Source organism: Triplophysa dalaica, chromosome 2 (assembly GCF_015846415.1).
Source record: "Triplophysa dalaica isolate WHDGS20190420 chromosome 2, ASM1584641v1, whole genome shotgun sequence".
NCBI classification, from domain to species: Eukaryota; Metazoa; Chordata; class Actinopteri; order Cypriniformes; family Nemacheilidae; genus Triplophysa; species Triplophysa dalaica.
The window spans coordinates 13,059,169-13,203,347 of record NC_079543.1 but is presented as its reverse complement, the minus strand read 5'-3'; the positions used below and the strand labels follow the sequence as shown (position 1 = coordinate 13,203,347).

The window sequence follows — 144,179 nt, the reverse complement described above, 5'->3', positions numbered from 1 at the left end:
TGGAAGCAGATTCCAGCTACGGGGGGCATAATGGCTAAATGCTGACTCGCGCTGTTTTGAATGAACCCTTGTTATCTCTAACTGACTTGATCGTGATGATCTGAGAAGTCTGTTTGATTTATATTCAATGAGCATATCTGATATGTATTTAGGTCCTAGACCATTAAGTAATTTATAGACAATTAATAATACTTCGAAGTTGATTCTAAAAGTAACTGGTAACCAGTGTAAGGACCTGAGGATTGGAGTGATATGCTCAGATTTTTTGTTTCTGGTCAGAATCCTGGCAGCAGCGTTCTGTATGAGCTGCAACTGTCTGATGGTCTTTTTGGGAAGACCTGTAAGGAGTCCATTACAGTAATCCACCCTGCTGGTGATAAAAGCATGAACTAATTTCTCTAAATCTTGGCTTGAGACAAAACATCTGATTGCGGCTATGTTTCTGAGATGGTAGTAGGCTGATTTGCTTATTGCTTTGACATGACTGCTGAAACTAAGGTCAGACTCTAAAATGACCCCAAGATTTTTTACCTTGCTTTGTGTCTTAAGACCTCTTAAGTCAAGGTATGTGTTTACCTTGTTAGTTTCATCCTTGTTACCAAAAACAATGACTTCAGTTTTGTTTTTATTTAACTGAAGGAAGTTTTGACACATCCATCTGTTAATTTCATCAATGCACTGGCAAAGAGAGTCAACAGGCCTGTAGTCATTGGGTGAGAGGGCTAGGTAGATCTGAGTGTCATCTGCACAGAACAATAACAAAATTTACTTGTCGTGTTTTTATTAGAAATAGAAACGGTTATTTGTTGCAGTAAGAAGTGAAATTTGCGCTAATGGCGGACCACACATACCCTGCAGACGAGCCGACAGAGCGTCAATCCGTGTAGTCAAAAAATAGAAAATACGATGCAGCAAGGCGAAGTCGAGACAAAAAACATTAATAAACATCGGCGTGGTTCTTTTTAAAAAAGGAGGGCATGAAGCAGGAAACGGGTTTGCTAAGCTTCTGCTGGACCAGTAAGTTTAATTTTTAGTTTAAAGTATAATTTCCGCAATATAAGTGAACTGTTTGTTTGATAGCTTTAGCTAATTGATTAGCTGATCATCAATAGAACTAGCATTTTTCCTTGTACATTTTTAGCACTTTGTAATTGTATCATAAATCCTTGTTGCATGGTAGTGTCTAAAACAAGTTAGAAATCATGTTTACGATCATAATTTGCATAAATTGGGTGTAAGTTATATTATAATACTGCTTTGCTTCCACATCCTCTCTTGTGCGGTCCTCGCGGGTAACGTTAGCTCCTCTGCCTCTCCTCGCCCTGCCTGCATCTCCAACACCCCTACCTCTCCACCCTCTTCCTCTCCCTCTTGCTACCTGTGTTAAGTCCTCTGAATGACCCTGTGATGATGAGAATAACGTCTGCTAAAATTTTCGCGGTTAGATTACACGCCTTTGGCATTAGCAAGCCGTTTCGATAGGCTGTAAATTACGAACCAAGTTACCATGCCATAAAATGCAATGCAAAATAAGCCAATAAATCACTGACACAATGTTAAACAAGTAACAATAATATTCACTATAACGATTAGAGTAAATGATGAATTAAGTAAATTTAATTTATTTATTTTTCTTTGTAAATAAACCTTGTGAATTGACTTGCAATGGTTACACTCTGCTGTCTCAGACGACGACATCTCTGTCCTGTGTCCGTAACTTCAGTTTCTTGTTTGCCTGTGAGACGAAGGTTGCAATTATCAACACCACCGATAATGGGCGCTATCATTTACGGAACCCTTTAGTCCTGTGACGGCAACCGTAGCTTCTTTAATGGGAGGGAGAGGGGGGTAGCGGAGCTGTAGGTTGCAATTTCCTACATCGCCAATAGTGGCCTCTGAAACTTACACACAGAACCTTTAAAGGGCTGTAATGTGCTTTACTGTCATAAACATTGTTTAAGAATCTCTTGTAGGTCTTTATCATTTTCTTGCTTGGTAACAGCTTTAAAGTATAGTTTTCTCAAAAATATAAATGTTTCATCGTTAACTCACCCTATTTTAATTTCCAGTCTGTGATACTACTTGCCTTCCACAGAACACAAAAGAAGATATTTTGAAGAATGTTGTTAACTGGCCCCTTTTCACTTGCATTGGTTTTGTGTCCATACAACAAAAATGAATGGGGGCCAGTGCTGTGCGTTTACCAACTTAATATCTTTTTTTGTGTTCTGCGGAATAAAGAAAGTCAGAAATATCTGAAATAACAAAAAGGGTAAGTAAATAATGACAGAATTTTTAGGAAGTTTAACATACTTACATTTGACATTGTCAAGCCAGCACTGCATGAGGTTTTTGTTAGATTTTGTTATGATTTTTTATGCAACATTTTTATTTATTCATAGTTGTTTGTTTATTCAAATTCAAAACTGAAAAGACTTACAAAGTTGCTTTACAACCACAGACATAATGCTCTCAATGAATTTCACATCTGTTTCAACACTATACAACTTCATGGCCTGTAATGCAAACTGGTTAAATCGACTTCTGTATCATATTTTCTTTTTCTCATTGGCCTGCAGATGTAAATGTTAGAGGTAAAAAGCTAATCTAATCGTCGTTTTGTTCCTCCCCGGTCATTCCATAAAGGTCAGAGCAAAGGCGGTTTCTAATTAGGATGCCCCATTAAACTGGGGGCCGTTTTTCATGGCATGTAACATGACACTGAAGAATAATGGCGACAGATTGTTGTAAACACTGTTTGCTTTGTTCGTTGTTATATACCTCAGTCATATTTTACAAGGCGTAAACAGTGGGCATCTGTGAGATACGAGTTTGAGAAATGTCAACCTGCAATATAGTGAATATGGAAACAATCTAAATTTAAGGGTGTAATTTCTGCAACAACTAGCAAATTCATTCAAGACAGACCAAAAATAGCAAAGATGCCCAGTTACAATTACAAAAACAAGTAATTTACTTGGAGTGGTTGAATGTTAATTTCTTACTTTTGGAAAAAAGTTGAATGTGCCGGTTCAAATGTGAAACGAGACTGTTTAGGTGTTATTTGCTTAATAAATGAAAATGTGTTTTAGTTTTGATTTGTGTTTTATCTTTAGTACAAAAAGGTGGTTTAATAATCTGTTAAACATTGTGAATCCTATATGTGATATGATGTGATACATGATGAAATGTAAATAGAAAATAACATATTTTAAAAAAAATCACAGTTTAAAAATCACCTTGTAGTACAGCCTCCACTTGTCACAATGATATGCTTTTTGGGAAGAATCTTTCGTTCAGCCACAGGCGTCTGGAAGTAATGAATGTCATATTTTTGACTTTTGCAGCTGTGTCTGTCATGTGCCTTTTTCTGTTTTTGTTTGAATGAATGTGTCCACCAGAATAACGTTACACATAAATGACTGATTCCTTAACACAGCGCTCACGGTCACACAAAAACAGACAATCTCAAATGTGAAGTTCCAGGATGAATGTGTGCGCAGCAGGAAAGTGGAGTTTATGATTTCTGGAATCTTCTGTGTCCTTGGGGCAGAGTCGGATTAGCCCCTGACTCAAACAGGATCATGAGTTAAGAGAGAGGGACCGTGACAAAGCTGGAAAATGGGAAGTGGGTCCCTCATCTGTCCTTTCTGTGACCCCTTTCTCTCCCTCTATCGCTAGGAGAAAACCTATTCTCCTATTATATTCCACAAACCATGATGGGTGTTTGGTAGATGTTGCCCTTTCTCACTGATCTGAGACCTTCAGCTTTTCTTATAATGGCTATGGATTTGGCTAGGATAAAATTTTTGGTTGTTAGGAACTGATCCCATATCAGGTTAAAGGGAACATTGTGATGTGTTGTCGGTGTCAGGCAAAATAGCACACATGGCGGAATGTGCAGATGAAATCGATGGCACGTCTACTTTTAATCTTAGCTGCAGGAATTTATTTGATCATTGAAACACTTGTCAAATTAGAGGGCACTGTAATTATTGTATTTTGTGAACTTATGGCTTGTATGAAAGTGTGTGCTGCAATATGATGTTATGAGAGACTGTCATTAACTGACTTATTGTTCTTAGAAGCGTTCCAAACTTGACATGAAAATAAAACATTCAGACTTTCATAACTGACTCATCTTTGTTGACACCAACTTATATGACTTATTTTATATTATGGAATATGTTTAGCAAAAATGTCTGATCTGCTCTTTACCATACATTGAAAGTCATCACAGATTTACAATATGTTTCTGAGAACATGTGATAGCTTTATAGTGACAAAAACTAATATAATTGGCAGCAAAAAACTAAAAGTGAAATTCACTTTCAAATGTATACACTATTAAAACAGTGTTTTAAAGGTTCTTCAGATGCCATAGAAGAAACATTTTTGGTTCCACAAATATCCATTCAGTCAAACGTTCTCTAAAGAACCATCTCTTTCTTTATTTTTTACAATCTGAAGAACCATTTTTTCACCAAAACAGAACCTTTTGTAAGACAGAATGGTTCTTCAGATGTTTTAGGTTTTTTTATGGAGCTATTCAGAGAAATAGGTTATTTTATGGCAATGTCAATCACCTCTATTTTTAAGAGAGTAAAGAATTCTCTTCAAAATAGCTGTGTTTGTGTTCCAAAGAACAAAGAATGTGTTAAAGAACATAAATGAAACATAACTTTCAGCTGAACCCTCACATTTCACAAGGAACACTGGGTTTTATTTTCAAAGTTATCCTTCCACTCTTTGTGATGACTCATTGACGTTCTGTTTATGTACACTCCCAGTTATCATCCAATTTTCCTCAAAAGCTTTTAAAGCAAGCTCTACTGTCTCCAGTCTTTTACTTGCATCCACTTTTTGGAGGTTAAACCCAATGACATCTTCCCTCTTGCTTTTTCCTTATCTCTTACCGTCATTTCTGACACCCACGGTGCCTTGCTGCAGCTCCCTGTGGCCCCGTATCTAATATTCCTGAAGAGCGCAAGAACCCCTTCAATACTCCCCTCACCTGCCTCCTTTAAAATCCGATAGCGAAATCCGTCCGCACAGCCCCCCTCATGCTCCGGATCAATACTGTCAACAGGAGCCCAAGTGTGTGCCGAGACACTTTTATCGATGTGCTTTCCAAGCTTAAGCACCAGAGGAAATCACAGTAGCAGGGGGTTCTTAAGTTTGAAGCACCCCAGGACTGAGAGGGCTTCTCTGGGTCAGGAAGGCACCACTCAGCCCCTTTAAAGAGAGTGATTGAATCCCTTACAAAGATCTGGAGCACTGGGTGATGGTGATTAAATACTGCCGTCGTGTCGAGGGCCGACTCTTGTCCTTTTCACAGCAGCAATTGGTAATATTGCCCATGGTCTGGGATGGAGAAGCGACTCGTGGGTGAAGGCCAGATTGCGTGATGCAAGACTTTCAGTGGATTCAACTTTTAGCCTCACTGCCTCGGATTTTCATACCTTATTGTAACAACTGCATAAACTGGGCAATAGCTTCCAAGGAATTCTGGTATATAGATAAATTAATGTAAGATCATTCTATCTACTGACAGGCAAGATAAGTTGCAATTTGTTTTTTAAGTGCATGGGTGTAAGAAGGTGATTATATATATAGTTTTTAAATCCTACACACCTTCCAAAGCCCACACATACTGTATGATATATCCTCTGCTTCTCAAGAGGAATGGTTGATGTGGAGGTGTCGGTTGACATAAAGTATATGTGTATTTTTTCTCACGGAGTCTGCAGAGGCCAGAAGACATGAGCAAACGCTTTTGAAAGAAGTTTTGATTGTCTTTAGTTTGTTCAAAGCTTTCTCGGTGTGTTTGTGTGTGCATATCAGTACGTCTTTGAGCACCATTTCAGCGAACTGACAGTGCCGAGACGAAATAAGCAGATGAACTAATGAACTCTTGTCGGATAACAAAGACGGTTATTTTAGCAATGGCATAAGAACATTTTATCCTGAGCAATTTATGGAGCTTTACCACAATCAGTTCAACTCTCTATTCTGGAACTAACATTGGGGAATAGATTTAGTACAGGATGTGCTTGTGAATAAGACAACATTTAATATTTTCTCTCTGAAAGACATTATATGATTCATTTGGCATGTCTTTGATTAAAATGCACAGTTTCAGTTGGGTTTTATTACCAGACAGTAAAGATAGATGTATTGTTTTTAGGGGAAAGCTTTAAGCTATGTAGTTTTTCATTGCTTCCTGCAAACATTTTTATCCAGGCCATTGTTTGATTTAACACCTTTACTTTATTTATGTTAATATGTATGTTAATCTCTGTTTGGGAGCACAGTGCTGTGCTTATTTCTGGTATAGCTGTAAACATTTCAGTGATGTTGACATTAATGTGCTCCCCCTGGCTGATAAAACAGAGGAGTCACCAGCTTTGGGACTCTCAAAGCATTTATTCATCAAATGACCAGAGGAGAGCAGGGCTTACTACTCAAATAGAAGCAAAGGAAGCTCCATAAATATGACAGACACACTCACACACATCCTCTTTGAAACCTCACTGGCTTACAGCTAAAGTCTGAGCCTAAGGCAGGGCACACTCTTCTTACTGTAAAACCGGGATGTGCTAAACAGACTCTCAATGTTACCTGGACTTCTGGGACAGCCAAACAGCCCACAGATTTGGCCTCTTACTGAAAGAAGTTTGAGGCCGAGCTAAAATGTTCATGCAGTCTATGCTGGTTTATTATTGATACTGCATATATGCATGTCTATTATATTTCCACAGGTTCACTATTAAAGCGGAAATGAACCATTGGATCAAATGTATCATTTCTGCATCACCATGTTGCACACATTTACTATATATTGCCGTAAGGTGGGCGTGTTGAAGGTGGCAAGGCTTTCTCTCAAAGATAATTTAATTTATTTATAATTTGTTACACGTTTATAGCGCTTTTCTGGACAATCACAGCGCTTTACATGGAAGGGGGGAATCTCCTCAAGTTGTCCGAGCAGGAACACTGGAAAGCCCTAATAACAGAATACAAGCTAATAGGTCAATAATATGAAATATGTAACATAGCTTTGAACTAGTAACACAATGTAATGCACATATGTATGAAAACTCTGGCAAAATGGCAAATAAACGCTTATTGTATGAACTGTTGTTTACATCACGTTGTGTCTTACGTTATGAAATCAATGTTTGTTGATTGATAAGACTAATCATGTGCTCATTAATTCAATTCAATTCAAGTTTATTTATATAGCGCTTTTCACAATGTGTATTGTTTCAAAGCAGCTTTACAGGGGCAAACAGGAAAAACAGAAAAGTTAAAACACAGCACAGTGCATGGTATTTATACAACGAGTAAGTTCATTCTAATAAATAACATCTAATTTCTAAATAAATAAATGAATGAATGCAGTCTCCCGGTGAGCAGGCCAACACTGCCCTGCTGTGGCGAGGGACCCAAACTCCAATGATTGATTAATGGAGAAAAAAACCTCGGGAGAAACCAGGCTCAACCGGGAGGGCCAGATCCCCTCTGACGTGTCATAGCTGCACTCAGACTGGTGACATGTGATTTTAGTTTAGCATTTAATACCAAATATTGTAACTTCAGCATTAATAAGACAAATAGTCCGTCTTTGCTCTTGGTTGGGGATGTAGTGGTCTGAGCTGGGATGGTCCGATGGTCATATTTCTCTTGGCAGATGGTGGAATTGCCTTAGATGGAGCTGGGATGGTCAGTCAGTCTGCAGCTGTATCTGGTGTAATCTCAAATTGGGGATGGGCATCTGTCGGTCGTCTGGACATGGTGGAACTTCTTCCTACCTCGGGATGGGCATCTGTCGGTCGTCTGGACATGGTGGAACTTCTTCCTACCTCGGGATGGGCATCCCGAGGCAGAGGCGGAAAGAGAATAAGGAGAATAATTAGCGTAGCTGCTGTTCATTAACTATGCATTAAGTGAAAGCTTGGCTGAAAAGATGTGTCTTTAATCTAGATTTAAATTGGGAGAGTGTGTCTGACCCTCGAATAGTATCAGGAAGGCTATTCCAGAGTTTAGGTGCTACGTATGAGAAAGCTCGTCCACCTTTGGTGGATTTTGTTATTCTAGGTATTGTCAAAAGTCCTAAGTTTTGAGATCTCAGCGAGCGTGATGGGTTGTAACGTGATAAAAGCTCGGTTAAGTAAGTAGGTGCTAAACCGTTCAGGGCTTTGTAAGTAATTAAAATAATTTTAAAATCAATGCGATACTTAATGGGTAGCCAGTGAAGCGATGATAAAACTGGGGTTATGTGATCGTATTTTCTTGACCTAGTAAGAACTCTGGCAGCTGCATTCTGAACTAACTGTAGTTTGTTTATCGATGATACAGGACAACCACTAAGTAGAGCATTACAATAGTCAAGCCGTGAGGTCACAAATGCATGAATAAGCTTTTCTGCGTCTGCAACACATAAACTATTTCGTAATTTGGCAACATTTCTAAGGTGGAAGAAGGCTGTTTTTGTGATATTTGAGATGTGATTTTTAAATGACAGGTTGCCGTCTAATATAACGCCTAGGTCTTTAACTGTATTTGTTGGAGTAACAGTGCAGCTTTCAATTTGCAGGCTGTAATCGGAGATATTCGGTTTACTTAATTTTGGTGCTATAAGTAATATTTCTGTTTTGCTAGAGTTTAAAAGGAGGAAATTACTAGTCATCCAATGTTTTATGTCCTCGATGCACTCTGCCAGTTTGGATAGCTTAAAGAAACTCTGCCAGTTTCATTAGCTTGTTCTAGTTCGTTTCCATCCATTTTAAAACAAGTGCGCATTCAGAAAGTAAGTAAATACTTTGTTTCTTCACTTCTCATTGTAGGGTATTGCAATTGGATAATATTGCAATGTCGCAAACCAAGCCGGTGATGTCACATGCCATGGCGCACCAAGATGGCTGCGCCCTTGCTCCAAAAGCCATAACAAAAAACAGGTTTTTTCTTAAAAGGTTACATGTATCGAATCTGACATGTTTTGTTTATTTAAGTGAAAATAAGTTTACTCAATAATGTACATTTGATCGAATGGTTCATTTCCAGTTTAAACCTGTAAACCTGAAGCTAAAAATTAAATCAACATTAGGCCATTTATAATGTAATAGGCTACTTTTTGTTGAGTAGAACAGTAGGATGTTCAGCTTAAACCATGATCTTTGGTGATTTATAAAAAGCAAGTACTGCAGTCACTTTGAGATTCAAACAATTGAATAAGGTCAGGTCTTAAGGTTAGGTCTTATAGCTTTTTTGTTCAATAAAACCTAAATGATGTCAATTTGTTGAAACATCCAAAGAAAAAAAAAATAGGAACAGTTCCTGTCATATTCAATGACAGCTACAATATGCACCGGATTAAAGGCTTACACTTATAAACAAGAGTAAGTATTTGTTTAGCGAGATTGACAGGGCAGATGTCTGAACCTTTACTGTAAACATACTGTCTAAAACCGTTACTGTATCTTATAAGAGCTTTTTGGACACAATGATAATTCCTGCTGTGAATTGAAAATCTTCGCCTGTACTGTAAATACGGGGCCAGCGTTTGCACTGAGCAAACTAATAAAAGTACTAGAAAAAGACAAGTCACTTCACATTTTTAGTTTTTCTCAGTGAAATGGATGTTAGTCTACAACACAGTGTGAATCATGTTTAAATAACACTTTATGAACTAAGGATATGAGTATTTTTACAAGCCAGCAAGCAGAATGGAATGACAGTGTTTAAAAGGTTCATGTGAAGCAGGTAAGAGACAGAGTGTACTAAACAAACAAGAAATTATTTATCATACATTTATTCTGCCAGCAAGCTACTGAACAACAAAACAGAAAGCAACGTTTTTAGAAATTCAGGGCATTAAATACAGAAGAGATTGATTCAGAATGACATTTCTAAACAAAGCTGTAAATAACATGGAATGGTGTATCAGGGCTTGTGTCTAATGAAACAACTGAGTGATCAGACGGTCTGATTTAATACCTCTGCTCCGATCTCCCCAGTGATCCATAGGCCGATGTAGAAAAATGCACAATTGATAATCAAGTCTAATTGACATTCACCACAGTGTCTGTGTGTCACGGGCAAAGAATATCAGTCAAGTATATGTATATCCGTGTCATACAGGAAATTATGTTGGCTTTTTGTAACTTTAGAGTGAGACGTGAAGAAAGCAGATAAATCCTTGGCTGTACTGAAGGATATGTCCATATGTTAGAGATATAGGCCTATTTCTTTATGTGTCAGTGCATATTAAATGATATGGGTGCCTCGACCTTGTTCTGTCTGTTCAATGTTAAATTATTCATTGATATCAATTCAAGCAATATAAAACACACAAACATGCTCATGGCCCATTTACATACACGTTTAGTTTCTGGAAAATATCTGGATGTAGTTTAGCAGGATTGCTTAAACCTTGAATTCGAATGTATCTCCAGTGCAGTTGAGATGCGAACACACGTTATAACTGCAGTGTATGCGTCTTTGCATGTATTTACACCAAGCTTTCAATGTGCCCAAGTGCAATCCACTTGTGGTCCTATCAGCTAGGACACATCAATGGCAGCTGTATAAAGAGGCTTCAGAATACATGGGTGTATTGGACAGCAATGTTCTGCTCGGTTTGGCCAGAGTGGACTTCAAGGGCCAAACCAGTTAATTCAAGGTCGAATCTAATTCAATGTCTGAAACTTATCCAAAGACACAGCAGAGAACCCACTGAAGTATCAAACTTAATTAGTTCTCAAACCCCCTCAACTCTTAAGAAGAAAAAAGGTAATTTAACCTGTCCGGGAAAGAAAGAGAACAAAACCGCGGACGCCTACACAGCTGTGAAAGGCTCCCAGTGAGAGGCAAAGCTCTGATCCAGTTAAAACTTGTTTATCCCACCCTTTCACTCTCTCTTCATCTTTCCCTCCACCCCAAACTCTATCCTTTAAACCCCAGCCCTAAACGGTGATGACAGCTCAAAAAAGAAGTTAAAGAATTACAGTCTTAGGGAAGTTACTAAGAAGCTGTAACAACAAGTTCATCATAATTTTAAGAAGTTTAAAACAGTAGCTGAACTGGAAACAATAACAACAATGAACTTGCAGCACTATGTCACAAGTGTATGCTTATTTAGCCATTCATGCAACTGAAAGGGGTCAATTTATTGTTAATATATTACAGTAAGTGTTTTTTGTATAAATGAACAATTTAGGAATAAATATTAGTGATCGGAGCCTGATCACTTGCTCTGTCATGACATTTATAAGAAGTGTCCTACATACACCCAGCCATTATTCCTTCAGCCACCCAAACTCCTTGATTCTAATTTACCTCATCCAATCATCCAGCTGTCTGTCCGTTTACCATTCTGTCAAATTAATAGTTCAGCCCAAATCAAGAAAATCGTTCATTAATTGTTCACCCTCAAGTTGTTCCAAACCTGTACAAATTGTATGGTTTTAATGAACACAAAGAACGTTAACTGCGAGGACGTTTGTAATCAAATAGTTCAGGGGCACCATTGACTAAAATAGATATGATTTTGATTTATTTAGAAAGTTCCTAAAATAACACTGTTTCAAAATGTCTCCCCTATAAGTGTCTAAAAATGACTCAGATATTTACTTTAAAAATGATGGTAACATTGGCTTTTTCATAAAAAATTATCTAAATCAATAAGTAGTGGGCTATTTTCTACCCGGGTTTTGATGCCGCATGGACAAACGCTCTGTTTTAATGGGTGTTCCGCAAAGAACACTTGTAAGTAAATGGCCACTCATGTGAATGGATAGCAGTTTGCGTAGTACATTTAGTTTGAACCTGCTGTAAATTTGGTTGGACATGTCACGTTAGGTTTCACATTAAAGTTTGTATAGCGTATTGTTGTATGAAGTTTATTGATATATGAACCAGACAGAAAATCACCGCGATCACGGGTCTCAAATGTCTCAAAAAGAGTTTCCATGATAAATAAACTAACGGCAGACTCCAGCCCAAAATGACAGAGCCGAAATTATATCAAAACACTTCAAAACAGCCTCCATAATTCCCAATAGGGTGCAAAATTATATATGAGCCCACCAAATCACAGAGATGTCCATTCACACTGGACTAATATTATTACAGGACCTCTGTGTTCTTTAAACTATGGTAGGTAATTTGTGGGGGAATTTTTACCTTACAAATTACAGGCATGGCCGACTCGCATGGGATTAAGACAACCTCTTCAAGTATCATAAATGACTAGAGGTCCCTAGGTAATAATAACCCCATGCGAGTAGTGCTATCAGGGCATGTCAAGCGATCTCTAAAAAAGCAATAGTGACGCATAATACAAAAATGTTTTACTCACATAAGATTGCTGCGCCATTCCTATCTGGTCCAATACTGAGAGCACAGCACTGCTTTTTAATTTTAGTCTCTCCGCAAAGCCAGCTTCGACCTGTGCCTTGTTCACAGAGGAATCCACGGTGAAATGAAGCAAACAAATGCTCAATGTTTTACCCACCTGAGCTGGAACGTCTTTGAAATAAATTTCAACAACGCATACTAATGTCGGAATCAAAAGGAAGATTATAAAGCGACTGTTTTTGCAATCTTTCACTGCATGTTTATTGCTTGCTCGCTCTATCTGGTCCCGCGCAAGTTGTGTTACTTCAGTACTGTCATGTGCAAACCTTTGGGTGGGGCTAGAGAAGTACTTGTTGATATTCTTCTGTGGATGCGGTGTTTAACCTGTCATAGATAGGCGCAATCCAGGACCTGGATTTCGCTGGGCCTGGTGTCAATAACAGTTGTTATTTCAGTAACAAGGGCTTTTTCAGTTCTGACACTTACAGGATGTACGCTTGAATACGATTCTTACAGAGGCACAGGAGATTGAACACGAGGGCTATTTAAAGGGGAGCAAATCAAGAGGGGACAGGTGCGGGGCATGAACTAATTAACAATCAATAACGAGGAATACAAGAGGGCGGGAACAAAGACGAGACCGGAGAGAGCACATGGAGCGCCAATAGGGACAAAAATGCCTCTTTCCATATAAACAGGGATCTTGCCATGATTCTGCCTCAAGAACAAAAAAGACGTGACATAATGAGGCAGACCCATGACAATGTATTATTGTTAACAATATATATCATGTACAATTAAGCTGAGAGTTGTATCAGTACTGACATTAGCATGGGAACTCGAAATACACTGCTCGGTTAGTAAAATGAATTAAAATAATTAATTTTGTCCCACCACAAAAAAAAGAAGTAAAGATCCTTTAAACAAGCTTGTTGAATATGACCAAAATAATTTGAAGTCACTCAATAATTTGTGCATTTAGAATTCCGAGATTTTTTCTATAATTTTAAGCAAAATTTTGGTCAAAGCGGCCCTGCAACGGTGTTTCATGCATTTTGACTTCTTTACAATGTTAACGTGCTGTCTTCTCATGCTTAACATGGTCAACTTGTCAAAAAATGAGTTGGGCATATAACGTAGTATTTCTTTGCTCGATACACTCCCCCAGCGATCGAACAAGTTTTGGAAAGTTTTTTTTTAACATATAGAACTGTTTCGCAACGTTTCTTAGTCCCTTATTGGACAATTCTCGTACGGCCATAGGAGAGCAGGAGAAGGAGCATGCGCAGACGTCACTTTGTGTTGTGTGTGCAGGAGAGAGAGCACATGTTCACAAGTTCAGGTGTTTGTTCACTGTATTTGGGTGATGAATTTTATATAAACGGTGGATATAACGCTGGATTTGGAGATCGTTTGACACTGATATATGGAGCCAGCCCAGCGCTAAAAGATGCCAGACATGAACCGCATGCAGTGAGTGAAACTGATGTCTGTTTTTTGTTGACAAGGTGCTTTAGTTCAGCCTACCCCTTCCCCCGCACACGCCGTATGATTTCGGAAATAATCGTACAGCTGTTTCTATCTTTTATAAATGTGATCAAACCAAATACTCTTCGAAGATACAACAAATGTAATACTACTCTATAGGTACTCAAGATTAATATGAGATTAATGAGATAAAATGTTACACAGAAACATGTATCTAAATGTATCATAAATCTGTGACCTTTTTAATAGGTTCATTTACATGAATGGCTGAATTATGAGAGCATGCATTGATTACTGCCACCTGTAAGACTTCATACATGATATAATGTGACATTTGAACAGCATTTTAGGCTTTTGTAACACTGAACTGCTACTTGCTGAAAGCAACTCGCTACTGGCAAAGCTGCATTACAAAGAAAACCACTATCAATAAAAAATGTAGTTAGTTTAGTAGTTTATTTTGTAACTCCCCTTTAGCTAAATGAATAAATATGACAGGAAAAAAACAACAAATTTAGCACAGCTGGCCCTTTTGTTGTTGCAGAATTTTGATACAAGAGTACTTTACTGTTTTCTCTTCAAACTGCTTATACTGTATACCCTAGAAAGACAAAAGCTTCTATTTCTCATCGAGCTCAGCATCACCCATAATCCTTTGCTGTGGGATGATAAACTGCTGCAGGGTGTTTCTAGAATACGTGAATGTAGTGTTTCTTGAATACTTGAGTGGGGAGTGAAGAAATCAAGGGATCCATATAGTCTCTTCAGGGCAGTTCAGCTTGTCATAACAACTCACATCTTCATGCTCTCTCTCTCTCTCTCTCTCTCTCTCTCTCTCTCTCTCTCTCTCTCTCTGTCTCTTGCTTCATGTCAGCCGTTAATTGTGTTTTGATGTTCTTGCAGACTTGTGATGGTGCTCTACCCTTTCAAGCCCAAACACAGCAGAGAGTTGTCCATTCACGCGGACACACACACACACAGTTGTCTCTTCAAATATACATCAAACCTGCCGTCTTACTGTCACCTCACAGGCACGCGATGTGTGCGTCCTCGTTTGCATCTGTCCATATGTGCAGAAATAAGCATGCATATGCACTATAGGGTATATCTGCCTCCACTGTTGATTTTAATTTGTCTGATACTGATCGCTATCATTTCTCAACCTCTGATCTTATAGACTCCCATACCCCCCAATCACATACACAAACTTCCACAGACGTACACGCATTTAGTCAGAGCTGATGTCAGCTGCAATGATGTCAGACGAAATGTTTGCATGTGAAGGATGTGCGTGTCTTCACCGATTCCCCAGCTCCTCTTGCCCCTGACCCCATCTCACACTGCCGTAGAAGTAAATATTTGCACGCAATCATGAACTGTTGAGAGTTGCCTGCGACCCAAAAGCCCTCGCGGCATCAAATATTAAACGCCTTAGATACAAGTAGAGAGAGAGTGCGAGGGAGATCTGGTGGGGGGTGGATAGAGATGTAAACGCCTTGTTTATCAGGAACAGACAGGATGTTCAAATTAAGGCCGACAAAAATGGTATACACAAACATATACAGCAACCTAGAATAAAATCTGTAGAGAAACAGGTCAGGTTGAGAGACCGGGAAGTTCCTCCCATCCGTTTTGAACTACCACAGTTTGACTGCAGGCAATGATTCTCCAGCCCTGCAGAGCTCCAGAACCTTGCTCTCCAGGGGCAACCTACCCACAATTCCTCAGTGGCAGCTGAGGCTACTTGTTACCGGGTTCTGCGGAACAAAGCTGGGAAACCTCGGAAGGATGCAGTCTATGAAATGTGCCTGTGTAGTTTCACTACAGCAGACATTTCCAAGTCGCTTTTGAAGCCATGTTCGCGCGTTTTATCACTAATAGCTCTCCTTGTGTTCATTGGAGGAGTAAATGCTTACAGCCTCTTATTTCATACACAGTGGGCTGAGTTCAAGTACCACAGTTTGGATTTTAGTGCGGCGTTATCACCCAACCGCCCACACAAATATGCACACACACACACACACACACTTCTGCACATACAGGCTCTCAGGGGAAGCTGAGGAGATGGAGAACACACTAGGGGATGGAGGCAGGTGTATTTTTAGCTGTGTTGTGCAAAAGAGTTAGCAGAGAGCTCTTGTCAATGCTAAGCAGGACATTTCATCCATCTGCTGTTATGTATTAATGCGTGTAAGAGTGTGTGTACGCGTGTAGCTGAGTGCTCTCAAGTGTCATTATCTCGCATTACCTGTCCAGCAGAGTGAGGATGACTGTGGAGGAAGAAGAATCAACAGGGAGGAGTTGCAGATTTGGATTAATCTCCTGGCACACACACACACACACGGCAGGTATGTGTGTGTACACCTGCCCTTCCATTTTGCTTATATATATTTGCACATGCCTGTTAACTCAACATTCCGTGCCGGTTCACAGCTGTCATGATCGAGTCACCTTTTCTGCCAAATCAATCTCTCCACAGCCCTTCTCTCTAATGCGGCATGAACACGCCCGTTTAAGGTTCGGTGCATGTGGAGACAATAAACCTGGCACTAAGGTAGATAGGTAGGGGCACAATTCACAGTTACAAATGTCTGCAAGCTGATGAGTGTGTTTATTGCATTCCCACAGTCCACCACTGGTGCTTGACAAATTAAATGAGTGTGTGTGTGTTTGTTTTTGTGTGAAGGTTTTGCTGTAATAGTTAGACATTTTAGGTTGTCTTCACTAATACAAAATGCAAAAACATTACAAATAAACCAGGTTATTTATTACTTTAAATATAGTAAGGTTTGTGTGAGGGTTAAGGAGTCAGAAGATCAGTAGTCTGATATGAAAACAATGAAAGTCTATGAGGTGTCCTCACAAGTACAGTCTTAGTCAAAAGAGGTGTCCAACTTTGGTCAATTGACATCTTCACTTAACATTGAAATATATTTTTAAAATGTATTAAAAACTTAAAAAGATCACCCAAAATGAAAATTCTGTATTAATTTTGTTGTTCCAAATTTGTATACATTTCTGTTCTGATGAACACAGAGAAAAATATTTGTAAGAATGCTAGTAACCAAACACTTGGCCATCATTAAAAAAAAAAACTTTACACATTTCCTTGTTCTGTTGAACACAAAAGAAGGTATTTTGAAGAATGTGGGAAAGCAAACTGTTCTGGGGCACTTTTGACTACCATTGTTATTGACTACAATGGTAGTCAATGGTGGCCAAGAACTGTTTGGTCAGTTTACTGTTTGATCCTTTACTAGACACAGATATGTGTTCAGTTTCTAGAGTGCACTGCATATTTTTATGGTTGATTGGAACCAGATTTAGCAATAAAAGTGAATATTTTACAGTGAATGTAGTAAAACAAATGCAAGAGACTACAACAAAAAGTGTTTTAGATGTGTCTTAGAATTGAATTTGTACTGCTGTGTACGCATATGCCTGTTTTCTTTGTCATCCCCTAGCGAGAAGCCCAACCCAGAAGCTCGAGACATGCCCGGACCAGACAGCTCTCCCAATTCAACACTTGCCAGAATATCTATATGGCATGAATGTACAATCAGGCCCTTGGTCCCTCTCCAGAAATCTCAGACAGAAATCAATAGTCATTCCAGGGCCTGATTATACAAAATATCCCCACAATCCTCTTTGCAATTCCAATGCGTTCAGTCCGCTAGGCCTCAGCGCATGAATTTGTCCTTCCCGCCTGACAGGGAGGTAAGTGATGACAGAGCCATTGACATCTTCTTCATCTGTGTGAAGTGTATGAAAAGACAGATCTTTGCATCATGTACTGTTTCTTTAGACGAGTCTGAACGACCTTGCTTTGGTGATGAAAAATAAAGACGTCGGTGCAGATGTGCAGAAATGTGCCTGTGTTTATCTTTGAAGAGTTAGCAGGTTTGCATTGATTGAAAGCGAAGCACAATCTATAGCCATGTGTCATTGGTTGGCAAAGACAGAGAGTGAATAACACACACCAGGGTCTGTGGATGATGGATAGACACAGTACTGTTTTAGTCTCTGTAAAGCTTAATGATGTCTAGTTTAATCAGTGCTGCACGAGTGACAGGAAGGTTGGAATCTTAAGGGTTTAAAGGGTCTCTGTTACTGTTTTAATAGCACAAAGAACATATTTAACTCTGAGGTACTATCGTGTTGAGTTTTCCTAATCTTGTAATACCTGATTATGAATGAAATTTCAGCTTCCTGTAGGGTTTCAGACAATATTCCAAGGCAATGAGAAGTGCACTCAAGGTCTACTGTTTTAGTGTATATGTTTAGTAAGAATCCAACCTATGATTTTTCCGCTGGCTTTGAGGTACAGGAATATTTCAGTTTCATTTGTTTTATTGAATCTTTCTACATTGTGTATTTTCTATGATTAAATTAACCTCAAACTGAAATAATGCTGCTGAAAGTGCATTAGACAATGTGATATAAGAGTGAAATAATTCAGTAAGTTAAGATTTCTGTAAGTATATGAATCAGATTTGAATTTGAATCAGTTTTAATTAATAAATGTCTTGACCTTTGCCTAAAATGAGCATGTCTAAAATGAACAGTTTATTTCAATAATAAAGCGTGATGAAAAACGAAAAACTGACTAAACATTTCGTAAGATGAATGGGTAAAAAATCCCCTCTGCCAGTGTATGGTATTCATCAATAATGTTTAGAAATGCTTGGTTGAAGTAATTGCGGTTCAGATTCAGATCTAAAAGTTCACATATTTTTCTGTGTTGAATATAGATCAATACATTCAATAAAAAAAATTCAAAATGCTTTGTGTTAATTACCTCATGGATTTTCTTTATTGCAATGATTTATTACAAGCACAGCTCACCTTTTGGATTGCATTTCTGGTTTGTATTTCATTAATTTGGACATTTCAACAATTACTGTACTTTTTTGGTGTGACCTAGTGGTTTATGTTCAGGATTGGTAACCAAAAGCATGTTGGTTCAATTCCCACAAGAGGTGATTCATCATGAACTTGGTAAATATGATTTGATATTTGTCAATCCTGAGTTCTTCAAGTTCGCTGCTGATACAGCAGGTGGAACAACAAGGCACAGCCATCCATTAATGTAATTGATTAACACTTAGCTACTACTCTAAAAATGGCTGGGTTATTTTTTAACCCATACCGCTGGGTTGAGTCCGTTGAGTTGTTTTGTTGGGTTATTTTTCCACATGTTAAACACCTTTTGGGTAGTTTTAGTTATCAAGGTGTTGGGTTAAACCCGCTGGGTTAATGTGCTGGGTTGTTTCTGCTCACCGCTGGGTTATTTGAAGAGTCTCGAGCGCTTACCGCCCTGAAGAAGGAGAAGAAGCATTCACGGTTCAGGAACGCCTCTCTCGGTGTCCACTCTGGATATTAAGCGGCCAGTCAATTATGTTGCTCCCTCTGTTTTAAACCAAACACTTCAAGGTTTGTGCACATATTAAAGACAGACGAGTGTGGTAGCCTGTATTTAGTGAGTTGATTTCCTGCACGTGTTGTTTCTTAGTGTATTAAGTGGTGTAATTCATAATGTATTATACATAATTTATAAGTCTTTAGTTAGTTTTATTAATTGACATTTGTTGCTACATATTGTGAAGTATGTTTATTAGTCATTTATAATGTTATTTATAATGCTTGTTAATGTTTGATATGAAACATTTTTATTTATTATAATTAAACTGTTTTCTTTTAATTATGCAAATCTAAAGTTATTGCTGTTACTGGGTGTAAAAGTTGACATTTTATTAACAATTTTTACAGTCATATAAAAATGAATTTTTAAAAAACAAATGTCAATTGTCTTGATTGACAATGAAGTACACAATAAATTAAAAATAACCCAGCAAGAATAACCCAGAATTAAACACATGAATAGTTAAAATGACTATCTTGTGTAACCCAGTGTGCTGGGTTACTTTAACCCAGCATGTGTTCTGTCCAATATTTACCCAGCGCTGGTTTGCCAATTGGGTTCTTTTTAACCCAGCCATTTTTAGAGTGTAGCTGATGAAACAACCACGATGGTATTTCAGTTGAAGCTGGTCGACTGGAGATAGTTTTACAGAGAAAGCTACTTATAATGCTCGAAGTGGGGACACCAGCAAGTTGTCATCCAAAAACTGGCATCCAAAAAATAACACATCCAGGTGACTGACCTGCTCAGTGAAAGGCATTTGAAATGAGTAAACTGCAATGAATAATGTAATATAATGAGCATCTTTTCAGATAAAAAAGTCAGACAAATCAGACACATTACTGCACACAGCAGTAGACTCTTGGAGAAATATCAGCATGTGAAGTGCTTAATGAACATAAAAATCATTGCTAAATTCAAATACTAAAAAAGTGAGATTTATTTATCTTATCGTTTGAAATAATGTTTAGAAATGCTTGGTTGAAGTAATTGCGGTTCAGATTCAGATCTAAAAGTTCACATATTTTTCTGTGTTGAATATAGATCAATACATTCAATAAAAAAAATTCAAAATGCTTTGTGTTAATTACCTCATGGATTTTCTTTATTGCAATGATTTATTACAAGCACAGCTCACCTTTTGGATTGCATTTCTGGTTTGTATTTCATTAATTTGGACATTTCAACAATTACTGTACTTTTTTGGTGTGACCTAGTGGTTTATGTTCAGGATTGGTAACCAAAAGCATGTTGGTTAAATTCCCACAAGAGGTGATTCATCATGAACTTGGTAAATATGATTTGATATTTGTCAATCCTGAGTTCTTCAAGTTCGCTGCTGATACAGCAGGTGGAACAACAAGGCACAGCCATCCATTAATGTAATTGATTAACACTTAGCTACAACTTAAAAATGGCTGGGTTATTTTTTAACCCATACCGCTGGGTTGAGTCCGTTGGGTTGTTTTGTTGGGTTATTTTTCCACATGTTAAACACTTTTGGGGTAGTTTTAGTTATCAAGGTGTTGGGTTAAACCCGCTGGGTTAATGTGCTGGGTTGTTTCTGCTCACCGCTGGGTTATTTGAAGAGTCTCGAGCGCTTACCGCCCTGAAGAAGGAGAAGAAGCATTCACGGTTCAGGAACGCCTCTCTCGGTGTCCACTCTGGATATTAAGCGGCCAGTCAATTATGTTGCTCCCTCTGTTTTAAACCAAACACTTCAAGGTTTGTGCACATATTAAAGACAGACGAGTGTGGTAGCCTGTATTTAGTGAGTTGATTTCCTGCACGTGTTGTTTCTTAGTGTATTAAGTGGTGTAATTCATAATGTATTATACATAATTTATAAGTCTTTAGTTAGTTTTATTAATTGACATTTGTTGCTACATATTGTGAAGTATGTTTATTAGTCATTTATAATGTTATTTATAATGCTTGTTAATGTTTGATATGAAACATTTTTATTTATTATAATTAAACTGTTTTCTTTTAATTATGCAAATCTAAAGTTATTGCTGTTACTGGGTGTAAAAGTTGACATTTTATTAACAATTTTTACAGTCATATAAAAATGAATTTTTAAAAAACAAATGTCAATTGTCTTGATTGACAATGAAGTACACAATAAATTAAAAATAACCCAGCAAGAATAACCCAGAATTAAACACATGAATAGTTAAAATGACTATCTTGTGTAACCCAGTGTGCTGGGTTACTTTAACCCAGCATGTGTTCTGTCCAATATTTACCCAGCGCTGGTTTGCCAATTGGGTTCTTTTTAACCCAGCCATTTTTAGAGTGTAGCTGATGAAACAACCACGATGGTATTTCAGTTGAAGCTGGTCGACTGGAGATAGTTTTACAGAGAAAGCTACTTATAATGCTCGAAGTGGGGACACCAGCAAGTTGTCATCCAAAAACTGGCATCCAAAAAATAACACATCCAGGTGACTGACCTGCTCAGTGAAAGGCATTTGAAATGAGTAAACTGCAATGAATAATGTAATATAATGAGCATCTTTTCAGATAAAAAAGTCAGACAAATCAGACACATTACTGCACACAGCAGTAGACTCTTGGAGAAATATCAGCATGTGAAGTGCTTAATGAACATAAAAATCATTGCTAAATTCAAATACTAAAAAAGTGAGATTTATTTATCTTATCGTTTGAAATAATGTTTAGAAATGCTTGGTTGAAGTAATTGCGGTTCAGATTCAGATCTAAAAGTTCACATATTTTTCTGTGTTGAATATAGATCAATACATTCAATAAAAAAAATTCAAAATGCTTTGTGTTAATTACCTCATGGATTTTCTTTATTGCAATGATTTATTACAAGCACAGCTCACCTTTTGGATTGCATTTCTGGTTTGTATTTCATTAATTTGGACATTTCAACAATTACTGTACTTTTTTGGTGTGACCTAGTGGTTTATGTTCAGGATTGGTAACCAAAAGCATGTTGGTTAAATTCCCACAAGAGGTGATTCATCATGAACTTGGTAAATATGATTTGATATTTGTCAATCCTGAGTTCTTCAAGTTCGCTGCTGATACAGCAGGTGGAACAACAAGGCACAGCCATCCATTAATGTAATTGATTAACACTTAGCTACAACTTAAAAATGGCTGGGTTATTTTTTAACCCATACCGCTGGGTTGAGTCCGTTGGGTTGTTTTGTTGGGTTATTTTTCCACATGTTAAACACTTTTGGGGTAGTTTTAGTTATCAAGGTGTTGGGTTAAACCCGCTGGGTTAATGTGCTGGGTTGTTTCTGCTCACCGCTGGGTTATTTGAAGAGTCTCGAGCGCTTACCGCCCTGAAGAAGGAGAAGAAGCATTCACGGTTCAGGAACGCCTCTCTCGGTGTCCACTCTGGATATTAAGCGGCCAGTCAATTATGTTGCTCCCTCTGTTTTAAACCAAACACTTCAAGGTTTGTGCACATATTAAAGACAGACGAGTGTGGTAGCCTGTATTTAGTGAGTTGATTTCCTGCACGTGTTGTTTCTTAGTGTATTAAGTGGTGTAATTCATAATGTATTATACATAATTTATAAGTCTTTAGTTAGTTTTATTAATTGACATTTGTTGCTACATATTGTGAAGTATGTTTATTAGTCATTTATAATGTTATTTATAATGCTTGTTAATGTTTGATATGAAACATTTTTATTTATTATAATTAAACTGTTTTCTTTTAATTATGCAAATCTAAAGTTATTGCTGTTACTGGGTGTAAAAGTTGACATTTTATTAACAATTTTTACAGTCATATAAAAATGAATTTTTAAAAAACAAATGTCAATTGTCTTGATTGACAATGAAGTACACAATAAATTAAAAATAACCCAGCAAGAATAACCCAGAATTAAACACATGAATAGTTAAAATGACTATCTTGTGTAACCCAGTGTGCTGGGTTACTTTAACCCAGCATGTGTTCTGTCCAATATTTACCCAGCGCTGGTTTGCCAATTGGGTTCTTTTTAACCCAGCCATTTTTAGAGTGTAGCTGATGAAACAACCACGATGGTATTTCAGTTGAAGCTGGTCGACTGGAGATAGTTTTACAGAGAAAGCTACTTATAATGCTCGAAGTGGGGACACCAGCAAGTTGTCATCCAAAAACTGGCATCCAAAAAATAACACATCCAGGTGACTGACCTGCTCAGTGAAAGGCATTTGAAATGAGTAAACTGCAATGAATAATGTAATATAATGAGCATCTTTTCAGATAAAAAAGTCAGATAAATCAGACACATTACTGCACACAGCAGTAGACTCTTGGAGAAATATCAGCATGTGAAGTGCTTAATGAACATAAAAATCATTGCTAAATTCAAATACTAAAAAAGTGAGATTTATTTATCTTATCGTTTGAAATTCATGTTGGAACATTCTTACTCACTTGAGATAAAATTATTATGTGCTTGTATGATATATAGGTGATGTTGTTTTGGATTTGTTTATTTACATTGTTATCTTGGGATAGTTCAATAACATTTTTTTTTTCATTTTTCATAAAACGTGATCTAAAAAATTTTTCTTTTCTTCTTTATCTCATCAATTTATCTTGTACTTTCCTCACCGTACCAGAAACATATCTTACAATTCTATACTGCCAAAATGGTACCAAGTTGTGCCACGATGCTGTGCCATGTTTATAATTGAAATCTACAAAATAAACCAAAATTTTAAACCAAATTCATTTAGGATTGAAACACCGCATAAAGGCAGATGTAAGTGTTTAAATTAATGTTAGTGCGCATATGCAACATAACTACGTTACTACCGTTTGAAAAGTAGAGCAGCATGGCAGGTATTTTGAAGCTTTAGCATCGCAATGCTACCGTAGCACCGATACACTTTGCGACCCTGCAGTGGACACATAACCTAAAAAAAACTTGAACCGTGGTGGAAGGTGTTGCTAAGAAGACGATGATGAAGAGAGAAGAGGGCATAAAGGTGCTCAGGAGTTAGAGAAGGTCATTAAAACCTCTTCTCACCCGGAACAGGTGTTGTTTTAAGGACCCCTCTGAATGTTGAGTAGACGTACTCTCCCTACCAGGCTGGCTGCATATAATTAAAAGTGACCATAAAAAATCTCCACTCACCTCAACTCCCTTTCCCTCCACTTTCTCTCCTCTCTCCGTTTGTCATTCTATCCCACTCCTCCCTCTCTCTCCCAGCTTGAGTTCAGGAGAGGAGAAAAACATGTGCTTGAGCTGTCAGGGCTGAAGTAGCAGATTGGAGCTTAGCGTCGTGCTGTGTGGGGGAAACTGAGGCGAAGTGTAGGGCCTGCTGTGGGACACCGGGTGGCAGACCCAGGGGTCCAGCAGGTTCATAACCCATATGGGGGAAGAGACCGTGCCGACTACAGCTCTGGCCTCATATGGCAGTCGGGCGACATTATCAGCTGCATGGTCGTGTGTTTTCCGCTCTGCGTCTGTCTGCATGTTTGTGTCTGTGTTTCCAATCAATATATTGACTGTGCACACTTGCAAGGACACTATTGATGCTTTTTATTATCATCTCGAAAAGGAAGCGCCTTTGAGTTATCAAAGATTGCTCTTTTTAGCAGCTTGTTTACAGTGTGACTTTTGTAAACACAGTTGCAACTAGCTGTGCTCCAGTTCGACTAGCTATGATCTTTCCACTAGCACTTTATCACAAGCCCATCGATTCGTAACTCTGCATTAATTTCAGTTAGCAACTCAACGCTACACTGTGTGTCTTGTCTGGTAGTGAGCGATGGAACGGTAATGATAAGCACATACAACTCTGCTGCGGTAATGGTGCCACAGATGCAGAGTGTGCATCATGTTTCTAATGGGACAATTAGATGAACATTTGGAGCCAGATGCCGTGAGTGTAGCCATGAACCTGATACAGCCTCCATCAAATGATGGATGGAAGAGAGAAATGAAAATCACAACCACTCTCACTGTACTATTTGGTCTCATGTATGAGTGATGTATGAGCATTGACATTGGGCTTCGAGAGTGACGGTATGGCTAGACTCAAGGCACTTTTTTCCAGGGCACGGTCATGTGGACAAATATTTATGAATGACACTGACTTTGCGGCAAGCCCCTGCCGAAGCCATCGCTCCATGAAATACATCTTAAGACGAAGGGATGAACGCAAGGCCCAAATTCATTCCAGCCATTTATTCTCAAGCAGGTCTGCAGGCATTCCAATGTAGAGGTCACCGTGGAACAAAATCTATATATTTCAAGCTCTCACTGGATTTGAATGTCTATAGTCTTAAATTGTTTCATCCCTATAAGTTTCGATCATCGCTGTATAGATTTTTTTGTCCCCATCAATAAAGTTGACCAGGCAGTCATGTATTGACAGGACGGGTGCTCGGAGACAGTTCTCCGATACAGAATTTATTTTCGGAACATACCGACAGGCTTAGTGTGTCTAAATTTTTCCCAGGATGAAAATATTACCTAGAGCGTGATGTTTGTTGCATTATGTTACTTTCAGGAAGGATTCTGCAAGATTGTTACTGGGTTTTTACAGAATGTGTTCATGTATGTGTTGCTATTAGGTTTTAAATATAGGGATGTAAAGGGCAGACGTTCATTAAAATAATGGATACTGCATGATATACAGAGATACAGAAATATAGCTAAACGTGAATAAATACTAATACTCCATGTTTTTCTCATTTTTATCAAACACACGCATCATCACTTGACCTTGATATATCGCTGTCATTTAAACTCCCCTAACTTATTTCAACATTGTGGAATGACTTCCGTGTTTTAATCTACATCTGCTCAATTCATGCAACCTCGAAATGCCAGTGCATTACACATGTTGATGGATACATGCTGAATATAACAACAGCGTCCCTACATTGCCTCATAAAGTGTCTGCATTAGTCAGAGCCGCTCTTCGATGTACTTGTGCATCATGGGAGAATATGTCTAAATGAGTTACTCATTCCTCTTGTTGCAGATTTTGAGGATAGAACCGCACGCAGCTGTGGGTCCAGCTGTTATGGCCACTGCACCATATTGGGAGTTGCATCATGCGAACAAAAAAGTGTGACAGTGTGAGCGGATTTGTTAAAGTGTGAGGATTTGTTAAAGTGTGTGTCAGTCTGGATGTATGAAAATTCATGTAATTTGTGTTATATTGTGTTATGTTATTTGTATTTAATTTATATAAACATGTTTTGAAGTATGCTTGAATAGATCTAGCGTTGCGTTGCAATAATTTGATGGGTTGCAGAAGCATGTTGCACTGTAGTCCTTAGGGACAGCAAAGCATTTTTTAATCAGTTGCTATTGGTTCATTTACCATGTTTTTTTTTTTTTTAAGTGTAAGCACACTGACATGTAGATTTCAAGAGCTGGTCAATTGCGATTCTACAGTATTTCAAATGTGGAAAGTATTGTTATGTACTAACTTAAAAATCTGTTATAATGAGGGAGTGGACTGACGGGTATATAAATATACACAATACTAAAAGACAGCAGATTGTTAAATAAAACTACTTAGTGGTAAGATCATTGTGTTAACAACACAAGGTTGTGGGTTCCACCCCAGGGTATTGCAGATAATTAGAAAAAAAAATTATAGGATAATGCAATGTAAGTCGCTTTCTACCAAATGTGTAAATATAAATGTAAATGTAAAAGCTACCCCGCTTTCATGATGATTTATAAGAACCAATGGTTCAGGGGTTTGGTTCATAACAGGCTATGTTCATGGGAAGGCTATTTTAGGAAGAAAACAAGGAAGGAATTTTAAAAGACTATATTTTACAGCAACTAGAAGCTGTAATATACTCATGGTATGCTGTTCTCACAGTTCTAACAATGCCCTTTATAGCTCAGTAAAAGAGACGTGACAAAAAACATGCTTGTTAATCCATTTCGATTTCGATTACCACACTGTTACTTTGACATACTTAAATCCTAGACCTCTCAAATATAATCAATACTAAATTACATCAAGTTGTTAAAGCGCAGTGTTGAATTGGTATCAAGACATGGTTGAGCTAATTACACCATTCTCAGTTGTACAGTTCAAAGGTTATCCGAGGAATGGTTGTTTTTGTCAGTTATCTGACTGGTTTATTGACCTCAATAGCCACCACATACCGGGGATGCTTCTTTCATTAGAAATAGTTTCAGGTATGCCCTTTTTGTTGTAACTTGTCAGTCTTTGTCTGTGAACTCTATTCTTGGTCTTTCAAATCAATATACTCAGGAGGCTCTGTTTCATTAAGTGTCTGATGCTCCCACCGCCCCTAGTGCCGTGTATCACCTCTTTAGTGAACCCCGAGCCACACTTCAGCAGGCCACAAAATCAATCAATACGGTAATTAATGCAAACACACCAGGTGTTCTGTCTGGAGCTAAGAAGCATGAGGGGAAGTTAAAGGCTTTGTTTTATCTCCATGTAACACTGTGTGAAAATGTGTGACTAAGAAAATAGATTACTCTTGTTCACCTGACAACTGATGTGTGTTGGATTGATTAGATATGGGCATTAGTGGGATGTTTGCAAGAAAGGTATTTTAGGCAAGAACTAACAACTAATTAACAACGAGACAGAAACGCCGTTGAGAAATTGAAGATTGTCGCTGTCTGTGGTGCTGAAATTATAACCAGACCCCGGGTAACACGGCGGGTCCAAAACTTAGAATCACATTCAGATCTATGTAAGAGCATTGATTCTAGTAATCAAACGATAGATTGTTTAATAAACATCGTCACTGTCCTCATAGGTTTGGTTCAATGTCTGCTTTAGCCCAATGATGCCCAGCACACGCTCTCCCCATTTATTTGCGCTTCCTCCCTTCTCTCTCTTTTGCGGCGGCAGATTAGAGTTCACACGCCATTAGTCACGATGGGGTGTTACGAGCGGATCCCGCTCCGAGAAATCTTCTTCGAGTCAGGATCGCTTTGTCCCGCCGCGGCGGCTTATCTCCGGGACGAACGCACAATTACTTTTTAACGATTTCACGCCGGTTCATTACGAGAGCAGAGGCCCGCGCAGGGAGACTTATAAAAGGTAATCAGACATAATTAAGCTCGCACCGTTGCTTATCGTATAGAAGAATGGTCAAACTTCGGTGGCGTGACCTATTGTAGATCTAAATACCAAGAGACCTTTCACACGCCTCTCTCTGTGAGTAAGTGTAAATCCCAGCCCAACTTTACATGTTGTCGAACCTTTGTGCAATATATACATTTTGTGCCCGGTTGTATTTGCTGTCACAAAAACAAAAATGTATCTTTCAGAGGTCCTAACGTTTAAAAGCTTAATGGTGCTCTTTAGGCAGCCAGCGGAAAAGATAGAGGATTGAGGCTTTCATCTTTTTGTGGGAAGGTGAACATTCTGCCAGGTTTAAAGAGACTGCCAGTGCAAGTACATTATCAATCTTACAAGTGACAGTTTCATAGATGAGAGTCCGGGAGTATCGTGGTGTGGAGAAAACCAAACAGCTGTGCTTCCTTTAACCATCATTTGATTTGTCCTATCATCAATTTTTCATCTTGGAGACAAATCTTGTCATCTTCTCAGGGTTAGGTATGATGTTCTGGAAATCGAAAGCACAAACAACTTATTGTTCCGTGCTCTGCACACAGCACATGCACATATGCACACACGGCCACGCACCCACGCACGCACGCACGCACACACACACAAACAGAAACACACAACCACACACATACAGTATACTAGTGAGGACATTTCATAGACTTCCATTGCTTTTATATCAGCGTTATGATATATTCTATCCCCTAACCCTTAACCACACAAACATGAGTCCTCTATTACATTTGAAGAAAATCACTAAATTGAGTCAATTATAGGCCTTTTTGTTTAGTGAGGACCAGTAAAATGCCTCACAAGTGGGTTCACATGTATTTCACTGTGGTACTGAGGACATTTGGCCCTCACAAATATCCCTTAGCCAGTAAACACACACACACACACACACACACACACACACTCACACACACGTAATGGATTGTGAGGCACTTTAAGGTATGTTTCCTTAAAATCTGTGAATGCTCTGTTATATTCAGAGCAACACAAAGACAGCTCAGGATGTCAGATATATTAATACATATATATATATATATATATATATGTCAGATGTTTTTCCAAAGTGGCTCATGGTGTCTAAGCTATACATTTCATCAGTCATGACCATGGCATTGTAAGCATCATAGGCTACAGTTGATGAAGACCAGTTGGAGAGCCATGAATGAGCAAGACCTTGAGTAGTGTATAATTTTATGGAATATACAATATCTGCCTTTCACCAAATCCAGTAAAATTGGTCTCATTATATCTCAACAACATTTGATCATTGGAGAGTATGGTGTTTGTCATGCAGTGATCATGCCAATTACTGTGTGTCAGCGCTCTCTATGAACTGTGACAGAACTGCTTAGTGAGAATCCAGCACATGGCCTTCTGTCAATTCATATTCTATGTGTGGACATGCAATAATCTCATTAGATGATCAAAAATATCAAACACTGTTTTTAAAAGCTATATTCACTGAATAACTGTATTTAAATCTTTTTTCCTTTGATTGCCCTGCTACAGGAGATCTCGTCCGTAAATATGACATATGAAAATTTATTCTCATTTAAACAGAATGATCTTCAATGCCATGACATAGCACAAGGTTTATGTTTTTAGATTTTATATCAATTGGATCATTCATTATACGGAATGCCAAAAAAATAAAATGTGTCCAGAATTTTGTCTTCTCTGCTTCACACCAACAGCATTTATTTACTTGGCAACATTAACCGTATTAATCTACCTACGTGGTGATCAAACATATATTGCATTTTTGCTGCTTAGCCAGCATATAATCAAACACTGAATGAAGTGAGCTGTAAAAACCTATAAAACCTCATGTCTCCAGTCAATCAATAAATTACTTTCAGCATATTGTGTATGCATGATAGCATCAAATGACCTTTAAATGCCTGCTTAAAAATAACCTTCCTGAATGGATTGCATAGGATATGTGAGGGAAGGAAGGAGTTATTTTCACATCCGAGACCCAAAGACGCCAGTTAGATGTCTGAAATACATAGGAGTTGCAACCAGATAGACTGTGGAGCTGGAGTTGTAAGAAATTTAGATCAAACTAAACAGATCTAATTTAGGACACATCTTTGCACAGTTTCCCTTCCCAAAACAATGTGTTGCCGTTTTGTAACATTCAGTGGTGTGTATCTTATTTGTGTATCTTTACTCCTTAATTTATACAGTTAGTTGCAAAAATGCTAAACATTTTTTCAGCATCTGAACAGCACTATAAAGTGGGTCACAAAGGCAGATGTGTCAATATGATAAAACAAGCAATCTTTTAAGAAGTGATTTTTGATTTTTTCCGTCCAAATAGACTCCATATGAGACCAGGACCAAATAAACCTGTTCGGGCAGTCAAGAAGACAGTTAAACGAACCACACGTCTAGTTTTATATAGCTGGACTTTGCCAGACTTAACAGGACGGTGGAGCGAAACAGCGCAGTGGAGACGAACACCCTCTAGTGCTGAAACAGTCCTCCATCGAGCTCCACACAAGTCATTCGTGTTTTCACCTCAAGATCGCGTTTCGTGCTCCTCAACAACTCAAAAGCTCTCGTGTCAGATTCGTCTGCGTGGCTAGACTGAATGATTAAGTTTGTAGACGCGTGATACTCTTCAGTCTTACATCGACAGCGCGACTGTAGCGGCGTCAGGGAAGCGTGAGTTAGCCTATAGAGGGGGAAAACCGTTAATGGATATTGACGACTGGAGAACACACTTATGACAATAGGTTATATCAGGTGTTGACAACCAGGGAGCTAACTTATTGTCCACTTTGCGTCGTCTTTTGTGGTTTAAATTCTGCAAGTTTTCCTAGTGGCGCCTGTAGTTGTGCGTAATGGGCTGGCATTTCCATCGCGCTTTATCCGCGTTTTCGCGGTGCGGGGAACGAGGAGGTTGACGGCGCGAACCCGGTATAAATAATTTAAGGAAGTAAACTAGGGGATTTTATGTCAAGGATTCTTCTTTTTAGTTACCGACTTGCGTGCACAACTGGATGCTAAAAATGACTTTTCCAAGATTTTTCTTCATAATTGCTTTACCAGGATTGATGTTGTCGGACCCCGGACATCCAAACCATGGTGAGTTATAAACAATTTAAGCAAATACGCTGTTATTAAAATACAAATGTAACGTCACGGTGTTTGAATGTATCATTTTGTGCGCGAATGCGCACTAAAATTGCATTCAGGTTAACATTATAAATGCATTTGGCAGATGACATTATACTTAGTTTTACTCTGCAACCCATTGCAGGAAAGATTATAAACACACTGTTTACTTTTGTTATCTGTGCTCTGCGTTATCTGTCTATGGGACTATTCCAGCGAGAATCGGCGCAGGCAACCACAGTTTGAGTGGCACCTCGTTGCACCTGTGTCCCCTTCCCCCTCCGCGTGTTCCCGTAACCATCCCTTCTGTTTACAAAAGCAAAATGCGTTGGTCATCCCCACAAAAAATGGTATTATAAAATTGTCGTATTTCGAGTGAGAACATTACAAGAACAAGTGACTCGTGATTTATGTCTGTATGTGTGAACATATTTGTGTGGGATGTGCAGACGGGAACAGTCAAGTTGGCTTGCAAGGCATTTAAAACTTTTTTATGTTATGAGTCATCCTTGTTTCTACAGAGCTGAGATGGAAAGCAGTTATTAAGAAGACCTGTACTCAAATTAGACAATATACTGTATGTGGTGCCAGTCAAGTCTAATATGAAACTGTGACAGAATCGAAATTGAGAGATGCAGAACACAAGAACAACTCCGTTGGAAATGTTGAAGAGATGACCTTACAAGCCTAACTGACCTCACAATATAAATCTATTCTACTGCCATACTGAAGTATGATCCTGCCCTTGGAGATGCACTAAATAGACTATTTCCAACAGACTGCTACGCAGTGCTTCGTTTCTCAAATTATTTATTCCTTAAAATGGTAAATTGCACAACAATTTGATACATTGAACTCCTACATTTTCCTTTTGAAAGAGGATAATATTTTTAAAAGTATAAGAGCTCAACGCAATCTTCTGTTTTCTAACTTCTTAAAACTGCTCTGTCTGAATCTCTAACCAAATGCCTTGCTTGTAAAACCACTCACTATTAAACCACTAGTCTGTAATACAGTACGTTCAGGTTAAAATCATAATTTTGCACTGATGCAAGAATGGCCTTATGTGACAATCAATCTCCGATCTCCGGATATTAGATTGATGTAAGAAGCATTGTTCTCCAGCTCAATTGTAATCAGCTCAGAATGGAACTCTAAGTTCTACAAGAGTTTTTTTAACCTTCTCTTCCACAGATATTGTTTGGATCTTTATGTGACCGCCTGATAGTGATCAAAGTGGGATCCAAAGTGTGGCCATTTACAGGCAGAACGCGGGAATCTGGGTAGTACGTTGAAGATTAAAATAAAATAAAAATTAAAGTACATTTTATTTGTATATTTTACCATTAGTTATAATGTAACAGCAAACATGAACAAAGTAAAATTTATAAATTATCATTAACATTAGTAAATGCTTTAAAAAGGTTTTTTTCATTACAATGTGTCTAATAGTACAACTTTATGAACTAATGTTAAAGGCATAGCCCAAAAATGAATATTCTGTCATGAATTACTCATTCACAAGTTGTTCCAAACCTGTACAAATGTATATGTTTAGTTATACACAAAAAAAAACATTAGCAACTTAGATTTGTGTAGCACCATTGACTACATAGGAAAAAAAATCATACCATATTTTTTTTTGTTCTGTTAAACACAAAGTAAGTGTTTGAAGAATATAGAAAAACAAACAGTTCTGGGGCACCTTTGACTACCCTTTTTGACTACCCGAGAAATCTCACTTACTAACGTTCTTCTAAATATCTTTGTGTTGAACAGAACAAAGAAATGAATACAGGTTTGGAACTATAGGGTGAGTAATTCATTACAGAATTTTTATTTTTGGGTGAACTATCCCTTTAATTTAAAAGGGTATGAGATATAGTTCTTGGTTGGTCTTGAGATGCTGATATGTGTTTGTTTTTCATTTTTATGGAGCAGTGCGACTCTTCCTGATTAGTTCAAAGATTTGTTCTGTCAAAACTTTGACTATTTCATCACCATTCTCACTTTTTTTAATTTGACATCAGCCTTTGGGCTTTAAAAATGTGTATTCCTTTGTTCAGGGACCTTGAGTAGTTAGAGTGTGTTACAGTTTCTTTGAGGCTAGACCAGTCTGCTATGTAAACAGTAATTGTTCAATGTAACCGAGGCCTGTTAATGCCCAGCGCCCTGTTTGTGCTGCTATCATTGCCGCGTGGAGTGCTCTCATTGATTTTATAGACACTGTGGAGCCAAACCTCTGTGGTTTCTCGCTTTATACCTTTAACACTTCAATGGCTCTTCAAAGAGAGAGAAAGGAGTTGGATAAAGGCTTTGTACTGCCAGCAGCCGTTTGAATTTGTGTGTGTGTGTCTGCCTGTCTATCTATCTTTTATCTGTATATTAGATCAAGGTCGTGGAAAAGTTATTCTGTACATTCATTTTTTTTTATGGTTTAATAAAAGTAAAAATTCATCCACATTGCGTTGACTCACAAGACACTCTGTCTTGATTGCTTAGGTATTTCAGGGATTATATTTTCTATATCTGAATGAAAAGATTTGTTATAATTCAAGTAAAGTAACTGAAGAGATAAGCTTCTTTTGTATATTGACATGCACAGACCCGCTCGCTCCTCTCCATTGACTTCCTTTTGTTGCTCGGATCAATTTGTAAATTGCACCTTAACATTTCCAAGCCCTGTCTGTGCAATGTGATTTTTGCCTTAACCCCAGAGCTTCCCTTTCCCTCTTTTCCACGCCGTCTCAGATACACTAAATGCCTGGCTAAAGACCACTAATGCATGCAGCGCTGTCCTTATCAGATCAATTTATCTCAAGCGTTCAACAAAGGGCCATTTTTCTCCGGTTGTGACAATCTAATTTCAAATGTCACCTTTCTCTTCCTCATCTCTCATCTCAGAGAAAAAGAAACGAACATGAGTTTCATGGATCTCAGCTTTCTTGTCACACTCACACTCTTCTCTTTTTCTTTTACAAATCATTATTATCAGCCTGAGCCAAGATTTTAAAGAATTTTCTAAGGCAGTTTGGCTAAATGTCAGATCTCAGTAATGCAGCGTGTGCTGTTGGTTCAAGTCCAGAGCATTATACTGTGAAATGAATTTATTATGACTGAAGATTTGATTTTATTCCATAAAAAAGAGACTCTTGAATACAAATATTTTTTTGGAAACTTTTATATTTGCCGATCTTGTATCTCTGATATTATCCTTTTTTGTTTTACTCAAAATGCACCAAGCTGACATATGCACAGCTTTTGTCCTTGAAACAGTCCAGAGCTTAATGTTCTGTAATATTTGGATCATCAATATTGTGCTTTCAAGCAAAGCACTTAACCTCAGATTTTCAAATGAATTATCCATGCAAATATTGTACAGAAAGTCCCTTGAATAAGATGAATAAAAGTCAATTAATTAAAAGCTTTGTTCTTTAACTTTTCTATACACTTAAAGGTGCACATAGTAATTTCTGCCTCATTAAACCGAGTACTACTTATAAATAAGTTGTACTTTACAAAATTTGATCTTGCATTAGAAAACAGAAAACCGTTTTCTATATAAAATCAAATCACATAGTGTAAAGAATGCTCTATGATAATATAACATTAAATAGTGGAAAGAACGCTCTGTGATAATATAACTGTGACATATTTAATATGGCCTGAGTAAGATCATGTCAAATATTGAAGTCATAGTGAAATTAATGGTTTAAAAATCAAACTTTGAATATGTGTCCATGGACAACAATATTCTGATATTAACACGATTAAGACAATTCTCTGAATAATAAATTACCTAAAAGAGCTTTGATGGCTTCAAAGCTTGTTTTCTCAATGGGAAACAAGGATAATTTTAACCATTCTTAAAGAAATTGATAATATGAAGTGCCCTGAAGGCCGTAAGAGCAGGATTGGCGTTCTGGAGGTAACGTTGAATGGTTTAGCATGGGGACGTAAAATGCCATATGCCGTATAATATATACAGTTACAGTACATATATATATATATATATATATATATTTAATTGTATCATTTGGCCAGTCAAAGCTGTTTTTGATTTGAGTGAACCACCCTAATGAGGCCAAGAGGTTGCGGTAACACAACCAGATGATGTTTTTAACTTAGTGTAGTAACAGCAGTATTGTAAGACAGGTTTGCTACTGTGCCTTAAAAATAAAGTTTCTATAATGGGATCTTAATCTTTCATGTGATGCTATTTCATGGTGATTATTACTTCCAATTTATTTGTAGATACTTAATTTATACAACTATTTGAGCTGTACGATCACACGTGTGATTTGAGAACAATCTGTGATGTCATCTGCTGCAAGCTGCTCTGATGCTCTTTTAAAGCACATTTTGCATTTATATATTTCACAGACACCCAAGCAAGCGCTTTGATAAAGGTTTTTGCCGCTATATATGAATCACTAGCAATCGCCAACACAGTTGTCCTCTATTGTGTTTGCAGCAAACTGAAAGCGCATTGTCTTTTAAATAGATTGGCAGCGGAAATAGTTAGCTTACAGCAACCTATTAATAGCACAGATTCTTAACACTATACCAGTATATTTCTTATATCTGTATACATAATTTTATTATCAGCCCTTTTTTAGCTGCTGATTCCATCTTCGCAATGCATCCACGGCTGAGGGGCAGTCATGGATTTCATTACTTGTGTGTGAAAGGGTTAAATGCTTAATTTATTAATTTACTATAAATTGTTGCTTATTAGATTAAAATGTCTTATGACAGAAACTGTTTTTTTTTTAGATAACCCTGTCAGTACTTGTCAATACAAGATCTAGATAAAGAATGATTTAAATCTCTTACACCCATGATCATTTAAGGACAAATGGCTGTAGCTGCACCGTGCTATCTGGATTCATTCCCCCTAGACTGGAGATCAATAACTAATCAATACTACAATGCTGCTACCAAGAGCAGAAATTGACAAGCATTGCAATCTTTTTATATCCTAGAATGTTTTTCTCATCAGGACCACAGTAGGTTGAAGCTGCGATTGTCTGTACCAACACGAAAGACGTCCAGTTGAAACTCACCATACAAATGACATTTTAGCCAACATAGTGCTTTCTGTATTTGATGATGTCTTTTGCAAATATTTCCCTTTGAGTATAAAATTGTATAGGTCCCATTTCCTGCCAAAACATTTTTAAAACCTTTAGTAAGTGTGTAATGTTGCTGTTAGAGCATAAATAACACCTGCAAAATGATAAACGTCAAAACGTCAGTTAAGCTCATATTGTCTTGAACAGAATTCGCTTTTCAAGGACTACATAGGATGGCTGGAATAGGACTACAGCCCTTTACTTCCCGGGTACATGATGTCACTATTCAGAGTGCTTTTGATAACCTCTGCCCAAAGGAATACGTGAAAAAACGGGCAAGGTCTTCCTTAGAGAAGAGGAAGAGTCACTGGAGTAGTGTTCGGTTATTAGAGATTGTAAACATTTGACTGAGCTACACGCTAAACTACTTTCACTTTCATAACATTGCTACAGCTGGTAATAAGAATTCAGCTTCACACATTCTTAGATAACCATCGGTCAAATAACAGCTTCCATGACTTTAACATCGTCTGTGGAAGCTGTTCTGTGTAATATACTGACATTGAGTGTGGGTGCACATACCTCTGTCTAAAACACTTCTATGAAACGTCGTCTGAAGTCCTGCTCGCAATCTCCTCCAATTTGCATGTTTTATTTTCCAACTGGGGTCCAATTTAAAAAAGCAAAAATAAAGCTTCTGTTTTGGGTGTTAATTAATATAACCATTCTGACGCCATTCAGTCCGGTGTCATTCCCCTTTACATAGTAGGAAAAATAAATGCGAATCTATCAGAGATTTACGTTTGCACATACACTAGCAGACCTGTGTTACATCCGCATGTTTTTAACTGATAAAGTGAAGTTGACGCCATTTTTACTGATTATTGCTAAAAGCCAAAGCTAATGAATTCACATGCACTGAAAGGGTCACCGACCAATCACAACAGCCTGAGAAGCGGAAGCCAATCACGAAAGACCTGGTCAGCTTTACCAATCAGAGCGTTTTGGAAGGAGGGACTTTATATATACCAAATGAAGTCCAGTTGTCTTGTTAGGGACAGCAGTGAACAATAGACTTGAAATATGTGAAATATAAAGCGTTTTTTGAAACTAGAAACATGAATATCAATTGTTAAAAACCCCAAAAACATAATCAAAGCCTCAAAAACAGCAAAAGACTGGCTCCATTGATATCAATAAGCCTAGATCTAAAAATGCAGACAAAAACTAATAGGGCATTTACATTGCTACAGTACATCCCTGTTCTATTTCCATCACTGGTGCATCTGATGCTGAAATTCAAGTGATAAATTGAAAGGGAAAATACTTTTTTTTAACTAGAAGCCTACCTTATAGCTGAGTTTACGCTGAATGGGTTAAGTGTATTGATTTAACCTTTAAATGTGTCACTTAATAGCATGTTCTACCAAAATCCAGCCACCACCTTGTAAAGCTACAGCTAAACCCAAATTCAAACCTTCTGATCCGGCACATCAAAGACACATGTAGACTATTGAGGCAGCCCAGATACTCAAGCTTTTCCTTTTCCATGTGGCCTACTTTAGGGACTCTCGATTTCTACCGACAGACATAGGCGCTAGCTGCCACTTCTGATGTGTCTCTGTTGATGTCTCACTCTCCACGCTGAGGCAGAGGAAGAGAGACAACAAACATTCAGCAGTTGATTTGGTTTGAAATGAAGCTTGCGGATCTTGTCAACACTAGTTATAAAGATCTGGCTGCAACAAGACAACCCGCTCTGCCTTTTCTAATAAGACCATCAATAATTGTCCCATCTGGAAAGCCACTTACCGTTGGCAGCATTACATTTGCTGTGCTTAAATGCTGGTTTATGGGGATGTAAATTAAACTTCTTAAGAAGCACTATTTTCCAGTTTCCAGATTTTTTTTTGCCAATATTTATATGATATAATTTACCTGTAAACTGATTAAATTTATAGATTTCATACAGTATCTGTGAAAAGTTAATGTAAGGCTTAATAAAAATGTTAATATGTTAAAGAAATTGAAAAAAAAAAATTGACCCCTGAAAATACTGTGACTTTATTCAACAGCGCTGTCACTGTATCCGATTTTCACTTCATGGTTAGCGTGACCAAAATAGTTAGTGAGTGTTAGCACGCTAAATTTTAATGTTTTACAAGGTATGTCATTAATCAAAATTTAACTAGTCAAACTTTGAACGAGTGCTGAATTATTACAATATCATGTGTAGTATTCACAAGTTATCAATAAGCATGTTTTTTTTATTTCACGGTTGTTGTCATTACAGGTACCCTGTGACACCCCTGATATCAATACATTTCTATCACTACCACAATAAAAAAGAACTTGCAACAGAGACCATTTATTTTTTGATAATCTGACAAAGCTATGTTATGAAAGATAAGAAAATCATACCATAAAAGTGTATCATTACAACTTATTTAATAACATTTCCAGGGCATAGCGATACCATTTTACCTCAGTTCTTTCTGATTTGCACTAGACTTGTTTAATTGACACCTGCTGTTATTAAACTAGTAGTAAGACGAAGATTCTTCATGACTGTTGGAATTCCCATGAGGGATTGACACCAACCTTCCACGAATTCTGTCTGCTTCATAGACTGCTTTTAGGCCTAATCTGCCATGTAAATATCTCTTAATAAAGTCATTACAAATTGTTCACTCAGTCTCGCTATTCTTGCAGACATGTTTAATCTCCCTTCACTGTCAGAGGGAAAGCGAGTGCGGAAATTTCGGGATAATATGTCTCGAGACACAGACACTGGGTCTAGACAGGAATGTAATGTGATTTGGGTTGAGTGGCCAAAGTGCCTAACCCTCTTATTCACATTTTTCTGTTTGGGTGTGTTAGTAACACAGATCCATCACTTCCAGGCACAATTATCAGACATTGCCAAGCAAATTTGATAAGGGCGAACAGTAGTGCTTAGTCTGTCTGCAGACAGCTCATTGAGGACCAATTATATTGCATCTTTGACAACACATACAAATAAGATACATATTAGCACAGTATTACATACACATATTCATATTGCATACACATCAACATATAGCTGTAATGAGTGAGACTAATGATCACTGTGAGTAAATACACCAGAACTAAACCATTTAAAAGTGCAATTTTTAGTAATACTTTGTGTATGATGATATTTATTTTTTATGTTACACTGGCTAATGGTCTGTGCACAGATAGATTTGTAGAATTTGTTATTTACAGTTAGCTGGGATTCATTCATTCTGCAATGATTTGAGAAAAAGCAAAGATATTCAGCTGCTTGTGATATCTTAAAATGTCAGCATCCATGAGGTAACTGTGACATAATTTTCATCTCACGGGAGTGTACATGTACTGTATCTGTATCAAAACCTAAAAAAACATCCAAATATGTGTCTGTGTTTAAATTGTCAGCTCTGCATTTTGATGAAATTATAGCTAAGTCTGAGAGAGAATGACACATACAGTACTTAGTCTCTGTGGCTGTAACACACTGTATTGATAGACACTGTATTTAAGCCGTGGTGTAGAGACAAGGTAAATTGTACATTCATATTATCAAACGGCATAGGTATGTGGCTGAGCTAATGACTCTGTATTTTATTTTGAGTACTAGTCTGAATCACCTGCTATGGATGTGACTAGCTTTGTGGAATTTTTTTAGCTTGCTGGTTAAATACTGTGTTCATGTATTTGATAATTTGATGAATGATGATGACTGATTGATGATGCTGGTGATTGACAGGTTTGACAAATCGTAGTTTTTCTAAAAGTGTCATACGTATGTCAAAATGAAAGGGATCTGTTATGAGTCTCTGTCACTGCCTTATGTTGATGTCCTTGTCTTGTAAGTCTGATGTTTGCTTATTTACTATTTAATTGCATTTGCTAGAACAATGCAGTTCCACACAGCAATGCATATACAGTATACATTAAACATTCCTCATTATGGTAACAGAAAAATATTCCTATTTTAAAAACAAAAACAAACCATCGATTACTTGTAATCATTTAAATGATGAGTAAATTTGATCAAGTTCTAAAATGAACAGCCTCAAAAACATATTTCCTCTTGTTAAGTTTGTCACGATCCTGCCTCTCTTTCTCTGTCCTGCTTAGTCTTGTGTCAGGATCCTGACAGACCCACATGTTTTTGTGGAAGCTTGAGCTATGGAAGATAATAGTTCAGGATGCATCGCTATGCGGACCTTAAACGATTCTGCATCGATACATATAATGAAATAATCGATTCTTAAAAATGTTAATAGAATATAACACCACACATTGTTGTTTCTGCTAATGATAAAGTACTTTTAAAATATTAATAAAAATGGCCTTACAGCAGCGTATATACACAGTAGGACTGGAGGATGAGCAGTGACCGGTGCAAAAAAATGCACCCGCCGTTTTAAAAGCTGACATTTGGAAACATTCCGGATTTTTCGAAGACGAGAAAGGGTTACTTGATAAAAGTTATGCAGTGTGAAAGAAATGTCTAACCAGGATTAAATACGTTGGAAACACAACAAATATGAGGAATCACATCTCCCGTTTTCACTTAGAGCCATTAGGAACCCAGCAAAACTGAGCTGTGCAGCCAGCAGTAAAGCAAGCAATAGAGACAGCTTTACTTCTGAACTTCGAACGGGCAAAGAAAACTGAAATGTCATTGTGACATGCAGAGCAGGACGAGGGCCGTGAGGGAACAGCGCGAGGCCGGTGACGCGAGTGATGATGAGCGTCAGCTGCGCGTTGCATCGGTCTTGCATCTCTCATGGCCCTCGTCCCACTCTGCTTGTAACGTTCTTCCAGTTCATGCAATGCGTTGCACTATATTGCTAGTTTTCTTTTCAGGAGAAAAGTAGCCTGTTAAGTTATTTTATGTTTGAATTAACCGCTTATTCTAAGTGAATTACGGTTAAAGCTGCTACAGAATTGTATGTTCATCAAACCTCTTGATAATATATTTAAGTTGCTCTATAAAGGGGTTTTGTGTTTACACACTGTTACAGACAATTTATCATGTAATTTGACATAGTTTTATTTCAAAAGAAATTAAAGGAAATTGTTTGTATATTTTTAAAAACAAGAATGGTGGACAAGATTTATCGAATCGTGACCCTCTGAATCGATTGTAATCGAATCGAATCGTGCGGCAGGTGTAGATTCACAGCTATAGTGGAAGCACATGCCCATTGTTTTGTTTCGGTTTGCCATGTGCTTTCCTGTCTCCTGGCCCCGCTCATTCATTATTTTGTTATTGATTCATGCCCCTCACCTGTTGCCCTCATTATTTGCTCCCTATTTATTGCCCTACTGCTTGCTGTCCTTTGCTGGTTTGTTTTGCTGTTTTTGTGTTGTGCTTCTTCCCAACTGTGGTCAAGTTTAGTTTTGAGCCTAGTTGATTCTATTCTGTTCAAGTCAAGTCAAGTCAAGTGTATAGTCTAGTCCAGTCCAGTCAAGTAATTTTTTGTTCTTTTCCTTAGTTCTGTGGTGTTTAACCCACAGAACTAGGTTTTGTTTTTCCCTAGTTCATTGTAAGAAAGTCCCTTTGTAACCGCTGTCTGCGTTTGGGTTCTGTCTCCACACCCTGACAAAGTTGGCTGAGGATAAAATAAGTATTATATTAACTCAGTTATTATTTTTAGAAATTCAGTGAGTCATTTATTCAAGGAATTATCAAACTGAATTCAAGTGATTCAAGCTGTGGGTTTGCCAGTCTTTTTAAGAAAATAAATCATTTATTATTTCAAAATAAGTCAATTGTTAATAATGATTAACAACTGATTAACAATTGTTAATCATTATTAACAATAATTGTTAATAATGAGCTTTTTTTTAATAAAAGCTCATCAAGCAGGTTATATACAATTGCGTTTTTTTTCTGTGTTACTCAGCACAGAAATGCACCACTGGTTAGAGCTGCAAAAAAACACTGAACTAAAGTTATTCTGGGCATGAGGAAACTAACAACCCCTTAAATCCATATGAAATGTTGTACACAAAATTGTTTGTAGTCATTGAAAGTGTGGAGCCTTTTACAGTCTACAGTAGCTTCATGTTTTGTTTTTCCTCTTCTTTCTGTATAGTGGTTCTCTTGGACACTACAGCCGTGCTGGGAGAATCGAGCTGGAAAGCCTACCCTGTAAATGGGGTAAGTAATATTTCTTCCATGACCTTTGTACCGTATACATAAATGTCCTTGCAGCATTGACTGTAAGAAACATTTGTATGTGTTACAGTTATTAGAAAATCAATCACCATAAAGTGGCTCTAAATGAATTCCAACCAATATATACCTTCTCAAACATGACTTCAGGTTAATCCAAACCGCACAATTCAGTGTTACAAAGAAGTCAGTTATTAGGAAAATTCAATCAAAACGGGTCACTGAGACAGTATTAGTGATCCAGAATGTGTGCATAGAGCTTCTTAAAGGGTAATTATTAACACATCTCAGTAATTCAATTTCACCTCCTTTCATTTTTGTGAATACTATGAAGATTTAAAAGACATTAAAACCACTCAAAGGGTTGAAAGCGATTTGAATGAAGCAGCCAAGTGTGATCACTCAACTCCGAGCTCCTAATAGTAGACCTATAATTATTAAAGCCTTTCTTCTTTTTGATAAGAAACATTATGATGGATGCTCAATCTGTGCCCCTTTTCCAAGACCCTCTAAAAGTACCAGCGCTGGTCTTTCGCTAAACAAAAGTGGAAGTGGTAAAGTGGAGGAAACCAGCCAGCCCACACAGTTTTTTTTATTTGAGGGTGTGTAAAATGACCTATACCCCAAAAATGATTTCCCACCGGAGCTGCAGTGCACATCTTCATATTACTTCTCATCTTACAAAGGTGGCCATGATGTCTAAGAAAGAGAGTTCATTTCGACAGTAAACACCACTTGGGGTTTCATTTTGGTGCAGTAACGGTCCGGTGCACACCTTCGATCGAATCAATAATTCATGCTATAATATCCTGGGTCAGATACATCTCCTATTAGTATTTACCACAGTGTCTTCCTCTAGCTCAGTCTGTTAGGTCAGGGCATGTCATGTTAATCAAAGCCCTTGTTCTTCTCCCACAGCCAGATGAAACACACCTCTTCGAGCCATTAGAGACTTTCCCTGCCATTTAATTTGTTTCCTAGCAAAGGGAGACCGGTGTGTGTTTTGTTTACTCTGGCACAGACATATCCTATGGGGGTTTCTCTTTCTCTACCTCACTCTCTCTCTCTCTCTCTCTGTTTGGAGGAGCAGGTTTGTTTGTGCTGTTCTATTGTTTCGTTGACTATCCTCATGGCTCCACTCCACTGTAAGTCCGTTAGATTCTGAGCTGTAATTACCATATGTGTCATAGAGTCAGGTTGTCCTCGTGCCGTGCACTCACTTTTCTACGTTTAAACAAGAGAAAGACTCTGGCAAAGGTTATAGGAAATAATATGTGCTTATGGTAACACTCATGAATAGTACAATCTTTATTTTAAGATTGAGAGAGAGACTTGACATAAGATGTCAAGACTTTTAGTCCAAATATAACATCTGTAGACTGGGAAGATGGGGAATGGGAACTTCTGAAATGTTACAAATAGGGTTGGGTATTGTTACTACAGTTCTTATTAATTCCAGTTTCCACTCCAAATTTGTAAAGTAAACATTTAGATATCATCCTGTGTGGCCATTTTGCCTGCTTATTGACTGGTTTGCAATAAAATACATATTTTATGTGCAACGCTTTGACATTAAATTGAAAGCTTTATTTGCTGATAAAGTTTAAATCATACGTAATGAATTCAGTAATAAAAATATCTGAGACAATCGTTCACGTGGTGTACCCTTCCTGCAGTTAGCCTACTTTCAAGGGCACAAGATGCATTTTATAACGCAACCTTTCTTGTGTGCAAACCGACTGGCTGTGTTTTTTTGGACTTCTTCAAGCACATTGTTCTTAAAGTCTCTCCACTTATTTGAAATGTTAAGGTGGGCCAGGTAAACATGATTGATTTTTGTTTTATATCAAGTATCCGATTTCTAACCTTAAAGGAACAGTTCATCCCAAAATTAAATTTCGGTCATCATTTACTCACCCTCGAGTTGTTCCAAATCTGTATAAATTTCATTGTTCTTCTAAACAGAGAAAGATATTTGGAAGAATGCGAACTGTTCCAGGGCACTTTTGATTGCGATTGTTATTTTTCCTTCTATGGTAGTCAATGGTGGCCAAATACTGTTTGGTTACAGATTTGGAACAAATCGAGGGTGAGTAAAGGATGACAAAATGTTATTTTTGGGTGATCAGTCTCTTTAAGGATCCAATTGCAGAATTGGAATTGATTTCCGAATTCCAACCCTAGTTATAACAATTACATATAGCACCTTTATTACAAGTTATTCTGAAGCGCTAGGAAAATTATATTTTTATATTATATTCAGCTTTCGTCCTAGTGATTTGCATTTGCTCCATCTCTGTGTTAATTAAATGCCAGTTTGAATGTGGCACCCGCTCCCCCTTCTTCCCATAATCCTCATTTAAATTTATTAAAAATAACACTTATTAAAAATCCAAAAAAAGTAATTATCATTTTGCCAGTGAGAAAGGTCACAAAAATCTTGCAGAAACCTTGTTGCAAGAAAGATTTCAGTCTGAAGTTGTTCAAAAACGTTTTCTAAAATCCTTGCAATAAGCCTCGTTTTTTCTTTTGTATTTATATTATGATGCTTTCAGGATGAAAAAGCTCAGACACAATCATCATACATGTTACATTTTTTGTTACTCAGCATAATTATCGCTGCAGTTATAATACAAAGACTTCTGCGTCAATCAAAGAGTGATTAATGATCTCTTAACGCTCTTTCATTCCCTGTTGGTCATTTGAAAGCTTGACCTTTTCTAAAAGGCCTGTCTGTCGCTTTTCAAATAGAGAAAATCACTGGCACGTGAATGATTAATACATGCTGTTTTTGGAAACCTTGTGTCAGGATGAGACAGAAAGCCATACTTTGAGTGTTAATTTCTTATCTTTAATGGAATGTTGGGTGACCTTCTGCAGGAAAGAGCTGGTATTTACTGATAGATCACAATGAAATCTGGACCTCAAAATTGAAGTGCAGCTGGAACCTCTTATAAATCTGTCAGTATGTTTATTTTCAGCATCAGGTTATCATGGAGTGCTGGTATACTGTTGTAACTGCACAATTGCAAGTGTGATATTGCTTTAATACAACAGTTCAATGGACAATCGAAAGTATTATATTAAGTGAGGGAAATGGGAATGTCCCGAAAAACACAGTGTCTCCGGAGAGAGAGATAGAGAGAGCACTGTGTGTGTCATGACAAGTCTGCTTAGGAAATCAACTTTGCTCTTATTTCTCGTGCAGTTCTCAGTCATGATGATCTCCATGTCCTCCTTACATGCTATAAACGATAAGTGCCTGTGGTCTTTGAATGCATATTTTAGTCAAACAGAACAATCAAACCTGTCCTTCAAAAACAAAACGGCCCCATAGGTCATATGTTCCAGCAGCATATTATACCCTAGTTTAGTTTTAAAGTTAAAGATACTACCCTGTATGATCTTGTGAAATCACATTTAACAGTCAGTCCATAAAAATGCTTGTTCGTTTATATATAATATCTATAAACTTTATACATGATCCCTTACTCACTGTGTTTACAATTTTAAATTCAAGTATTTGTCAGACAGGATGTGAGTTTCCGGGGATTGAACCAATTATTATTAGATCAAACACTAATCAAATTGGCTGATTTCCATTAGTAACTTCAACTTCCATAAATTAGGTGTTTTCTTATTTTTTGTCTCATATTAAGGAATAAAATATATCTAATGGTAAATGTAAAAACTAAACAAAAGTGTGATTTGATCACTTGTTTTAATGTCAGTCAAATTGGATATTTTGCCCCATTCATTAGTAACTTATAATATTTTGAATTAAATTGAATGAATTAAAAAAATTAGGCCAGCCAGGTTACTTTTTTTTCGTTTACCCAAAAATTTAGTTTATAGCTTGCATGCTTTAGTTTCACATTTTAAATGATCACTTTGTTGTTCATCAGCTGGGAAAAACGCTCTGAACGTGATCCTAAAGATATTGTTTCTTGTTTTATTATCCTTATAGTCCGCTATTCTCTTAAATTCAGAATGTTTAAAAAATTATACTTTTAATACTTTAATACTTTTTTAGACATATTCAATTTTGCACAGTAGCCATACATTCACAGCCTTACTCAGATTATTCATTCACTTTCTCTTCCTCCATCTATCTCTCTCTCTATCCCTGTCTCAGCTGCCCTATATCTGTTTTCGTGGTTGTGAGAGCTTTGTTTTCATAACTTGCCCGATTGGAGGTGAGCACAAGAACCTGGTCTGAGTGCAATACATCACCATCAGCCTCTGCTTTACAGGCAGTGACAAATTGCTGTTGGTTCTCATTTACATGCCCGGTCAGCCTTGACACATGTTGTATCCCGCTTTTCCTATCCAGAAAAAAACAACGATGCCTTTCAGCTAACACAATACATTGAATGATTAATCTGTTTGATTTCTGCTGTGGAAAATTGACCAGAATGTTAAAATTGTTTTAAGAAAGGAGCAACGTGTAAGGACAAATTCAGACATTATGTGTCATGCTTTCATATGGTATTTTAGAGAAAACATGCTTTTCAGAAAATTAATACGCCTTCCTATTATGTAATTAGATTTAATATAAAACTTAATTACTTCACTTGATTTGTCAAAATTCTGCTCAACAAAATGTTATTGAAAAGAGATGTCTGTGTACATTTCTCCTGATCATAGAATCACTAATAAATAGAGAAATGGTGAGTATTGGCACCTGCTGCATCCACAACCTTGCCCTCAACCAGCCTATAAATTGGGGAACTATGTTCAGCACTAAATTATCACTCATAATGACAGTACTGCCCAAGAAGGCAGAGATGCCATGGTGCGAAAGAATTCTGGATGGAAGTAGGTCAGTCTGTGGTGTTGTTCTTAGGACAGTAAAAAGTGACCCTGATGTCATAGTCCCATTGGCCTCTCCTACTCTTGTTGCCTTTGTCCTTTTCAGTACATGAAAAGAAGATTTTTTTAAATGCCACAGGCCATAAATGCGGTGGTTTATCACTATCATTCTTTTTTGTAGCTTCTTTTAGATGTTAGATTTGTTAGAGCAGTATCTTATATCTCGATCTCTATCCACTATCATCTTACTTGTGTTCTTTGTTGTGGGTAGATGACATTTTACTCGCTCTCACTGTCTGTCTGCCTCTCTGTCTCTGGTTCTCTCCCACTCCCTCTTTTTGTTTTTCTTATGAAAAATAAGGTTTTGATTTTCATCCCCTTTTTCATTGAGAAATAAAGTCACATTAGAATAGAGATTGTGTCTGCGCCTGGGATGTAAAACAGTCGGGCATAATGAAAGCAAAATAAGACGAAGACAAGATTAAGCAGGAGACGACCTAAAGGGATATTGATGCATGTCTGACTCTTCCCAGAGCTAAATGGGACATTTTTCAAGTCCTTGTTTGTAATCTGGACCGCGCAATCAAAATGAGATTTCAATACCCTGAGATCTCTTGGGAAAGAATTATTACTGAGTTTGAAAATTAATCATGGGAGTTGGTGAGATTCTAAAATGACAATGGGATATCGACCCTTGCAATATTTCTTATTTCAGATATGAGTTGTTGCTTGGTTCAATGTTCCATGCACTTGTTTGTTAATTTTTTCCCACTCCAATGGGTTCCAGACAAATCTATAAAATTTTATGGTAACTCAATAAATCGTAAACATTATGTATTGCTTAATAGATTAGAAGCTTATGTTCATACAACAATTCTGTATATAAAATATATAAATCGACACTTTTGACTATTTGAAGTATCTATATTAATATATTATAATTCTATAAGACAAAATTACTCTAGTATAATAATGCTAATTTTTAAGGAAGATTTACTTGTGTTTTGTATTATTTTAACATTTGTATTGTTTGTATTGTTTTTTGTAATTTTATAAGTGTTTTATTTCGTCTTGTCAAGTGCTTTGAGATGCACTTATTATTATTATTATAGTAATAATACTCTTAATTTGTACTCTGTACTCTGTAGTTCTATAGAATTCTAGAGGTATCTCACATTCGCCTCTGCAAAGACCACTAAACAAAAAGCAGATAAATAAAAAAAGGCTTCAGCCACAGACATTCCACAAGGTTGAAGAGGAACAGAGCGTTTGTTATTCACTTGGTGTTTTTATCGATGCAGTTTGAAGTGGAAGTCAATTAATCAATTATTGAGTCAAAGGTAGTGCCAGTATCTCTCTCACAAAGCACCTTCATTACCCAAGGTTAATGTGTATTTAATAATTAAAAGATAATTAAACTCACACTCAACTCTAATTGTATTTCCATTTGCCCAGGGCCCATTTGCAAAGGATAGACCCCCCTGCCTAATTCCCCCGAGAGCAGACCTTTTTTTGGAATCTGTTAATTCTAAGTAGTATGCACTTTCAATGCACAAAGCGAGGGAAAATCAAAGCTTCAAACATCAATTCTAAGCTGGATCTGACAAAAAGCCATCAATGGTGATAATAGATGCTTTTTAAAGTATTGAGTGTGTGTATTGACATGCTGGTTGGTTGCTGAAAAGGCTCAAATACAAGCAGAAACATGGTTTACTCTAGAGAAGCTGACAGATTGAAGTGTACTTTGGGTGTATTGCTTTTCATATGCATTTCAAGATACAGGCATTATCTAAAATGTCCTGTATCCTGATGTGTGTGTTTGTGTTCATGCCAGCGTGGAAACCAGCGATCCACAGTCGGTTTTCGAGTGGAGAAGTGATGACAGATAAAGAGTCAGGCATCCAGATGTCTGCTGATAGACACCATTTTAAAAGCGATGAATTCCTCCCCCAGCCCCAAGATGCATTTCATGTTGTCTCTATCACACAGATTGGTTCCGTTTTTGAATCTTGCCCCCTGCCAGCTTAATGTGATGTGTAGCCAGCGATTTTAGGTTCATCCATCTTGGCCACTTTTATCAGCGCGTGTAGCATCTTAAGCCGTGTGCTGCTATCTCATCCCCACCGCGGCGCTCCTAAATATATCCGGTCACTTTCTAGCAGCAGATTGAAAGCGCGCTGCTACCACCCTGTTCTTCCAAATGCATCATTTTACCACCAACGAGAAAGCTGATGAGAAACGTTAGGTTGAGAGGCAATGGTAGGGTGAGGGGAGATTACAGGATCATGAAACCGGTGTCGGTGTGCTGATCTGGGGTCCGTGCATGTCTTTATTGTCTTTATAAATGACATGATATGATCTGCCAGAGACAGTTGTAAATTTCTTTCAGAAACATTCCAATAAATAAAATAAAGTTATTTATTATTTAATATTAGTTTAGTTAATTATGATGGGCCCTGGTGTCCTGTCAGGCTCTGTGTTCATTTTAAAATCCTTATGCTTATATCTTTAACATTAGATGGGCTCCTCAGTGTATCCACATGCAGATCGTTTTTTAGATTGGTTTAACAATAATCTTAGAAGAAAGAAACTCTGTTCCCTTTCTGTCGGTCTCTCGACGTTGTGTCGAGAACGACAGATGGGGTTCGCCCTTGAGAACCAATCAACTCTGACTACTATAGAAAAGGCCAATGAAATTTGGCGAATGCAATTTGCATGCCGGGCTCCGCCCCCGGAAATCCGGTATAAAAGGAGGCCGGCGTGCAGCATTCACTTACCTTTTGTTCTTCAGAGCCATCGCTCATGAGTACAACTCAGGATTCAATCCTCTACAACTACACGCTGGTGCTACGACGTGTTACAGCGGATCGTCCCTTTCTGCAGCGACCTTCCCCTGGGCGTCTCGGCGGTTCCGGAGGTGTTAGAGATTTTTTCTAAAAGTCCTTTTCAGGACTGACTGAGCATTCTCCAGCGCGGCATGTCCCGCTGTTCTCTTGGGTGCGGCACCCTCATCGAGGAGGGGGATGGACACGATCGCTGCATTAGGTGTCTGGGCGTCCAGCACACTGAAGCAGCGTTCGTTGACACATCTGCCTGCACTGCGGGCAGATTGTCATTCAGAAGTTGCGGTCACGGGTGGCTGTCTTCCTACGGGAACCAGCCACCATTTCGTCTGCTACCCGGGCTGTGACATCTGTGGCTACGGCCCCGATGACCACCCACGTTAGCAGCGTTAGTGATACGGGGAACTCTGCGAACGTAAACCCGCCAGCCAAGTGCTCACGGGCCGATCGCACCCCGATTCGCTCTTCTGAACGTTCCCCAACCGGCGGTGGCATACCGTCCGGATCCTCACGCACACACTCGGAAACGATGTGTGACGTAGATGAGATGTCGCTCGCAGCATCGGAGGGAGACTGGCATCCGACTCTGCCGAATCCAAACTCCACCCCCAGCGGTCGAGTTCAGGAGGAAGCAGAAGTGATGTCATCCGTGCTAACCCGGGGATGCGTGGTTCCCGAGGTCGGTGCGCGGTGCAAACCGCGCCCACCCCGGGTGCCATGTTTTTCCCGGAGGTGCATGAGGAGCTGTGTAAAACTTGGAACGCTCCTCTCACGGACCGTTCCAGTGAAACCAGCTCCGGCTCCCTTACTTCCCTCGATGGTGAGGCAGCCAAGGACTGCGTCGAGATCCCCCGGGTGGAACGTCCGCCTGCGGTGCACCTGTGCCGCGGACGGCTACCACCTGGGGGGGGATCGACCACTCCTACCGTCCAAAGCACGTAAGACTTTGGCATCACTGGTGTCGAAGGCTTGCGATGTTGCGGGCCAGGCTGCCTCCTCTCTCTATGCCTTGGCCATCCTGCAGGTCCGCCAGGCCAGGGCGTTGAGAGGGCTCCACGAGGGTAAGGCCGACCCGGGTATAATGCAGGATCTCCGTGCCGCCGCTGACAGCGCTCTACGGGCGACTAAGGCGGCGGCACGGGCCCTGGGTCGGACGATGTCCACGGTAGTGGTCCAGGAGAGACACCCCCGGCTATACCTTGTGCAGAAGAGTGACAGCAAGGAAGTCCGCTTTCTTGATGCACTCATCTCGCAGGGTGGGTTGTTGGTAACACCGTCGAGGACTGCGCTCAGCAGTTTTTTGACGGCGAAGCAGACAGTGGCAATTAACCACATTTTTTTCACGCCGCGACTCGGCCGCCTACAGGCCTCCGAGATCTCACGTGACGTCTGCTTCCCTGCAACCCAGGACCCTTTCGACATCGGCTCCGGTTCCTGTGCCCCCACAGGCGGCACCCCGGAAGCAGAGGTCGAGGGGGAAACCTCCACCCCGTCAGCAACCTCCTCGCGAGAAGGGACACTGACGGGAAGACCCCAGGGAGAACAACATCGGGCCCGAACCTTCACAGCCACGGCTCTGATCGGTCGGTACGGGACGACTCCTGCCTCGTCACCAAAGCCGGGCCCTTGTTAGGGCTTGGCGCCCACTTACTCACTGAGTTTTCTGTTCTCCCCGGGTTTACTTGCAGCCGATCGCACACTCCACTGGACTGTGCTCGGCGAACCGACCTCACACCCTGGCGAGGCGTGAGGTCGTACACATATACGACAGCCGTCACCACTCTCAAACCGACAGTGCGTGCCGTTGTCCCGCCAGGCAGGTAAGCAGGCGGAGCAAAAACCTTCCCTCCGGGGACTCCCCGCGACATGGTTAGCTCCGCCAGCCGACGAACCACCCCCCGTGGGAATGATGAAGCAGACCGTCCCCTTGGTCACCCTGTCACAGTCCCTGGGAGCTCGAGAGCTGCCCACACTGTCTCGCTGGCTAATGAGGGCGGTCCGTCTTGGTTACTCGATCCAGTTCGCCAGAGACTCACCCAAGTTTCGGGGCATCATCTCTCCCTCTGTCAGAGGCAGGGACGCCTCCGTACTTCGGGTAGAGGTCACCACCCTTCTGGCAAAACAGGCATCGAGTTCGTCCCTCAAAACCAAGATGTTCAGTGGGTCACCACCCGCACTTCATCGTTCCCAAGAAAGACGGCGGGTTGCCCCCAAAGGCTGCGTACCCTGAACAGAGCACCTTTACAAGCTGCCATTCAGGGTGCTCACACAGAGGCGCGTCCTGACATCTATGAGGTGTCAGGATTGGTTCGTGGCAATCGACCTGAAGGACGCTTACTTTCATGTCTCGATCCTCCTCGACACCGACCGTTCCCACGGTTCGCGTGCGAGAGGCGGGCATATCAGTACAGAGTCCTCCCTTTCGGTCTGTCCCTGACCGCCCTTTCTCCCTGAGAGGAGGAAGGCGAGCGGGTACTAAACTATCTCAGCGACTGGCCTATCTTGGCACACTCGCGAGATCTGTTATGTACACAAAGGGACCTGGTGCTCCGGCACCTAGGTCGATTGGGACTCCAGGTCAACCAAGAGAGGGGCAAGCTCTCCCCAGTGCAGAGCATCCTCTTTCTCGGTATGGAACTCAGCTCTGTCACCATGTCGGCACACCTGTCCGCAGTTGTGCCCAACCAGTGTTGAACTTTCTGAAATGAACATTTTAGGCAGACAGCGGTCCCCCTGAAACAATTCAGAGGCTCCTGGGACACATGGCGTCCTCGCGGGCTAATACCCCTCGAGTTGATGCACATGACACCGCTCCAACACTGGTTTCAGAGTCGAGTTCCGAGGAGAGCGTGGCACACCGGCAGCAGGCGCATGGTGATGCTGCCCTGCTGCCGACGCACCATAACCCCTAGTCTTTATGACTTTTTCGACGGACTCAGGTCCCTCTGAGCAGGTTATGAGGCAGGTCGTGGTGACGACTGAAGTCTCCCTGCAGGGGTGCGGTGTAGTGTGCAACGGGCACGCAGGTGGGGTGTTGGACGAACCCCCGCCTGCGCTGGCATATCAATTGCCAAGAGTTGTGGGCTATGCTACTTGCACTGAGCAGGCTACGGCCTCTCGTGCGAGACATGCACGTGCTGTTCCGAGGACAGCACTATAGCTGTAGCGAATACAGATCGTCAGGGTGGCGTTCGCACACAGCAGCTAAACACAACTTGCTCGACGCCTCCTCCGGTGGAGTCAACAGGTGACTCGTTCCCTGCAGGCCACACACCCCGGGCAAACTGAACTAGACAGCCGACGTGCTTTCTCGCCAGTTTATGCCTCGTGGAGAGTGGCGACTCCACCCCCGTGCAGTCCAGCTCATTTGGAGGCTGTTCGGGTAGGCCCAGGTAAAACCTGTTCACCTCCCGTAACACCACCATTTGCCCGCTTGATAGTCCCTGCCCTCGGCACGGATATCCTTGCGCACAGCTGGCCGCGGGATGGGCGGAAGCACACCTTCCCCCCCCCAGGAGCCTTCTTGTACAGACTCTGTGCAAGGTCAGGGAGCAGGAGCACCAAGTGTTATTGGTTACACCACACCGGTCTAACCGCACTTGGCCTCAGAGCCGATGCTCTGGACAGCGACTCCCCCTGAACCATTCCCCTGACAGAGGACCTGCTCTCTCAGGGGAAGGACACGTTCTGGCATCCCAGATCAGACCTCTGGAACACCCATGTCTGGTCTCTAGACGGGACGAGAAGATCCTAAGATGGCTACTCCCCCTATACGGCTGAGACCATCACCCAGGCTAGGGCCCCATCTACTAGGCGGTTACACGCCTCTAGACGGTGCCTCTTCTCGTCCTGGTGTCTTTCTCAACGAGAAAGACCCACTGAGGTGCTTGATCAGGATTGTGTTCCCCTCCTCACGAGACTGGAGACTAACATCTCCCTTCCACACTGAAAGTGTATGTAGTCGCTATTGCCACTCATCACGACTCAGTCGGTGGAAAGTTTCTAGGGCAACACGACCTGGTCACCAGGTTCCTAAGCAGCGAGAGGGCGGAATCCGCCTCATCTCCGCTCCATACCCTCTTGGGACCCTAAGTGGTCCTGGGGAGCCTCAGGGCCCCCCAAAGAGCCCCTCGGAGGTTCCGATCTTCCTCATAGAGTAAGACGGCCCTCCTGACGGCGCTCACTTCTTTCAAGAGGGTAGGGGACCACCGAGCATCCTCCGTGTCCCTGGATTGCCTTAAACTCGGCCCTGGAAACTCTCACGTTATCTTGAGACCCAGGCCCGGATGCGTGCCCAAGAAGTTCCCACTACTCCCTCCGGGGCCAAGTGGTGAACTTGCAGGCGCTCCCCATAGGGGAGGAAGACCCAACCCGATTAGTGTTGTGTCCAGTACGTACTGGACCGCACGCAGAGCTCTGAAGCTCTGACCAGCTCCGTGTCTGTTGGAGGACAGCAGAAGGGGAAGGCTGTCTCCAAACAGAGGCTGGCGCACTGGGTCGTGGACGCCGTTACGACGGCATTCCGATCTCAGAATCTCCCATGCCCATTGGCAGTGAGGGCTCACTCCACACGGAGTTTAGCCACCTCCTGGACACTGGCAGAAGCGCCTCTCTAGCAGACATCTGTAGAGCTGCGGGTTGGGCTATGCCCAAACACCTTCGCAAGGGTTAACAACCTTTGCGTAAACCCGGTGTCAGCCCACGTCCTGCGTGGCGACATGTAGGACTGGCATCCGGGGGGGCGTATGCCTGCGAAAGCACCTTTCCACCCTCTAACAGGTTGGGTCAGTGTGCTATTTACCTTTTCTTCTTACCCGAACACATCGCTAAGAAACTGGTACCTCACCAGCCTCCCTTCTTACCCAGACACTGGTTAAGAATAGGCATTCCATCCATCACCAAACAAGCACCCCCTGGGGGCTGGCTGGGCAGAGCAGCCTTCCCCCTTAGGCCGGGATACCATGTGAGCTATCACAGATAGCTCTAACCGGACCTAGTGCTACCGGACGTCTGTAACACCCCCTCCGTGGGCTGTTCCGTCTGATGTATCCTCATGAGAATGGTTCCCACTCCTGGTAACCCATGAGCTTCCCCAGGTGGGCCTCCACCTCGCGGTTAACTACTCAGTCCGCACGTTCCATGCGTTCTCCTCCAAGGACGAGACCATACCTATATCCACCATATTCCTCCCCACGGGTAGGAGGTGGCCTCTGTAGCGCTTCTCTGATTAAGAGTCGCGCTTACCCGGTGTAAACTGATCTGGATGGCCTCTCGCCTATAGAGAGCTAAGGCCCCGTCCGTGAAAGTTACCGGTCAGGGCTGTACCCATCTTTCTCCAAGAAAGCTCTGGAACCCCCCGACCACCACACTGGAAGGTTACAGTCTCACGAAAGCTTCGAGATGACACGCCCAGGCTTGTTACCGTCGCTTCGCTAGAGATTGTGACGCGATACAGCGTTGTGGCGTTTTCCATAGGCAACCCCATCTGTCGTTCTCGACACAACGTCGAGAGACCGACAGAAAGGGAACGTCTTGGTTACGTATGTAACCTCAGTTCCCTGATGGAGGGAACGAGACGTTGTGTCCCTTATGCCACGAACACGTATCGTATTCTGCTGCAGTTTGAGAGGTCTCAGGCTCTTCAGAACAAAGGTAAGTGAATGCTGCACGCCGGCCTCCTTTTATACCGGATTTCCGGGGGCGGAGCCCGGCATGCAAATTGCATTCGCCAAATTTCATTGGCCTTTTCTATAGTAGTCAGAGTTGATTGGTTCTCAAGGGCGAACCCCATCTGTCGTTCTCGACACAACGTCTCGTTCCCTCCATCAGGGAACTGAGGTTACATACGTAACCAAGACGTTTCCTAAACTCATTTCTTATCCATAACTGAACTAATAAAGAGAAAAAGGTAATAAAATACTTAATGTTGTTTGGAAATGAAACTCCTTGTGACCAAACTTTATGGTGGTAAAAAGAGTCCATTGTGATGAGCCATCGACACACATCAGGACTATGATGCAGCAAGTTTCTAATCGAGGGGCTATTAAGGAAGACCTGTCACTTCAATAATGAAAGAGAATAAGTGGAGACTTTAGTGCTAATGAAGCGCATCCATTCTAATTAATTATCGAAGGGACATGGATTAGGAAGATAAGACATGAAAAAAGAAGATATGATTTGGATCAGATAGTTTAGAAATGTGGGCACAAAAGATAGAAAATAAGAAACTTTACAAAATGTAAGACATGTGTGAATTAAGCAATAAGAATAAATATAGTGAGAGACAACAGTGTGTGAATTGTTGGAGTGTGTTGAGGAGTAGATGTGTGGAAAATTACTGTGAGAACCCAACACGTAGTGTAGGAAGCTGTGGGAAGTCAGCAAGTTTAGTGACTTTGGTCAGTCTTATGTGTTTCTTATTCTTGGCTGTGTTCACAGGTTAAACATTGTTCAGCACAAGTATAGCACATAACAGCCTAAAGGTACCACCTTAACCTGATGTAAGACTCCTGAAAATGGTCATAAGGATTCTCACAATACCTGGATGTGACATTGAAATATTTAGGCAGTTATATTTTGCCTTCAGTATGGGGGAACAATGGGATATTTAAGATTGCTGTGAATGTTAAACTGTGTTTGCATTGAAGATGTAGCCTATTGCTATACACAGTTTAAAAGGTCAGAATTGAGTTGTGTAATAGGTAGGCTTTTGACTTAAGTACAGTAGATAGAAACTGACAAGATATAGCCAAAATGTAAAAAAATCTAAGTATGCATAATCATTTTATATTACTGTATTTGCATTTACAATGTACCAGTGTATTCTTATCAGAGATGGGAACAAGTCACATATGGTCAAGTCCAAGCAAGTCTCAAGTCTTGACCATCAAGTCTCGAGACAAATCTCAAGTCACAGTTTAGACAAATCAAGCAAGTCAAGTCAAGTCAAGGGTTTACCCTAAGCAACTCAAGTCGAGTCCTGATTAGTTTCAAGTCAAGTCGCAGTACTAAAATAAACAGAGGTTAAGTTTTTCGATACATGTTTATTTTTGCACATAAAAGATGAACTTATATACATATATTATGTATCTTATTCACATTGCTATATATGAATTATATGCATATCTGTGCAACATTAATATCTGAAAATAAAAGTGTTGCTTACACAAAAGAAATCCAGTTTAAAATGTATAATACAATCTAATTCAATTTAATTGAAAGGTCTACACAGAAATGGAAATACTTGTAACTGACAGAATGACTTAAGCATTTATACAGGCTATGAAGCTTATACTGAAAATCTGCCTATTATATGTTTTAAATATATGATGCTGTAACACTTGTGCTGTCCATTAAAGTGCACGGTAGGCCTAAGGTATTTGCATCTAGTTTATTGACTTCGATCTTGAATCTTTTTTTCTCAAAATGAACGGATCTTTTTCATTTCGGCAGAATATAAATAAAATGTATGTTAATATAGCCCAGTGATGATGAAGTTATGATGCTCTCTGCGGTGGACGCGCAATATGCACGTTTCATACGTAATACATAATCTTAGAATATTTGTTTTCTATTTGAACTGGTTTCATTATTTTACAGCACAAAACGTTCTGTTGTTATTGTGAGTATAAAAAAATGTAGACAGTTAACAGATTCGAACTATGAAATTATTCTCGTCAGTATGAGCGAAAAGTTTTAAAAGAGTTATTTAAGTGCAAGTGATCTCACCGGCGCGTAGATGTCAGCCTGTCATGTAGTACATAAGCGAGCTGCTATTCAGCTTCCACACACAGTCCACACAAACACTTGAACATGCGCACATTTAATATAGACTTTAGCCTACATGTAATAAAGAGAAGCCCTTCTTTATTTTAAGATGATTCTGAGATGAATCTAATGTTTTAAGAACTTTGGGCTACGCCGTTATAGCCAGATTCCCCAATTCATCTTATTATTAGATTAGATTAGATTAGATTCAACTTTATTGTCATTACACATATACAAGTACAGTGTAACGAAATGTAGTTTAGGTCTAACCAGAAGTGCAATTAGCAAGTGCAGGATATACAGTGTGAATAAATACAGAATACAATATTAGGAAAATACTATACAATGGGCATGTACTATGAAAATATGACAGTCGGTATGTACTATGAACAATATAAACAGAAGGCTATATACTGTGAACATTAATGTACAGGTGGTTATGAACAGATAACAATATAGACTATACAATAGTGTAAGTGACTTGAGTGTGCATAAGTTACAGACATTAGCTATTAAAGTTACAGGGCAGTAGATGAGTTGATGCGGTTATTAAAGGTACGGTGCAGTACATGAGTTAATGCAGTTATTGAAGTTATAGTACAATACATGAGTAGATGCAGTTATACAGTTACAGTGCAGAATATGAGTTAGTGCAGTTATTGAAGTTACAGTGCAGAAGATGCGTTAATGCTGTTATTGAAGTTATAGTGCAATACATGAGTAGATGCAGTTATACATTAACAGTGCAGTAGATGAGTTAGTGCAGTTATTGAAGTTACAGTGCAGTAGATGCGTTAATGCGGTTATTAAGGTTACAGTCCAGTAGATGAGTTAATGTGGTTATTAAGGTTACAGTGCAGTAGATGAGTTAATGCAGTTATTGAAGTTATATATTATGAAATGAAATGTAGGCCTACCAGTGATGATCGATGATCACATTTCTAATAATAAAAAACAACCAAGGCAAAATTAGGACTAACAGAAACAATTAATTCATTATATAAGTAATCATTTTATTACACTGACTATAAAGAAATTACTTTCTTACCTTTCCTTGTGGTTCTTGTAATGTCGGATGAAATTCGACGTTGTGGTTGTCGTGTCAGAAATCCTCGCGTTGCATACTCTGCATCTGGCAAATCTTTTTTTTTATTTTCACGGTCCAGTTCAAAGTCCTTGTAGCCAAACGTGACTATCTGTTAAACTCGACTGTTGTCTGCCATTGTAACGGCCACAACTGTTTCAAGCCACCAGGCGCATGAGCAGTTTCCTCTCTATCGTAACTGCTCTACAGTAATTGGCCGTTACACCTAGTTTGACGTGGTTTGAGTTGAGCAGCGTTAAAGGCACAGGCGCTGTAGTGCTGCTGAGTCACAATACTTATTTTAACTAATTTCATTACTTTACTTTACTTTATTAAAAGTTCAAGTCATTGTCGAGTCTTCCATTTAAAGTCAAGTCAAGTCTCAAGTCACTTGCTCTGAAGTCAAAGTCAAGTAAAGTCATTTTCTTACTTCAATCAAGCAAGTCACAAGTTCTGAAAATTGTGACTTGAGACAGACTCCAGTCAAGTCATGGGACTCGAGTCCCCCACCTCTGATTCTTATGCCACAAAATATTGGTAACTATAAGGGTTGGGCCAATTGACGATGCAGAGCCGGCATCGTGATTCAAACAAAGTTTTCACTTTTTTTATAAAGAAGACGTACGCGTGTCTGCGCAGCTCTGATGGCCTTCACATAGTTCGTAGTGGGCAAGAGATGTACTGCGAACTGCGGACCCAAGCCCCGCCCCCTGATATCATCATCCATCACAATGTTTTAATGTAGCCATGGTCCGATGCTAATTTGGTGGACATCGCCCAACCCTTGTAACTATATGTATATAATAAAGGGTAAGGTAATGTTCAGGGTTGATAACTTTTTACACATAAGTACATAGTATGAACATGTAGCCCAGGGCTGTAAAACAAAGCTATCCTTCTCTTTTGCAGTGAAAGAATTTTAAGTTCCTGAAATTTGTTCACAATAATACACATCAGACACAGATATTTGGTCAGAATATAAATTCAGTTTCGAATTGCAACCAACGGCTCACTCCACCCCTACCTTTGAAGCACTATGGTGGCTGACACAGGACTAAAATCTTGTCACGTTTTCAGTTCTTTGCCAAATGAGATAACGTATTTTTGAAACGCACTCTGTAGCAGATTTTTGTTTAAGGCTACTGTAGAAACAACATGGCAAATTTGATGCAAGGGGACCCACAATGTACAGTAAAAAGAAATAGCTCATTTTAAGATCATAAAAACATAACACTTCAGCATGTAAGGACTTTATACAGCTCTGAAGACATAGTTATGTATATTATATTGTGTCACTATATCCTCCAAAAATGGCACAATTGACCTTTAACACATTGATGAATTAAAGAAGCCTGCTAAAATGTTGGATTGTTTTGACATATTAGCCTCATGCCCATAATTCACCACTTATTAGACATCTCTGGAAGTTAATCTCTTATGCTCAGCGATAGCTTGCTATATTGTTAGCCTCTCCAAAAATGCCTACCCTTCCTTTATTCTTGTTTTTCAGTGTACTTTCTATAAAACCATTAATGATTAATGCAACATTGAAATTATTGCAAAGAAACAAAAGTATATTTATATGGATTTGATGAGGCTAGTTTAGGTTTGACTTGGAGTATCTACAGACTCCTACTTTTCTAAATCCCACAGAGGTCTCAATAAGCACAGGCAAGCACTCTCCCTGTGAATTCTCTCCTTTCTATTGCTCTCTCCAATTATCTCACTATCTATCTTCTCATTCCTCTGTCCTTTGCTCTCCACAGTGGGATAGTATCACGGAGATGGATGAGCTAAATCGGCCCATCCACACCTTCCAGGTGTGCCACGTAATGGAACCCAACCAGAACAACTGGCTTCGTACCAACTGGATACCACGTCAGGCTGCACAGAAGATCTACGTGGAGCTCCGCTTCACCCTGCGAGACTGCAACAGCATCCCCTGGGTCTCTGGCACCTGTAAGGAGACTTTTAACCTCCTCTACTATGAGACAGATGAGCCACATGGTGCGAATGCTCATTTCCATCCCAACGACTACGGCAAAATTGATACCATTGCCGCCGATGAGAGTTTTACGCAGACAGATTTGGGTGATCGTGTTCTGAGGCTCAACACAGAGGTACGGGAGGTGGGACCAATAGCTCGGAAGGGTTTCTACCTGGCCTTCCAGGACGTGGGTGCATGTATCGCCCTTGTGTCCGTAAGGGTTTATTACAAAAAGTGCCCGTCCACTCTGAGAAACCTAGCCGCCTTTCCGGACACCATACCACGGGTGGAAACCTCGTCATTGGTGGAGGTCAGAGGGGCGTGTGTTGAGAATGCTGAGGAACGGGACACACCCAAGCTATACTGTGGGGCGGATGGTGATTGGCTGGTGCCGCTAGGACGTTGTGTCTGCAGCATTGCCTATGAGGAGAGTGATGGTCTCTGTCTTGGTAAGTTAAGTCACTATATCTTGCTTCACTTTCTCTCTCTCTTTCTATGCTATCTTTCTTTTTGAGTGACTAAGAAAAGGGGAATTTGTGACAGTAGGTGAAAAAGATAAGAGAATAATGTTGTGATCCAGTGATGCAAGTAGTTCTCCTGTATGGAAGGGTACAATGCTGATAGAGACATCAGTGACTGACCTGGTTCAGGCTTCAGCAACCTGTGGGGAGGTTCTCTGTACATGTGAGAGAATAGGAGATGACACTGTGAGTCAGTCAAAACTCATTATTATAACTGAGCGTTTCTGCGATTCTACGAGTTCGTTGAAGATGATGTAGTGTAAGAGGCACTCATTTTAGCAACTTTGCTTCGATTAATTGTGAGTTCATTCTTTAAGAATTATCATTGGAAAATTTAAAAAAATTATTCAGATCCTGGGTTGGGGGTGTGTCATTTGTAGCAAACTGTAATGAATTGTAATATATGTGTAGTGTTCAAAGAATGCTGACTATGCAAAGTGGTTTTATGCACATTATTTGCACTGTTAATGAAAATAAGGAGATAAAGCTTATCAGAATATATTCATTTAGGTAGTTTATGAGTTGACAGGCTTGAGTGACCTTACTCAATTTTCCATCAGTCTCTGTGGCAGCGTGATCTAATGCTCATCCTTTGTGCTTCACCGGGTGAAGTAAAAATGGTGAAATGAGAAATTTCCGAAAGATCTGAAGTAGAGGGGTACCAATGGCTTGTTGTTTAAATTTAGAACCAGCAATATCCCATAACCCACTTACATACTAAAACACATATAAAAATAGTTTCTCACTAAAAAAAAACATAGCAGGATACTTTAAACAATAAAAGCACTTGATGAAATAAAAAAATGTGTACAATCAGATGAGTATTTCACAATCACTCAGAACAAAAAAACCCTACATTTTAGAATCACAATTTCTACATATCGTTGCTGTCCGTCATAAACCCTGGATGTCCAAATTCCCAGTTTTTCAGGAAATACTTTTAAAATCATTAAATAATTCACTCAAAGTTGACAAACATTTTTTATACTTTTATCAGTGAAATATTTCCATAACCTAGTTACAAACATAAAGAATCAATAATAATTATTTCTGAAAAGAAAACATAAAAATCACAAAAGTTAATGATACAGAGGACAGCAGCGATATGCAGTTTTTGATCTGACTCTGACATTTTTTAAACCATGAATTTTTTTAACCACCCATTGAAATATCATTCTTATAATTGTACACCATTGGAGCCCTGCTGTCAAAATGTCATTTTTGTGCTCTCTATTACCTGCCTGTGCCCATTTCCTGCCCCCTCTGTGTCTTTCTTTTTCTTCGTACATTATCTAAGCAGATCACTCCTCAGATTAAGGCAGCAATCGCACTGGCACCTGTCAAAGCCCTAATCAAATCTCCAGTGCCAGGGCGGCTTCCACTGCAAAGTGAATTCATAATCAGCTCTTCTATGCCCATCAGAGGCCAGTTGCTCAGCATGATTCAAACTCTTTCTGTGTTTGTGTATCAGGAACAGAAATAGATATAGAATATAAGCATCTACAGTGATACTGGGGTTATGTTTTGGGCGCCTCCTACTGTAATAGCGGTTTATAATCTCGCTAACCACTGCTAGCCATTTTCACTGCTCTGCTAGAGGAGCCTTGGCACACTCTCTTTGTGTGTCATTATTTTTGCCGAACATATTCATGATGTTGTTTAGCTGTAAAGCATATCATTGACTCAGGATTTAGGACTTCAGAAGACGTTAACAAAACTGGTCAAGAAGAACTTCCTGTTTCCTGTTTTCACACCACAAAAAAGTTTGAACAAAATATAACAAATAGAACATTGAACCAACTCAAAATGTTAAATGAATGTCCTTAAGATTTAACTATATGTGTAAGATTCAAAAAAAAAAAAAAAAAAAAAAAACTAGAAGTGCTTCGGGATCAGCATTTTCATCTTGGTAAGTGGACTATAGAAGGAGTGTGTAGTATATACGTTGTGTTACATGCAAGTGTAACATGTAGAGATAACTTTAAGTAATATTTAAAACCTTGAATTCTTTGAACAAGTGGCACATAGACTGTATCATTTTTGGCTCAAGGTATAATGCAAGTTAACAATTCCAGTTGTTGCTGCTAACAGAGTAGAAATTACCCACATTTTTGTTTTCAGGAAAATAAGAACACAAAAAGTTAATATTGTGTATTTATAAGGGCATAATATGTATATATTATTAGTCTGACAAATGTTCTCAAGCTTGCAAACGTTGCTTCCTAGCTCTGCACCTCAAAGCTTTTTGTTTATTTGGGATTTTCATGGATCTTTCAAGACATCTTTCCTCAGCCTTGATCCTGATCAGTGCAGTCTTATACCGGAAAGCCTGGAAACCGGAAAGGTCCTGTAGTATGTGTCTTTTGTATCTTGTGCCAGATCTCACCTTCATACACCTGTTGTTTCCGTTATACCAACAACTGTCTGCTGTTTGCTCACCTTCTCTGTCGTGTACCAGGTCTCTGTTGTGTTGCATCAATACTCCTTTTACCAGCTGTGAGGGATCGTTGGTAAAGTACACACCGATCACGTGTTCTGACTTAAAGTTTAATTTGCCCCAGGACTGAAGGAGAAAAGAAGGATAAATTGAGCTTAATTCCAGTTCGGCCTCAAAATCCTTAGCCTTGTGGAGCCAGGACATTGACATAAGGTCCGATTCACATTTCAACTCCCTGCCAAGTATGATGAGGAGGATTTAGGTTCATTGTTTTTCAATGTATGTTGGGTAAACCACTAGGGTTCTTAAAGAGATTGACAAACAAGGTCAACCTGCTTCATCCTAGACTGTGCTGGACGGCATAGCTCACTGTCCGAAACACAATGTTTAGTCTCAAAGATACAAGTTTTATTTGCCTAGTTTTACAGTGTGGTGCTCAAAATGATGAAAGCTACCAAATAAAAAAGCCAACAGAGCTGTTGTCCATTTATTCAGACGGATGGCTGCTCCAAAGGGATAAAAGAGTAACACTGTGACAAAAGAGAAGTTTACTCTCAGTGTCTTATTTTAGTACATTTAGGGCCTGTTTAGAAATGTGGCTATGTGAAAGCAAACTGAACCAAGTAAGAAATGCCTCATTGTAACAATTTTATAAACAAAGTCCTTGATTTATAAATAGCAAACAATCTTCAGATCTGAAAACTCCTCCAGAAGTCAAACTCTGTTCAGCTTAGACCAGAATGGAAATGTATGCTTGGCTAATAGACAGTATGCCACTGCCAACAGCAAGTATGGTAGCTTTCAGGCTCTTTGAAAATTTGGCAGCTAAGATTTTGAAGCTGAAGATTTTAAATGGGGTGAATAGCAACCGTTCATATTTTTGGTTATATATGGAACTGAACAACTTCATCAGACTGAATCAGACTTTTTAGAAATGTTTAAATCCATTTGTTTGAAATATGGACTTTGGGATTGTTGTGTTCCAGTTAAGCTACAGTTGGGACTGGCCCCATTTCTGCATCTCTGCATGCAGCTAGCAGCTAATTACAGTCATTTGTTAGATTCACAGCTAATTTACTTCTTTCTTCTATTCTTTTGCTCTCTCTTCCGCTAACTTTCTTTTTCTGCCAGTCTGTCTCTGTCTCTTTCTCCTTTTCTTCCCCTCGTTGTGCATTTTAATTAAACCATCTGCTAAATAAAGCCATTCCTGGCATTCAGGCAAACTAGCCTGACCCACAGTGCAGGATCCTTTCTGCAGGACTGTGACGATCTATGAAGCTTTCCTTTGTTTCTTCAAGTGTAGCCTTCACAGCATCAAACGTCTCTTCCCTGTCTGTGAGGTCATTAAGGCTAAAGAAACAATGAAAAGAACAGAATGTACTTAATGGAGCGTGGACTTCACTTTCTTTAAAAAAGTGCTGGGGACAGTTTCAGACAAAAAGAAACTTTTTAATTTAATTAAATAACTTGTTATTGCACCAGAGCAAGAAAATTCTGCTTCGAGTGCCTTTTTTTTGCATGTTCTGTCTGGTTTTTACCGGCTTCCCCCACAGAACTGGAAACTCTCTGTAATCCCAGTAGGGATATGTGGTGTAGAGGATGAAAGGAACTTATTTGTATTTGTCAAGTAAACTATGGTCAACTGGTAAATGCAGAGATCTGCATTGCCGGATCTGTGACTTAGTTGGAAAAGTGATAATGCTCACTTTAAAGGTATATTTCAGGCTTGATATGAAATTTCTTTTATGAATTACTCACCCTCAAGTCGCCCCACAATTGTAAAACCAACTGTTATAATCGTAACACAAAATGATAATAAGCTCAGAGAGCTTTCTGACCCTACCATAGACAGCAACACTATATACACTCAAAGTGCAGAAAGAAAGTAATAAAATAATCAATGCGCCTACCGTGGTTCAACCTTTTTGTGCAAAGTAAAGAGACACATGCACGTGGTACAGACACAGGAGCCCTGTGTGAAGAGCACATGTGTGAGCGTTCTTCATCAGCACCAAATGCCTGTGTCGCATGCTCTCGTTGATGATTTGTGTTCAGAAGATGAACAAAAGTTCTCATGGTTGTGGAAAAACTTATCGGTGAGTAATTCATGACTGAATTGTCATTCTTTGGTGAACTATTGCTTTAATATGAGATCTTCTAGGTAAGATCTCACCTAAATATTACAACAAAAAAAATGGTAGCTTGGGCGCCAAAAATACTCTGTAAAATATCAGTTTTGTCCTGTAAAGTTGCACTTTTCCCCTGTTTTTGTAAAATTTGTGGTCTTTTTCTGTAATTTGATGGTTGTTGATCGTATTTCAAAAATAGACTATTAAATATTTCCACCGGCTAGGGCGCCAGAAATATACAGTAAAATTAAATTTGTCCGGTTTTTCATGTAAATTTGCAGTCTGTTCTGTAATTTGATGGTGATTGACCGTATTTTGAAAAATCTGGACATTATACTTGAAAAATCTGTTAAAAACAGTACATTTCTGTAAAATATGTTTTTTACAGTGCAAGCTTCTGATGACCATTCACCAAGAATGAAGATTACAGAAAGTATTTAAGATGGATAGGAATGATTAGTGAGCATTATTTTTTAATTATCTTTTGGTTTCTTTTCACCTTTCACTGGACATCAATTTTTTTTTTCTTCAGTTTTTCTCTTTCTTTTCTGAGCAATCAGACCCTCTTCTGAATTCTGGACCGTACTCCATATTATGCAGCAGAACACAAGCACTAGCAAAAACTTTATGCTTTCTGTCCCTTTACTGTTTTACCCCAATTACAGAGACAACTCAGAATATCTCCAAATCCTGTCACTCAGAAGGAAACTTAAGAGTCAACAGACTTTCTTTATTTCTTCTTTTTGTCCTCCTCTGCTGTTTTTTCCCCTTCTTCTTTCGACTGAAACGGCAGCTGAGTGGACACCAGCACAGCAGGAGATGCCATAAGAGTGTTTCTCTCCTTTCTTTTCACTTTTTTTCTTTTTGCTTAGTCATATTGGGCACATGAAGCTTCAAACGCTTCTCTGAATCTGAAGGTGGAGATGCTCTCTTTTAAAATATTCATTCTAAACTTTATTCTTTGTTTAAGCAGTGCAGCCAAGGTGAAGGGGAACGAGAAATGCTTACCGCTTTAGTTTGTGCTGTCACTCTAGAGATCTGCAGCAGATATTTCATGTTAGAGAATAGTAACAAAACTAGGTGTCAATATTTTGAGAATATAAGCTTCAGTGTGCCAATGTAGAATAGGAAAACTGACCACAAAACATTGTCAAATGCAATATGGGTATCACAACATTTTTAGAGCTTAAAAGAACTCTTTATTAAAGCTGTCATTTACATCTGTATGCATATAAGACTATGATATAAAAACAAACAGTAGTGACAATTATTCCGTGGGGTGTTAAGTGAGACAGAGACATTAGAAAAGATGCACAGCTATGTTGGCAAGACAGGAAATGGACCAATAGTGCATAAATTACTTTATTTATTTTGAAAAATGCTGTCAACATGAACCTCATAGTGAATGTCAGTACTGCATAGTGGAGTGAAGATGATCTCCTGATATGTTTGATAGGTGATATTTAATCCACTCTCTGGACTATTTTAGAAGTTGATTACCTTTAATGCAATACACATTGCATTGTGGGATACATTATTCTGCACGGTGGTAAACCACAAAGGCATTTTATAATAGTACAGGCTACTAGTAAGGATGGTATTGTCGTAGCTTTTCAGAAATGTAGCAATTTTATTACATATCTTTAAGACATTTAATAACTCTAATAACTAATTTAAGTTGATTACTATCAATGGAACACTCCTTGCCGTAGGACGTCTGTTTTCTGCTCAGACTTTAATTCTCTGTGAGTGGAATGATGCGAAAGAAATGTGCATTCAAACATTGTTTACCTCCAAGCATTTGTTTGCTGCTGAGTGTGTATTTATATTTAACCAGACACAGTTGCTACATAATAACTTGTTTGTTTTCGTTCCCCTCATCTATCCAACACCGCAGCTGGAAACTAGTCATGTACAGATGCGGACACACACCCACAAACCCGCAGCATGAGCACATGCACCCTCAAGATTTAAGATTCCCCATGAATTCCATATGAAATCCATATTGTCAACTGACGTATTATGTGAAGCAGTTCTGTTCTCTTTCCAAGCTCTTTGCGTTGATATTCTGGAGACCCAGTCAAGCCCTCAAAGTGATGAACGGCTGGCCACAGGCCACATAGCTCCCCTATCCATTATTGCAGCGTCAAACTCACATCGTTCATCATGCTGATCTGATGTGTAAATATTAGTAGCAGTGTTTAGGGATGGAGCCGTGGTGCTGAGTAACATCAGGAGAGAATGAAACAGACTGCCAGACAGGCAAGGAGAGAGAGAGAGAGAAGCAAGCACAAGATACAGAGCAACAAAGTTTTCTGGCCTGTCAGGCGATGCTGAACTTGGTGATCTGTTTGTTTATGTTTCGCAGCTGCTTGGTAATGACCTACAACTTCTGCTACTGGTGATAGATCAAACTCCACCTGATAGAATGTTTGTCAAGGCTCATTTAATTTCAGAGGCTGGAGATTTAAAGGTTCAGAGTTCAGTGTTGTGTAAATTATCCGCTTGCAATACCTACCTTATTGGCCTTACTCACCATTCACTTGTATTGTATGGCAAAATTTTACAGTAAAAGTGAATGCTGATCAAAATTAACAGTCTCTAACATTTTCCCTTTAGAAAAGCAGTGCATTCACTTATAGTCGGCTGGGGTTTCACATGCCCAGTTTCATTTATGTACACTGTAAAAAAATAACATTAAATATATTTAATTTTATTGGAAATGGCCATTACTGTAGTTACTTCACTTTGCCATTACTTTACATTTATTTTACAGACATTTCCATTAATTTTACAACACAACGCTATGCAACGCAACATTTTAAATACACGTAAAACAACTTTTAAAAACTCTCCTTCATATTCCTTCATATTTATAAAATATATAGTTCCCAATTTTTAAGGATTTTTTTCTTTAGTGTATTTATTTATCATTGGCTTTTTTAGATAAGTTAACAATGCAGAGTTACAAGGAATGTTTACATAAAGTGTAGGGAAACATTATCAGGTGTAGTCCAGACTCAAGCTTGCATTGCCAGCGTACAACAACACAGGTCACATGTGCCAATGTCTGCAGCATTGGCTCCAACCACATGTCTGGTCGGGATGATCCTGCTTTTAATCAGTCTGTCGGTGGAGTACCTTTGAGTGAGAAACATAATACTTTAGATCAGTCGAGTCTACACACTAAAATGTTCTACCATTAAATTAACTCCTTTAGAGTAGAATTTAACTGAATAAAACTATGTGGGAGTGAATTTAACCTTGCATGGATTGATTAAGCATTAAAGATGTTTCCTGGATAGATGTGTGCCGTCTGGCTCCTCTTCTTTCTTCTCCTCACCTCTTCTCACTTGTTTCCTAAATAGACTTGCACGGATGCCTCTCATTTCCTCTCATCCCATCTCATGCTCTTTTTATTGTGTTCTTCTTTTCACTTTACTTTTACATGTTAACTGTCTAGTTCTTCCTGTTTCCTATCCTCACATCATTCATACCTGTTTTCTGGATAGACCTGCACTGCCTGGTACTCTCATCTTGTCTCGTCTCGTCTCCTACTCATTCACTCCTCTTCTTGTACCTGTTTCCTGGATAGACTTGTACCCCTTCTCAGATTATTTCTTCCTGTTTCCTGAATTGACTTGCTAGTCTCTTCACCTCCCCTCTCCTATCACAATTTGTACCTGTTCTGCACTCTCTGCTGTAGGGCCATCCATCACAGGCAGCGCTGCATTGCACAAACAAGCTGAAGTGCTGCTCCATCCTGCCCCTGCAGAGCTTTCATGCCTGTGAGTGGATCTGTACTCCCCACTCGACCCTTTAGCTCCTGTATAGTATTCAAACCACCGTGCCAGCAGCCCCAGATCCTCCCTCCCCCTCACAGAACCCAAAACCTTTTTAACTGAGTAATCTCTCAGTTTACAAGGCACCTGTTTCCTTCAGGCGGTGCGGGGGCGGAAGAATCCTCTCACTTCGGTTTATTCACTTGTTAAGCTCAACCGAAATGTTGAGGGCTGCGAAGGAAGATTCTGAGCTGGAGAACTTTCCAATGTGATAATTGTACACTGCAGGCATCCCTCTACTGAGGAGATGACATTGACTGAGATGAAGGGATAAATGGAGACGGATGTTGAGCAAGTTTTTGAGCAGTTTGTGTTTCCGTGGTTTGTTCTTTTGGGAGGAACCAGGATGAACTAAAAAAACACTGAGGGTGTACAGAAAGACTTGTTTCTCTTTGAATTGTCATCCGTGTAGTCCACATAGAAAACACTGAGAAGGTTATATTTGGCAAGGTTTTATAGTTTCGCAGTTATCGTGAGTAATTCAATAGTCTTGTGCACGTAAACTCAGAGGGAAGAGATAACTCTTTAGCTCTAATTGAGCTGGGTTGTGCATTTTGACGTCTGGCTTTTAGCATTTAAAGTGAAGGAATTGCACAGCAAGTAGCTAAATTCCTGCAGAGCTTTTCTGCAAATGATTTTAACAACTTTTGACAGGTGAATATGCAAGAGAGCAGAAGAAATCATTTCCTCTATCACGGGAGAGCATTGCTAAAACACAACAAAATGCAGACGTCTAGAGTCACTTGAGGTACCCAGGTACTAATTGAAATGACAAACTGATTTATAATGTGTTTAATTTTAAGATGTTTAATAAGAGCGCACTGTTTTTTTTTCTCCTTCACCTGGGTGAACATATGCAAAAATATTCAGGTTATGTAGATTTGCAGTTTGCCAGCAGTTGCATCGCACCAAGTTGAGGCTTGAACTTACGATGACTTCTGCTTCCCTCTCAATTTTTTCTCTTTTTTTTTCCCGAGCGCCGCTTCAAAGGCCAGTGTGATCAAAGCAGTCTGAGCGAGAGAAAGGGAGGGAGGCAGAGGCAAACGAAAAAAACGAATGAAAACTCCCAAATGAACAGAAGGATGCGCAAACAGGGCTGTCTATACAAACAAAAGCAGTGTACCACACATTCTCTCATTCTCTTTCCTCTTCAGAGCAAAAGTTCTGTCAGACAGACTCAACATCTCAATTGACGCAATCTCTCTGTCATTTTCTTTTTCAATTTCAGACCCCCAAGCTCGAGTGCATAATATAGCAGCTCTATCATGACCCAAATAAGACATCATGTCGTCTGTGACGCATTAGAAATAAACTTGATAAGGTGATGTTCAAAAATAAGGAAGAGCAGGTGTTTTAAAATGGAAAACTTACAGATGGTAGGGAAGCTTCCATTTCCCACTTAACATCAGACACAGCACAGTGTGGGGCTGCCTGACATACCTAAAAAAATCTGTTTCAACATATAGAGATTATTTGATCATAGTTAATAGGCCCATTTGTCTTTTTATTTATAAATTCACTAAAATGTGATTTTTCAAATTTCAACAATGTGGTCAAGTAAAAATAAATCACAGTACTTTATGCACACTATAAAAAATGTTTGGCTTTTTTAACCCAGCGTCGGATCAAAATTGGACAAACCCAATGTTGGGTTATAAATTCAAGCTTTCCTGTATCTCAGTGGTAAGAGCATGGCATTAACAACGCCATTCGTGGGTTTGATACCAGGGGATTGCACATATTTAGAAACAAAATGTACAGGATAATGCAATGTAAGTTGCTATGGATAATAGTGTCTGCCAAATGCATAAATGTAAATGAGCTCATGCTGGGTTATTTTAACTCATTATTATGTCAGATACAAAACATTTATAACATTTGGGTTTGTCCAATCTGGGTTGAAAAAGCCCAACATTTTTTTAGAATGCCACTGTTTACCTTTGTTAGATTTTTATTTATATTAACCTTAAGTAATAAGCAATTTTCAGGTGTTTTAATATACCAAAATTATACAAATGTGTGGGGAAAGAAATCACAGAGAGACTTTGGCCATTTCATTTATAATCCATTTGGTGATGTAGTTTTTATAGGTCAAGGAACATTTAAACGGTGTCAAATAATTTGCTTAAAAAACTTCCTTTGATTTCTGGGTAATTTTGCGATGTAAATTAGGTTTTTAAACAAAGAAAACTGTTAATGCTTGCAAACAATAGCACTGAACACGCAAACTAAGTTGTGAGCAGTCAGGGAGTGTTTGATTTTCATTCTCAGAAGGTGAGAAAGGCTGCCAACAGATTTGAATACTAATGTGTGACGATTGTTGTGCGAGATGGCAGAAACAAAATTACAGCCAATTAACCTTGAGTCCAAGACACACTGTTGTGCTCTTAAAAGGAGCACATCTGGCATATCTGAGCTCTTATGAGAGACTGGAGGGAGAAGAAGTACCTTTAGCTGGGATTCGATGTTGATGAGCTGCCCACAAGGCTATGTTTCTAACAGGGATTTATCTTAGTTCAGGATCCTAAGGGCTGATTATTTTCTTACATGTCTCATTTATATATCAGCTTGGTCTTCCGGTGCCAGCATCATATAAGTAGTTGAATAGTTACTGATGAACAAGTAGTAGTAGCAAAGGGCAATCAGTCTAGACCAGTCTAAAAAAAAAGATGAGTAAAGTTGACATTTGAGACTAGTCTAAGACGTTTTTGCAAACCAGCCCCAGATATCTTAAATGTAATTTGAGGAAAAATGTATTACATTTCAAATTTTACTAATATTGTATATATAGAAACGATAATTTAAAAAGCATTATACATTTCTGAATATCAAGGCTGACTAATTTAAAGGTATCTTCAAAAGTCCAGCATTGTATATGCAGTGCATATTCCAAAAAGGAATTCAATCTGATTGAGTCAAACTGAATAATTACTGTCCAAGCTGCAAGAATGACCAAATGCAAAAGCTGCAAAGTGATTTGGAGTTGTTCCCTGTATCCCCTTAGTTGCCTGATGCTCTTTTTGAGAAGCACATACTGAAGTGTGAAATTCCAGGATAACTCGACAAACATTCATGAAAAGTAATGTAAAAAATATTATGATATAATGTATGAAAATATTAAATAATAATAAACAATAAAATTAATGAGGACAAGAAATTAAATACAAAACAAATGTGTGTACTCCCAGTCAGAATGGCATCTTCTTTGGATAACACGCACACACACACAAAGGTCTATACTGTATATGATCTATCAACACTTAACTATGACACGATCACTAAAACATGTCAATGCGTGTAGTGGGCTTGATTGAAATGGTGGCTTCTCAAACTTGTCTCCTGAGTCAGACACTCTCACATTTATCTCTTAAGGTTTAACAATAGATCTCCATACCATCTCACACTGTGCTCATACTTTTCTCCTTAGCTAGAGACTGACATTCTGACATTTATCTCCTTTAAATTTCATAAGGGATCTCAGTAACATCTCACTCTGTGCTCAGAATATTCTCCTTACATTCTCACATCTGTCCCCTCTTAGCTAACAAGCCTATATTAATAGTAAAAATACACAGAAATAAGGTTTATGCTACTCTTTATTTGTTGTTACAATGAAAGCTGTACAATTTAAGTGCAAAAAAATGTTAGAAATAGTATTGTACTGTATCATATGCTGTTATCAGGAATACAAACAGGATACGTAACCATCAAGCTTTCTTTGCTGATTGTCCAACCCGGTATTGTTGGAATGGCACATTAAATGATTTATGACTCAATCCCCAACTCATTTGATTTTCTAGAATCACTAGAGTTTCTAGCTAAGGAGAAAAGTCTGAGCAAAGTGTGAGATGTTACAGAGATCTCTTTTGAAACTTTAGAGGAAACAAATGTGAGAATGTTAGAGTCTCTAGATAAAGGGAATAATCCGAGCACAGTTTGATATGTTATTGAGATCTCTTATGAAACTTTAGAGGAGATAAATCTGAGAACGAGTCTTTATGGAAGGTGAATAATCTGAACACAGTGTGAGGTGCTATGGAGATCTCTTCTAAATTTCAGTAGAGACAAACATGAGAGATTTTTTTTAATGAGAAACATGTGAGAAGCAGGAGACTTAACTTTATGTCTCAAGTTGATGTTCATTTGATCGAATTTCTGTCTAGGAGAAAGATGTGAGATGAGAAGGAGATATCTTGTTGGATTTTCCTTTCCTCTGGGTATTTATAGCCTTCAGAGTCTGATCTTAACAAAAGCCCTGCAGGTTTCTGCATCAATGGGTCGCCATGGACAAAACTGTAGCAAAAACATTAATACGTTTATTAACCTTTGCAGGTCTGAATCCACTTCAGCATGGTTGGATGAATTTATCTATGTCATATTTGTGTCCAATTATTACAATCCAATTATTAAAAAGCATCCTGATCTTTTGCATACAGGGATAATACATTCTTCCATATTGTTATTTTCCACTCAATCTCCAGAATCTCCAGTTTTCACCTTAGTCCACAAAGTCTTGTTTTATTATTGAAAATCAGCTTCTTTCCTTTAACTCGCCACACTTGCCCAGATTTGTCCGTTTGCCGTTTTACAGACTTTGACACAAATACAGGATTTGTACTGTAGGGCTTTTCTAACCATCCGGCTTTACAGCACCTCTAGCTGTCTACTCAGATCTTGTTTGCTACAACCTCTATCCAGGAATCAATTTGTGCTGTTAAAAGCTTGTTTCTGGAAACAAGCAATTCCAGAATTATATCTGGCATCTATTTTAGTGAATCTCCCCTAACATCTGAAACAAATGTAGGCTGTGACCTGTACAAATGTTTCATAAAAATAATAAATAAAATCGAAAAGCAAGTATTAAGAGCATGGTGTTTTTAGACAATATCAGCTCTCCCTGCTTTACCTGTGCAGTGAGCTCAATTTTAGAAACTCCCCAGTCAAAGAAATATTAAACTTAATAAAAGTAAGTACTATTTTTTTATCATATTTAGTTAAAAGCATTATTAAAAGTAAGAATGTCATTGTCTGTTTTCTACCACAACACAAGGCTGTGCAGCTCTCAGACATTTACCTTGCACGTATCTATGACTTGCTCTATTCCAATGAAATATTACATCATAATCAAATGCAATATGTAAAAAAAAATGCATATTTATTGAGTTGACTGGCAGGACCAACACTGGCATCTCCAAACACGATGAGGACCCTATTTGACTGAAATCTTAGAAATTGTCTGTATATAAGTAAAGTTATGAACTTATATACATTATCTATATGCAAAAACAAAACTTTAACTAATGAGATAAGGAAGCATTCAACTGAAGGAATAACAAGCTTTTATTTTCCTGCTTGGTCAACTGCAGGGAGAGATCTGTGTCTGCAGGGCTCTTAATTAAGGCTCATCGGCCCCTGGGGAGTAAAGCAAGTCCTGGAACAAGACAAGGAGAATCACTAAACACAGGTCACTATCACCAACCTGACCAAGAAGTCTGTTGTGAACATGTGATTCTCATTTGCTACGGTATTGACCGCAGTGGTCTTGGATCTAACTTTGTCTCCGTGGAGACAGTAAAAGAGGCCACTTAACCATTTGTATTATGGTTGTAACATTTAATGGTTATAGAGAATGTAAGCATGAGCGAATTTTCTACCCAGCTAGTTTTTCTCTGCCCTCGTGTCAGAGTGAGGCAGGTGATATATAAACTGATATGTAAAGGATATAGAAAAATGTAATTGAAGAGAAAAAGAAAGCCACTATAAAGCACAATTATATGAGAATGTAACGGGACAGTGGCTTCATAATCAAGAAAAACACTCAGTCCCTAACCAGGTGATAGCGGCCCCTCCTCTTTCAACGCAGAGGTTATTTCAACCTTTTCAAGTTCAGCTCCTTTCAGACTCCTTTTCCATTAACACTAATGCCCAAATAATACCACTAATGCCTCCTTACTCATAGCTGAGGATTAAACCCAATAAATCTGTATCGTTCTCATACAATGCTGGAGACCTTTTAACACCGAGCCAATAGATTCCATTTCCCTTTTCCTCTCACTCTTTCTCTCTTCCACTCCATCTCTATAACCAGTAATTGATATTTGGGGATTGTTTTTTTTCTGTTCTTATACGGCATGAGCAGAATGGGGCTGTGAGTGATTGTGAAGTAAAAACAGCTGAGGCTGGAAGAACACATAAAATTGCCTTTGTGTTTGCGCATGGTGATTTAGGATTAAATGCTATGCGTTGGAAGCGAAGAAAGAAAGAAAGAAAGAAAGAAAGAAAAAGAAAGAAAGAAAATCAAATAGAGGTATGAATAGAAAATTATAAATGAAGAAAAAGTAGCCTTGGAAAAAAATTGTTGACGTGTAAAAAAATACAACAGCAGTTTGGACACTTTACTGACACCATACTGAGATGATTGAAGTTAAGGAAATACGCAAGAAAGAAAGATATAACGAAAGAAAAAGGAAGAAAGAAAGAAAATCAAATAGAGGTATGAATAGAAAATTATAAATGAAGAAAAAGTAGCCTTGGAAAAAAATTGTTGACATGTAAAAAAATACAACAACACTTTTGACACTTTACTGACATCCATACTGAGATGATTGAAGTTAAGGACGTAAGAAAGAAAGAAAGAAAGAAATAATAAAAGAAAGAAAGAAAGAAAGAATAAAAGAAAGAAAGAAAGAAAGAAAGAAGGAAAGAAAGAAGGAAGGAAGGTAGGAAGGAAGGAAAGAAAGAAAGAAGGAAGGAAGGTAGGAAGGAAAGAAAGAAAGAAAGAAGGAGGGAAAGAAATAAAATAAAATGGAAGAATGAATTAAAAAAAGATAAAAGCAAAATAAAGAAGACTGAACTAATTTCGAAAAATTTGGAACAGAATAAATGTATTTTATAAAGAAATTAAGAATACATCAAATTGAAGAATGAATATAAAAATAAAAAAGTAGCCTTGGGAAAAATAGTAGATTAGAGTAAAACATATGTTTATTTTCCTTTTCAGCAGTTCGGACACCTTACGGACATACTGAATGTTCAATCTATGCCACAAGCCTACTGTTTCTACTGTGTGTTTGTGCTGTGGCGTTACAGAAGATACCACACAGATAAATAAGTATGTGGGTAATAAAACATAGTGAGAGCCAGAGAGTAAAATTAGATGAAAAAAGCGACAGTGAATTAAACGAGAAAGCAAGTAAATATAGAGAAGTGGAAAGGATCACAGGTGTAGGAGGGACAGAGGAAACTTTATATGCCTAAGCACTGGCAGAAATAAGTAGTTTGCAATGTCAGGATACAGGTATTTGCTCTTGGCTTGGAGCCACCGATGAACCTGAGGTTTCTAAGTCGACTTTACACCCCCCACACCAGATATAGTAGAGAACATCCTACATTTCATGCAACAAATACAATTATGTTTCTATAGCACTGTGCTAGCAATGTCTAGGTAATTTATTTGTTTCACAGAGAATATAAAAATGGATGAAATCAACACTTTAAATGTACTGTAAGTTGCTTAGTGGAATGAATTGTCATTCTGAAATGTCCCATTGTTACATGGACCTTGCCATACAATGTGATATGTTTATTGCAAATCATTGTCCTATTAAGAAAAATGCTGAAGTGCTTAGTTTTCTACAGAGCAAACTACATGTAGTGGAGTAGGCGGGGCGAGACCGTGGTTCGAGACCGATGAGTGATTGCGAATGAGCGCCTGCTGTGCGCACACCGGGCTCGAATCACGTAGGAGATTGGGAGCATATAAGAGAACGAGCGACCGGACCGTCGAAGAGAGAGGACCGTGCCCGAACATGTTTTACGTTTGTATTTATATTTATGTTATTTCGCCGGCGGACTTCCGTGAGGGGCAGCCGGCTGTTATCATTTATATTAAAACTTTATTTTAAATGTTTGCCGGTTCCCGTCTCCTTTCTTCTCTATACTTTGAACCTTTGTTACACTACAATCGAAGCTGAACTCTTACCACTGTGTCTCATGCAAACACCGTCTTTTACACACCATGGACTTCCGGTCATGTAGAGGGCAGATGTCTCTTATCATGTCTTAAAAAATTCCTGATCTGACCATCCAGTCCTTTGAATTTTTTGTTCACTCAGGTACATAATGGATGAACTTGATACTCTTCACAACCTCTTCCTAGAAGACGGCGCTCTACTCATCCTTCATTGTGAGCTTTATATTAAATTCTTATGACTTTAAAGCTTACTCTTTGAAACTCTGCAACTCACAATAAGAAGTATCTTTCTAGTCTTTACACAGCGTTTCATTCTCATATTCATATACAAGTAGATATTTTTTATCTTTTAACTTTTACACCTCTTCATTCATTCAGTTGAGTTTCTCTGGTCTGTAAATACTTCTGCATCCACTCCGAACTATAGGACTAGCTGCTCTTTGACAGACAGTCTCAAAACTTTCAAAGCAAACCAGGCCATTCAGTTTAGGTTGCTCCTAAAGACTCAAGGCTCTTTGCGTCTTCTGTATCTCTGCTATCTTGTCCAGGCATTATATAATTCCCTCCATTTAAGATAATCCGTAATTTTGTCTCTCTCTATCTCTCTTGTCACCTCTGTTAAAAAATATATTTGCAGGTTATTTTACCTATTTGCCTTTACCTGTCTAAAAATAAGTGACATTTGACGTGAACAATTGATGCAAGCACTCAAGTTATAAATGATGTTTGTTGATTGTAGAATGCTACGCTGAGGGTTTTCAAGACTGATTATTTGTAAAAACTAAGTTTGGTTATTTGGTTTCAATGGACCCTTTCGCAAGATGTAAACACTGGTCAAACCATATTTCCAATTTAATCTCACATCTTAAAGATGTTTGTTTAATGTCTTTAATCAGTTATAAATGTTCTGTAGGTTGAATTCTGTTCAAACATTTATGTAGTGTTGAAAAAACTGAAATGGGAATTTCCTCTGGGCCAAGAAACGTTGGATCAGTGTTGTTTAAATCTCTAAAGTGGACTCTAATGAGGCCGTGCTTGATTTTAGGCATAGAAATTATCAAAAAGAATGAGCCCCTCAATCTAAGAAGGTTTAGATAAAATAAATGTCATACAAATACTTGCTGTACAAGCAAAAGAGCAGAAGTAAAAACATTAAAACAATTTAAAGTAATGTGCATTTTTGAGGAAAAGAACAAGTTAATAAAAAGAAAATATATAAAGACTATGTTTTGAAATAAATTAGATAAAAAGTAGCAATAAGCATAATGATTATTTAAAAACGAAAAGTACCATATGCCCATCGTAAATGAGAAGTTTAAATTGTGTTAACTCAAAATGAGTAATCCTGTTGGCTAGAAGTAGCCCCACAAGAACATTCAAGAATAGATTTTTGGAAGGTACAGATCTAGCAATTATATTAAAACAATGATTAAGGTAAATTTAGCAAGACTTATTGCTTTTGAAAGTAACTTTTCCATAGATGGTTGGCCTTTGCCTGGGTACTTCTTTTTTGTTTCCCTAATGGGAGAATAGAAGAGGAAGTTGCTGGTCTTTCTAAGACATCTTTCTTTAATGTAGCTTTAATTGTTTTTACCAACCTTTCATTTAAATACAGAGGAATTTGATTTAGCAAGAATGTTTTCTGTAATGTACTGTATCTGTAGACGTTATAGATGTTATAGAGTCCTCTGTAACATGCCGTACTCAGCCTAACACGGAAAGCTGGCAGTGATGTGCTTTCCTGACCGCAGTGGCAAGGCCATCATCTGTGATGTTAATAGCCAGGAACATAAAACTGCTTACACTCTTAACAGCAGAACTATTGATGTGGATGGGTATGCGATAACTCTGGTGCCTCCTGTCATCCACTTGGTCTCATTAATATTTAGGGAGAGGCAGCTGTCCAGGCACAAAAGTGCTAGAGCTTCAACTTCATTCCTGTAGGCAGACATCAACCTTTGCGATCAGGCCAAAGTTTTATTACTTGCGAACTTAAACATGGAGTCAGCCAAATGCTCATAGCGTAATGCTGTAACTCAAAGAGTTTTATATATCTTGAATTCTAAGGTGTTTTGGATAAAGCATATGGAAAATGCATAAATGTATGTGGATAAGGAGTGTAGGGCCAGCCTCAGCACACACAGTCTTTGGGTGATCCGGTGTTCAGTGTCAGGGCAGGAATGGTGTTGGTTCCTATTCTCACTGTCTGTGGTCATCCTTGCAGGAAGTCCAAGACCCAATTATCGAGGAAAGTTTTGTGTCTCTGCTCCTGGAGCTTCAGGATGAGCTTAGAGGGCAAGTCAAATATCTCGATGCGGCTGAGGAAATGAAGTCACTGTTTAAATAAGAGACTATTGATTGTGCTGTTTTTTCTTATTGTGCACCTGGCGAATTAAACACAACCATGAAAAATGTTAGGATTAAATGTCCATGATTCATAAAATTGCTTGTGGTTGTTGTTTTTTGCTTACCAAAGATTTGATGAAACAGTGAGTGCTAATGGCTTTTACCAGCGAGTCTAATTACTACCTCACTGTTTCTATCCTTGGAGAGGATCTGAGTGTTCCGACTATTTTCTAGATTGTATCTGTAAACACTTTTTTAAAAATGTTTTAAACATTATATGAATTGGACTACAGAAAGGAATTCCGTCCTCCTCTAAAGTCTGAGGCCCTTTCCACACTAATATTGATTTTGTTTAAAAAAGTAACTGTTTAAAGAGACCAACGGTGTATGTAGATAGAAAAAGTCCATTTTAAGGTAATAACAACATAACGTTTCATTATGTAAGGTCTTTGAATACATAGTTATGTATATTATATTGCATTTCTGTCAATAGATCCTCCAAAAAATTACACATTGGACCTTTGAAATGGCATTTCTTCAGAGCAGACAGAATTTTTACTTGCAGTTTTTGATCATTGGCGGTATTGCTTCTGTAACGTTATAGTCTTTACCCTATAAAGTCTGTGGTCCGTCCATTTAAAAAACTAGGTGGCTTTCCTCCACACTGCGGCATCATTTTAAAATGTTAAAAAAGAACATTGAAAAGACTCTGTCTTGCTGTTCATTACCTTTCATTTAACAGTATAATTATAAATGGGGAATACCAAGCAGCCAAATCAATGTAGCTTATGATTAGAGATGTTTGGCACATGATTGATTCGCACACTTTTAATGCTGAGGGTGATGCTTCTGGAGACTGAACTCCAACAAGTGAGTGACAAATTAAATATAACAAAATGGCGGAGAAAAAAAGGTCTATCATCTGAATGTACTTCATACACTTTTCTTTTCAATCCCAGATTCTGTTCTGCTAGACTGCTCAAACCGTTTATCTGAAATAATTCTAGGTATGATTTGGGCCGGTGTTTGCTTTTGGTGCAGTATAATATGTGAGCAAATTCCAGTGGTCACATACATTCAATCATTTTACAAACAGCTGCACGACATAGTACGATTGCTGTATATAAACTCCATCCAAATCTTTTTAAAGACAGTTCTTTATATTCTGAGAATCGTGTTCTAAATAACTCATCAGAATTAGAAATCTATACATTTAAAAACGTTCATAGCTATGTCCTTGGGAGGTCTCCTCTTCAGAAAAATAAAAAAACAAGTTTTTTCTCCATTTCTCATTTTCTCATAGCAGTTGCCCTTAGGGTATGGATGTTGTGATGGATACTCCTCAGAATGCAGCAGGATTTCTTGATGAATGATGTGCACTTCTTTCTCGTCCCATATGTTCTCTTTGTTTTCCAGAGCTGAAGCTCTGGCTTTGCTTCAGCCCTCGCTCATCGCCACAGATTTCCAGACAATGATTGTGTGTTTCTGATGGAAAGATGAAATGCAATATCTGAATGCATAGTTTTTATCAAACTCATATTCAAAATATGCAGTGGTTTTTATCCGAAATCTGTTACCTGCCTTCCTATTTAACTGTTCCAAGATAGATAAAAAGCATAACCTAAAACGTAGGGTTTTTAGATTATTTTCCTTAATGTTGCCTCAGAAAAGAATGGAATTGCTTTCTGTGAAAAAAAATATTTCTGGGTTGTGAAATGGGATGGGTCCGGGCTGTTTATGTTAATAAAGATGATTTTTCTCCTTCTATTGTTCATGGCCAGCCAATATTTAGAATTCTTATTGCAGCACTAAAAGCAGATGGAAGCTGAAATGAGGCCCCGTGCATGCCTCCATGCATGCATCCAGGAGTTTAGGGGGGTGGTTTCTGGAATTTAAGACTGCGTTGTGTCGACTGGATTGTAATTCATCCACATGTGTGACAGTGAGCATAATCCCATTTTGGAATAATAAATAAATAAATTAAGTCTTGTTTATTGCTACAGTTTTGGACACGCTCTACTATATATGAGGAGGCGGAACCTCCATTTTGCCTGCAGAGACACATTTATAATTAAAAGGTTTCTATACATGACCACGTTAGGAGAGATGAGGAATGAGAACATTTTATTACCTTTTCAGCATTCTTTAGGATAGCTCAGGGCTCTCCATGTAAAAAAAATCTGTTTCGCACACACGTAACGCTGAATCAGTGAGCTCTTTACTTCCAGGTACAATTGTTAATGAGGAAATTTGCATACATTTGAATTTGCACGTTCATATTCACTTAATTATTTGCAAATGACACTCTGACACCCCTCCTTCCCGAACAGAAACACATTTGAGTGGCAGTTCATCATTTGAAATAATTACTTTAGTGGCATTCGTAATATATGCCTCATCCAACCTTTCCTCATCTCCCTCTCTTCTTTCTCATATACTTTTAAACAGGCTGGAAATGACAAAGTCATTTCCACCTGCGCTTCTCTCTCATTTACACGCACGCTGTCGGTTTTTAAATAGTCTTCCTTTCTCTCGGCTTCTCGCTCCAATTCGTAATTGTCATTAAGACTGTATTTATTATTCCTGATGTCTGAAAAACTCTTTTTTACAGTGTGAAACACTAGGATTTGGTGTTGAAGGGTTACACTTTCTCTTTCTGTGTCAGTGTAGCAGTCACGCTTTGTTTATTGTTCTTCAAAATAACGGAAAGCAACTTAAATTCGATTTGAGTAGTTAAAGTCCTCTAAATAAATGTGGAAGATGAACAGTTTTAAGCTGATGGTGTTTAGAATAAAAAAGAGTTGGTCTTGGCATCTTATATCACAAGTATATAGTGTGCTTAAATCTTGTGTTCTTGTTGTTGCTATTAAAACAATGTCCAAAATATTGAAAGGACATGATTAGATTTCTATCTGTATATGTACTGTATGTTTGTCTGCATGTTTAAGGGAGCTTAGCAATGTACCCGACACAATATATGTTTCTTTGTTTTGCTTTTGCCCTAGAATAATGCTAATTTTATTTTGCCCCATCCTAAAAACTTTTTTTGGGGAAAACTGAACCATCCCCATATTACATACATACAGTGAATTCTTTTAGTTGGAAAATTTATCATCCACTACTTTGTCTCGTTCCACACCTGTGTTGGTGCTGTTACATTTGAGGTAAAGAAAAAGTTCACCCCAAAAAAATTCTGTTATCATTTACTTACCCTTGAGTTGTTTCAAACCTGTATTCGTTCGGATGAACTCTGAGAATATATATAAAAGAATGCTTGTGATCAAACAGTTCTTTGCCACCATTTACTACCTAGGGAAATTTACTTTAATTTGTTGTTCTGTTGAAAAATTTAAGAAAGCAAACAGTGGGGCACTTTTGACTCCCATTGTACTGTTTCCTACTATGGTAGTCAATGGTGGCCAAGAAATGTTTGTTCCCTATCAAAAGTCATTCTCGATGCTGCGTTTAACGCACAGAGCGGAAATGTGTGTCTCCATGTCAGAGATACCTTGACTACCTGGACAGGCACAAATTATGTTTTGAGTGTTTGATGGTCGATCATGATATCCTGGGGCTACAGGGAGAGTGTGAACTCTGTGATATATTTGATATCCGAGTTCTCCTTGCTCAGCGTTCGTTCTTTAAGATCAACCGAGTCGGCTCTCTCTCGTACTGGGGTTCGCGTTTCAATTTTGGAGAGGCACGAGAGACGAAATCTGTCTCCCTCGTGCACTCGCCGAACCGCGACGTCCTCGCGTCCGCCTCTGAAGTGTGCCCTAGCACTTCTTTGGAGAGGGCAGTGGACGAGAGATCTCTTGATTCTGCGGGGCTGGTGAGCACCGCCTCAGGGCGTTCCTCTCGTGACGCTAAAATGTTGGACGAGCTCCTCAGGGCGGTGACTAATGCAGTCGACCCGTTTAAGCTCGACTGGCCGCAGGAACAAGAGGCCAACAAGCACTCGAAATAAGACGACTTATTCGACTATTGTTGGCGCGAGACCACGGGGGTATACGATGATTCCCAAGGTTGAAGAGACACTGGCGAGTTATCTCTCCCCTGGGACATCTTCGTCCCTGAAGAAGCCCTCTCTCCCCACCAAGCCTTGCAGGATTACATTTTGCATTGGTGGGGAAGGCTTTTCAGGCAGCGAGTCAGGCTGGTGCTGCCTTACACACCATGGCGGTTCTGCAGGCATACCAGGCTGATCTGCTGGATGAAGTAAGCACTGGCGGGGTGATTGACGATGCAGCGTTTTCAGAACTACGCCGGGCCACAGATTTGTCTCTCCGTTCGACCAAGCACAGATTCTCGGGTTTGTTCGGTCTACCTGAGGCGTGAGGTCCTCAGGCAGAGTGTGGCAAGTCATACCCCCCCTCACAGAGGCAGGGGAGCGGCCCACTGTGCCCCTCAGGCCACCTCGGGAAGGCCTGAACTGAGGCAGTTCATCTCCTCTAGGAAGAAGAGATCTTAAGACATGTGTGCCCGGGACTATGGGGGTGTGCCCTCCTGGGGAGGGGTGATCTATATTCCGAGCAAAATTAGAGGCTCCTCTACTGTACCCTCACACGACCGCTTTGCAATCTTCGCAGCTATCAGCGTTTTGGGGATTAGCGATAATTAGTCTCAATAATGCTAAATATTCGGTCGACTCCTGCCACACTGCAGAGCACCGAATATCAGGCATCCCCCAACAGGACGAAGTGTCGACATTTATACCCCTTTCAGAGAAGCTGGCAGCGTGGAAATTACGGGTAGAAAGGACTGTAACCAAAGGCTACAGAATTCAATTTGCAAATCGCCCTCCGCATTTCAACGGCGTGGTCTCCACTTCTGTGCAGCCGGAGCGAGTGCATCTGTTGACACAAGAATTACAAGCTCTGCTTTACAATGGGCCATAGAACATGTTCCCCTATCAGACAGAGAGTCAGGGTTTTACACACGTACACACAATGCATGGATGCAGCTCTGGCTCCTCTGCGAACCCCGGGGCATTCGCATTTTGGATTACATAGACGACTGGCTAGTTTTAGCTCAGTCTCGAGAGCTAGCGCTTCGACATTGGGATGTCATCCTAGCTCATCTCAAAGCTCTAGGGTTGAGACTCAACGTCAAAAAGTGCGTTCTTTCCCCTACACAAAATACAACGTATCTCGGGGTCATATGGGACTTGATCGAAATGTAGGCACAACTGTCTCCAGCACGTGTCGAGTCTGTCCAAAACACCCTGAGGAGCATCAGGTTGGCCAGAAAGTGACAAATCATTACTTTCAGAGAGTTCTAGTTCTCATGGCGGCGGCCTCCAAAGTGATACCTCTGGGTCTCCTGCATATGAGAACGTTTCAGTTGTCACTCAGAGCCAGGAGGTTTCATCGAAGGGCCAACCCCCAGAGGCATATAAGGGTGACGCGCCAGGGGCTTCTCACCCTTTCTATGTGGTTCAGACCTCGGTTTCTGACTCTAGGTCCCACTCTTGGTCCGTTTTGTAATCGCAAGATGCTAACGACAGACGTATCCCTCACAGGTTGGGGTGCGGTCTTAGATGACCGTCCAGCCCAAGGGATCTGGAGAGGTCATCTTCTTGATTGGCACATCAATGCTGACTGTATTTCGGGCCCTGAAATACTTCCTCCAGCAGTTACGAGGCTATCATGTCCTAGTGCGGGTGGACAACACTTCAGTAGTCTCGTACATAAATCACCAGGGCGGGCTGCGGTCGCGGCACCTGAACAAATTGGCCCAGCAGATCCTAGCCTGGGCAGAGGGCAAATTCCTGTCCCTCAGAGCGATGCACATCCCGGGGCATATGAATGTGGGAGCAGACTTGCTGTCTAGACAAGTTGTGACAAACGGAGAATGGAAACCCAACCCCGAAGTAGTCGAACAAATCTGGGAAAGTTTTTACGAAGCAGAGGTGGACCTGTTTGCTACGCAGGAGACATCACAATGTCCCCTCTACTTCTCGCTGACTCATCCAGCTCCCCTGGGTCTGGACGCTATGGCCCATACATGGCCAAGACTGCGTCTTTACGCATTTCCTCCGATAGCTCTGCTCCTAGGAGTCCTGGTAAGGGTCCGTCAACAGGGTTCGCAAGTCTTTTTGATAGCTCCCGTTGGCCAATCAGAATCTGGTTGCGGACCTTGTATCCCTCCTGGACGACTCGCCATTGGCGATCCCAGTCAGGAGAGATCTTTTGTCTCAGGCACAGGGGACAGTGTTTCATCCTCGTCCCGAGCTCGGGAACCTCCATGCCTGGCCCCTGAAGGGCACCTGTTGAGAGGTGCTGGGCTTCCGCCTGATGTAGTAGAGACTATTCGAAGTTCTAGGGCTCCCTCCACTAGTAGGAGCTATGCCCTTAAATAGAGCGTTTTGACAGATGGTGCATGGCACACCATGCAGACCCAATTCACTGCCAGATTGTTCAGTGTTGGAGTTTCTGCAAGATAAACTGTCCTCAGGGACAAGCCCCGGTATTCTCAGGGTTTATGTGGCCGCAATATGGCCTGCCACGCCCTGATTGATGGGATTTCTGTGGGAAAACACCCTTTAGTCGCCCGCTTTATTCATGGGCGTGGCGGCTGATGCCTCCTTCTAGACAGAGAGTCCCTCGACATTACTCGAGGGTCTAGTTAGCGCCCCCTTTGAATGTATGGAATCAGCGCCTGTCAGGCTACTGACTTTTAAAATGTTTTTTTCTAATGACAATCACCTCTCTTAAGAGAATCTGAGATTTGCAGGCGCTCTCGACCTCACCTTCGGGTTAAACTTTTGCCTCTGGGATGGTCATAGCTATTCTGCATCCTCACCCAGCTTATCTGCTTAAGGTTCCATTCTCCACCGTGCATCCAGTTATTCTAGAGGTCTTCTGCCCACTCCGCCGTTCACGCAGCGGAGCAGGAAATATTACACCTAGTGTGTCCAGTACGTGCTCTTCAGACTTATGTCCACCGCACTAGCCAGTGGCGTTAATCTGAGCAGTTTTTTATATAAGGCAGCCGAACAAATGGGCGGCTGCCACCAAGCATTGGGTGAGGGATGGTATTGCTCTGGCCTATGAGGCGAAGCTCATTCAACAAGGGGGGTTTCATCTTCTATGGCCTTAGCAAGAGGGGTCCCCTTTGCAGCAAGTGTTTGATGCTGAGGGCTGGTCCTCTCCACACACATTTGTCAGATTTTATAGTCTTGGATGTCCATGCCACTCCAGGCTCATGTGTCTTGGAGTCTACATCCCTGAGTCCTATCTGAGACCTCCTCTCGGATTGTGCACACACGTCACAAATTTGGGGGGTCCAGACACTTGACGCAGCATTGAGCATAGCTTTTGATAGGGAACGTCTCGGGTTACTTGGCTGTAACCCTGTTCCCTGAAAAAGCAGGAACGAGATGCTGCGCCTCAATGCCGCACTGTAGGCGTGCCCGGACGTCCATTCAGATAAAGTTGGAACCTAATGACGCGTCCGCATTCACGCGTATTTTTAACCGGCAGGTGCGGGTTTAATTAGCCACGTCAACTACCGTGGTTATTTAAAGCCAAAATAATTTTTGCCATGTTTGACACATGTGATTCACAACCGGTCGAACAAAGACTGTTCTCCAATAGCGTTTGAAACGCAGCATCTGGTCCCCGCTTTTTCAGGGAACAGGGTTACAGCTAAGTAACCCGAGACGGTTCCAAGCATTCTTCCAAATATCTTTCTCCGTGTTCATCCGAACAAGAATTTTTTACAGATTTGGAACAACTCGAGGGAGAGTAAATAAAGAATTTTAATTTTGGGGTAAACTGTCCCTTAAAATTTTGGAGAATTATCTATTAGTGCTTTCTTTGGCAGATCACTCAAAACGTTCAACAATATTCATAATTTTCGGTAATATTTTATCTTCAGCACAAATACCTCCATAACTTTTAAGATTCAAAATATTGCACCACCCTATTTAGGAATGCACATAAGCTTTTCGCATCGGTATTTCGTTTTCTCACAGGCTAAAGGTGCATTTACACCATGAAATTCACACCTGTATCATAAGTGACTTTGATCGACAAACTAATTTACTCCAGTAAAACCAATCATAGATTCTTAGGGCTGTCAACATGTTAGATTAATTACATTTGTTTAAAGGCGCTAAGTGTATTTGCGTAATTATGATTCTTTCATTCTGTTCTGTTCTTTGCAGTTGTAAAAGCAACAGCACACGGCTGTCTAGTTTAGGAGAGGGTTCTGTTTACAAGTTAATGATGAAGAGCATCTTAAAATCATTTATTATTTATAAGATGAAGTTGTGATGTTTACAAACCGTTTGACATTGGCCACCAGCAAAATATCTGGTTATCATGATGAGAGAAAGTACACATTGGAAACTTATTTCATTATTGATGTTTGAGTTGTTTTGCCCCTCCGTCTTCGCTGTAAGCTACAAAACTCGCCCAAATTGGTCAACATTCCAGAAGTTTAATATCTAGAGATTGCAGGGTTTTGGAGTAAACACATCCATTTCATTCATTCATTTGCTTTTGTACAGAGGCCCTGCAGATGATCTGGCAGAGATATTATTAGTTTGGAGTCATTTCAGATGCCATCTCTACTCATCTCTCTTCTGAAATTGAAAAGAGAGAACCAGAACCATTCAGACACTTCTGCAATTCGAGGCATTGATACAACAGTTATAAATTTCAGCTTGCATGTATGTGGTGTTATGATGCTTACCTCTCCAAGAATTGAAACATACTCCAAAGTTCAATATATGTCGTAACAGCGATAAGCATCACAGATGTGAGAAAATGTGGCTAAGCAACACGGTTACACAGCGTTCTCTTTATGTAAATAAAAGCAACTAAAAACAGATATGATTCAGCAAACACAAGGCTGACATTCTCCAATATTGTTCAGGAGAAATATCACAGAACGGCAACAATATGACAACATTCATACCCAATTTAGTTTAATAATGTTCACACATTGAACTTCGTTTTACCCTAATTTGTATTTAGCTAATTTGAACATGCCTAATGGTGCTTTTAAACTTCTCAACAGTACAAAGTTCAAATGCCCAAAGCATAATACTATCATTCACAATTAGGAGCTTATTACACCCTGTAAGTAGGCCCAGATATGATTGCGCCATAAATGATAATTGAATCCAAATCGATTGAATGCCAGTATGTGTGGAGAAGCTCATTTAGCCTGTTAGATGTTCATTATGCTTGGCAGATGGGTGAACTCTGTGCTGTTGTGTGATTTCTCTCTGGGATAGCACCATACTGAAAGGCCAAAGGTTGTCTACTAAGATAATTAAGCTAATTGGTGGTGACTGCTAAGCAATGTACATTACCTACGGTTTCCATCAGTTCAGCATTTACCCTCTAAAGCCTGCTTACGCACACACTCATATTAACCTGACTTGCATGTATCCATCTTCTCCGACCCCTGAAGCTGTCTCAGATCTACCATATCACCACTTCCTTGAACTGTCAACGGAAAATGTCCAAGCATAACAGCCTAAGGACCCTGCAGTTAAGCCTTAACTGATCACTGCAATAAAACGCTTTGTCTTTCTGCCTCTGTCAAATGTGTTTCCTGTGCGCCACCGGCTGGGGTCTTACGCAGCAGGAAATAAATCAATATGTTTGTTTTATTTGAATGCGCTCTGATGATCATACGTCAGGATGAGGGGAGTTTCTTAATTTTTTCTGTCACCTCCAGCCTTGTTGTTCCTCATTAAGAATTCATTAACTTTGTTTTGCCTGCCTTTAATTCCACCGAGTAAAAAATATACTCATGGTACAGAGGTAGAAAGCAAGGGTTTAAGATTAATGACTTAAACTCAAAAAAAGATACTTTAAACTAACTTAATTCAACTATGGACAGTGGTTCAACAAAACAGAAATATGTTATCTCTACACAAATACTTAATGTATTATGAACTAAACTGAATTGAGTAAACTTAAACAACCATGTCTAATGTCCAAAAAACTTGAATCAATCAAATTAATCCTTCTAAAATTATTTAAGTAGAGACAACATGTTTCCAAAGTATTCCTTTCAGGTGGAAAAATCTATTTTTACCAAAGGTTGCCACCATACTCATAACATCTGTCAATATTTGATCAATATTATGTGGTTTTGTAAGTGAACTGTCACATCCCTAACGAAATTGTCATATATATAATGGTGCATATTCCTCATAAAAGAGCGCTTGTACAACATTTTAAAATGTCCTTCTTTTATTTTAAAATTGAAAACTTGTGCATAGACGGATATTTTGATGGCTGATGTCTGGACTCTATCATCAGGGGTTTAGTAAAATACAAACATGGTTCAGTATATTTAAAATAAATACATTCTCTGAGAATTCGTATTTCATGTTTTGACAAAAAATGTCACATCCATAACTCAACTAATAAATTACTCATCCATAACTAATAAATTTCCCTACTCTCCTGGTAGTATAGCACGTTCATTCGAAATGAAGTGTCCAGTTTACACTTTTACACCATCTGCTTTTTCAGTACACCTACAGTATAGATACACATACATTTGACATAGTTATTGTATGCTGTGCAGCAGCCAAATACACATATTTTGACAAAGGGAGCGTCGCTGGGAGATATGAAAGATTATTACATGAGATGAGAGCCAGAAAAATAAAGATGCTTACAGTACAAGCGAGAGAGGGAGAATGAGAGGGAAAAGAGCTGAGTGATGTTTTTTAAATTATCATCAGAGGAACATTACCTGCAGCAAGTTTATAAGCTTAGGGCACTAAAAGAGAACAAGATCATTGCATAAGAAATACAGTACACCAATCAGCATCTGCCGAAGGCATTCTAGTTTCACAGACTTTATTGTGCGGTCATTTTAGTTTAAAATTATGCTTTTTATCCAATGCCCCTTAAACACTGGTGGGCACAATGTTTGCAGATGTAGCATCGCTTGAGCTCAGTGGCTCTTTGGCTATAGACCACTTCCCTGTTGAAAAAACAGCATATGCTGGATCAGGTATGTTTTGATACTGGTTTGTGCTGGTTTAAACTGGTCACATGCTGGTTTAAGCTGGCCATGTGCTGGTTTAAGCTGGTCATGTGCTAGTTTAAGATGGTCATGTGCTGGTCTTTAGCTGGTCATGTCCTGGTTTAAGCTGGTCATGAGCTGTGTTAAACTGGCAAGGGACCAGCACATGATCATCTTAAACCAGCACATGACCAGCTAAGACCAGCACATGACCAGCTAAGGACCATCATATGACAATCTTAAACCAGGACATTACCATCTTAAACCAGCACATGACCAGCTAAGACCAGCACATGACCAGCTAAGGACCATCACATGACATTCTTAAACCAGGACATTACCATCTTAAACCAGCACATGACCAGCTAAGACCAGCACATGACCAGCTAAGGACCATCACATGACAATCTTAAACCAGGACATTACCATCTTAAACCAGCATGTGACCATGTTAAACCCGGACATGACCATCTGAAACCAGCATGTTACCATCTTAAACCAGCACAAACCAGCATCCAAAGATCCCTAACCCAGCATATGCAGTTTTTTTCAACAGGGTTTTTCAACAGGATTTCCTTTTTTGCTTAATGAGGACCTTCTGTGCCAATCTAAAATAAGGTTTACTTCACTCCGAGTGACGTAAAGTGCAGAGGTAGAAAATCACCTTCATAACATTTAAATACCAACCGATGAAAAATGTAATAAATCCATCAAACCTAAATAATTTGTCCTAAACTTGATGATTATAATTCTGCTTTGAAGACTTGCTTCTGGCTAGCGAAATGGAGAAAAGCACACGGTCATGAGTTTCTGAACACGTTTAGCTCTCTATTTAAATTTTCTGTATAGGCCGCCCTTGCAAATTGAATAATGAGCATTATAATCCCAGTTTTGCAAAAATGTCATGCGTGGAAGCATTGAGAATATTCCAACAATCTGTCAATCTTGCCATTGTTTGCTAACTGCTAACTGACAGACAGGTTTAGCATTCAGGGAAAGCATTCAACAGGATTTGTGTATCTAAACGCTGAGGGGAGAAAATAACACTAATGAGTGAAATCAGCAGGATACAGTGCGGCCCAAAATGGATCCCCTGATTGAATTTTTTTCGGCAGTTTTTCGCCTATCAAAGCTCCCGGACTTGTTTTCCCTCGCAGACCAAAGCTATTATTTCCAGCTTTTTAGCGTATTAAGTAATTGTGCTATCATGGGTCTATATCCTCCTCTGGGGACTGACATACTGCTGGAGGCAATCTCCAATGCCTATTTCCATACCCAGATAGAGTGTCAACAGACAGTAGAGAGATACAGAGGGACGGGGTGGGGACAAAGAGACAGATTGAAGCTAAAGATAAAGAGAAGCTGAGAGAGAGAGAGAAGAAAAGAGAGATGATGATGCCTAGACTGAATTGCACTGTAGGGTCACTAGCTCCAAGTCCATTCATTAAAGCCGAATGAGAATTTTAAACCGCATACGAAATCATAATTGCATTTTCTACTGGCAGTCCTCGGTGTTAACGATGAAATTGTTTACCTGTGAGACTACATCTCACTCCCCCCGCTCTCTCTCTCTCTCCTAAAATTCCTTCTCTTCGTTGCTGTTTCCTCTGTAGACTGCATAGCCCTATCTTTACACCTCGTTCACATAGACATGCTGGCACTGAAAAATGCCCCAAAACTGTCATCGAGAGAGAGGAAAAGAGAGACAGAAAGAGATGAAGAGAGAAAAGGGCGCAAAAGAATCTCTAGAACTATATTTTCCTCACAGACACACTCTTGTCCTCCTGTCATAGGGGTCTTGTCCTTGGGGGCAAGCAAAGTGCTGTTGAAATGGGATGATTGCTGGGGGAAAGAAAGAGAGACTTACTGCAAATGTCATTGTAACAATTTAAACTCACTCAGAATAATACAATCTTGCTCTTTCTTTAAAGTGCACCACTTAAAGCCTCCTTACTGTTGTCTTTATCAGTTTAAGAGCTATACTAGGCATTTTTTATTCATATGTTTGCTATTTGTTGTTAATAAGCCCCTGTAGATGTAAAAATGCAGCAGTTTGTTCAGACAGAAAAAAATATGTTGCCCTTGTAAGAGAACACTGGGTTTATTTAAAAGAAAACATCAAATATATGAAATATACCATTCTAGACAAAATTGTACCATTTCAAGAAGGGGTTGAATTTACCAGTTGGCAGGGTAATGCTGCAAACTTGACGTTATAATTCATAATGTATATTGTTCTACCGCAATGCAGCTCATCTTTATGAGTCTGACAATATTGATGGCCACAGCCTGTTACAATGTATGGAACTTTATGTAAGACAAATCTTCACACTTGTAATAAAATGCAGCTATCATGTTTTTCTAAATGGACTCTACTTTGGGGGGGGGGCACGGTGGCTTAGTGGTTAGCACGTTCGCCTCACACCTACAGGGTTGGGGGTTCGATTCCCGCTTCCGACTTGTGTGTGTGGAGCTTGCATGTTCTCCCCGTGCCTCAGGGGTTTCCTCCGGGTACTCCGGTTTCCTCCCCTGGTCCAAAGACATGCATGGTCTTTTCCAGTTGATTGGCATCTCTGGAAAAATTGTCCGTAGGGTGTGAGTGTGTGAGTGAATGAGTGAGTGTGTGCGATGGGTTGGCACTCCATCCAGGGTGTATCCTGCCTTGATGCCCCATGACTCCTGAGATAGGCACAGGCTCCCCGTGACCCGAGGTAGTTCGGATAAGCGGTAGAAAATGGATGGATGGATGGATGGATGGACTCTACTTTGTATATGACCATTATGTGATAACAGAAAGTGAGTCAGGATAATTGAACCTTCTTGAGGTTGCTTCCTGAAGCTACCATATTTTCTAGAAACGTTTCAAGCACCATTGCAAGGAATTTGATCGATTTCCTAAATTACAGTCTCCTGTTCATCTCCCTTCTGTTCTTGCCTCCTGTTCTGCCATTATGTCAGCTGATACTCAATACATGTCTGTCCAAGAGGAAAAAATATATATTCTATTGACATAGCCATTACGAAGTCCATTAAGTGGCACACAGGGTCGTATTTAATTGACTTTTTGAGGTGTAGACATGAATGGTGGCCATTGCTCTGTCCAGTGACCGCTCCGAGGTTAAACAACTCTTTTAGCACCTGAAACACTGTATAGCCTGCGGTGTATTAATGAGCCTTATGTGTTAGAAACAATAGAAATCATTTGAAAAACAAAGCCACATGAAGCAAAATATAACTGAAAACGAAGCTTAATTAAAGGTGAATGTAGTTTTGTTTTTATGTTTTTTGCTTTTATTTTCCCACCACACTCACCTCAATGAATATTTTTTTTCCCTGGGTGCAATTACAAGCCTTGCAAAGAGCCAAACGGGGAGTCGTTTTACAATGTGGGCAAATTAAAATTGAACTAATTTCCTTAGATCCAAACGGCCGCTTTGTCATCACGCCTGCCTCCAGCGCTGCCTCATCCTGCTTTGCATCCTTTGATATTGAGAGCTGAACCGTTCTGCAGCATGGCTGCCTGTGGATCCTCTGGGGAAAGGTAAATGCTGCAGAATCGTACCGTTCTTGGTATCACTGGTCTTCACATGAAGGCACATCAATTCCTCTTCTTCTTCTGTTGGCCTTATTGGAGCAGCTGGATGCTTTGTAAAAGTATCAATTGTTTAGTCGTAATAACCGTAATATGAGTAATTCTTGTGGTAAGGTTATATTTGTAAATGTACCTTTGTGTTGGTGTATGGATGTTTAATGTAAAACAATGCTAAAAGGGCAATTCCAGGAAAATGTCAACCTTACCACGAAAAATTTTACTGTTTTTACTGTGGTAACAGCACAGATTTTAACATTTGGTGGTTCAAATACACATGTGAGATCTCTCTTCAAATTTGTAAAGCATTTGTTTTATTTTCAGTGCATGATTTTTCATAGTCAGGTAAGTGCCATTTTCAGGATTGTCACATCCATAACATTACATATTCCTCATAAATAGACACATGAAAATTGATATAAAGTAACTATTTTATGTTCTATAAAGAGGCATCCCTCTCCATTCATTGGGTTTTATTGCTTTAGGTTTGTGCATTTTATTTGACAGAAATCCTACAAAGTTTATAGTCTCCCAAAAACCGCATCCTTTTTTTGTCACATCCATAACGCATGTTTATGTACCTTTTTTAAATATAATTTCTTTTTCATAGACTGACATTTTTTGATGTTTAGACTTTTATCAACAAGGGTTCAGTAAAATATAAACAGATGATTCAATATAATTGTAACAAATTCATTCTCTGAGCATTTTTATGTCATGTCCATAACACAAAATGTCTGGAATTGCCCAAAAGTCAACCTGAAATAAAAAATATTTCATGATTTAATAATTAGAGATGCACGATACTCCATTTCTCCACCGACACGATAGCCGATTCTTCTGAGGGATATCTGCCAAAACTGTTACTATAGTTTGGTGGTTATATTAACTCTCTTTAACTAAATTCTGAAGATAAAAATATTATTTCTTAATTTTCTAAATGTTATTAATTCATATAATGACTATTAATATTGAACACTGGTAATGTTTGTTAACATTTTCTATACAGAGAGCACAATTTTTTTTTAATTTTTCTGTTTTCTTTTGATTGACAGGACATTTCGCCCCTGATAATGAGCTATTTTTAAAGTAACTGCGTATAGCCGATGTGAAAAAATTGCTTTTATCAACCAATAACGACGATTGGATGATATATCTGTGCATCTCTATTAGTAATGCATGTTCATATTGTACAATGTCCATTATGCATTATTTAATGCAAATAAACAGTTTGTAAATAAAAAGTTTGAAGTGCTTTTTTGTTAGGAGTTTCTTCCTCTCTGTCGCTTTGTTTTCTACTTTACTTTTGACATCATAAATGCCTCCCCTTCTCTCCAACCACTGTATGTATAGTAACAGCCACTTGTCAAAATCCAGCTCTACACAAAAATCAATTTTTTACAGAGAAATACATCATATTTCAGAATTTAAATAGGTTGCAAATGCCAGTTTATGTTGACCGTACTGTGTATGTGTAAATAATTATCTTTTCAGAAGTTCTAGGTCGTGATTGGTGGCCCGTTTATTTGTTTGAATGCTTGTCTCACTTTAGTGTATGCTTAACCATAAAAAAAGTTGACTTATAAACAACAGTGAGAGCCCACATTGATGATTCATACATTGGAGTTGATATTCTTGCTAGGAATGCTTCCAAACGCCTATGCTGATTTAAACAGATGCTTGCTGAAGGCTTGCACACAGAAGTTGTTTCTCTGCATCACAATGAGGAGGAGAAACTGCTGGGGAAGCTCTGAAGCTTTCTGGGAATGGCTCTGTTACTGGAGAGGGTGTCTGGAGTCAGAAAGAAACAGATCAATACCTGTAATGTTGTGGCTATAGAGAGTTACCAATCTCTGGAGGAGCAAATTTAAATAAGAGTAAAACTAGCGTGTGTTTGTGTGTGATAGCCAGACAGGCTACAGACAGAGATCTGCTATCTTACACCTTCAATATATGTGTGTGTGAGAGTGCTTGTGTGTGTACCACTTAACTCAGTCTCGTCTGGCTCATCTCTAGGGTTTTGGTTAGTCTTTCAGTGTGGAGTCTAAGCTAGAGACAGGGAGTGTTTAAAAACAACTAGCATAGAGAAGATCAAATGCGTTAGCCTGCACACTGGAACGAGAGGAATGGAAGGGGGCTTTTAATGTACATCTTAAGCTCTCAGTACCATAGGGACTGACAGAAGTATAAAGGAATTGTAAAACATTGAAAATATCATCTCACATCAGCTTTATTTGTCCAGATTTAAAGGGGTAATTTGGGTCTTGGTTCAGGAAAGTCAAGGAATTCACAGCCTTAACTTTTCTCCTACGTTTTCTTTACAGCCTGCAGACCGGGGTTCTACAAAGCCTTTGCAGGAAACATCAAATGTTCAAAGTGTCCCCCGCACAGTTCCAGCCACACGGAGGGTTCAGCTCTGTGTCACTGCGAGAAAGGCTACTACAGAACCAGCAAAGACCCTCCCACCATGGCCTGCACACGTTAGTCATTCTCTGCTTTATGTTATATGTTCACCTTACTCCAGATCTTTCTGGTGAATCTCACGAAATCTGATAAAAAAGGGAAAATAAGTCTTTTTTTATGTAAAAAGGAACCCAGTTCCTGTGCCAAGTTTTTTTGTCATATTTTTATGACAGCTATATAAGCCAAATCTGTTAACCTGCAATGTATTTAAGTACATAATTTTGTATTTATGATTTAAAATATTCCCACTTCCGACTTGTGTGTGTGGAGTTTGCATGTTCTCCCCGTGCCTCGGGGGTTTCCTCCGGGTACTCCGGTTTCCTCCCCTGGTCCAAAGACATGCATGGTAGGTTGATTGGCATCTCTGGAAAAATTGTCCGTAGGGTTTGAGTGCGTGCGTGAGTGAATGAGTGAGTGTGTGTGCCCTGCGATGGGTTGGCACTCCATCCAGGGTGTATCCTGCTCATGCCCGATGACTCCTGAGATACGCGCAGGCTCCCCGTGACCCGAGGTAGTTCGGATAAGCGGTAGAAAATGGAATGGAATGGATTTAAAATATTTGTATTAGCGCTGACAAACAATTAATCGCATTCATGATAAAAGTCTGTGTTTACATAGTATATGTCTGTCCACTGAGTATATTAACTTTGTATTTATAAACACATACACTATATATGAATACATATATAGGAAATATTTAGATGTATTTATTTATTTTTATTACTAATTTAACCGTTTATTAATTTTTCAATTTTTTGAAATACATGCATGTGCATGTTTTTGTAAATAAAAAATAAAGATGCACTGTATATTGCACAGTAATACATTACTACACAGACATATATTATGTAAACAAAATCTTTTATACTGGATGTGATTAATTATGATTAACTGTTTGACGGCCACAATTTTCATACAATTTTACAATATTGTTTTACTGTTATACAGAAGAAAATACTGTATTGTGAGAAATAAGCTTTTAAAACCTTTTTAAATATAGGAATAGGCTTTACTTTGTTCAGACAAAGTATAATTATTTATTTTTCTATTTTAATACTCCAGTGAAAATGATTGTCATTTATTTGACAGGCTTTGGGAGATTCGCCCTTCCGATTCTATCGCTCAGTATGCCTGTTATTCCAGTCTTCTGCTTCATCACCCTCTTCCCCTCCTTCTGCCCCCTATCGTGCTTACTCAAATTATTCACAAAAACTCAATCTTTTCAATGCTAGCAGCGATCTGCATTAAAACAGGAGAGGAGGAATAATTACTTCCTTGTTATTCACGAGTGGGTGCAATTATCATTAACTATGATAATCATGTCTAGGACATATTCTCATTATCATCATTAGCTGAGTCTGGGAAACAGCAGATAAATGCACACTTCCCTGTATCTGTCTCCGAGCTGGCATTGTATAGCAAGCAGGATCAGGGTACTAGAGCAAAGACATTTGTATATCAGCTGAACCAGAAGGAGGTAAAGAGAGACACCAACAACTTAAAGCATTAGAAGGATTCATTGGTAAATGCTTACAGTATGTGGGCTACCATTTCTGTTTTAGTTCGTTAATTCATATTTTCCCCGAATAGCCATTTTTTATTTCATTTTTAATGTTTTTTGTTACAAAACAGGACCGCCCTCTCCTCCTAGAAACCTGGCCTATAACATCAACGAAACCGCTCTCTTTTTGGAGTGGTCTTCGCCCAGTGACACCGGTGGTCGGAAGGATATAACCTATAATGTTTCGTGTCTTCGTTGTGGGGCTGAAGGGCAGCCCTGCCAGCCATGCAACAGCAATGTGCGCTTCATGCCAAGACCCGTGGGCCTCACAAGCACTTCCGTGGTGGTCCAGGACTTTGTGGCACATGCCAACTACACGTTCCAGATTGAGGCTTTGAATGGAGTTTCAGGAATTGGAAAATCTACAAGACAGGTGGCCAATATCACCGTCAGCACTGAGCAGGCTGGTAAGTTATGTGCATTTTAATGCTGAGTAATAAAACTTTGATTCTTTTTTGGGTGTATTGTTAGCAAATCAAGACATTCATGCATGTATGTATGGGGTGGGTGTCAAAACCACCAAATTCATTTAGTTAAGTATTGTATTAAGTATTGGTGATCTCAAACTAGATATTTGAATAAGTTGTATCAAAACATTTTCACGTAATTAAAATGCTAACAACATCTAAAATCACAATATAGCCAGACAACTTTCTTACTGCACTGCTGAGCTCTCAGACACTTTTGTTTTCCTGCATCGAGATCGACTGATTTCCATCCCACTAATGCAAGTTTCATTTCACACTTGCTAACTTCCACAGAATTTACTCAGAGTACTGTAGTTTCGCACTGTCCCTGGCTACAAATAATTTGTTCTCTTATGCCTTATTCAGAACCCGCATTTTCTTTATAAAAGGTTGAGATTCACTCAATACCAGTAGCGAACCGTGACGTTTGAGCCTTGGCCCTCTGTGCACGCACACAACCCCCCCAACACATACACTTACCACAGTAAAGTGAGGTATTTAACCTTACTGTACTTTCCGATAGAAGTGAGAATACATCAATATACAATGCAACTCCAGACATGAAACGTAACAAGCCGAACACAGCAAGAGAGTTATCACCAAAATAACACGCAATACAAATACAAATCGATCCAGGAAGTCAAATATACATATCTAAAAGGGACATTTTTATTGAAAATAGTATTTTAAGCTTTTTTAATATTATTTTTCACGATAGTTTAGGTCATCACAGAGGGTCATGAGAGTTCGCTACTGCTGAATACACGTTTTATTACTGTATAACCCCAATCTCCTGATCTTCAAAGCTGTAGAAGTGCTAGCTTGATACCTCCTTTAACAGTCTGTAAAAAAACATTGGCACGGCCTCTTCATAACTATTGCCATCCTGACCAGACACTCATCGTTCATCATGATAATGATAATAACTGCAAATTTCATTTTGTCCTGGAGAGGCATTGTCTAGGCACATCAAATGCGAAATGTCTCTTGGCCTAAGCTCAGTTTCACACTAATAGAGGCTTTATCTAAAAGCCTCTCTCTATCTAGCTGCTCTGACTGTTGGCAATATCCGCAGATATGGCCAAACTTCATTATTAGTCTGCTCAAGGCACCACAGGACAGTTCTCTAGACTTCAGACTTATTCTCACACAGGATTTATCAGTTTCTCCCCGTGTGCCCATTTCCTGTGCTCTGACTAATGATCCACTGCTCATTTTCATTGGCTGGATTTTGCTTTAACTTCATTGGTTACTGTTTTGACAGATCACAGCGAGTAAACTGTCTTTGGGTTGCCTTGATGTCTTCCTCAAGCAAAGTATTTGAAATGTAATTTGCAACATAAACTGAGGCTGTGTGACAAGAGATTATGTTTTACGAAGTTAAAGAGGGTCAAAGGAACTTTTAAACTGTGTTGGTGGGGTCATTCCATTCTTTATAAAGACAGGGAAGCCAATCAGCATTGCTTGCAGTTTGGTAGAGAGATTGATATGATGAGTCTGCTTCATGAGCTCTAATCATGGAGAAGAGCTTTATACGCTTTCACCAAGCCCTCAATCTACCACCTGTGAGGAGCGACACAGAGAGAAAGAGAGAGAGCATAGAAAAAATAGATGCAGCTGTACAGCATCTGAAAAAAACTCAGTGCCGTTTTGAAATTAGATAAGTGGGCCCTACAAAGTATTTTACAACCTAAACGATTTATAAAGTGTATGATTTTAATGCACTGGATAAAATATAGCAGGCCAAAGTGCAAACAAATGATGCTAGACCTTTACTTTGAATTGACTTTTAATCATTTGCACTGTTAAAAAGTTTTTACAGAATTTTAACTTTTTTTTATGAAATAAATACAAATTTACAGTTGTGTAAAAAGCATGAAAAGCATTTAATTTTTATGTTTGTTTTTTTATTATGCCCTCACTGCCAGGAAATTTCCTTTTTTACGCAATTTTTTATGGCTTTTAGATAGTGGTATGACAAGAATTCTCAAATACTTTTCATCTGAATTGTATTTGTCTTTAATATACATACTATAAATGCTACAGTTAAGTGTGTCTTATAGGAATAGTACACCTTCAAAATGAAAATTCTGTCATTATTTACACGTCCTCTTGTCATTTCAAATCTGCAAAACACAAAATAAGATATTTTGAAAAATGTTGTTCCCCATTGACTTGCGTCGGTTTTGTGCCTATACAATAGAAGTCGATGGGAACCAATGTTTTTTGGTTACAGACATTTTTCAAAATACATTATTTTGTGTTTTGCTGAAGAAAGAAAATCACACAGGTTTAAAATTACAATAGGGCAAGTAAATGGTGACAGAATTTTTATTTGAAGGTGAAATATTCTTTATAATAGACACAGTATCTTTTTATTTCTCAGTTACATGTTCACAATCATTTCAGTAATTACATTGTATGTACTGAATGTGCGGCAGAGTCTCGGGATTTTAATTACATTTATGCTGTAAATTTATTTCTTTTTTTGTGCTACACTAGCTTGGGCGCCAATACTAAAAACTATAATCATTACTGAAGCAAAGCCAAAGATTTGTAATACAGCATGTCTTCTCCTCCTGTGGCCATTTAGCCGTAAATTAAATGTTAATGGAAGTCAGATTGAGAGGAATGACCCTGAGATGGGATGGGCTCTCCAGAGAACCCTATAAGGGTCAAGGGTCCATAAACCCTCCAGTTCCCCCAACCACGTAACCAGAACCAGCATAACTTTAATGAACAGAGAAAGCTGGAGGAATGCAAAGGATGTTGCCATGCAAAGGGCTGAGAAAAAGAATCTGGACACAAGTCAGAAATCTAAACAGGCCTAAATTGTGAACCCTTATCGGCTCTCAAGGACATTCATATTACATCAAAAATGTGAGCAAAGAATCACACAGCTCTTTTATAGAATGATTAAATGAATCTGAAACTTCTTTATTTCTCTGAGAACCCATATTAACCTGAACTGTTTAATGTAATAGCTTCATATGGATGCAATTAAATGTGTCTGGAGGTTCTGTATGTCAGTTAAAGCTACTGTTTGTAATTTGTTAAAAAAATACCTTCTTCCCTAATTTTTGGAAGCAAATACACATAGACACTTTCAGCCCTTAAACTTGCTTCAACCAATGGCATACATTTGACTTGAACAACCTGGATTACCAAACAATAGCACATGGGCGATAGATAAAAATTGTCTGAAAACTTTTAAATTCTTTATGATACTGCTAATGGAGCCAAAACAATACTGTAGCTTTAAGTTAGATCAGCCAATAGGGAGCTTAAAGCTCATAGAATGATGCAACTATACAGTAATGTCAATGTTTGGAGCTATAGTGCAGGTTTTCAATGCTTTTTTCAGTCAACAGTGCAGTCATTCGTTGTAAACATAAAGCGGTATTGGGGTTGGCAGGTCTTGTTTGACTCAGTAAAAGCCCACAGCCAGAGTGAGCTAGAGCCCATTGTATTGTCAGAATGGAATGATGTATTAGAAACATGGGTTTCAAAAATTTCATACCAAGTTCCACCTTCAAATCAAAGCCAATTAGTGAACCAACATTTTGCAGTCCAATTCAAAACACTAATATGCAGTGTATTTTGGAATTTGGTGCAGCAGTCAAAGTTAAAGCATTTCCCCGCTCTCTAGAAAAGCTGGGAACTTTACTGTCAGACTGTGTTACATTATTTATACTCTGCTCAAAACTGACATATCAACATAAGGAGAATATTTCCTATTCAAATCCCACTCTGTCATAGTAAAAATCTGGACTATACATAGATAGATAAAATGTAGGTTCTAAATGTAGGTTCAGGAGGAGTCTGAACATTTTGTCTTGTCATTCATCAACCATAGCGCCGATTTTTTCTTTTCCATCCCGAGCGTGGGCCTTCATTCATTTACCTTTATGGACCTTATTCACTATTGTTAATACATACTTTATGTAGTTTTATTACAAATCACTCCATAAAACTTGATTCTGATCGGCCAATAGCTGCAATCCAAGATCTGATATACCCAGATAACAACTGCTCAAAACTACACATGGTTACCCGGATGCTGCAAATCATTTTGACAGGCACAGTTTAATATTACACAAAATTAAATGTCTTTTAATTACATAGAAAATATTTGTATTACATATATAATAAATATAGTGTTACGTACTGGCTGAAACACAAGGACAGAGGGCCCAGGCACAGACAGCGGGTAAGGGGTAACAAGATATTTATTTAAACTTCTCCTCATACGACCACTTTCAACAAGTTGGTATGATTTATTAGGGTCTTCATGAAATGTCTGGAACATATTTTGCTTAAAGGGGTGATTCGCCGGAAATACGTGTTTTTCTTTGTCTTTGGTGTGTTATAAGTTGCCCATCTATGTATTAGAAACGTAAAATTGCAAAAATGAAAGTGTCAGAACAAAATATATATTTTATCTTGAAGCGAATGCACACCCAGACCTGCCTGAAACGCCTCTTGTAACCACACCTACCACACACAAATCTACGTCAGTTCGTAACACAAAATGACTAAGACCGCCCAAATGTATACGGAAGTAAGGTGGGCGTACCCGTCAGTACAATTGTGTGAAGTCTTTTGTTTTGAAGTTTTTACAGTTTAGTTTAGTTTTCTCCAAACGTGGGTGTTTTTGTGTTCAGTGTTTAGTCGTGTCAATAAAGTCTGTTATCTGCTCTGCTGCCTGCAATTGGGCTCTCTGCCACAAGTTTCATGACATATACATTATATTTACATATGACTCTGTGAATATATTAAATCATCACAATATTTCTGCCTTTGTTATTAATTCTCAATATCCCTCCAGATTTGTATTCTCCTTATTTTCTCTCATTTTCTAAAATATTCATACCAAATAAATTCCAAGTTGTGTCTTCTGTTTTGACTAAAGTCCTACTTTGGTATAAAAACGTCCATTGCACTGAAATATAGGGTTTATTCAATACAAGGCTTTTCTCATAATGAAGAATGTGTGAAAATCTTAAATAATTCAAACTTTGTGCTTCATCAATGAGAAGCTTACTAATAAAATGGCAATCTCTGATATTAAACTAGCTGGCCAAATCACATTTAGAAAATTACTCAGTCAGAAATAATCTACTTTAGCAATGTGACTGCATGAAAAATTGCAAATAATGCACTAGAATATTGTACTTCATACGCACACCCTGTCATCTGTACACAATTTTAATAAAAGGAAAGGAAATAAATGACAAGATAGGAAATTATAGTTTGGGTTCAGGCGTATCGGAGGGCCACTTCCCCAACCTTTTTTGTTTTGGGGAAATAAATGAATGAATAATCATTGTTTTTGTAGTATACTAGCACATTGTACATGTAAATAAACTCAAAGATAACATAACGACTTTAAATGTCATAATTTTCTGGTACGTGTTAACAGGACTGCTTGATCGCGCTGTCCTCTTTGAGACAATATGGCCCCCGAGTACTGACCAAAGACCCTCGTCCCTGAGCCGTTTGTCATTTATTTAACATTACATCCCAGTGTGCTTTGGGGGCTTTTAGCCACAGCAGCATCGATGGAGCCTTCTACTGTCAGTTTTAGACAGAGCTGGGAGGCTGGGAGCACCTAAGACCAGCAGCAAGGGAAATAGGTGAATTTTGCTGTCCATTATATGTGTTTGTGTGTAAACTGTTTGTTTGTGCATTAACAAGTTGCAGCAGTTTAATGGTTGATAATAGGAAAGGCATTTTATGATGTGTTGGACAGTTTCTCTTGTGAAATGTATTTGAGGCCGGAATGTCCGTAGCCGAGCTGAGGAGGGGCAGAGTCACAGACTGACACTGCGTCTCCCCAAGGGATAAACAAAGAGATATAGAGATACAAGTAAGGTGGGAAAGGGGAAACGGGAGGGTCACTGTCTCCATTTTGACAGACTGTGTTTCAAACAACTTCGAGACAGACATACAGACTTCTGACCCCCACGGCAGCACTGAAAGCACTTAGGACTGAGCCGAGCTGTTATATTCCCCTGAAGGGCTTTATAATGGAGAGTTAACTGCACTGTGTCTGTGAGTGAGTGGCAGGCTGCTGGTGATTGCACACTTGTTGTTTGGATGTTGGAATGCTTATTTATATTGTCAATGAAGAGAAGAATAGAAAGGCATGAACTGTTAATTTTGGTTCCATCTGTCACTACCTTTTCTCGCTCTCATGCTCAATCTTTCTATTTCTGTTTTTCTTTGTGAATTTTAGATGATGTGTGATGGATGCATAGCAGTTCTAGGAGTTCCGCATTTCATTCTAAATAGCCATTTGATTGAAATGCTTACTTTTAAAAATTCTTATTAAAGTAATAGTTCACCCAAAAATAAAAATTCTGTCATGAATTACTCACCCTCAAGTCGTTCCAAATCTGTAGAAATTTATTTGTTTGGTTGTACAAAAAGAAAAAACTTTTAGAAGAATGTTAAGACACTAATATTTCTGGGGCATCATTAACTACCAATGTAGAAAGAATTATTGTAAAATTGCTTTTGTTCTGTTGAACACAAAAGTAGATATTTTGAAGAGTTTAGTAAAACAAACACTTCTGGGGCACATTCGACTGACATTTTAATGGTTGTCAATGGTGTCCCTGAAATCTCTGTAGCTTCCATGTAGATCAGTGGTAAGAGAATGGCCTTAACATCGCCAATTCGTGTTTCTGCATTAGACCTCTGTGTTTTTTAAATTAATACACAGTTTTATATATGCACATATATTAATAACAAACTTTCATGTAGACAATGTCATTTCTGTGTACATTTTCCAAGGCAAATTAGCTTCGGTAGCACCAATGTTTTGGACTTTGCAACAGTATTGGTTTGGGAATTGTGACCAGACTCTAACCTCTAATTTGTAAACCAGTGTTCATGACAAAGAAATAATTGTACTGTGTTCCATAGAAAATGCTTGCATATGAGGTGAATAGGTCAATACAACCCTATTGTTTCTATTACATTTTTTTGCAATGAATATTCATGATTGTGTGAATTCAGAATTGTAACTAAAAAAAAAGATTTTTACTGCAAAATGATATGCAGTGATATGCAGAATTCCTTGTGGGCCAAAAGACTGTTACCTCAATAATATAAATGGGTTGTTTATATTCTGCTTCTACTGTAGCTCAGGGCAAATTTACTTCTGTGACTGTAATATAGAGTACATTGTATTTCAAGGCACTATATTCAGCTCATATTGGTGTTTTAAGCATTTTTTTCTTTATTCTCTAGACATCCAGATTTGTGAACGTCTTCACGCTCATAGCATTTACTTCTAATCTTTGTCTTTTGTCTTCAATCTGAGTCGAGAAAAAGAGGGATTAGAGCACCTTTTTCTGTAATTTTACCCTTCCTCTCTCCTTCTCTAATTTTATTATTTATTTATCTATTTATTCTTTCTAGCAGAGGGAACAGCTCAAAGAGAAAAATTATGGCATGTACAAATAGTTCCCGGGAGGCCAGGTGTTGGCACATAATGGCCCATATAGGTGCAGTAATTAAGATCTGGTTGGACAGGGGAAGATAACAGAATATCGTCTATTTTTTCTGCACCCTAAGACAAATTTGTTGCAGGAAACTAGCAATTAGTCCTACAGACAATCTAAAGGTTTTTTATTCTCCCACTCACTCTCTCTCGTCCTTTTCATCTTTTATTTGCTTGTTACAATAGGCTCAGAAGCAGAGTTGTTTTGATTGGCTGTTTTTTTTAAACACACTGTTTTTCACACATTGTTTATACCTAAAATGGATAACAGGTCTGTTTTAATACGGGTCATGAAAAGCAGTGAAAAGCAATACTGCATGCGAATGATAAAACAAGAATGATCAATCTTTAAATCTATCCTTTAAATCGAAAATAAAGACTGTATATATACGTTGTAGGGTTTTTTTGTGGTTGATAGGCTGTAATCCTCCTATTTTATTTTGGTGCAAAACTCATCTGTCGTCTGTTAGAAGCTAGCCAAATTAAGCAGATGGCAACATGGGCAGACTGTGTGACGCGATTCTCGAAAAGCATGAACAGAACAACGCAAGGTATTTAAATACGGGTTTGCTTGCAAAGATGATAAACATTGTTCTGTGCCAACCGCAATGCGTTTCTGCACTGAAAAATTAGCTGCCGGGAGCAAAAAAAATCATAAAAATTCTAAAGACATCCTTAAAAGGACACTCTAGCTTTAAAGACAATCCACAACTAAAAAGTATTTTTCTATTGTAAGATCTATTTTCTATTTGTTCAATTCTTTTTTCTATTGTAAAGCAAACTCAGTTGAAGAGACTAATTCACCGTAGCTTGTTAATTACCACAGAATTACAAGAGATGGAATTAGTATTGATTTTGATGACCTGGCTCTCCTCAACTCAACCCCATGTGTTCAATGCTTTCATTCCCCACTGCGTTTACCCCAATCTGAGTGACACAAGTGCTGACTAGCAAAGCATTCAAACACACACACACATACAAGCTCGTACTGTCCCCGTACACCCTCCATAAATATGCCTACATGCACACAGACATTAAAGATGAATAAGTGCTTGCACATTTCACATGCATTTGTAATTACACATATTGGTCTGCGGTGCTCAAGTTCTGCCGTATCGACGGCATATTTACTGCAGCTGTTTCATTCTCCTGTTAATTGCTGCTGTTTGTGTGTCTGAGAGCTCTGCATGTGGGGGTGGATGATTTCGAGTGTGTTTAGATAAATACTCCATCGTCTCTCATCATTCATCTCTCCATCTAAATTTGAGTTGTTTTCATTCCAGAGAACAAATCAAAGGCAGCCTTGTTAAGCTCTGAGTTTGTTCCATCTTCCTTCTCTCAGCACCTGGTACACTCATTCACTGACAGTCAGAAAATACCCCTTCTGCTCAGCTGCTGTTAACAGAAAGCACACGTGTTTATACACTGTTTCACACAAAAAAACTGAATTGACTCAAGTGGTTAGATAGACAGAGAGACAGATCCTATACTGTCTCTCCAGGGGAGATATTGTGAATTAGCAAACAGACAATAAACTGTGCAGTACACAGAGCATACTGTACCTTATATTATGCAGTAAATCTCAATTATTAACAAAATGTAAAGATACAGTTTGCATTAAATGTATTCATGTATTCGAGAAATCTTTTGAAATCATAAAGAAAGGCTTGGACGCTTTTCATTTGCATGTCGCCTCCAGAACCACATCGATAAAACCAGAGCTTAGACTGCTTGTGCCTTTGTATTTTTTATGTGGCACTTTTTTTAAGTTCCACTTGACAGTTATTTCAATAAACTCTATCTGAGAGAATGCTAAGTAAAAACGTACCCTCCAAAAAAAGCAAGCGCCATCCAATTATCCTTAATCTAGCTTTAGTGATTGCTTGCCTCAGTGTGATATGATTGCCGGAATGATTTGGGTGCGAGAGGCTCCTTCAGCGGAGCAGGACAGCTAATTCAAATTCCAACGCAGGTTAGTTCAGCGTAATGACTTTACATTAGCATTTTCCGTCTTTACCAAAGCGTGTTTGTGTGCATGTCGGCGGGTCTGCTTCTGGCCGTTATTGTTGGGGCTTTGTGTTCATTTTATTTTAGCACAGACTAATTACAAGCTAATTGCACAAGACAGTGTGTTATGACAGTTCAACGTACCACACAGGCAGGTGGACAACTCATTTGTTTTGAGGAAATCGAACTAAAGTAATAAACAATTACCCCCAAAATGAAGGTTGTACATAAATATTGTTTTAAAACCTTTGCCAACATGTTGCTTCTTCAGCATCAATTAAACTCTTAAAAATAAAGTTGCCTCACGATGCCATAGAAGAATGATTACATAGAGAACCTTTAACCTTTAACTTTATGAGCGCTTTTCCACCATCGCGCCGAATCATTCTCGTTGCTTTATCGTTCCACTCCGTGCCGATCCATGCCAGCCGATACGAATATGGATTCATTTTCCACCGCAGGGCTAAAAACAGATTTTTTTATAATGTAAACACAAAGCCGTCACGTGCTGCCTTTGTAACACAAGAGACTGAACTATAACACCATTCATTAGCACGATTCAGCACGGTTAAGAGCCGAGAACAGTTTGTACTTGTGCCGTGTCGAACCAGGCAAACGTGGAAACATAAGTGTAACCGTTTCAGACTCTGCTTTGAACGGTGGAAAAGCGCTCTGTGTCTCACAAAAGGTTATTTTTGGTGAAAAATGGTTCTTCAGATTTTACAAAGGAAAGAACTGAAAACTTGAACTGAAGGGTTCTTAGTGGAGTCAAAAATTGTACTTTCATGGCATGTGAAGAACATTTTAAGCACCTTTATTTTTAAGAGTGCATGGCACCCATTTACCTGTATTACAGTAATGATATATATGTAAATGTTGCAAACAACAAACAAGTCATTTAACATATATGTCAGGTCATTTGTCACCTGGTCAATGTTTGGTATAGATACTGTGTTAACAGTGCAAATATCAGGTGTTCGATCCCGAGGGAAGACACATTCTAATAAAAAATGCATTGTATGATCCTCAAAATAAAACCCCAAGAATGCTTACATTTTGCATACAATATATTCTACAGAAGTCGCTTGACATGAAACCATTATTACCTACATGGGGTTGTTTTTGAAGGTGGATAGCCTCTTGCCTAAATAATATTCAGGCTGTTAAGATTTATAAGGTGTCCCTTTCACAATTCAGATTGTTTCATTCCCCCTGACAGAACTTCAATTTTCTGCTGTCCTTCAGTGAGTTTGTTTTTAATGTCACAAATCATAATGTAGCTTCATAGGTACACCCGGGTTCAGCCACAAGCCATAACCTTGTGCTTTCTTTGCCTGACACCACAAGCTAAGGTCAGGCAGTATCAGAATCAAATCAAATAAGTATTTTCCGTCTCTCTCTGTTCCTGTACATGCTTCCATTCTGAGGATCAATCTCTTGCTCTGTAAATAGGGACATGATGATTCTTCATCATTTATTAAGGTGCCACCTGTTCCTTACTGTCACTATGTCTTCAATATTTCTTCGCAACCTACAAGTCTCCCCGCACACGTCTAAAGTAGTCAGATGTCGCAGGCTGCACCAGCCATCCCCTCTCAATAAAAGATGAGCTGTCTCTCATGAGAGAGTTTCAGAGGATAGTGTCTTCCTCTGCGCTCAAGTCAGACACAGGGGTCCCTTCAAACACTGTTCCAATATATTTCCACAGAGCAAATTTGTTGAGACATGCTGTAGTGGATGGAAGATAGGCCGAGGTAACTCAGCATCACACATTTAGATAAAGCCCTTACAGTTACACAAAGAGACAGACTGATGGGGAGATTGTGTCATAGGTGGTAACCTTTGCAAAACTGATGTCTTATTCTCTTTTATTCTCTTCAAACCACTTTTTACTGATATCTCACAGGGCCTCAGGCAGTTCTGCAAAATACTGGACATCACTGAAGACCGCTCTCTAGTGTTTACTGTCAGTTCGGCCCAAATCCGTTCAATATCAACCTCTCTACCTCTTCTTTTGGCAGACCTACAACTAGTGTAGTAATAGTGTAATTTAGTTTTTTATTTCCACTTTTTTAGAACGAAGTCCTTTAAAAAGCTGTGCTTCTCTTGAATCTTTATATTAATATAAATGAACAGTAATGCTCTCAGTAACGCTTAAGATTACCTCCAGATTTACATGTATGGAAAAAATGCATTAATATTATAAAATGATATATATATGAATATATTTATTTCTAACTAATCCCTGAAATACATTAGTATTGTGACGTTAAAACAAGAATATAAACTTGGCCACTATAAATCCCAGGCTGGTTTTAGTCTCAGGCCATCCCTGCCTACAACTCTCCTTTCCCTGTCCACCCCTTATATTTTCCCAACTGTTATAAGAGATTGATTACTTTGACAGAGGTAGTGATTACCACGCAGGCGGCCTCTGTGGGGCTCAAGAGTGAATATTTACCTGGAGAAATTCAATCAGGCTAGCTAATGCCATTCACCCACTACTTTAATCTGCTCCAGGATTCAATTAAAGATCAGCTCCACCTACCTGTGGGCGACACTGCGGTCGTTGGGGTGAGGGGAAGACAGAAATGCAAAATGGCTTCTGATGTAGCGTTCACTATGAGGAAGGCTATAGTGTACTTGATTGAGTGTGTTTGTATGTTTACATAATTTCATTTTAACTGAAGAGGCTTATGGTGTTCACTATTGGCAATAATTTGTAAAAGTCTTTTGATGTAGGTCCTTAATGGATTTTCTTGTGTTCTCCAATCTAGTTGAGCCATGATTAGCATTTTCTTCAGATTGTATAAGCAGAGTTCATAGAAATGTTTTGACACTTTAAATCAAAAATTAATCTTGTTTTAATACTTTATTTGTTTTGTCATAATGCCTAAGGATTTTCTTGTCTTAAAATTTCATTTCTGAATGTTTACAATTAACCACACCAAATTACCGAAGTAGAGTAAAACAAATTTCAATACACTTATAAGAAGGCTCATTGCTTCAGAGTTCCTCATTTCACCATTTTTTACCAATTGTTCTTCATTTCTCAGGTCCGTCTCTGGTACGTGTGGCGAGAAAAGACTGGGCATCCCAAACCAGTGTCGCCCTCTCCTGGCAGGAAACTGAACAGCCACATGCTGCCATCCTGGACTATGAGATCAAATACTATGAAAAGGTCACCATCGTTCTCACCTGTCCTTTTTATCTCAGTTAACAGTGAACAGAATGTTAAACAGACCTTTTCTTTCTCTCTCCGTTTAGGAGCGGGAACAGTTAAGTTACTCATCTACACGTACCAAGTCTCCAAGTGCGATAGTCACGGGACTAAAGCCCTCCACAGTTTACGTCTTCCACGTCCGTGCACGTACCCTTGCCGGCTACAGCAGTTACAGCCCCAAGTTTGAGTTCGCCACAGGAGATGAGAGTAAGGCATTTATAAAAAAACTGATTTGAATGCTGATATCTTTAAACGGTGAAGTTATATCCAATTGTTGGTGATTATGATCATATCAGGTATTCTTTGTGAGTAGGGTTTAAAACAAATGTTCATTGTGAATCCCCTGAAATACTTATGATTTCAGTTGTTGTATTCGATTGCTATTAGTCTTCTAATTTTGCCCAGTAAGTACGTAAAATGCCTTTCCCCATCCACTTTTCTCCTCTCCTGGCATGTGTTTATTTCTCCGTAGCTGAGAGGATTTTAGTGACTCATGGACGGGGGTCCTCACATGAATGGCAGTCTTGTGTGATATGGCCCCTATCACCATCCAGTCACAAGCACATGAACTTGTGGTAAAAGTAACAATGTTGTGCTTCTGTCCCCTCTCTCTTATTCACTGTGTCAGACTCTGAGGAAGCAGCAGATCAAGGCCAGGTGTTGGTGATTGTAACAGCCACAGTGGGGGGCTTCTCTCTTCTTGTCATCCTCACCCTCTTCCTTCTCATCACTGGCAGGTAATGAGAGAGCAAATAATAAGAGTTCAGGTACATATACCCAAGGATATGACAGATGTGATCTTTATGGATTTGCTTTTTCTCTTTCTACAGTATCTGTTTGTGTATATTTGTCTGTCTGTCTCGCATTCTCTCATTTTCCCTTAATTTAGTTCCTTGCTTATCCAGCCATCTCCTAATAGGCCCGTTGGCCACGGAGCACCTTCCTATTTTCCAATTGGCTGAGCCATGTCGCTGCCTAATTAGTCGGAATGCTGCAGCCTCCCAGCAGTGTCTTCTGCCATGAAATGGCCTGCTGTGAGACTGACAGCAAGCTTAAACATGCAGCACAGTCTTGTGATTCGCAGTATCAGCATGCGCAGCACATTGTGTGAAACCTCAGTCAGCCTCTGTGCCTTCACATACTCACACAGTCGTAGCCGCAGGGGCTGATGGGACCTTGTTTCGGCTGCTTGTGCAGATTTGCACTGAGGCGCTTGAAAGCTGCTCTCAAATAAAACAAGGGCTCTTGATGAAGGACAGAATAAGTGTGTATCCGTGTTTGTCAAACAAAAATGAATTTGCAAATGAACGCTTTTGGACGGTTCTCCCTGGATGAACTTGACGGATAAACTGAATGATCTTTTGCTGAACTTTTTACCTCTGAGGATAGTTTCAGGCATATGTTTAGTTAGATTTTTACTGTCACTGATTGTAATTGCAGTTTATTCAGCACCATGGAGAGGGACATTGTGTTCAGAAACTTGGAGTCAGTTGAAGTGAAAATACGGCCACCTCGTGACTTTCCATGCACTTTATTATCAGTTGGTCATAAAGTACTTAATCAAATCTTCAATCAAGTTGACAGTTAATTCACCAGTTGGTTTAGCAAGGAATACCCAACAATTGAACTATATGATTTAGAAGGGTCATTACATGATTCTTTTTTATTCCGTGAGGTGTAATTATATTATCATGCATCAAGAGTTATTTCATCAAAAATACAATATTAAGTTTATATGACATGCTTCTAGCTTGTTTTTATCCACTCACTAAAATATCTTATTTGTGCATTTTTTCCTTTAAGAACATTTGGTTAGCTTCTGTGTAACCACCCCCCTGTCTGATTGACAGTTGCTTCGCTGGCTCTTTCGTTCAAAACTCACAGATTAACGGGTCATTACAGGTTGCAAAATGGTACTTAAATCAAATAATCATATTTAAATGACATTATCATTGAGATTGTTTGGAAGCCTGTACATATACTGTACAACATAACATTTGTCTGACGCAAAAAAATATATATTGTTATTTAAACGTGGGTGTTGTGGTGTTTTTCTGAAGAACAATTATTGATTAGGAGGATTTATAAGCTATGACCAAGACTTCTTTTATGTTATAAAATCATGGGAAATTTTATTACCCATGTCATCACCCCTATAAGCATCATGCAGAGTGGCTAATGAAAAAAAATGTAATGTAGAAGGTAACTAATGGCTTTCCAAAAGCAGTTTACAAACCTAGAATTGTTGTTTTCAATTCAAAGATAGTATACTTTCATGTGAACCATGCCTTAAACAGATGACAAACAAATTAAATACATAAAAATAATTAATATTCAATGAATATTAATAATGAATATAAAAAATATTATTTGTTGACTTGCTTAAAGCTGATAAAGGTAACAGAAGTATTTCTGTTAATACAAAATTCAGCACTGCTGATGTGTTTTCTAAAAGTAGGCGTCCTGCAAAGATGAGTGCCAGCGCAGAGCTCCAAATGCTCAGAGATGTCAAGAAAAAGCTAGGGTGTCAGCAAAAGAAGACACTAAACTAAATAGTATTCATAGGAGGACACCAAGGAGGAAGCCAAAGCTGTCCAAAAAAATAGCTGCACAAGTTTGCAAAACGCATCTGAATATTCCACAGGGCTGCTGGCAGAATATTTTGGGTACAGATAAAAAAAAAAAAACATAAATGTGTGTAGAGAAATAAATGCACTAGACACCGATACCTCATTCCAACAGTAAAGGATGATGGAGGGCCATCATGAATTGGGGCTGCTCTGCTACCGTAGGGCCCGGGCATCTTGCTTTTGTTGACAAAAATGAATTCCCAGGTTTATCATGACATTTTGCAGAAGAATGTAAGACCATCTGTCTCCAAATTGAAGTCAGGTGATACATCAGGACAAGGATACCGTCTACAAGAAAAACCACAGAATGCCTTCCACAGAAGACCAGAGTCCTGACCTCAGCTCGACTGAGATGCTTTGGCATGACCTTAAGAGACCAATTTACACTTGGAGACCCAAGAATATTGCTGAACTTGAAACTGCTTGAAATATAAATGGTGGAAAATGTCTCCTGACTGCTGTGTGATCTGTAATGACAGGAAGCATTTGCTGGGCGGTTGCTGCCAAAAAAATTGAATCTGTAAATTTAAGGGTTTACATTTGGCTCCTCCATGCTGAGATCGTTTACATTTCCAAGCAATTCCACAATTTATGCAGAAATCAATGGGAAAATCTAATTGTTCACATACATTTTGCTGCATTTGTAATATATTATGTTAACATTACTGATGTATGTATTTTTGGTTCAACAGGTGTCAGTGGTACATTAAATCTAAAATAAAATCAGAAGACAAAAAAAGGACACAATATCAAAATGGACATGGTATGGAAGCTATTTATGCACTCACACACATGCAATATATTTACATTTGTTAATTCACAAGCAACTAAAAAATGATTTTGGAGAAAATCATTTTTAATTTAACCATCTGGGCTCTGAGGGTGTTTTTGGGTCCTTCACAAGTTTTGACATGCTTGACATTGACATTCCCATGCCATTCCAAACCCTTCTAACTTTATTGTGTTTACTGTAATATTTTTCATTTTTTCGTCAATTGGGATCAAAATGTTCCATAATATATTTTAGAGATACCTCTAATTTAACAACTGTTCAGACATAACATAATAATAATAAAATATTTTAAAACATATTTTATTATAGTGCCATTCCCAGGAATAAAGACTTACATTGACCCGGATACTTATGAGGACCCCTCACAGGCCGTCCATGAGTTTGCCAAAGAAATAGATCCATCTCGCATACGGATCGAAAGAGTCATCGGAGCAGGTCAGAACTCCTTTTACAGCTCACTTCAGACAGTATGTCAGTAGCCTATCGTCTGCAGTGGGTTCTAACATTTAAATGTTTCATGAGCTAATAGTTAGAAGATGAAGTTCAATATGAATGAAAAACCAGGCTCAGATTTCCTGATGTATCTTCCTCTCTCCTTTAGTCTCTAGTTCTTAGTTTTGATTTCCCTTTTGTGTCTAATTAAAATATGCTTCACATCATTGTCATATTTAAGCTCTTAAATGCCGTTTTGAAAAATAACTTTGTAATCCGTAGAAGACAAAAATATAAAAATTCAATCTTCAGTGTGATAAGTAGGAAATAATTCAGTGGGGTATATTGTCTTGTGCTGAACCCTTGTAATGTCTCTTGTTGACTTGTTTGTTTAAAATAGTTTCACTGCCACCTAGTGTTTTATACATAAATTGCAAAACGTTAAAAGCTGAATGACAATTTAAACCTGAATGTATTCTGAAGGTGAGTTTGGGGAGGTGTGCAGTGGGCGTCTTCGTGTACCAGGAAAGAAGGAAATTCCTGTTGCTATAAAGACTTTGAAGGGAGGTTACACAGAGCGACAACGACGAGACTTTCTGCGAGAGGCGAGCATCATGGGACAGTTTGATAATCCAAACATCATCAGGCTGGAGGGTGTAGTCACTAAGAGTAAGGCATTTTTGTTTTGAGATCAAAATAATTGTTTGACGTACATTCTGTTATTTTATTCTTATGTTCTATAGTGATGTGTTATTATGTAATGTGACTCCAGACAAATTAAGAGAATAAGGGGATTATAATATCAAAGCAGGCTATAAATAAATTAGGGCTTTCAAATGACTAATCGCCAATAATCACTATGTTTCACTTGTGTTTGCAAAATAAATGTCTTTGTACTATGCCTATTACTTTTGTATTTAGAAACACAAACACATATATGAATATATTTATGAAAAATATAAACTGTTTATATATTAATTAAATTATTAGTAAATAAAAATAAAAACATCTAAATATTTCATAAATATTTATGCGTGTATGTTTTTGTGCTTATAAATACAAACTTAATATTTACAGTACACAGACAAATATTATGTAAACGCAAACTTTTATGCTTGATGTGATTAATCACAATTAATCATTTGACAGCCCTAAATAAATTCATTATTACTCAATATGAAAAGTGTAACGATCAGGGGCGATTCTATGTTTGCTATATTGAAGTGTGTTCTTTGTCTCCAACTCACCAATGAAATATGTGCCTATCTTGACTCAAACAATTTTGAAAATCAGCTTCTGCTGAAGTTAAACCAGAGGTTTTACAACCTTGAGTAGCATGTTGTATATTTGAATAGGCATGTTTTGTGGTTTGATAAAACTGCTAGTTACATACAATTAAATACAGTCCGTTCTAAAGCAGGATAAAACATTGAATGTGGTTCATTAACTTCATATTGTGAAAAATAAAATTCTTGAACAAGAATCTCTATATTTTTATAGTTACATTTACTTTTACTCCAGTTTAATTTGACTGTGGTACTTTTACTTTTACTCAAGTATGTTTTTGGCCAGATACTTGTATTTTCCCTCAGTACTTGTACTTTCACTTGAGTAACATTTTTGAGGACTTTTTACAACTCTGCCAATTTCATGGAATACATGAAAACAAGCTGTGCTTAGCTTCCATTATAAACCTGTAAAAAAACCTCATAGCCGGTTTCTACTTAGCTGATTTCTTTTATTTGTTCCACTCATCACTCATTTTGATTAAGGTTCTTTAAGGAATCATTCAGGTTCTTTGCAGTATAGTCCTATATATCCTTGGCAGCAGAGAGTAACAGATGCTTGCGTAGCAGCATTATATACGGCCTCTTGGAAACTGAGCATTGAGCAGATCTTAAGTGTTTTTTCTATTAAAGTACTTGTGATAAATTCTGTTTGCCTTTTGGTGTATTGGCCTTTTCAAATGTGTATTCCCCCACAATATAAAACACACAAAGACACTAGAGTGATATGAGTAATGTTTTGATCCATGTCCCATTTCCTTCTGTTATTCTTCTCTTAATCTTTTTTCATTACTAAAAGGTTTGCTGTTTTTTTCTTTGTAGGTCGACCTGTCATGATAGTGGTGGAATACATGGAGAATGGATCATTAGACTCTTTTCTGAGGGTATAAGATCTCATTCAACATTAGTGTGGCACATTATAATGGCAAATGCAGTATATTTGTATCTCACCAACAAACGGGTACCATACATGAAATATGTTTAGAAATTTGACATGGATTGAATATGTAACATGCAATACTCCATGTAAAACTGCATTTTTAAACACCCAGTTATTTATCCATTTACGCGTTTTTATAACCATCAATAGAATTTCGGAATATTTGTATATTTAGAATACATGGAGTATTTGTATACTTAGGTCTTTATACACCTTTGAAGACATAGTTAGTTTATATTGGATCCTCCAAAAAATGACACATTTTTGACCTTTGGAACTGAACATTTGTTTTAATCATTGTGATAGAATTAAATTAAATTTGACTCCGCCTCCGATTTTATTGACTCTCCATATCTCTCTCCTCCTCTTTTCTTTTGTAGAAGCATGACGGACACTTTACTGTTATCCAGCTGGTTGGTATGCTGCGTGGCATTGCTTCAGGTATGATGTACCTGTCTGACATCGGCTATGTCCATCGGGACCTGGCAGCCCGGAATATTCTGGTGGATGACAACCTAGTATGTAAGGTGTCAGATTTCGGCCTGTCTAGGGTGCTGGAGGACGACCCGGAGGCAGCTTACACCACCACAGTAAGTCACATACGCCCACTTCAGTACTGGTTCATTTAGATTCAGGGATGTTCAGAGTTAATAACAATCTCCAAGCTCCTTAGACAGCCAAAGTTGATCCGGAATCCTCTGAGCTTAGCATCTCTGCATTTATTGTGTGTTATTGAATGGGGCTGACTTTAGCTAATAAGTATAATGTGAGATTAAGGGTTTACTCTGTGATGTTATTGTAAATTAGAGTTATAAAACAATTCTTGATGTATATGAATACAGTATATACTTGACTTTTTTATTTTGCAAATCATAACAAAGGGGTTAAATAATAATAATTTAAATATACAAGTGTAATGTCTGAAAAGTATTGTTTATTTTTACACAAAAAAATGCATTTGTGAAAACTTCATCCACAAGCATTTTTTTATATTTATGAAACGATATAAAATTATTAGGGCTGTGCATTTAGCTTTATGGAAAATTAACGCAATTATTTTTTAATTATTATTAAAGCGTCTGTTAAATTACTAAATGTAAATGTGATTATGCCATCACACACGATAGCAGAGCAATTTTATTCCAGAAAACTATGAGTTCTTCCAAAATAAAGAAATACAAAAATACAGAAATACATTTTCTAAAAATAACAAAAAATATGAAAAAATGCTATTTAAACTTATATTAAAACAAATAAAATGGCCACTAAAGTTAAACTATTGTGACCACAATTTAACCATGGTGTTGCTAAAGTAAAACCAGAGTTAACCATGGTATTTATAGTGGAATTGTGGTCATACAAATCTGCCAAAAAACATGGTTTCTTTTTACACTTAAAAAATGATAAAATCAGGGTTGATTTCCTAAAGGGCTTTTAAATCCTACTAGACTACACTACAGTATATATTACTATAATATAATATGCTGCAGTTTACTATAGTAAATGCTGTAATATACCTTATTATTTTTCATGTGGTCACACTCAGCCCTTGCATATCATTTTGTCAAAGCACAATATGTTACTATGGCCTTAGAGTTTACCTGTGGCCCACAGCAGCACTCTGTGCTCGACTGCCATGTCTGAAGCAAGACACGGGCCATCATTACCATATGGACAAAGAAATGGAGAAATAAATGCAGAAATAGATAAATGTGACAATAAGTAAATGTGAAATATTTGAAATACATATATATTAGCATAAATGCATAAAAGAAATACAAAATTGTACAAAACAATAAATAAATGTTTAAATAAATAAATAATATACGTTGAAATATATTTTTTCAAAATTTTTGGTTAATTTTAGAAAATTTCTTTTAATATTTATTTATTTATTTTTGCTTTTTTACATTTCTTAATGGATTTATTTTTGTATTTATTTATTTTTTAATTTTGGCAGGATTGGGCTTCTATACCTACTGACAGTTTTTTAGTCTTGAAAGAACTTTAACAGTATTATAATGAAAACGTTAAATAGTCACAATAAAATACTAATAAATTGATGCTAGTTTACCCCTCAAAATAATTCTGCTTATATTCAATTACTTGTTGCTGTTTCAAACTTGAATTACTATTTCTTTGGGGAAAAGGAAGACATTTCTGAAGAATATTAGTAACCAAACTGTTTTGGTCTTTAATTATAATATTTTAGCTTCTGAAAAAAAACAAAATTATGGGTGTTTTAGCTTCTGAACATCTGAAGCTACTTGCTGTATTGTCTTATCATGGCTTTAAATGATTTTTGTCCCCAAATGTGATGTCTAATTAAGTTGTGAGTAATTTGATTAATGAATCGCAACATCATGTAATTAGTAAAAATTTTAATCCCTTCACAGCCCTAAAAATTATATTAATTATACAAATGTAAATGTAAATGGAAATGTTTTTCCCCGTTTGTTATAACAAATATATTAAAAGTATAAAACTTTAAGGCCTATTTAAGTGTGAAATGATATATAATTTAATAAACATAGTTTAAAATGTAATTTATTTGAGAAAGTGATATAATTACAGTAACAATATAGAGTTTATTAACATTATTAAATCCATTAATGTTTCATAAACTAATTATGAAAAAAATAGTTTTTCAACATTTATTATTATTATTATTTATTTAAATTTATTTGTTGATGTAAGTTAATGCCAATACTGTCCATATTTTTTCATTACCTAACTGTTTAGATATAAACAGATTCAACTTGCTTTTAAATGTAAATGCAAAAATTCTGATCCTGACAAAAAATTTACAAATTAAAAATTATGTTTTTTTAAGCCCACAAGGCTAAAGGTGCATGTAATTAAGTAAGAAATATTATATATAATAAGCTACTCACTTCTCATCATGAAATTAACAATCGAACAACACATTCAGTGTGATTGGCTGTTTGCTATTGTCATATTAAATCTATTTTTATACTCCAGGGGGGTAAAATTCCTATCCGCTGGACAGCTCCCGAGGCAATTGCTTACAGGAAGTTTTCCTCAGCTAGTGATACGTGGAGCTACGGTATTGTCATGTGGGAGGTGATGTCTTATGGAGAGCGGCCCTACTGGGAGATGTCCAATCAAGATGTGAGATGAAATTAATTTTAATTCTAAGAATTATAGATATAATGCTTTCTGAGAAACAAGATTAATATGTGACCTAAAATTGGATTTCCCTAGTCCCCAAGATAAAGATTTGACAAGCTCCCTGGCATTATTGTTCAACTTACTGTATGACATGAAATAATCACAAAAGTTCTGATGTTTTGTATGAAATTATATTATTTTAATTCAGTATTTTGCTGAAGTATTTCTTACAACGTGACTGCTGATTGGATTCCTAAAAAAACATATGCAAATATTAATGAAATGTTTTTTTTAATGTTGTTTACTTTTAACCAGACAATGTTTTTTTATGCCAGTAAGGTTCTTTGTCCCCTCTCCCCCATAGGTTATCCTGTCTATAGAAGAGGGCTATAGGCTCCCTGCACCCATGGGCTGCCCTGTGGCGCTGCACCAGCTCATGCTACTCTGCTGGCAGAAGGACCGTAATCGGCGGCCACCTTTTAGCGACATGGTCAATTTTCTTGATAAGATGATTCGCAATCCCAGCAGCCTGCTCACACTGGTGGATGATGTAAATAGGTAAAACTTCATCATACCTTATAGGGATATTGAAGTTGCTTATTTCTGGAGTCAATAAGAGTGCATCTCAATCAATATCCTACATCGTAAATGAATATGTCATGTACACATGCACCTGCAAAAGACAATTCATGCTGGGAAAATGACAAATCAATCTCAAGTGGCTTAATTGTGTAGCAAAATGTCACACAATTCAAAAAAGATCTTGTAACCTTTATCGAGTTTTAACAGGTGACAAATTTATTTGAAAGACGACATGCAATAATTGACATTTTAAGCGACTGCAGTAAACAAACCATTTTCATTGCAATATTAGAAATGTTATAAACATGAAGTGTAAAGACATAATTTATAGAACAATGTAAATGGGGGGAAAAAAAAACAAAAAAAAATTAAAAAGGAGGTTTGCATGAATAAAAATTAAGTACTGCAGTTCAAACTAAATAATTCAAAATTTTGTTAATTTTCTGACCATTTAAAAACAAAAACACATACACCTCAACAGTAGCCATAGTTGCGCTAACCAGCGAGTGCAGAAATGTGAAATGGGTCCGCTGTTGTCATAGTGATTAATAATGCTTCATTTTTTTGATATGCATTGTGGGGAATTTTAAGAGAGAACTACCTTTTTTGTACAGTGGATAATTTTGACATTTGGCCAACCTTTTGGTCACTTTATAGGGTTTATTACTGTAATATTGAGCTGATTCAGATGCACTATGAGAGACAGTATAAAAAACTGATCTTAAACAGCAAAACCATCATCATGTATCAAGCTTTTAAACGTGTTCGTATTTAGCGGCTGCTTGAAGAACATGTTCCCGAGGCAGATACAATTCTTGATATGTTGCCAGTTTCCTTCGGGGAATTAATCAAATTAAACCTAAACCTCAGAACTTGTCTCAGTTCCAAGTGATTGTACATTGTTTTTTGCTGCATGTTTAAACAGCTTTCCAGAATCCCCTGAGGATATGCCAGACTACCCTCTCTTCATATCCATCAGTGATTGGTTGGACTCCATCAAAATGAGCCAATACAAGAACAACTTCATAGCAGCAGGGTATACAACCATGGATTCAATCTCCAGCATGAGTATAGAGTGAGTGGAGTCGAAACTATACAATTCTGTTCAGTTGATATTATTGTTTCATGTGTGCTGCAGTTATTACATGTGAATATTATTGATCTTGCCTTAAGTTTTCACCCTAAGGCAATAGTTTCATTCATTCAGAGATGTTTCGTCCTCATTAGTTTTAACAATTATTTTCAATTTAGCATATAAGGTCTAAGATTTAAGCCATTTATTGTGTCACAAAATAAACAGGAACTTTTGAGAAATAAGATTGTCATTGAATTCAAAAAGTTTATTTTTGGGGTAACAAAATAACTGAAAACAAATTAACAACAACTTCCAGGAATGCATAGCAATACAGTGTTCAGACAATATGCTGCTAAACAATCATTGTAATAATTACTGTTTACACTATTACATTTTAAGAAATATTATAAAAGAAATAGAGTAAAGGATATAATGGTACAGGTTACATTTGTTTAAAAAAAATCATAATGTGTTGAAGACATCGCTCAGATTATGTTTTATACTATGTTATTATGACTATATATGACCTCATAAATATGACCTATACTAAATAGCCAATATAGTAAATGATGTACACTACCAGTCAAAAGTTTTTGGACACTTAAATAAAATGTTTGTCATTGTGTTAAAAAGGTTTTCATCTGAAGGTGTATGCTTAAATATCTTAAATGAATTTTGTAGACAAAAATATAATTGTGCAAATATAAACTTTTTATTTAATAAAAAAATTATCCATAAAAATGGTTGACTTTGACTAAATAATGAAAAAAGAGCAGTACGTAAAAGCAAAGAACAGATGGGAACTCCTGTAATTTGGTTTACAAAGCATTTTGTGGTGAAATCCCAATAAGCTGCTTTAGAAAATGGCAAGAGAACATTTCTGCTAATTTTAGGCAAAATGTAAATGGTAAATTATAACATTTTTTTTTTTTTAATGGAAACATAATCCTTATAGTTCCCTCTCTGTTATTCTACAGTTTTGTTAATTTTACAATATTTTTTTAATGTGAAAAAATATTAATAAGTCGGCCAGGAAGTGTCCAAAACCTTTTGACCAGTAGTGTAAATAGCATTTCAGAGCATTAGATTTTTTTGGGTGGCAAATTACATTCTGTCCCAGTTTTAACCCCGTGAGAATTCTCCTCCAAACAGTGATGTAAGAAGAATTGGGGTTTCCCTGATTGGCCACCAGAGGAGGATAGTGAGCAGCATACAGGCACTTCGACTGCAGTTCCTTCATGTTCAGCAGAGTGGCTTCCATGTATGAAAACACATGTACACATATACACGCACACTCATACAAATGCATACCCCAGCATCTCCCTTAAAACACAAACACAAAGCCCCTGTGGTCTGGACTGTCTGCTTTTTGGCCTGATCATAAGCTCAGCAGCCTCGATTTCAATCAGAAGACTTGAAACACACATATAAGAACACAATCGCAAAGACCCCGAAGAAAGATACTAAATGTCCTGAATTGTTTGTCTTCTTGATGAACTGTGTGTGTAACAGGAAAATTGGACCGTTTACCCAGAGGAACCACAGTAAACAATGGAACAATGGCACCATTCTAATGTTACGAAGATGTCATCTGTCAATCATCCTGCAAGTTCTGGGATTGACTGGACTCCAAATCTGAGAACTTTTAGTATATTTGCTATTTTAATGTATTGAATTGATTGTGTCTTAAGAGGTTTTTTTCTCTTATTCATCAAGCTTCTTCCAGAGCCTCTAAGATGAGAGACTATGGATCTGTTGAATGTCTTCAGCTTTAAATGGCTATTATACATTGTTTATCACATCTGATATTTATCCTGATATTTGTATGTGTGTGAATTCGTTTCATTTGGGTTGCACTTTGTTTAATATTTTTCTCTAAGCAATATGTGCAGTCTTTAGAAAACCAAGAAAAGAGCCAAGGTAGTGAAGAGCGTTATATAGCTCTGTTTTAAAAATACCACACAAACCATTGACTTCCTCAGGCTGTCAGCTAGGTGGATAAAGTCTGACCTTTCAGAAGACTGTAAGCCATTTCCTTAACCCTGTGCACCATGGTCAAACTGAACAAACGTATAACAATCCACTTAGACAAGATTTGAGATCTGCACACATTTGTTCAGTCTACTGTTGTGTACAGTGTCTTAGACACCTTTGATAGTTTAATCAGTTTGCCTTGTGACTAAGAATCTATTGTCATGTAGAGGAGAATGGTTTAAGTAACAGATCGCAGTAAAATGTACTCATATAGATATTAGATAAACACTATAAGTCTACATACAAAACTGTCTGTAGCAGGTCTTCTTGGCTTCCACACAGACGTATGAACGCACAATACTGTACCCCATGTTATTAAGCTGAGAATCTACCCCCACCCTATTGGCTGAACGAATGTTCAGGACACTGAGACCACTTGTCGACCCTCAAGTTGCAATGTTCAAATGTTGAAAATCAAAGGGAACAGAGTGCTTCAAGCAGGACAAGGGAAAACTCTGGGTAATCATGATGTATTGTTCATAGTAAACTAATTGTACATTATTTTTTATAATTTATAAAAAGTAAAGAGAGATCAAAGGTGATATAGGTTGAATGTTTGTAAAAATTAAAGTTAACAGATACTTCTTGTGTTCTTAATGAGTCTATTACAACATATTTATCATAACAAAGAGGTACAGCTTTTGTTTGACATGTAGGAGAAGAACCCATGATCCAGGCCTCATGGGGAGAGCTTGACATTGTAAAAACGTTTATTTATTATAAAATAACCAAGAAATATAGAATTTTTTGTTTTTTTATGCTTATTTTGTCTCATTTTAAAATATTAGTCTTATTGAGACCCCCCTTGCGGAAGTCAGCTGGGGCCCCACATAGATGGTAAGACCGGTATTTTTATACCTTGTGGGGACTTTTTTGGTTTCCATGAATTAAACAGTGTATGAATCAAATTAACTTATATAATATGGATATGTATAAATGAAAGGTTTGAGTCAGGGGATAGAATATACAATTTGTCATGTAGTAAGTCCCCATTAAACATGGAAACCCAACAAGTGGTTGTTAAACAAAAACAAAAATCCTGAGACCAAGAAAAGATCAAAGAAAATTGAGACTGAGACAAGACCAACAAAAAAAGGTCTTGAATGAATAAAACAGCATGTGAATCAAGTTAAAGGTCTCATGAACTGGCCTTGTTAAATGTTTTATACTGTTGTATGAGTTCTAGGTATGACATTTGCATGGTTTTTATATTAAAAAACATAAAAATCAAGAAGTAATAAGTTATCTTCTACCCGGGTTTTGAGGCCTCAGTTTTAATGGCCATGCCGCATTGAAGACATTTATAAGTAAACGTCCACTGCTTTGATTGGACAGCAGTTTGGGTAGTTTGAGCCTTCTGTGAATTTGATTCGAGACGTAACGTAAGGTTACACATAAGTACCATTGGCAGTTTTCACACGGCATTAGTATTATCTGGAGACCTTCTGTGATTTATAAATTACTCCCCACATCAGTATTTCATGTGAGGCATTCGCAAGGGAGGATTTAACTCAAATTTACTGACTTATGTCCCAAATGTGGTGGCAAGGCTTTGCGTATAGTTTGTATAGCCGAAAATTGTATGGTGTTTAATGATATATGACCGTAGCTGCCAGAATGTGAGACCCGTGATCGTGAACCGGACAAAAGATCACCGCGATCGCAGGTCTCAAATATTATGAGAGTTTCCATAATAAATAAACAAACGGGAGACTCCCTGTGACTTCTGGATTTCACCCAGCACCTGAAATAATACCAAAACACTTCAAAACAGTCTCCATTATTTGCAAACGGTGGAGAAAACCTTGAAAAATTATAAAAGATTCTGCCAAATCACAGAGATACCGATTCGCACGAGCTTAAGATCACAGACAACCTCTGCAATTAATACGCTTGGCCTGATTCCCTCTTATATAACAAAAGCTTGGGTTAAAATTGTGATTTTAATTCATGCCTCCTTTAAGTAATGTTTATTGAAAATGTAAGACATTCTGAAAGGTTTGTGTTAGGAGATTGAATATACAGTTTGTATAAAAATGGTAATGTAGAAAGTCCCTACAAAACATGTAAACCCAACACATGGTTGTTAAACATGCATGTAATATAAGAAAGAAATTATGAAACACAAAATTGCTAATGAAATAGCAAAAATGCAAGGTTTTGAACAAAACAAATAGGTCGAAAAAATGATTCTGGTCAACAAGTATTAATTAATGTAGGCCTATTTACATTTAAACCTCATATGACAAGTGTGTTGTGAAACGCTGCTGTTACTCCTTCCAAGAATATGACAACTTTGTGGTCAAATATAATTTAAAATACTTAAAAGATGGTTCAGCATTTGATTTAAATATTCACAACATTAAATTGTCTTTTAAATAACATTTCATTATTTAATTATCCTAGCAACTTACAAAAGAGGGACCATTACAAATGTTTTCTTGAAGATGTAACCGACCCATTAGGCAATTTACTCAGCAATTTTCGCAAAAATCAAAAATACTTTTTTTAATGCAATATAAAACGGTAGCTCACGCGGAGTCTGGTCCCAGTAGTGTTGTATTCAAGAACACCTAAACCAAGCCCAGAGGGTGTCGATACCAAGACAAGAACAAGACTGAGGGGCTGAGACCAAGAAAAGACCAAGGCAGGCCATGACCGAGTCAAGACCAATACCAGCCAAAAGATCCACATAACACTAAAAAGTCATAATTTCAGAATCATGCATTCTACAGTAAGTGTTCTTATCTACTCAGTAGCAAAGTAACTGTGCTTTGCTCAGAAACGCACAAAAATTCTGATTTGTTCTAGATTTGTTTGGGAATAGCCAAAATAGAACAAAAACTTGTGTATGTTGTCACTTACTAACTCGTGGTTAATTGAATGATTGTATAAATTCAATATAACGTTTTCAGATCAGGTCAGATGTTATAATATAAAGAAACACCATCTAATACAAGTACCTTTTTTGCAATCACATCTTAAAATATGTGGGCCTTTGTATTCATTTTGTTGACAGATTTATTTTACCCATTCATCTCTTACAAGCACAGGTAGTAACAAAAGAATAAAGAAGACATAAGTCAGTGATTGAAGTTTAACATCCAATTACATGAATGATGATAACACATAAATCAAACAATGCACCAACAATTGAGTGTCATTCCCAGAGCTGTGGTCTTGACCGGTCTTGAAATAAAATCCCAAGACCACTATGTCTGAGACCAAGACAAGACCGAGGCCAAAGACAGTCAAGACCTCCTTCCTTCCTTTTATTGAACCGTATTACACATATATTGTGGAGTTGCACTCCAAATGCACTTGCCTAAAAAAACTGAATTATTGCAATATTTCAGTTTTTCTCGATTGCTTAAACACATTTCTTAATATTATGCCTCGTATTCTCAAAACAGTGAACACAAATCCATATCAGCTCACCCAATTCCCCAAACATCCTATTTTCAGGTCAAAATTAAGCTCTCTTCACAAAACCATTCAAACTTGCTTAAAAACCAAACTGCTCTCCCAGATATGACACACTACAACATAGTCTTACACTGGTGAGATCAAATCAACACACTGCTACTAAAACCTCTTATTGGGATTCAAGAATAATTTGACAGTTAAGTGTTGATTATAATATAAATAATAAAAGAGTGCACATAGAGCATAGTGCAAGAATGAGATTTAGGAAAAAATTAAAATAAACCATTACACTGCTGTAAAGAAAATGAAGATGATCTTACATGACAAGAAAAGTTCAAAAACCAAAGAACAATATGAACTGGTCATGCAACACAATGCAGTGCACAACTGCACAAATTAAATTTACATTCAGGCATTTAGCAGATGCTTTTATCCAAAAAGATAAGAGAAGATGAAGCAAACAAAACAGTGAAGCCATTAGTCAATAGGAGGAAATGTAGATAAATATGTCATCCTCTGAAACGTTGGCCCAATTTCCTAAAAGCATACTATTTTCAGCAAAAAATACTGAACTGGTAAAAAAGGCAACAAATGCACATTTGTAAACTTGGCAATCAAATTTGAGGTTGTACACGTACAGTTTACTGGATACAGAATAGGGAATTGTCTCTCATATAAAGTGTGTACTGTGAAAAAGCTGTATGTATACTGTAAGTAGTTTAAAGCTCGGTAGATGATTCTAGCATTCACAATGATCCTGAGATTCTGATCGGTGTGTCATCAGTTTTGCCACTGAAAGTTTACTGATAGATAAATGTGTGCTATTTCAGTTTACATCTTGACACTTCAGTTCATTATATTGTGTGTGTTTTCTGAATGAGAACATGGTCAAGCCTTTGCAGAATGAGGCTGTTTGCGTGTGGGGTTTGGACAAGGTGGTGTTTTGTTCTGAAAATGTGTTCATAGTTGTCAGAAAATTGTGAATTGTTTCATGAATTGTGTGTTATCAATCGAAAAAACCTGTAATGAATGAGCAAAAAGGCGCTTTATCAAAGCTGCAGTTCAGATGTTTTTCATGTGAGGTCGCCCTAGAGATAAAATGTGTGAGAGAAAAAGGCGTCATCGGTCTCCTAGCAGCGGTCTGCGAGAGCGAGACTCGGGTTTCAAGAACGCCAGGTAAGCGTAACTTACACAACTCTCCCTGCTCTGAGCATAACACAATTTAAACGGATCACTCTTTTTCCAGACGATACAGATCTTGAGCCAAGCCGGTGCAACAAAGGAGAGCAAAGAGGATCTTGTCCTAAAAACAGGCTGGTTGAGCAGGTTAGCAAGTTTGCTAACTATAACGCCTTCATCTGCAAAAAAAGACAACTCTCAAAAAAAATTTTGCCGCGTGAAGTCTTCTATGGTTTTTGTTGAATGCGTTAGATGAAATAAACAACGGATAGAAGCGTTTGATTTAGTTTAGCATGTCCGTTCATGTGCAGCGTTAGCGCCTTGTGCTAATGAGCTCAGCGGATTAAAGTGTGTTCTCGTAGATTAGCCTATTGCTTTTGTTTGGTCATGTGTTACCATGACAGTTTCTCTACTGTCTCTGTCTTTATTGTGAATAAAACTATATTATATCTGAGAGACAACAAGTGGTATTTAACCCAAATAAAAACCATAAAAATACCCCGATATTTAAATGTTAACGCTTTAAGTACTACATGCGCAGCGAACTTTGATCAAATAACGTTACTAATGCCATTAGCTGGTTGCTTCTTGCCTATCTTCTCACCGGTTAAGTTAATTCACCTAAATCGGATTATTAAGAAAACAAGACGACAAACAACTCGGTTTTCTTATCCAAAACACTGACAATGTATTACAAACTAGCTACATAGTTAATGAAATAAGAGATTCTGTATCAAGTATTTGTCAACCTGGGTTCAATGGATGAATAGGAATCTAATGTAGCTTGTGTTTAATGTGATCTTTCTCCAGAAACTCTCCAACCTACTTAACAAATGGGGCTTTTTGACAAGCTTACGAGTTGGCTGGGTCTCAAAAAGAGAGAAGTAAATGTACTGTGTTTGGGTCTGGACAACAGCGGGAAGACGACCATCATCAACCAGTTAAAGCCGTCCAATGTAGGACATCTTCCTGTGTGCCTCATATGAAACAGTTCAATGAGTTTTGTGTTGCGCTCACTGCTTCAGTACTTATTTATCTTTTTGCAGGCTCAGGCTCAAGACATCGTTCCAACCATTGGTTTCAGCATAGAAAAGTTTAAGAGCTCTGGGTGGATATTTGAATGAGGTTTATATTAAGTGTATAGTTAGTTAGACCATATTTAGACATTTAATAACACAACAACTTTCCTTTCTCTAAAGACTTTCTTTCACAGTTTTCGACATGTCGGGGCAAGGCAGGTACAGAAATCTCTGGGAACACTATTACAAGTGAGTTTCTTCTGTTTCATATTCTTTGAAACAGCACTTTCTAATGGAACTAGGTGCCACCACGCACCTTCTTATGGTTTTCATGAGAGCCATGTTGTTTTTACAGGGATGGTCACGCCATCATATATGTGATTGACAGTGGAGATAAACTAAGAATGGTGGTGGCAAAAGATGAACTGGACACACTTTTGAATCATCCCGGTATTTCTTTTTTTCTGACTGACTGTCTCTAACACCAACAATTATCATGAAGGCTATTTCTCAATGAATTAATCATTATATAAGTAAGACCATTCAAATGCTCATCTCATCTGTCTCAGACATTAAGCACAGGAGGATACCCATTCTGTTCTTTGCCAACAAGATGGACCTCAGAGATGCATTGTCTGCTGTAACAGTTTCCCAACTCTTGTGTCTTGAAAACATTAAGGACAAACCCTGGCATATCTGGTGAGTCAAGAAAAACTGGCTAGCTGGTAGTATGTGGTATTTAGAAACTGCAGTTTGACATGATATTTACCTTTTTTTAAATGATGTTTTTTTTTCTAATTCCTGTGTATTGCTATTACTTAATTAATGGAGATAACATGGAATATTGAATTTAAAGAGATAGTCCACCCAAAAATTAACATTGTCATCAAACCTGTATATTTGGGAGAATGTTAGCAACTGACTTTCTGGGGCATCGTTGACTTCCATAGTAGGAAACCTAATTGTATTTTTTTGTTGTTCTGTTGAATAAAAAACAAGATACAGTATTTCATAAAAATGTGGGACAGCTTTGACTACATTTACATTTTTTACTACTATGGTAGTCTATGATGCCTCAGAAATGTCAGTTGCTAACATTCTTCCAATTATCTTTATTTGTCTGAAACAAAATAAAGAAATGTATACAGGTTTGGAACAAGTAAAGAGTAATTCATGACAGAATTCTCATTTTTGTGTGAACTATCCCTGTGAGATTCATTTTGTGAACTATTATGAATTCACACCAAATGCAAAGCATCACAGAAAGTCTCTGTGGTTATCTTTCAGTGCCAGTGATGCAGTGAAAGGGGAAGGCCTTCAGGAGGGTGTAGAATGGCTACAAGGTAAATACACATTTCATCATTTGTGTCCTTGATTTCTTTTTAATTGTTAGAGGTATGCTCAAGTGGCACTTGAAAGAGGATCAGGTATAGAATTGTAAAACGTAAATGCATTATCTTCTCTTGTGTTCCATTTCATTCATAGAACAAATTTCACTGTAAGTATTGAATTCACGTGTGTGTATTTACTGATAGATTATTGTACTGTTATGTCAGACTGTAAGAACATACATTTAGGCTGTTTTCTTGCACTTGTATTTGTATAATTTTGTGCTTTTGGGGTGGATATACTGTATTTCTCAGTTATGGATAGGATACAAACCAAATTGATGCAAACCTATTTTCCTTCCTATTGTCTTGTCTATTGTATTGTGCTTGTGAAATGTTGTAACAATCAGAGTCTGTAACAATTACAGAGTTCACATACATCTATTGTCCATACTTGGTCATTTTCTTTTATTTCATAGAAACGCTGACAATTTAAAGACCTACCTTTTTATGTCTGACCTCCTGTTAGCCAAACCCTATATTCATAGTACAGTTAGTTCAGTGTAATCAGTTCAGTTACGTTGTTGTTCTGTTTATGTAACACATCTTCTTATTTGTTTTCTCCCATTAACAGATCAAATCAGAGCGATGAAAACGTAAAACCAACCTGATAAACAGAATCATCACAGTTGCAATGGACCTAGTGGAAACAAGGATTTTTTTTTTGATTGTATCTTTGTTTTACACTTGACCTGAATTGGCCAAATGGTTCATGTCCTCAGGGCAATATATTCGTGGACCTAAGGACAACATTTTTATTAATAAAACCTAAAACCTAATCCCACACCAAACCCCAACCCTAACCATAACCCATTTCAAATGAACTGCAAACTTATTTTCGAAATCTGATTGTGATTTAAATGTTGTCCTAGGATCAACATGATGTTGCCCTAAAGACATCAACCACTTGGCAAAATCAGGAAGGCCATGTTTTTCACCTGAACCTAGTGATGATCAGTTGGGATCACCTGAGCTCTGTGTTAAGACCTATATGACAGTGCATTCTCAGTCTTTTGTACCTTCCATAAGTTTTGCTTGAGTAAATATTACACAACTTGGAGATTAATTTAAATTCTACAAACCATTGTTCTTAAAACCTTTTTCGGGCATATCTTTCAGACAGAGATCGTATTTTAAACTTTACCACACATCTTGTTTGCTAATGCAAACTGTAAAGTAAGCAGATCTCCAGTAGCAAATACAGATTGTTTCATATTTAATATCTGCTATAACTGTGTTTGTTTACGTGGAATGAATAGAAAACTCTGAATTGTAAAATAGTTTAAGCTTTTTATTAGATCCCATATTCGTTAGTATGATATACTTTTCATGCATTTTATTCATGTTGCCTCTGAACCTTAATGAAAATGTTTTTTTGCTGAAAGTATGACACGTCTATTGATCACAAATAAAATCCTCTTTGTTTTGGACTTATTTATTTAGCATAAGCATTTTGTTTAAAAGCGTAATGTTACAGTTGCTGTATGGTTTGTTTTGTGAAGACAGCATGTTTTTAATTTTCTCAATGTTTTACAAGTATTTAGCAAATGTGTTTTTATGAATTGTTACGGGATCTTGTTATAGAATGTTTAAATAATAAACAGTCACTAAGGAGCTATTCTGTGTATTAAATTGTATTTTTCATTGGTTATTCATTTAACATGCTATCCCACCCAGGATCACATAAAAAAACAGGATTAACTGCTTGTTTACATGTATATTTGTGTGTCCTTTCTCTTTAAATAATCAGTATGGCCAGATCTCATAATATCATCTGAGTGACAGCTGCTGTAGATAGACTTGTACCATGGCTGTTATTACAAAGTTATGGAAAATCAAATGTCCTTGTTCATTAGGACCAAATCAGCACAGTCGTCTCTATAAGATATTGAAGAATGAAGTATGGCAGAACCTCTTATAATCACAGGCCATCTGTTGTTGATGGATTCACTGATACAGCTGCACCTTCATGGCCTCTCAGAGACTAAACTATTTTGTGTTGCCAACGAAGATGCTCCAGCTGGAGATGAATCTGGTTAAATGACGGTTGTAAAAAAAAGATTTTTTAGCAATACAAATAAATTACATTTAAGGCTAGAATACCCTACAAGACTTGCTCAGATTTTGCCCAGATGTTCCATCTGTTGGTGGAAAGATATCCAAATAAATTGTTAAAATAAAGAACATACTGAATTTCTAATATAATGAATTGTGGGCACAGCACCAGATAGTGCGTGCAGATGTCTAAAAAAGTGACAACAGATATAAAACAGCGGAGACTAGTCCGTCTCTGAAGCTTCTCGTGTCTCGTTAAGCCATGCGTAACAGACGTGACCTTGAATCCGGGGCCATGTAGCCTGTAGTTATTGCTGTTTGGCACTTTATCATATCTCGTTTTAAATGTGGAATAAAGATATTCTTTCCTGCTTAAAATCATATTTTCTATTGTGTACAAGAAGCTCAGCGATTAAAAAGATGTGTTGCTCCCCCTTCTTCCACGAGGTGGCAGAAGCATGCTACTCTGTGGTTCAGCACTTTTGAAAGCCACAACAAGTAGTTGACTTTATTTTAAATATCCCAGAAAATAACATCAGCATTAACTAGTACTTGTTAGATTATACAAGTTTATTTATTTTCATAAATCATACGAATTTGCATAACCGTGCAAATATTATTCTTGCTCGCATAAGCCTACACATTTTGTTGTGTTAATACAGGCCTAAATCAAAATTTCGGATTGGTTGAATTATTTGTTATTAATGCTCGCAATTATGTTAAATGCTCTGTTAATGTTTCTACAAAAAACTGGATGTTCATCCTTTATACAGTGACACACTTCAAAGAACACGAAACAGATGTGGAAGCTCATTAGCTGAGCAAAAGCTCACACCATGGCTGTTTCCATGCACCAATCCCCATGTGAGTCACTTAGTGAAAACTAAATAATTCCAGATATACTTTTGAAAGAAATGCTTTTCAAGAAAAGTTGCCTTTTCTGGCAAAAAAGTCAAATCACGCTTAACATCATTGAAAAAACAGACAAAAGTACATTTCTCTTTTACCACATTAGCAATTTTTAAAACAACATCTTGGAATTGGGAACTTTTTGGGTGGATCTTGCCCAAGCATTTTCTAAACTACAAACAACTTCAATACCTGTTAGTCTGCACAGTCCCGTCTGCCTATATAATTGGGACTCACTTGGCAAGCTGTCATATTACCAGTTAAATTAGTCTTGTCTGAGTGAAGTAGGTAGACGATTTGGACTTCTTTTCTATTGAATTGGCTCATTTTAAGAGTTGCATTCTCTTTTAAGAAACTAAACAGATTTTAAGTACCCAAAAGAAAACATAAGATTATTTCTACATATACGAATATGCTGTTTTATAGGAACATAAATGTCAAACTTGCCTATAGCGCAATTATACTCCCAAAATCGTAAGTGCTAGAGTTTCTTTCCTGTTATTCAAATGTCCAGCTGAAATCTATCTGGGCAAAACCTGTCTAGTCTCTGTAATAGAGCTTCAACGCTCTTTAAGGGTTTGCAGCAATCATCTATGGTTTTCTAAATATCATTTTCCAGTCTATTTATTGCCTTATTATTCCATAAATAAGCATCTTAGTTCTGTTGGCTTTCCAGGTACATCACTTTTTTACGTGACTTTAATGCACCGAAATTAAATGAGCGCGTTTGGGTGGGGTCTAAGAAAAGACCCTTTTGACAGTTGTCTTGCTTGTTTGATTCTCAGCACCATGGACAGTACCCGCACCTGCTGCTTCTCTGCTGCTGCTGCTGCTGCCCGAGACCGAAATTGATTTATCAGCGTTTACATAGGCTCATATGGACTGTGACTATCATAAATTTTCCTCAAGTAAAACTCCAATTGAACCGGCACATTGGACTTCTCTTGATTTACAGCTGTTTTCCCCCGTCTCCATATTTGCATTTGACTTTATAACCTCCAATGACGCGCGGCTCGTTTGCACGATCTGACATCTTTATTCATAAATAGCCCCCATTCACATCTCTCTGACGTTCATCAAGCCTCTGACGAAACCCGCTCTTATAAGATTCACTGTAACTTTGGCTCACTCTGAAATGTGTGGTTCCGCTCCTCATCTGAGGCTCATTGTAGTGTTGGTGGCAGTTTTGCGTCCGGCTTATTTACCAAGGTAAGTCACTTTTCTTATTATTTTGAACGATCAAGTTGTTGTTTTTATTGTTTACATTAGATAGCCTAAGTAAGAAATGTTAACTCTGTAATTATAGAGCGTGAAATTTAAAACATTTTTAAAAATAGCCCACCAGTTTACGTCTCTGGTCCAAAATGGAACTATGCATCATCTTTAGAGAATTAACTAGTGCTTTAACTGTTTAAAACCTGTTTTTTTAATTGCGTAACTTTATGTATTTTTCTATAAATTGTAGGTCTCAATGAATTTCGGATCCTTAGAGATACATCGACTTTAGCAGAGAGAAGATGCAAATCCATGTGGAGGGGCTGGTGGCGATTGTCATCTTCTACCTGCTGATTCTTTTTGTGGGAATTTGGGCAGCATGGAAGAACAAGAATTCTGGCGTGTCGGAGGGAATCGATCGAAGCGAGACCATAATGGTCGGCGGAAGGGATATTGGATTATTTGTTGGCGCGTTTACAATGACCGGTGAGTTTCACTGGAGAACGAAAATGATGTGTTCGTGATATGAAAACAGGTTTCAGCCCATAGTATAAGTTATATGTTTTTATTGGATGCAGCTAGTCAACATAAAAAATATAAAATGGTCTGTATTAGCAAAAGTTTACTCATGACGAGGTGTTATTGACTAAAGTAGACGTACAAAGTAGGAAAGATAGAGAAAGTAGTTTTACATAGACGATTGTGCAAAGATTTGGAGTTAGAATTAATATGTATCTACTAATTAGGAAAGTTAATTCGTTCTATTAAATTAGAAAAATAAAAAAATAAAAATCTGATGACAGAGTTGTCATTTGGTTTATAATGCGTGTCCCAATTATTTTATGCTGTGTTTTATTGAAGGGATACTTCACACAAATAGGAGAATTCTGACATCATCTACTCACCTTCGAGTTGTTTCAAATCGGAATGAATTTCTTTGCTCTGATGAACTCAGACACACAAATCTGGAAGAATGCTTAAAACCAAACAGATATGGCCCCATATTGACTCCCACAGAAAGAACAATTACTTAATCGTTTGTTGAACACAAAGGAATACATTTTGAAGAATGTAGGACAGCACTGGGACACTTTTGACAACCATTGTATTTTTTCCATCCGTGGTAGTCAACGGGGGCCAAAATCTGTCTGATTATAAGCATTCTTCCCAAAATTTTCCTCTGTGTTCATTAAAACAAAGAAATTTATTCAGATTTGGAACAACTGAAGGTGCGTAAATGATGACAGAATTGACATTTTTGAGTGAAGTATCCCTTTAATACAGTGTCCACTTTGTGAACATTCACACTCAATCGAAAGAACAACAATATCAGCTGTATTTCTTTAATTGTAGCAACTTGGGTCGGAGGTGGTTATATTAATGGCACAGCAGAGTATGTGTATCTTCCCGGGTACGGCTTGGCATGGGCTCAGGCTCCCTTTGGATACGCGCTCAGCCTTGTTTTGGGTAGGTTGAATATGAATATTACTTTAACAAAGGTGAAATAAATCAACATGGTTCTTGAAAAACCTAACATGAAATACTAGTACACTGTAAGAACTGGGAAATATATACATTTCATTTTTCATGAAGGTGGCCTTTTCTTTGCCAAACCCATGCGCTCCCGGGGTTACGTTACCATGCTTGACCCCTTCCAGCAACTGTACGGCAAAAGGATGGGAGGTCTGCTGTTCATCCCTGCGCTAATGGGGGAAATATTCTGGTCAGCCGCCATCTTATCTGCCCTTGGTAAGAAAAACAAGGAGGAAAGGGATGCTGTCGATAGATAGAAGTTTAAATGTGAAACTTTTACTTGTCCTGTATGTATTTTCAATAATAAACCCATTTTTTAAATTAAACTTAATTAATTAAAGAATTCAATTATTTTTGGCTGTGTATCACAGGTGCTACACTGAGTGTAATCATTGACATCGACATCAATATGTCTGTGGTCATTTCGGCTCTTATTGCCATTTTCTACACGCTGGTTGGAGGTCTCTACTCAGTTGCCTACACTGATGTTGTCCAGCTCTTCTGTATCTTTATAGGACTGGTAAGTGGGTTCAGAGACACAAGTTAAGTTATTGATGCAATGACATCATTTCCCTCTTAATTCATACCTGCATGTCCTCAGCTGCTCTGTGAACAGGGTGCCTGTCTGATCTCAAGTTTGACAGCAACAGCTAATCAGCCACACATAAATGAAATAAACAAGAGATAAAAAAAATATATGCATTGGTATATAAATGAATGAAAATGTATTTTACATTTTTATTTTAAAATCATGTTTTAAACATCTCTGTTAATTGTAAAATAAAAAAATACAATTGACTAAAGAACAAAAGATAATACTAAAATAACAATAAACAATAAAGGAGAATGTGTTCTTTCTTCAGTGGGTGAGTGTTCCTTTTGCTCTCTCGAACCCTGCGGTGTCTGACATCGGAGTGACAGCAGTGAAGCAGCTCTTTGCTAATCAGACTGCGTGGCTTGGGAAGATAGAAAACAATGACAAATGGATGTGGGCTGACAACTTCTGTCTTCTGGTGAGTGGACATCTCCCTGTTGCATGATTGGTTGGAGAGTCAGAAACGGATTTGGCAAAGATAAGATTGTCCATTCCAGAGGGCCAAACCTAATTTCTCACTTAATTGAACAATGCAATCATTCATAGGAAGTAAAGCCAAATATAAGAGATGTTGGGTGTAAATAAGATGTATCCAGTAATACTGCCACAACCATGTCACTCTTATCCTGATGTTAGCATTTGATGTTCATATTAGTAAATATGTAGAGTTAAATGTTAGTATCATGTCTGTATATTCACATTGACCTTTCTGTTTCTAGATGTTGGGGGGGATTCCCTGGCAGGTGTATTTTCAACGGGTTCTTTCTGCCTCTTCAGCTACCTATGCTCAAGTTCTCTCTTTCCTGGCTGCTTTCGGTTGCATCATCATGGCTATTCCCTCCGTTCTTATTGGAGCTATTGGGGCATCCACAGGTAAATTGACAGACTTTCATTCACTTTATTATTTTTTAATCAGATTTTGCTGGTTGATTTGGCATTGTAGGATATTAAATTATTTCCTCTGGTACATAAGATGAATGTTTACAAAATAATAGACATTATTAGCTAACAAGATTCCACTGTTCTATCACTATGAATGGAGAAAAATGCAACACTCAAGTGATAGACTTCCAATGGTTTGTAAGACCATAAAACGTCTCTTGGGTAAGAGCTCTGTACCAGTTGTTGTGACAATCTTGCCAGCCTTTGCACAATAGCTTGAAGAACCTGAAAATGTATTTTTAGGCGTAATTTAAGCTAACATTTACGGTACAATGAGTATCAGGTTTATTTGTGGGTTGAAAATATGTTATTTTATTGTAACCACAGCTAGAGATTTTAAAGACATATGTCTTCCGCCATACATGTACAGTAGCTGCTTGTTGTGACTGTCCTCAAAGAGAGAAGTTTAATAAACTTTAATTTCTGGGAATACCCCAAAAGTTATGTATGTGAATACATTTTAATATATAAATTGTAAAATGCAAATTCATGACTTCTGTTTATTTCTTTTCAATTCTATTTTCCAGTATTCCAATATTGACTTTTTATGACCTCGATTCAAATGAGAGACAAGTTCTGTTCAGCTCTTGTAGTAAAATGTGTTCTTTCTGCCTTTTCTGCTTCGGCTTCAACATTGAACCTTAAACCCGCTAATAATCTGCTCCTAAACATGAACTTTATTCTTTATTTACCGCTCAGTCAAATCATAAATGTGCACCTGTGATAAGAATTTTTTTAAATGTGTCCTAAAGCCTTTAAACAGATTTTCCCGTCGAGCACATGAATACTTACAGTAATTTTAATTATCTAATCACTGTGGCTTTCTCTTTATTGGGGCAACTGTTTGATTCGCTATGGTGTGTTCTGGTAGCTGTTCCAAAGGCTGTATCAGCCCCGGGTGGAAACCATGTTCCCTTCAGATCACTAAAGAAACTAGTAAATAACAACAGCTGGTCTCGCTCATACATTATTGACAGATTATCCGTTTAACGAAGTGAAACCTGTAAATATTACATCTGAGGGAGGCATACAGCAACCAGATTTAATCAACAGCCTCACAGCATCAAAGACACAGTCAGTCACTTATTACCCCAATCAAGCACAGACTTGTTGCTTTTGGATTGCATGTAAAAAGAATGTATAATTGAATGTTATCAATAATTACTATCTTAGATTTTAGATTGTATAGTTTTTCAGAGTGTATAGTAAGTGTGTTCTTCTCTACAGACTGGAATCAGACGTCCTACGGACCAATTCCTCCAATGCAAAAGGACCAGTCTGACATGATCTTACCAATCGTGTTACAGCACCTGTGTCCAAGCTATATATCCTTTTTTGGTCTGGGGGCAGTTTCTGCTGCAGTGATGTCATCAGCTGACTCATCCATCCTATCGGCCAGCTCTATGTTCGCTAGGAACATCTACCAGCTTGCTTTCCGCCAAACGGTGAGAGTTTGATACAGACGTCAATAAACATCCATGGAAAATGACTTGGGTGAAAATAAGAGTTGCATATACTGTATATGTAGATAATATAATGGATATTTCAGATGATATTAAATTTTGGTATCAGCATATTGTAAAACAGTCAATTGCAATAAACTTTCTAAAAAGCCAAATTCCTTTAATAAAACCAGAAACCCTTAGTACTTATGAATCAATTTCCCACATTTTGGTTTCTTACACATTTTCCTGCTGATTTCCTTCAGGCTTCCGACCGTGAGATTGTGTGGGTCATGCGGATCACTATTTTTGTGTTTGGAGCTCTTGCGACAGCCATGGCTCTTCTGACTGGGACCGTTTATGGTTTATGGTACCTGAGCTCTGATCTGGTCTATGTCATCATCTTCCCCCAACTTATTAGCGTTCTCTTTGTCCGTGGCACCAACACTTACGGCTCCATAGCTGGATACATATTTGGGTTGATCCTGCGCATTGGCGGAGGGGAACCTTATCTCAAACTGCCTCCATTTATCTACTACCCTGGATGGACCATTGAGGAAAAGGTTCACCACGTTACCCACGAAGTGGAATACCTAGTGATGCAGAGGTTTCCCTTTAAGACCATTTCCATGCTGGCCTCATTCCTAAGCAACGTGGCCTTTTCTTACCTGTTTAAGTACCTATTCGAGAGCGGCACTTTGTCAGCAAAATATGATTTCTTGGATGCAGTGGTGGCCAAGCACAGTGCTGAGATAATGGACAAGACCACACTGGTAAACAGGAACATCATTGGGCTGAATGAAATGGCCCCTGTCAAACCAAGGCTAAGTGTCACTTTAGCTGCAGCCTTCTCTAGGAAAGAAACCTTGACTGAAGAAGATGACTCCAGTCCAGAATCACCAAGTCACGAAAACGAGTAGAGGCCAAACCAGAGAACAATCTCCACGGGGCATCTCTCTTTCATAATGTGAAGAATAGTGTTTTTCCTTTATTAGTCAAGATATCTTCGGCAGACATTACATTATCTGTTAATTTTACGCCCCATGACTGGAATTTCTGTCACTGCTTTCAGAGGAGAATGGGCTATGAAATGGAACAGTGAATACAACAGCAGTGATTTTGGTGGTTTGGGTAAAGTAGGAAAAAACTTGCTGGTGTTTCTTTCCCTGAGAGGCTCTTCGACTCATATTGGTATGTACAAAACCGGAGTGACTTTCCTTTCCCTTTTAAAAATGTTTAGATGCTGTGATAAGAGCCAGATAACAATGAATAATCTTTTTCTTCAACCTGGATACAGTTAAGTCCAGATAAAAAACATAACAATGACTACAATATATGCGATCATAGATATTGAATAAATAGTAGGTGTAAGTTCATGTGTTATGCCATTACGTGTGTCAGAATCCCATGGTAGATATTAGTGCAGATTATCTTACTGTCATAGAAATCAAATGAAGCTCAACAATTATAAGCTGTTCCATAAATATGTCAATATAACAAGTGATGTGCTTCCCATCTACAAAATACCTTTAACTGTGACACACATGGAAATTTTCATATTTATAGTGCAATATTAAGATGAACAGGAAAACAAGGAACGTGGAGAAAATATACGCCTTAACTAGCTACATTGATTATATGGAGGTGATTGGACATATGCAAATACAGTTCGTCACGTTGTTGTACTTGAATATGAATGTAGCTGCAAACGATTTACCACGTGTAAGACCTCCGGGGTGTGAGCTGTGTTATTTCTGTGTTTTGCAAAGTCATATATATATATGTCTTAGAAAAATCATTGTATCTGGTTCCAGGGTGATTCAGTTGCTTTGTTATTTTGTTGGCTTTCACAAAACTGAATTTTGTGTAGTGAGTATGTTTATATTCCAATGTATATAACTGTCCAATAGATGTAAAGTGTGACTTTACTGTGCTCATATATTTATTTGGCTTGGTTGGAACCAGCAATATAAATCTATATTTATTCATTAATTGTGGCCTAAAACAGATTAAACACAGGATTATTCAAAGATAATAAATTTTATTGTTTAACAGTTTGCAGTTGTTTATTATTAACATATAATTCTCTACAGAGAAATGTGTGGTTACATGTTCCCTATACGGCTAATGTAAAGTTTGCGTTTGTAACGTTTGTAAACGTTGCTCGACAAAAACATTTGAGGCCAATTCGTTCTAAACACATTCACTTTAGTCGTCAGACTGCTGTTGGGCCTGCTGGTAGTTATGATAAATAACACATGTCAGAAAACGTGACAATTTATGACGTTAACTCTCTTCAACTTCAATGTCAACGTTAAAAGATGGTATACTAAAAATAGGCAGTACGTTATTCACATTAGGCTAAGTGCTTTGCTGGTTTTACAGGGCGGGGCAGGAGTAGTCCGGTGAATAAAGAGAAAAGAAGTACAAGCGGGGGGTTGGGCTGGGTCTTTTATGCGTCTTTTCCTTCCACTGCGTCAGTGTCCTGGGGCTGGACGATGACGCTGTTGTTGCCCCACCCAAGTTTGTCCTCCATCTTGTCCTTGCTGTCCAAAATTTAATCCCATTACATCTCGGAGGCTGGTTATGCCAATGATCCCATTCACAAAAGAACAGCAAAGAGCACTTGTGGTGATTAATAATCACTGTAATGGGGGGTTGGACTCTAGCGTTGCCAAAAGACGAGCCATTTTTATCCTTTCAAATAAGATGGTTTGACGGCAGCGACGGTAGCGTCTGGAAATAACTCATCGCCTTTTCCCTTACAAAGAATACAATTAAAATACCTCATAAAGTTATCAATGAGTTCTCTCCAGATGTACATGGCCATCTAAATTTGCTGGTCTTTCTGTGTTAAACGCCATTGGAATATATGAATGACGTCTGTTATATTCGTTTTCAAATTACAAGCTTTCATATGTAGGTAGTCTTGGAGATCACGTCTCCCCTCAGATCAGTAATGAAATGCTTGAGGTTCAGGAATCTCAGCTGAAATATGGTTCATCTAATTGAATCAGCCTAAGTGAGGGACATTTGTCTTCTCATGATCCAATCGATCAAATTTCCAACAAGAATGGCGAGTGTAGCCTGACGGAGGCTTGCTGGCTTTTGATTTGAACGCTTATATTCACACAAATCATTATTTATTTGTATTATTTCTTTCCCAGTGTTGTACATCACAAATGTCATCTAAACAGACGCTTTAAACAGCCTTTTACTGTGTTCATTCCGAGTAGTAATTTTATTACTGGTGATTAAAA

The 144,179-nt window shown here is 38.3% G+C and overlaps 3 protein-coding genes across 3 annotated transcripts; all 3 read left to right on the top strand.

The window, feature by feature from the left end:
• The first annotated feature begins 30,822 nt into the window (after positions 1 to 30,822).
• On the top strand, positions 30,823 to 126,324 carry epha6 (eph receptor A6). The gene is made up of 18 exons (XM_056771767.1): positions 30,823 to 31,450; positions 42,669 to 42,733; positions 61,021 to 61,690; positions 97,406 to 97,561; positions 99,177 to 99,512; positions 112,146 to 112,270; positions 112,357 to 112,519; positions 112,941 to 113,049; positions 115,635 to 115,705; positions 116,045 to 116,170; positions 116,651 to 116,836; positions 118,276 to 118,337; positions 118,774 to 118,983; positions 121,376 to 121,525; positions 121,890 to 122,083; positions 123,033 to 123,182; positions 124,335 to 124,443; positions 124,695 to 126,324. Exons 1-18 carry the CDS (start codon positions 31,366 to 31,368, stop codon positions 124,728 to 124,730), a joined length of 3,003 nt encoding a protein of 1,000 aa, XP_056627745.1. The 5' UTR covers positions 30,823 to 31,365; the 3' UTR covers positions 124,731 to 126,324.
• Positions 126,325 to 129,634: 3,310 nt separating this feature from the next.
• Positions 129,635 to 133,844, top strand: arl6 (ADP-ribosylation factor-like 6). Its single transcript, XM_056731015.1, has 9 exons — positions 129,635 to 129,818; positions 129,889 to 129,968; positions 130,632 to 130,777; positions 130,868 to 130,929; positions 131,021 to 131,089; positions 131,196 to 131,290; positions 131,410 to 131,539; positions 132,128 to 132,183; positions 132,803 to 133,844. The coding sequence occupies exons 3-9, from the start codon at positions 130,655 to 130,657 to the stop codon at positions 132,826 to 132,828; spliced, it is 561 nt and encodes a 186-aa protein (XP_056586993.1). The 5' UTR covers positions 129,635 to 129,818; positions 129,889 to 129,968; positions 130,632 to 130,654; the 3' UTR covers positions 132,829 to 133,844.
• A 2,865-nt stretch (positions 133,845 to 136,709) lies between these two features.
• On the top strand, positions 136,710 to 142,302 carry slc5a7a (solute carrier family 5 member 7a). Its single transcript, XM_056734802.1, has 8 exons — positions 136,710 to 136,893; positions 137,761 to 137,874; positions 138,001 to 138,156; positions 138,312 to 138,460; positions 138,804 to 138,953; positions 139,255 to 139,408; positions 140,705 to 140,922; positions 141,186 to 142,302. Exons 1-8 carry the CDS (start codon positions 136,710 to 136,712, stop codon positions 141,837 to 141,839), a joined length of 1,779 nt encoding a protein of 592 aa, XP_056590780.1. The 3' UTR covers positions 141,840 to 142,302.
• The last annotated feature ends 1,877 nt before the right edge of the window (positions 142,303 to 144,179 follow it).

Coding starts and splice junctions, on each gene's coding strand:
- epha6 (XM_056771767.1), top strand. CDS start 31,366: ATGCTAAAAATGACTTTTCCAAGATTTTTCTTCATAATTGCTTTACCA. Junction 99,513..112,145: donor CGTCAGCACTGAGCAGGCTG/GTAAGTTATGTG, acceptor TTCATTTCTCAG/GTCCGTCTCTGGTACGTGTG. Junction 116,171..116,650: donor CGAAAGAGTCATCGGAGCAG/GTCAGAACTCCT, acceptor TGTATTCTGAAG/GTGAGTTTGGGGAGGTGTGC.
- arl6 (XM_056731015.1), top strand. CDS start 130,655: ATGGGGCTTTTTGACAAGCTTACGAGTTGGCTGGGTCTCAAAAAGAGA. Junction 130,778..130,867: donor ACCAGTTAAAGCCGTCCAAT/GTAGGACATCTT, acceptor ATCTTTTTGCAG/GCTCAGGCTCAAGACATCGT. Junction 130,930..131,020: donor GAAAAGTTTAAGAGCTCTGG/GTGGATATTTGA, acceptor CTTTCTCTAAAG/ACTTTCTTTCACAGTTTTCG.
- slc5a7a (XM_056734802.1), top strand. CDS start 136,710: ATGCAAATCCATGTGGAGGGGCTGGTGGCGATTGTCATCTTCTACCTG. Junction 136,894..137,760: donor TGGCGCGTTTACAATGACCG/GTGAGTTTCACT, acceptor CTTTAATTGTAG/CAACTTGGGTCGGAGGTGGT. Junction 138,461..138,803: donor TCTGTATCTTTATAGGACTG/GTAAGTGGGTTC, acceptor TTCTTTCTTCAG/TGGGTGAGTGTTCCTTTTGC.